This window comes from Mauremys mutica, chromosome 2, assembly GCF_020497125.1.
Source record: "Mauremys mutica isolate MM-2020 ecotype Southern chromosome 2, ASM2049712v1, whole genome shotgun sequence".
Lineage (NCBI taxonomy): Eukaryota > Metazoa > Chordata > Testudines > Geoemydidae > Mauremys > Mauremys mutica.
The window spans coordinates 242,555,732-242,699,910 of record NC_059073.1 but is presented as its reverse complement, the minus strand read 5'-3'; the positions used below and the strand labels follow the sequence as shown (position 1 = coordinate 242,699,910).

Sequence of the window (144,179 nt, the reverse complement as noted above, 5' to 3'; positions counted from 1 at the left end):
GCACATCTACTCTTGTGAATGTTACCAGGCATAATTAAACTCTGCACCAAGTTGATAAAGCTTCTTGGCGAGGAAAAGATATTAACATTTTCTAGATTTCTTTATCCTGCTATTTTGCCCTTAACTGTCCCAGAAAGATTCATACAGAGATGAGTAAAGAAAAGGAAGTGCCATCTTCCTAGAAGGAAGAAACTTCAGTGTAGTCTATAGCCTTCTGCATTGAATCTTCTCTCTTTCTTCTGTGCATTTCAGAAAAATCTCTGAGTGGGAGAACTTATTGGGACATCAAAAAGCCTTGCTACTATCTCCTGGATGGCACTTTCTCTCTCTTACTGCTTACTTCACACATCCCTCTGTATATTATTTGCCTACATTTTCTTCTAATCTAATTTCTTCATATTAATATTTCCCTTCCCTTTCTACTCTCTATGTTGCCACTTCTCCTCCCTTAGTTCTGATTTTCCTTTTCCTTACCTTCCCCTGCCCCCATAAGGCTCCACGGGAGCTAAAGCTTATAAAAGTGGCTAATGAAAAGAAATTACCCAAGTAAGCTGTTTTCACACTGTCAGCAGGATGATTGACATCTGAATAATATTCAGATGAATCACCAATAGCATACCTTATTGATATTAATATTGTACATAGAAATGTGTCTGAGTATCTTCTATATGTATATAATATTTATTCTGACCCTATCTGGGAAGTAATTCATAACCTCATTCAGCAGGACTAGTTTGGGGGAGAAATTTCCCCCTTCCTTTTTCAGATGCAGCATTATAAATGTCAAGGTCTAAAAGCTTGTCACTCAGAACTGGAACCAAACTGCTAAATGGCTGAAACAGGGGTTCTACGGAGCTTATGTGCGCTCCTCTAACTTGGAATGATGGCAGAGTTCAAAGCATGATCCAAACTAAGAGCATTAGTTAAGAAGTTCCTTATCTGCAGAAAAGATATAGCACAGGCAATGGCCAGGCAAGATTATGACAACTGTCGAAGTGAAAACATGCTGACTGTGAGAGAGTAGTTCAGACTCCATTCCTGTTCAGCACCCTTATGAGAGGCAAAGGAGTGTCCCAGCAGTGGCTTTTGAGGTGGACCCCTCTCTGCTAGGGGCTGAGCTGAGCTCACAAAGCGCTTACCAAGGTGTGGAGTATCCTCAGCTTTCATTGCTTTGAATGGGGATTGAGGATGCTAAGCACTTTATAGAATAAAATCTCTACTCATTTCACAGCATCAGTCAGTCATCAGGTGGTAACAACTTCTGCTCTTTATTGGATTTCTCTAGATTCAAATCAGTGACCTAGTGCAGGGTGAAAAGCTCTCCATTCCCATTCCCTTGAAATAGGTAGTTTTATTTGAGCTAAATTTTCTAACATTAAAATATGCTCAGTAAGTATACTTAGAGGTGAAATACTCTGACTTACATGTGCTGAAAAGATTATAACAGCACCCCCGACACAGTGATAGTTCACTGTGTCTGCATTTTTTATAAGCTTCTTTTTAAAGGGGTATAGGTTAAATAACTAGACCTAATCTATGTTGTTATGTTCTTAATCTAAATTTGCCACAATTATCTTTTAAACCAAGATTGCTTTGATCTGATACACAAATCACTTTTGAGTTTTCCCTCATGCATCTATTTACACTTGTCATTCCTAATTTAAATGAATATATTAAATAAGAGGTCATTTTGTAATCTCCCAGAAATTTACCTCATTTTCATACGTGCAGGCATGTCACGGAAGGAAATGCATTCATACAGCTACATATGGTTTTCCTACTGATACACCTCCCAACTGTAGAACAATCTGTATCCAAGGAGAGGGCATTAACTTCTCAGGGTTCGGCTGCATGTTTCAGGAGCAGACTTTGAAGTACTGTGTTTTAGCTCACTTGAAGGATCTTGAGGAAACAGGATGAAATATGCTAGAAATAAGTAGATTAAACTGGGGATATTTGTGAGCATCCCAAATACTTTTCTAGTCGTGGGCCCTCAAATGCAACAAGGTTACTGTACAGGGGATGTGGAGGTTGTGGGCTAATTCATAGAGGTCAGAATGGACAATTAAATCATCTATTCCGATCTCCAGTGTTTCACATGCCACTAAATTTCAACCAGTTAAAAAAAAAAAAAGAAAAGCCCAGGGGAGACTGTGACAGGCTACGCAGATGAGGAAGGGGCCAGAGATGCTCTGTGAGCAGATCTAGCCCTGCCTCCATCCCTGCCAATTATGTGGAGTAGGAAGAGGCCTTTTAAAAAGGAGGAAACTGCAGTGAGGGAAGATCATCCTGAGCGAAAACAGGTGGGAAGTCCCAGCTGGGAAGTCCCCAACCCCAGATCTGGTGCTAGGCATAAGCAGACTAAACAATTGCTTAGGGCCCTGAATAGCTCAAGGGGGCCCTCTGTTTGCTTTTTATTATAAGAACTTGCCTGTTTTAGTATTGGAGGGAGGGGTAAAATATTCCTGCTTAGGGCCCCCAATGCACTAGCAGCAGCTCTGCTGCCCCCAACCCTAATGAAGAATGCAGGGAACTCGCATTATAAACCTGACAGTGAAAATGAAAATGAACTTGTGACCCACAGTTTGAGAACTGCTGAAGTAGTATATAGAGCAGTATAAACAAGTCAGTCTGTACAAAATCTTAGTTTCGACTGCCTTTGCTAGTGCTTTCACATAGCCTGTTGTAAAGCAAGGCAAATATCTAGATGAGTTGATGTACCGCATGAAAGACCTCTCCATACTTCCAGGGGTATGTGTCCCCATGGCTGAGAACCACAATGCTGGAGGACTAGTTTCCCCACAGAACAGCTCCCTCTGAGAAGATCTGTCATTGTTACAAAGTGATATGCCAAAGGTCGCACAAAGAGTCTGATTCCCAGCTTGGGCATAATCTTAACCACAACCCATTCCAGTCATTGAACTCTGTTTGTATACTACAAGATCCCTGAAGCTGCCCATCCATTTGGTCCTGGTTTATGTGCCCCGTTAGTGTCATGATGACCCACATTCTAAGCTAAGGAGATATGGACTAGACTCCCTTTGGAGCCTCCAAATGCCACTCTGAAGCCATGGTAAGGAATCATTGCAGAGTGACGACTTGATCCTTTCTCCATGTGAGGCCTTTTCTAAAGCTCCCAGCCCTTCTTGTCTCAAAGAGCAAGAGACCAGACATAAGAATCCAAAACTTAGTTTTCACTTTTTAGTGTTGAGTGCTTCCAGCAAGGCTGTCAGGCTGGCCTTTGAGATTACTTCATGTTTACCTGATGAGCTGCCATTACAAGAAAAAGTACTACTCAAGATGGAGGTACCCGGTAGTTTTGAGTGTTCCCCATGTTTGGATGTTGTGACAATGCGGTTCTGGTGGGACCCAACTGAGAGTGACAATTCAGGACCAATTGCTCAAACAGGGCAGTCACAGCCCAAGGCTGGGGTTTTTTCACCTCTAAGGCAAACCAAACCAGCCAGACAAAAAGGACTTCGGTTTCACCCCACTGGCTAACCACAAGTCACACACACAATTTCCTTAGACACTCCAGTCTCCCAGTATCACCACCAGTGCCACTCGTCCTGGGGATGAATGGTTATGAAAACAAACACCCCAATAAAAGAAAAAGGTTCTCTCGATTCCAAAGAATCAAGCCCCAGGCCCAGGTCAATATACAAATCAGATCTTACCCACAAATCACGCTGTTGCCAATCCTTTAGAATCTAAAGGTTTATTCATAAAGGGAAAAAGGTAGAGATGAGAGCTAGAATTGGTTAAATGGAATCAATTACATACAGTAATGGCAAAGTTCTTAGTTCAGGCTTGTAGTAGTGATGGCGTAAACTGCAGGTTTAAATCAAGTCTCTGGAGAACATCCCCCACTGGGATGAGTCATCAGTCCTTTGTGCAGAGCTTCAGTTTGTAGCAAAGTCCCTCCAGAAGTATGAAGCAGGATTGAAGACAAGATGGAGATGAGGCATTAGCCTTATATAGGCTTTTCCAGGTGTAAGAACCTCTTTGTCCTTACTGTGGAAAATTACAGCAAAATGGAGTCTGGAGTCACATGGGCAAGTCCCTGCATACTTTGCTGAGTCACAAGGTGTGTCTGCCTTCTCTCCATGGGTCAATTGTGTAGCTGATGGGCCTTAATGGGCCATCAAGCAGGCTAGGCAGAGCTAACACCAACTTGTCTGAGGTGTCACCCAGAAGCAGAGCACAAATACAAAATACAGACAGTATAGAGCCAATACTTATAACTTCAACTACAAAATGATACATACATATAGACAGCATAATCATAACCAGCAACCCATAACCTGGTCTTAGACACCTTATATGACCCCCTTTACCTAAGATTTGGTGCCACTACAGGACCTTGGTTGCAAACCATGTTCTATATGGTCCTAGTTTATATCAATAACGTCACAGATGTACCTACTCCAAGCCTTACTCTGCTAATCACAAAGTACAGTAGAATCTTCATGATCTAGCTTCTTGCATCCACTCTCTAAACATCCTAATCTAATCAACACCCAACTGTCTTCCTGTACTAAGGACTCGCAGTGTAGAGAGCCAAACACTTTAGACAGTCAGGATTGTACTGCAGTTAGAATGAGAAGAACAAATGCAGTACTTAATGGCCAAAGTCTATGGTCCATAGTGGAGCAGGCCTGTCATAAGCATTGTACTTCTTTAAAGACTGTAGAATTTGACCATTAGTTATGCCTCATAAACATGAAAATATTTCTAATTACTTCTTTATAACAAAAGCTTCACCGTAACACATCTGGGCACAAGAATTCTGGATTGTTTTTGTACGGTAGAAGTTTTTATTGAATATTGAGTCTGTAGCATGTAGTGAAAATATGATTTTTTTCCCCCCCTTGGAGATGATTTTGACCATTTTGTATGCTGCCTGCACTACTTGAATGAGCAGATGGACAATTTTGTCCATTTTTAATTGATGTTAATTTAGCCAAGGTTTGATTGTCTGCCAATACTGGCCACCTGTGGCTCAAGCTTGGCAGTTCTCTTGTTACTGAGCCAGACATTTTGTTCCTGGGATTATTTCCATTGGAAAGCCCATCCCAAAGTACATCTGACAAGTAAATATTACATACTATTGGATCCCAAAAAGCAAGAAACTGCTGAACACGGAGTTTGGCTTGTTTTGGTCTTGTTAGGGTTATTTCTCAGTGCTTTTATTGGCATAGCTGCCAAAGACTTTAGCACACAAACAACTAACTGAAAATCATTTGATTTTTTCCATTCAGGAAGCTCTACAGAGTACAGCCAGTTCTGAGGATGGCTCTCTGTTTTGCCTATTGTTCTTCATTTTGTTTAATGTTAGTAATTAATAATGTTACAGTCCAATAACATTTATGTAAGGCAAAAGTGCTAACTTATAGGCCCTGATCCAAAGCCAGTGGGAGATACTGTCTACAAAGGATGTTGCTTTGGGCCCAGTTCCAACCTTGTTCACCCCAGACTAACGTCACTGGGCCAGAGCTTCAGGTTTCACCTTGTCCATCCCTTGCCCCAATCCTGGGACCACTTTGTGCTGTTCTACTCCCGCCCCCAACACAAGACAGAGCAGTCACCAGTCTGCTCCAGGGGGCAATCTGCTCCTCCCTGTGCTGCTGGAGATTGCCAGGGCCTAGGGACACTCCCCAAGCCACACCTACTATACTGGCTGTGGGGAGTCAGCATAGGAACTGAGATGGCAGCTCTGTCTGTTGTGTTGATCCTCCAGAGTCCTGCCAAGCTGGCATTAGGGCACTCTGTGCAGCAGGTGAAGCAATGCAAAAGTGTGCTCATGCAGAAGAGACTTTGGCCCCACACCTAATATTTGTGATTAATTTTTAGCAAGCCTGACTTGATCCTGTATAAAATCCATCATGAAATGAACAAAGGGTTCCCCAAGAAATTTTAATCAAAGTAATACCCATTTTCTACATCTGAAAGTTTCATCAGCATAACTCTTTCATTTAGGGGTATGAGTGTTTTGTTCTTTTATCATAAATAGTTACACTGGTAAAAGTCCTGTACCACTGTAAAATATACCAGTATAAAGATGACTCAGGCCTGGCCTACACCGGAAAAAAATGCTGGCATAGCTGTATCAGGACATAGTTATGCTGTCAAAAGCCCTAGTTAAATACAGTTATAAAGTCCTTTTGTTGGTATGGCCTATTTTTATTCAGGGAACTGATATAAGTCGTACTAGCAAAACCACTTTTTTGCTGGTATAAGCTGTAACTCCGCTGGGTGGGTTTCCCAGAATAGCTATACTTTCTAGTGTATGCTTTCAAGGCCTTACACCAGTAGAGTCATTCCCCTTCCTGTACGGTATAGCTATACCAATATAACTGCACCCACATTGCGTGCACCCCTTTAGCTCTATACTGGCATAATTAAAGCAGTCCAACATTCTAGTGTAGACAAGGCCTCAGCACTAAAAGTTAAAGTTTAAAGTTTTCTAGCTTGATCAAAGTAGAACCAAATAATTCAGACTCATCTACGAATTTGTAAACCTCCTTTGACTAATTTTCTTGTTCATTTCCTATGAGGAAACTGGGGACATTAGAAAGGAATACATCTTGATCAGCTGTAAATTCCCTTGTCAAGAGGCTCATCAGTAAGATCACCCAGGAAACAAGCTAGGGATGTTCAGCTGTGGCTTGACCTCTTTCATTACAGAATCACGGCTATATATTAATGGTCATGCAGGCCCATTGTAACCTGAAAAGATTCTTCAATTAGTCAATCTTTCTTCCACTTATCCTGGGAGAGGGAATTAGCTTGTCACAATGGAACAGAGAGCCTGAAATGGGTCAGTTATTTACAGTGCATCCAACCTACTTTTGTATCTGAAGACCGCTGATGAGTTCTCCATTTGTTGTTGGTTTTTATGTGATTTAAAATAAGAGTCAAAGGAAGCTGCCTATGGGCAAGGCCAAGGGTTTTAGTTAGCAGATATTTAGATTTTAATGGAACAAACCGAACTATAAAGATATTTCTCCCATCTGCCTCCTCTCCCCAACTTCCAAACTGCCTCACTGACTGAAAGACGTGGTGCTGGGTCATCAGCAATCCTTTGTGACAGGGGAGAGGAAAGAACAAATCTTCTGTTCGCAATGTGGTAGTGAATTTGTCTTTCCAATTTAAAAAGAGGACTTGGAACTACCACTATTGAAGATTTCTGTCCTAATTCTGACTCATTTACATCAGTTTTACACTTATGTAACCCCATTATAAATTGGGATAACTTCAGTGACATAAATGAGAGGAGAATAGGGCCCGTTATTTTTCATCAGGTCAACCTTTTCTTGGAGTGATTGCAATTTTTGTGCAATTCAGCATAGTTCTGTAGCTCTTTCTTATCTATTCCAATTAATCTGCTCAGAATCTTTGTTCCAGTTTACCTAAGTGTTGGATGCTGAAGACAGGACGCTATCACTTGTGATCTATAGCTTGAGATGACCATTATAATTTGTTATCTTTCAGGTGCTCTCTTCATGGGGTTCAAGCAAAGAGTGAATATGAGCAGATGCACACACACAAACATATATATAATATTAGAACACTTCTGTTTTATAATGGCCCAATCCTGAATCTAATTAATACAGGTATCTGGGATGCATAATCCCCAGGAGGCTGCCTAATTGTTCTCCCACTGACCTAGTGCTGTCCACACCAGTGCTTTTGACAGCGAAACTTATGTCAGTCAGGGAGGGTTTTTTTCACACCCCCGACCGACAAAAGTGCTAGTGTAGACAAAGCTTTAGATTATAAATTCTTCAAGAGAGGCACCCAGGGTGAAATCCTGGTCCCAGTGAAGTCAAGGAAAGTGTGGTTATTAAATTCAGTGAGGCCAGGACTTCACACCATATCTTTCTGTTTGCTCTGAAAGCACCCTTGGGTGCTGTAAAATAAGACATTAAGTTTTTATTAGTAATTAATTTTATACAATTTCCTATAAAATGTTCATCCTAGCTAAGCTTAAACTAACATTTTAGCTCAGGTCTTTGGACAATGAAGTTACACTGGTCAGTTTCAGTACTGCCAACTCCAAGTATTCAAAATATCTCTGCAAGCAAAGTCCCCCAAAACATGAGGTTGGCTTAAAAATAATGAGATTTTAACAGTAACTGTTAAAGGTGTTTTTTGGTTTGCCTTCTGGTTTCCATGCCTTTAGGTTCATGTTTTCAGGCTTCTCTCTGCAGCTATCAGGGCTAGAAACTTTATTCTTTTAAAAATGAAAGCTCAGATTCTCACATCATCACACATCTCCAGGAGCTGGGGCATTAAAAGAAACACCAAATATTGTGAAACAAGAATTGCCCAGACTGCAGGTTCATATTTGTCTCTAGTCTGTTTCACTTTCCCTTTTTTCTTCAAGATCTCTATTGATTTTCACATAAGTACACAATATAAAACTGACTGTTTTTACACAGAAGAAAGAACAGTATTTCTTTCTGAATAGGGAAAATAAAACTATTAAGGTTTTATGTTCTATAATCAGAAAGCCTTATTGTTCTTTTTTTAGTACATAGGTTATCAGTTTCAAACTTGTGTACTTATATGTTTGAATCAATAAATATTTTTCCTCCCTTCTGATAAGTTTAATAAATATTTCCCATCTAAAACAGTGACCCAAGAAGCCTTACTTCCATGTACATTTAGTAATGCAGAAATGAGAAACTGCATAAGTACAAAGAAAAGCTCCATTTGCCCTTAGGGAGCTTGAGCATCTTTAGTGAAACTAGGCAAAAAAATCACTCCACTGGGATAATATGACCTCTCTTTTTTTAACACTATCATTTCATCAGTTCCGTGGTGTGTGACCGAATTATAAAACGTCATCAAAAACTCTGAAAAAGCTGCTACTCGTGAATGTTAGTCTAAAAGCAATGAGGTTGAGAAATGAAAACTATATAATAATGTACTTGGCAGAAATCAGTGGAGAAGAACAAGCCATTTTTGCTTTCCCTCCCCCCGCCCAATTTTTCAATTTTTTTTACTTTCTTAGCCAATTTACCAGTAGTTAATTTTTCATTAATATTCCTAATTCGATCTAATCATTTATATGTGAACAATAATTAGAACAGGTTAAAAGCCCTGAAGGTTAAGATGGTTAATGATATCCCAGCCTATGGAGTACAGCTGTTTAATTGTGACATTTTATCACTGCAGGGAGATTGTGTGGGCTTCTCACAAACCTTGTATTACAATCATAGTCCACCCCAATGGATGTAAGTCCTTTGTCAGTGGATTAATTGTCCCTTCTGGAGATATGTTAGTTCATCAATAGCCTTATGTACATTATAGGTCCAATCCAAACCTCACTGAAATTAATGGAACTCTTATCACTGATCAGTGGCAAATGGCCCAATGTGTATTCCAGTCCTCATCCTGAGTATTCCAGATAGGCACAGAGGAAAGGCATCAGAGAAGGTAGGGAGCAATCCTCCTCACAAGTCTGAAAAGCAGCAGAAGAGCAGCTCTACTGAGACTGCTGCAGCTTAATGCCTGGAGCAGCCTCCATAGCTCCAGCAGGGATCTTGGACTCATCTTTAAGCCCTAGTCTACACTACGAGTTTAGGTCGAATTTAGCAGCGTTAGATTGGTTTAACCCTGCACCCGTCCACACGACAAAGCCATTTTTGTCAACTTGAAGGGCTCTTAAAATCAATTTCTGTACTCCTCCCCAACGAGGGGATTAGCGCTGAAATCGACCCTGCTGGGTCAAATTTGGGGTAGTGTGAATGCAATTCAATGGCATTGGCCTCCAGGAGCTATTCCAGAGTGCTCCATTGTGACCACTCTGGACAGCACTCTCAACTCAGATGCACTGGCCAGAGAGACAGGAAAAGCCCCGCGAACTTTTGAATTTCATTTCCTGTTTGGCCAGCGTGGCGAGCTGATCAGCACAGGTGACCATGCAGAGCTCATCAGCACAGGAGTCCCAGAATCGCAAAAGAGCTCCAGCATGGACCGAACGGGACGTAGAGCATCTGATTGCTGTATGGGGAGACGAATCCGTGCTATCAGAACTCCGTTCCAGAAGACAAAATGCCAGAATATTTGAAAAAATCTCCAAGGGCATGAAGGACAGAGGTTATAATAGGGACCCGCAGCAGTGCCGTGTGAAGCCTACCAGTGAACCAGAGAGACAAATGGCCACCCCAGGTCAGAGCCCCAGATATGCCGCTTGTATGATGAGCTGCATGCCATTCTAGGGGGTGCCCCAACAACTACCCCACCCCGTGCTTCCCTCCTCCCCCACCCGTCCCGGGCTACCTTGCAGTTATCCCCCCATTTGTGTGACGAATTAATAAAGAATGCATGAATTTGAAACAACAATGACTTTATTGCCTCTGCAAGCGGGGATCAAGAGGGGAGGGGAGGGCATGGGGCGGCTCCAGGCACCAGCGCAGCAAGCGCATGTCTGGGGTGGCAAGCCATAGGAGACAGGCTGCCAGTTGCTGTGAGGGCAGCAGTTAGGCAGCCTTCACCGGCATTTCTGTGGGAGGTCTGCCAGTCCCGCGGTTCAGCAGCAATTCGGCAGTGGGTACAACGAAGGTGCGAGACCGGCAGATCACCCTCAGAAACACCACCGAATCCGCGTGACCGCCGGACCTCCAGCAGAAACGCTGCCAAAGGCCACCTGACTGCCATGCTTGGGGCAGCAAAAAGCATAGAGCTGCCCCTGGGAGGGCAGTTGGCTTACAGGGAAGTAGAGTGAACCAAGTGGGCGGGTTTTCATCAAGAGGAAACAAGCAGAATGTTCACACCGTAGCCTGGCCAGTCATGAAACTGGTTTTCAAAACTTCTCTGATGCACAGCGTGCCCTGCTGTGCTCTTCTAACCGCCCTGGTGTCTGGCTGCGCGTAATCAGCAGCCAGACGATTTGCCTCAACCTCCCACCCCACCATAAATGTCTCTCCCTTGCTCTAACAGATATTGTGGAGCACACAGCAAGCAGTAATAACGATGGGAATATTGGTTTTGCTGAGGTCTAACCAAGCCAGTAAACTGCGCCAGCGAGCTTTTAAAGGTCCAAAGGCACATTCTACCACCATTATGCACTTGCTCAGCCTATAGCTGAACTGCTCCTTACTACTGTCCAGGCTTCATGATCCATGGGAGAAAGGGGTAGGTGCAACCACGTGGTTCTGCAGACTGGGAGAGCAGCCTGAAGCAGAAGCCTCCAGCTGGCATGATATTACTGGCAGGACTGAATCTCTATTAGATGAAACTTAAAGAAGAGAATTACCTGGAGTCATTCCCATTTTTGTCCAGGCACCCCCAACTGGCTGAGGCTGACCAGGAGCACCCATGTCTGCCCAGGAGCCCCCGACCAACCTAACCGAGGTCAGCCAGGAGCACCCACGGGACGACGACGACAGCTAGCAGTCGTATTGCACCATCTGCCATCGGCAAGGCAAGGGGATGCTGCTGTGTAGCATTGCAGTACCGCGTCTGCCAGCAGCACCCAGGAGACATATGGTGACAGTGAGCTGAGCGGGCTCCATGCTTGCCGTGGTATGTCCTCTGCACGGGTAACCCAGGAAAAAGGGTGAGAAACAATTTTTTACCATTGCTTTCATGGAAGTTGGGAGGGAGCGGGGCCTGACAACATATACCCAGAACCACCCGTGAGAATGTTTTTGCCCCGTCAGGCATGCGGAGCTCAACCCAGAATTCCAATGGGCGGTGGAGACTGTGGGAACTGTGGGATAGCTACCACAGTGCAATGCTCTGAAAGTCGATGCTAGCCTCAGTACTGTGGACGCACACCGCCAACTTAATGCGCTTAGTGGGGACACACACCATCGACTGCATCAAATCAATTTGTAAAAATATCAACTTCTATTAAATCAATCTAATTTCGTAGTGTAGACATACCCTAAGTATGCAAGAAAGAAAGAGCCATCCCTGCCTTTTTCCCCCAGCCTGATCCTCCTCTGCCCTCATGCACTGATAATACTGCTATGTAGCCAGGCTTTGCACCAGGCAGGGAATCCCCTGCATGCTTGCACCATCCTCCAAATCCTAGCTTCCTAGTAGGAGCACATGTTCTGCTGCTTGGGGACCCGCTCGAAGAACAGGCAAGAACAGGATTTGTAACCTTTGGTCAGTGCTTTCTTTACCCTCCTTCAGATTAGATTTGCTCCTGTGAGAGAATAGAATAGTATACAAATATTGATGTGTTTATGTTCAACATATTAAAGAAATAGGCAAAATATATTTACCCTTCAGCTTGTGAGTTCACTACTGTGCCTCCTTGGGCTTGTGGCTCATTTACTGCTGCAAATCTGAGCAGGCTAATTTGGTCTGGGATGAAGACGAGCAAGCATAGATAAACTTTAGCAATTATGACACACCAAAATGGTGGGAAACTCAATCTGGCAGGAGTATAAGAACCAGTGAAATGTTACATAATGTCAAAAGTGGGATTACGGTTTTATTCTGAACATGACTTTCACGATGTCAGGTATTAAGATGGATGGACTAAGAGCACTGGTAAATATCTGGCATAATGTGTAAGGATTTAGTCAAGGGATGAGTGAACTTCAAAAAGCTTGAGTTCAGTTTGGATAAGCATCAAAAAGTTTCCTTATCCAAAAGATGATTTTTAAAAACCTTTTAGCTCTGGAAAATTGGACAGGAAATCTCCTTAGGAATCACTTTTCTCAGAACTTTGACACTTCTAGGTCCATCAGAGGGAACCTGGAGTGGAAAAAACAACAACACTCATCTAAACACTTTAGGACTTCAAGAAAGCTTTTGGTTGGTTCTTGTAGCAGACAAAACTTCAACAGGGCAGAGTGTCTAGTTCCATTTGAGCCAGTTGTCCCATTGTCAAACTACTCACATGAGTAAAGTTGGTCAGAAATTTTGAATATTTTTGTCCTGAATCGAATAAAGACTCAAGTTCAAAACTTCCCATGGAATGAATTTTGTTGATGGTTCCTAATCAAATTTTCATTTTGACAATATTGGATCACTTTGTTTCCATTTTACATAGAAAAATATAATATTGTAAAATCAAAGTCAAACCAAGGCTACTGTAGAGATCAGGGTGCTAGCCTGGGACTCAAGAGAGTAGGATTCAGTTCTCTGCTCCTCCGCAGACTTTGGGCAAGCTGCTTAGACTCTCTGCTTCAATTTCCTGTCTAAAATGGGGGTAATAGTGAAAGACCAATGTGAAGCCCTTCGTACCATTTGATTCCCACGTTGAGGTTGTGTGAAGCTGGTAGCAGAAACGCTCTGTAACTAGAGTCCTTCATACAATGTAGTGGAAGGCAGGGTTGGGTGTAGAACAGAGATGTCCTATGAGATCTCTTTGTATGTACACACAGCACAAGGAAGGCTGCGTATTATTCCAGCCCATGAGATGGAATCATCGTACAGTGATTATATTTTATACCTACTCTACACAGGGGTAAATGAATAAGGTGCAAAGCAGGGGAAAATAAGGCCTCCAATCTCTCACTAAATCTATTATATTAGAGGATTGGAAGGTAGCAAGTTTTGTAAATCCTTTAAAAAAAGGCCAGTGAAGGTTTTAGACCTGGGCAGACTGCTTTGTTGAAGTGAAATGAATATCAGTCTCAATAAGACCAGACAAAATAGAACATTCTAGGACTCTTTTTGCCTCCTTAACTTTGAGTTCAGGCAGTAGGACTGTGTTTTGAACTTAAGTGGTGGTTTAAATTCAGAGAAGATGATATTTATGCCCCAGCTGTGTCCAATATGTAGACACAATTCCCCAGTGTAGGATTACAAAGTCATTGCAGCAAGTTGTGAATGGGGAGTTGGGGATAGGAAGGGTAAAATTAAAAGATGAGCACTAGATGATATCTAGGCTGGGCTATTTATGTTCTGATTTCTTCTAAGATGTACAAACTGTTTCAAATTAAAAACAACCTTACCCGAATACTTCCCCAACACTTGAATTGAACCTTTTTATAAAGGTCAAATATGGGAAACTTTTTCCATTTGCAATCACCTCTGCATGCTTTGATTACAGCTGAGACTTTAAAGTAGTAGTACCGCCCTGTCTCCCTCCCCCCCCCCCCCAAAAAAAAGCTGTTCTCATAGCATTTCTGGCTTGGCCAGCCTATTTCATGAATAAAAATATTCCAGCCCAAGTCTGAAGCTCCAAGTTCTGAGAAGCTTTGTTGCTTAACTGAATGAAACCCAAATTCTGAATTAATCAATATTTAGTTTAGATGAAGTTAGGAAAGCACAGAAAACATTAAAATGAGTCAATGTAAAATGAAAATGTTGCAGTGCTTTGCTAAATACAAGTTTTGGTGTATGCTAAATTCTGGGATTTTTCCTGAGTTAATTTTTCTAGAGTGGTGTGGCACTCATCAGTGTTTGTGAGCTGGTAGGTTGTACAACTGGTGCTTTATTTCTGTCTATAGTGGTTCACACTCTGAGGTTTGGGTTCAGACAAACTCATAGGGTGATCAGATGTCCCGATTTTATATGGACAGTCCCGATATTTGGGGCTTTTTCTTATATAGGCTCCTATTACCCCCCACCCTCTGTCCCAATTTTTCACACTTGCTGTCTGGTCACCCTACAAATGCAAAACAATTCTCAGGGGAAATATCCAAGTTCTGCTGGGCATGCTTTCCTTCACAAATCTGAAATCAGTGGAGGCTAAATTGAAACTCAACCCAGGTGTAGATAATGATGTTTCAGCAAACCTGGCTGATTTCAAATGGGGAATGAAAAGCTACAAGGGGATTCCAATTTACATACCCCAGCTAGCCTGCCTGAAAGCAGTCCTTAGAGCTGGTCAGAGCCCTATTTTTTTTAGTTACTTTTTTCAAACAGAAAATTCTAATTTGCAATTTTGTTTGAAACTTTGATTTTTTATATGAAAACTTAACAATTTTTGTCGTGAATTGAAATTTCAATTTCATTAAAAAAAGTCAGAGTTTCTGAATTGAAATTCCAAAACACCACACTTTTTATTTTTCCATTATTGCTGCTGAATCCAAGTGAATGAATGTCACTTAGTTTCCTCTTCTTTCTCCTTTTGCACTCTGTAACTTTTCAAAACTTTTTCAACTTTGGGCAAGTTAGAATGACAAAAGGGAAAATGAGACAATGTAACTCTGCCATTCCGAACTCTTCAAAATTTTCTTAGTTTTTGAAAAGTTAAAATGACAAAATTAGAATCTTTTTTTTTCTTTGCTACTCTCTTTTCCAAAGTTGGAAAAGTTTGGACGAGTTAAGGTGCAAACAGAAAAAAGAAAGGTGGGGGAATAGACAAAAAGGGGGAAAATGGACTCCCTGTCCCCATTTTAAAAAAACCCCAAAAATCTAGACAGCAGGAGGTCGGACTAGATTATCACAATGGTCCATTCTGGCCTTGGAATCTATGAATCTTTGGAAAAAAGCCCTTACCTATTGGTGATGAATAGCTTGTATATGAGTAGTAAACTGAGGATAAGACTAGGTATCAAAATTATGTTCAGTGGCACCTAAAGATTTCCAAACTTATTGAAGCCATCTCTTGTTAGCAACTAAACTACATTAAAACGTTGGCATATATGAAATCATTTGTCATTATAGTTCTATAGCCTAATGGATAGGAAGAGATTAATGACAGAACTACAGAAGGGTTCTGATTATATCATAAACTTTGAGAGAAGCTTGTGTATGGTGAGATATCATCAGATCATCCTGAGATTGAATTACAGCATTAGTGATCAATCATTCTTTCTTACTCTAGCTCCTATCCTTTAATATAAACAACAGAGTTTTCCTTTATCTGGAAAAACATTATGTTGGAAACCTTTGTAAAACAGGAAAGCATTTAAGGAAATTTTGTGATGAATGTAAATTACATCGTGCTGACACTAATGTGGAAATATTGTTTCATTATCTTTTGTAAATGCCTTTCTTGGTGCATTTGATGATTAAGGAGGGAGTTTTTTTTTTTCTTTTTTGTATAGTTAAATTAGTTGGGAGTTTTCCCATTACTTTAATGTCATCTCTGAGGTGCAGATCAAAATGTTGATTGATTTCTTCTCATATACATAATTTCAACATACATGTGTTTACAGAAACACTACAGGCCATCTTCATCCTACCATCCATAAGAAGAAAGTTCAGTATATTGGCCACACTTCTTTCTGCCCTCGCTGACTGGCTTCCCACCCCCTCCAATATCAACATCTTATGTCAATATTTGTCATTAAACCTTGACCGGACAATTCCAATGGCAACAACAAACACATAAAACAAATAGACCGTAGGGGGAAACCCTGCATTAATTACTAGGCTAATTAATTATTGGTTGTAAAGTGCTTCAAGATGCTATATTTAGATGAAAAGCTATGCACAATGACATATTATTAATGAAAAGTAGGAACTAACGCCAGATTTTAAAGGAATTTAGGCACCTAACTCATTGACTTAGGGTATGGCTACACTTGCAGATGTAGAGTGCCGGGAGTTAAACCAGCCCTCGGACACAGCAGCAGGGAAAGTGCAGCAGTGTGTCCTCACTGTGCTCCTTGTGACAGTGGAGCATGTCTACATTAGCAGCTCTTGCAATGCCACAGAGAGCAGTGCATTGTGGTAGTTATCCCAGCATGCAAGTGGCTGCAGCGTGCTTTGAAAAGGGTTTGCTATGCCTAATGGGGCAGGCACAGTTGCACATGATGCAGGCTTCCCAATCCCATTGTTTCATGGGCATCCTACTAGATTGCCAGCTGCTTTTCAAATTAGGGGTGGAGTGTGACAGGGAGTGTGTTGTGTATAGGTTGGGGGAGAGTGTGTTAGCATCCTGTCTTGTAAGTTCAGACAGCTGCAGGAGGAAGGGGGAAACCTGACATCAGCCCCCACCTCTCACACACATGCCTGCCTTTGCAGCAGTAGCATTCTACAGCAATGGTTTGCTTTGTGTCCTGGAGCAGATAAGCATGCTGGCTGTCAGAAATGGAGCTTTGAAAGGGGATATCCGCATCCCTGCAGCCGAGTTCAAAACAATGACCAGAGTAGTCACTTGACTTCAGGGTATTATGAGACATTTCTGGAGGCCAATCAAAACACAGTAATGGAACACATCGTCCACACTGACACCCCAGCACTCCAGCTGGAGCGCAGCAAGCTCTGTGCTTCTCATGGTGGTAGATTTCCAGGGGCACTCCAGCCGCGGGGTCTGGGTGCTCTATGTGCCTTGCCAGTGTGGACACCTCAGGAGTTAGGACACCCAGGGATGATTTAATGCACTCCAACTTGCAAGTGTAGACAAGCCCTTAGACAACTTAATACCTTTAAAAATCCAGCGCTAAATAACCTAATAACTTTTCCACCTCTGGCTTTTCTGTCAGCAAGAGGTAAACCTCAAAATATATTATTTATATTATTCAGATAAGCAACCAAATGTTTGGCTGCTTATCTAAAGCTTATCCTAACTATTTAAAGCTCTTGAGTTTGAAAAACTAATGTAGATGTCTCACAGGAGCTGACTTTCTCTTGAGATCTCTAGTACTTCTACCTCCAGTCACGGTATTTTGGCAGAAAGCTAAAAGCAGAAGAAAGCTCTTATCCCAAGATTTTAGCCCTTCAGAAAAAGTTTTCATTTAGTTCTCTACATTAGTTCAAAAAGACTCTTTCCTTACCCAAACCAGTTTGCTTTCTCTGTTTTCCATAGGCATTGATTCTGCCATTCACACTGAGTCATGTCTTACTCCACAGATGGTCCTACCAATTTCAGTAGTGCTCCTCCCAGACTAAGGTAGTGTTCAGTGTAAGTAAGGGTGACAGAATCTTGTCCTTTTATTCTAAGGTTTACTAATGTAGAGCATCAGGCCACTTACTTCACCTACACTATTGTAGGTCAAGAAGACACTGTAATCCCACCCTCTGTTTTGGCCAAATAAAGCCTGGTCAACATACATTTTTATCTATATTAACTTTATGTAAGCTTAGAGTAGCATGTCCTTTCCTTATGTATGGGTGAGTCTTTTAAATTCTCTTCTAATATTATCTGTATAGCAACAGGAATGTCCATTTTCTTATGAAAACAGGCCATCATTTTTCTTGAACAAGTTCAGAAATAAATACAAAGAAAAAATAATCGGCAGATAGGGTAGATAGTAGATTTTTTTTATGTAAGCATAGAAGTGGAAAAACAAGAACATTTAGGCCAGGATTTTCAAAAATAAGTGTCTAAGATTTGGCTCATAAAGCTGTATTTAAACATTTAAATATACCTGGTTTTTCAAAAGTTCCTGCAACTCCCATTCACTTCTACATCTTTAGGCACCTGGTATAATCATTTGCATCTGTGCAAAAAGGTTGTGAAATGCTGCTATGCTTATTCTGACAGCTGAAGAAACAAGACAGTGGAGAATCATGTCCATTGTCTTTTCTCTTTTCTTTCCTGCTTATATTTTCAAAATGTCATAATGCTCATGAAGCAGAGTTATACTTAGTAATGTTTTCATTACCAACACATACACACTCTTATTATGCATTGATGCTACCCAGAAGGCAGTACTCTTGGGAACCATTTTACTGAAGCCCTAAATTATAAAGGTCGAGACCTAGTGCTCCCAGTCCACAGAACAAGTAATTGCCACGCAAATTGGGACAGATTGAATGAGCTGAATTTTAGACTGCACTATTAATCTGGGTAAGCATTACTCATCAAACTAATTAAACATAATTGCTTTTTTTCTTTGAGCTGTGAACCCATCAACCATTATTCCTGTGCTAACCTTTAAAGATTTTTTTGCTCCCTATGGAAATATGAAAAAGGTTATTATATTAAAAAAATCCTAATGCACTGGTGATGAAGGACAGGCTGGAGTAATTGGCTGCCTCTTACAGTTAGACATGAGGATTATTATGGCAAATTTTAGAGGAAATCAAGACAGCTCATTTTGTCCATCAAGAATGACACTTCTTAACTCAGTCGTTACTTAGTGATTCTGCTTGACCTTATAAAAATAATCAGGTATTTAATGTACCTGCACTTGATGGCTTGAAGGAGGTGAAGCAATTACTGTCAATATTGCCTGCAAAAGCTCGGTTTCACTCAGCAAAGTAGTATGTGCAGAGTGAAATGGCTTTGTCTCCACAAATCTTTAATGGGGAACATGTATGACTTGAAAAGATTCTTTGAAATGATAAATTACCTCAGTGCAGAAGGCAATGTCACTTTTGATAGAGTTCAGGATTTCTATAGAGATCATAGAATGTTAGTGCACAATTCTCAATCTATGCTTAACCAGCTGAATTTTTTAAAGCACTGTATGATTAAAGAGCATGTAAATTAAAATAAGCTGGAGTGTGTATTGCAGCCATCAGTTTGAAATGGCTTCCTGCATTTCTAGTAGTATAATGGTTCACACTTTGCTGAATGAAAATGGATTTTGATTCTAGTTATATATAAACTTTGCAACAATTATAATACATTACATATTATAGTCCCATTCATGATCCCATGCAAGCTGAAGGGATAAGTACAACTGATGTCAAAGGGAACACCATTGGGCCCTCAATAAACTGACCTGTAAATAACATGGTATAGCAGATCATGAGCTGTGCTCCAGCTGCACTGATTAGCACTTGGGCTAGGGCTTCACCAAGGTGTCTTAAAGACACTTTTGACCACAATTCCTCATCTCCATACTTGCTCCTAGCATTCTTTGCCTGAGCCAGAGAATAGGAGTCAAGAAGCACACTTTGGATGGTTGCCAATGTCAGACATAATTTGAACCCATGGGTCCACTTGAGTGTACCTCATACAGAGCATAGTGGTCTTCCAAGGATATCTGAAAGGTAGGATTCATAAAAACAGTAGGGGCAGGTTAAGTTTTTAGTGAAAACATTAAAGCATTAATTTTCTCTGTCAAGAAAGGTACTTAATTCATAGAACGCACCGTTTCATTACATTTCCCCAAATTCCCAAAGTCATACCTTGCTCCAACTGAAGTGACTGAGAGTTTTGCCACTGACTTCAGCGACACTAAGAATTGGTACCATGAGAGCAGCACACGGGATTAAAATGTCACATGCCCCATCTCGCTTCCTACCTCTCTCATAATTAGGCTTCCTCCAAGCCACTGCAGCAGCACAGCATTGAGTCAGCAGTAGCTTGGCTTCTAAATATACATGTTTAATTATAATCGCTCTGCATTAGCATGAATGTATGAGTTTGGCCTAAGGCACAGCTGTAGGTAGCAGGGAATGGAAGAAAATAAGGAAAAAAGAAACAAAGGCTTGTCCTACCATTTTTTTATGACCCTTGTTGGCCAAGAATTATTGGCTTAGAGACTGTACTACCTTCTGTTTCCTAGAGATGGTCTCACCAGTACAGTGTGTGAGTGTTGGCAGAGCAATAAGGGATGCTTACATTATTTTCTGAACTGTGTGAATAAAGCAGAGGACTTCAGTTGCCAGGGCTCCACCTTTTTGAAGATTGAATACACTTAAAAGGTACAGATGTACTTATTAAAACTTTTCTTTTTAAATATGCATTGTGATAAAGGAGGATCATAGAGTTTAAAGACAAAAGGGACCACTATATGAAGTAGTCTGACCTCCTGCACATCACAGGTCATGAACACCACCCTACCATCCCCATACTAAACCCAACAACTGAAATTACACCAAAGTATTACAACCCTCAGGAGACTAAGCTAGTATGTACCACAGACAGAGAATAGGAGGGATCAAGGTGTACCAGTGCCAGAGGACAATGAAGGTGCTAAAGGAGCACTCAAGGAAGACAAGATCTTTGCAGAATGAGCTAAATGTATTCTTTGCATCTGTCTTCACTGCAGAGGATGTGAGGGAGATTCCCACACCTAAATCATTCTTTTTACATGACAAATCTGAGGAACTGTCCCAGACTGAGGTGTCAGTAAAGGAGGTTTGGGAACATATTGATAAATTAAACCGTAATAAGTCACCAGGACCAGATGATATTCACCCAAGAGTTCAGAAGGAACTCAGATATGAAATTGCAGAACTATGAACTGTGGTATGTAACCCATCACTTTAAATCAGCCTCTGTAACATATGACTGCAGGATAGCTAATGTAACCCCAATTTTTAAAGCAGGCTCCAGAGGCAATCCCGGCAATTACGGGCCGGTAAGCCCAACTTCAGTACCAGGAAAATTGGTTGAAATTATAGTGAAGAACAGAATTATCACATACAGACTAACATGATTTGTTGGGGAAGAGTCAATACAGCTTTTGTAAAGATAAATCATGCCTCACCAATGTATTAGAATTCTTTGAAGAGGTCAATAAACATGTGAACAAGGGTGATCTGATGGGATATAATGTATTTGGACTTTCAGCAAGCCCTTGACAAGGTCCCTTATTGAATGCTCATAAGAAAAGGAGGCAGTCATGGGATAAGAGGAAAAGTCTTTTCATGGATCAGTAACTGGTTAAAAGATAGGATACAAAAGATGTAAATAGTCAGCTTTTACAGTAGAGAGAGGTAAATAGTGGTTCCCCCTGGCATCTGTATTGGGACCAGTACTGTTAAACATATTCATAAATGATATGGAAAAAGGAGTAAGCAGTAAGGGGGAAAAGTCTGCAGATGGTACAAAATTACTCAAGATAGTTAAGTCCCAAGCTGACTGTAAAGAGTTACAAAGGGATCTCACAAAACTGGGTGAGTTGGCAACAAAATGGCAGATGAAATTCAATGTGGATAAATGCAAAGTAATGCACACTGGAAAACATAATCCCAATTATACGTTCAAAATGAGGCGGTCAAAATTAGCTGTTACCACTGAAGAAAGAGATCTTGGAGTCATTGTGGATAATTCTCTGAAAATATCTGATCAATGTGCAGTTGCAGTCAAAAAAGCTAACAATGTTAGGAAATATTAGGAAAGGGACAGATAATAAAATAGAAAATATCATAATGCCACTATGTAAATCCATGGTAAGACCTCACCTTGAATACCGAGTGCAGTTCTGGTTGCCCCATCTCAAAAAAGATATATTACAATTGGAGAATGTATAGAGAAGGGCAACAAAAATGGTTAGGGGTATGGAATAGCTTCAATAGGAGGAGAGATTAAAAAGACTCAGACTTTTCAGCTTAGAGAAGAGATAACAAGGGGGGAATATGATAAAGGTCTATGAAATCATGAATGGTGTGGAGAAAGTGAATAAGGAAGTGTTATTTACCACTTCACATAACACAAGAACCAGTGGTCACCCAATGAAATTAAAAAGCAGCAGGTTTAAAGCAACCAAAAGGAAGTACTTCTTCACAGAACATGCAGTCAACCTGTGGAACTCATTGCCCGGGAATGCTGAGAAGGCCAAAAGTATAACTGGATTAAAGAAAGAATTAGATAAATTAATGGAGAATAGGTCCATCAATGGCTATTAGCCAAGCTGAACAGGGATGGAACCCCATGCTCTGGGTGAATCTAAACCTCTGACTGTCAGAAGCTGGGACTGGAAGACAGGGGATGGATAACTCAATATTTGCCCTGTTCTATTCATTCCCTATGAAGCATCTGGCACCAGCCACTGTCAGAAGACAGGATACTGGGCTAGATGGACCATTGAGCTGACCAATGTCACCATTCTTGTGTTGAACAAGAACCAGACAGTGAAGCACCTGAAATGGAAAATTCTCAGAACCGTTGACTAACCCACCCAGTGTTTCATCTCCAGCTGTGGCCATTTCTGATGCTTCAAAGGAAAGAGAGGGATAAAGTTCCTTTCTGACACCTGCAGGAGAGTAACTGAGAGTCTTCTCAGATCTGAGTCCCTCTCCTTCATCCTCCCTGCCACTCCTCTTCCTCTTAATCAAAACTATATTGCAAACCTCACTTCACTACTTTCACCTTTTCCTGAGGATGTTTTGGGTGTTCATTCAAGACTCTTCATGGAATAAGGTAAATAAACAGTACTTATGTTTTTTTCAGCTATTTGATGACCGCTCTGATGTCCAGTCTAAAACAGAAAAACTTTCAGATAATCACTACTTCATCAATTTGATGATAGCTCAGACATATGAGATAGTATCTCTACATCAGTGGTGGGCAACCCATGGTCTGCATACAGCCCATCAGGATAAGCTGATTGTGGGCCGCAAGACCTTTTGCTGACATTAACCATCCTCAGGCACAGCCCCCCGCAGCTCCCATTGGCTGGGAATGGCGAACCGTGGCCACTGGGAGCTGCAGGGGGTGGGAGGCGTGCCTGCAGACGGTCAATGTCAGCAAAATGTCTCATGGCCCGCCATCAGCTTACCCTGATGGGCCACAGGTTGCCCACTTCTCTACATACTTACTGAACCTTTCAAGTACTCTACTCCCATGGCTTCTTCCTCCATTTTTGGAGTAGTCCTCTAGTGCCCTCTGAGGAACTGCCACGCCTACACATATTCTCTACTGGACCTTCCTATTCTAGTTCTGTCACCCAAGAAAACATCTGCTGACATTTCTATTTCATTAGGGAACACTGAAATAGTCTCCTATTCATCTGCATGATGGTAGCCATTGTGAAAAACTGTTCCATGGTGATGTTGCCTCCTGCAATCTACACATTTTCCTGATGATCAGTGGAATATCCTGAATCAGGAGCCAGTTTATCTTCTGTACCTTTGAGGATCCTCATATAGGCCCCATTAAGTTCAAGCAAATGGTTGCCCCAGGAATTTTAGCACATCAACTTCCCAGCATTCCAAGCAGTGGAGAAAATGGTTCTCTCTCCGGCTAGGATTCCTTCTGGATTTAGTCAACACTCACATGTAAAGCAGCAATAGGACCTGCCCCGTATATAGTACTTCCATAGTAGAAAAAGAAATGGCAAATTAAGAATCCTAATTTGAACAAGGGAAATTCTCTTTCTCCTGGTGCAGGAAGTTTTGCTTATTTGTTTTAATATTGATTATTAAGGAATCCTGAGGAATACATTAATTACTTGTATTCCATGTGGCTCTTACTATCTGCAGTTACAAAAGGAAAGGAAAGCGTGGTTGTAAAACCTGCAGTTTGTCATGACACAGGGATTCTTGTAGACATTTTTTAAACATGGTGGACCAAGAGGCATCTTATTGTAACCAATTTGTCTAAGATTTATGATTATCCGGTAAAGAAAATGATCTCTAAATCAGATGTTTCAATTATAACAAACATTTAGTCAAATATAGAAAGAATACTAAATTGCAAAGCATTATGGGTTACAGTAGTCATAAAATTGTTTGCTGGATCACAGATGTAATAATCTTACACCATTCCAAAACTTACAATTTATGAATGGAATCCTTCAGTACAGTAACTGTTGAGTGTTTTTCATTAGCCAGTGGGCCCTAGGTTAGTGTGAGTACTTCCATGGGACCAGTATCTAACTGGGAGGGAATAAATGCATCATCTTATACTGATTGTTTTTTTGCCTAGCTCCATTAACTGAGGAGTTTGGTCTGTAGCTTGTAACTAATCATCTGTGAGATGGATCTGTAGCTTGTAACTAATCATCTGTGAGATGGATCTATGTCCTTCAAAGTTGATGGACACTGACTGAGACACATAGCTCACTGAATTCCTGCAGAAAGGAGGTGTACTGGGCCCACTTTCCTGAGGGTCAGGCTATTTCTCAAAACACTTCGAGCAATGCTTGACTTAGTTTCCACACATTTATCTGATCCCTATCAGTCTAGATTCAAACCTAATTATGAACAGGATTGATTGGCAAGGGAAAGGCACTCATGGTAATTCTTCCATTAGGCATACAGTACTCAGAGCATTTAATACCTTTGACCAACAGCTACTGCTGATTCTCCTATGGGATCTTGTGCGAGTGAATTAAGTGGGTTTGCTTCCTTATCTCAGAGATGTTCTAGGGAGTATACCTAATTTCCACAAAGGCCCTCATCTATGGAGTTCTACAATGTCATTGTTCTTGTTCATTCTTTATATAAAGTCACTTGTACAGATGCTTTGACTTGTAGAGTTGCCAGTATGCTCACTCAGCTCCATCTCCTTTTCACCAAACTGATACCCTATGATTTTGTTACTCCCCAGTGTCTGAGACAGGGATCTGAGTGAAAATGAACTGGTTGAGACTCAGCTAGGAGACAGAAGTGGTTCTTGTTGGCTGGGGGATGCATTGTTTCTCTTGTGTTAGCAGCCCATCATGCCTTTTCATCATCTGTGGCTGACTGCAGTGTCACTGTGGCTCATGGAATTGGATTTTCAAACATCCCTCTATACCTCTTGATACCTACAGGCTTGACTGTAAAGTGCTGTCTACTTAGGGCTATCTCTGAAGTCCACCCTAAAGCTTAAGGTAGTGCAGAATGTTGGTTCAGCTGTCTGTCTAAATGCTGTGACACAACACCTGTGCTCAACTCTCTCTTTTGGTTTACTGTTAATTTATTGAGGCAATTCACAATGTTGGTGAAGCTCTTTACATCCCTGAATGGTTCAGGAATCAGTTCTGCCAGGCTGTTTTGAACATTCTCTCCTCCCCCCCCCACCAACCCTTGTGGCAGCTGAGATTGTCTATTTGGGAATTACTTGTCATTGGAGCAAAAACCTAAACATTCCAGGTTTGGTGCAGGGTTCTCACACTTTAGGGTCCCACCCTTGGTAATAGCTGCCTGAATCTATTGACTTTCAGGGAAAGATACAAGACACATTTATTTGGTCTTTGTCAAATGGTGACTGTCAAGGTTCCTTCCCCACTCTGAACTTTAGGGTACAGATTTGGGGACCTGCATGAACACCTCTAAGCTTAACTACAAGCTTAGATCTGGTCTCGCTGCCACCATCCAGATTTCTGAGTTATCTGGAAAACTCTCAAATACTAGCTCCCTTTTCTGGATAGTCTTGAGAGACTTCTTCACCAAGTTCCTGGTGAACACCGATCCAACCCCTTGTTATCTTAACCCAAGGAGAATTTAACCATCCCCCTTCCTTTCCCCACCAATTCCTGGTGAGTCTAGATCCAATCCCCTTGGATCTTAAAACAAGGAAAAATCAATCAGGTTCTTAAAAAGAAGGCTTTTAATTAAAGAAATAAAGGTAAAAATCATCTCTGTAAAATCAGGATGAAAAATAACTTTACAGGGTAATCAGATTCATAGAGCCCAGAGGAACCACCTCTAGCCTTAGGTTCAAAGTTACAGCAAACAGAGGTAAAATCCTCTCAGCAAAAAGGAACATTTACAAGTTGAGAAAACAAAAATAAAACTAACACGCCTTGCCTGGCTGTTACTTACAAGTTTGAAATATGAGAGACTGGGTCAGAAAGATTTGGAGAGCATAGATTGATGTCTGGTCCCTCTTAGTCCCAAGAGCGAACAACCCTCAAAACAAAGAGCACAAACAAAAGCCTTCCCCCCACCAAGATTTGAAAGTATCTTGTCCCCTTATTGGTCCTTTGGGTCAGATGTCAGCCAGGTTTCCTGAGCTTCTTAACCCTTTACAGGTAAAAGGATTTTGGTGTCTCTGGCCATGAGGGATTTTATAGTATTGTACACAGGAGGGCTGTTCCCTTCCCTTTATAGTTATGACAGTGACATATGATTAAATATTGTTGTTTGACCTTTAATTTTCTCCAATCAAAGTGCCCTACTGATACTGTGAAAGAATCTCCAGAAATGAGTAAAATGAATCAGTAATAATAACAAAAAAGAAAACTACTCTTTGGTACCATCTAGTGATGTTGAGAGGTCCACCTTATGAACCAACCTTCCTGAACTCTCATAACAATTCTGACTCTTATGTTATAAACCAGGAGTTGGCAACCTTTCAGAAGTGGTGTGCCAAGTCTTCATTTTATTCACTCCAGGACCCTGGGCAAGATACCAGCCTCTCTGTGCCATTATATTTCCTCTCCCCTTCCCCGCTTCACGTGCCAGTAATACATTTTAATGTTTTTAGAAGGTCTCTTTCTATAAGTCTATAATATATAACTAAATTATTGTTGTATGTAAAGAAAATAAGGTTTTTTAAATGTTTAAGAAGCTTCATTTAAAATTAATTTAACATGCAGAGCCGCCAGGACCCAGGCAGTGTGAGTGCCACTGAAAATCAGCTCATGTGCTGCCTTCGTGTTGCCTACCCCTGTTATAAACACATGAGTTTCCCAGAAAATATAAAAGGGCTGCCAACATTGTCCCTATAACCACATGCATAATGAAGATTTGAGTACAATTATTTGCAATGTTCTTTGAGTACTGTCTGACACTACAAAAAGGGTCACTGAGTTGACAGTGCAGCATGAGAAAAGAAAGAGGCTATACATATGAAATATTGATGTGATTCCCATTTGCTTGCAATAAAGAACATGTTGTTGAAATCTATTGATCATTGAAATGGAATTAGTACTGACCTAGCTTTTGTAAGCTAAATTGATTAAATGTTTAAATAGTACAATATAACTAACAATGATTAAGATGAAGAAAATAATTTGGAAAATGAAGGACTGTAATAATAATCAGTTTCTTCTATTGATGTGTCCATAAAATTATCTCTAAAGAATAAGCCATAAAAAATAACCACAAGTCAAATTGTGAACTATTCTGGGTATTCTTTAAAAAGAATATTTTGCCATTTTTGGTTGTTGTGATAATAGAATGTGTCTTGGCTTAAGTAGAATACTTTACATTTGAAATGTAGAATATATGTTAATTATGTGGCTATTAATATATGAGAATGGATTAGAATTTTGAGATGAATGGAAAGGATGGATGCAGGGCCAAAGCATGTAAAGTATGAGAGTTATGTAAAATATGACCTATCTTTAAGCTCCACAACTTGGATTTTTGGTGTTCCTTTGCCACCCTATCCTCTTCAGATTGTGTCAACTATTCATTTAAAGATGCTAATTATTGAATGTAATTACATACACAGTGTGAGCTTAATCCAGCTCTTCCTGCCTGTGCTGAGTATATGGGGCTTGCCAGGGCTATCAGGCTGGTACAGAGTGGATCAAAGCTGGGCGGGGAGGGCAGGCGAAGGGAACATGTGGTGGAGTACATAGTGCAGAGTTGAGATGGACAGAGCTGGTGCATCTGTCTTTATGAAAATATGAAATCTGTAGCTGTGAGGTGCCTGGATTGACCTTCCACTAGTAAACTCCTTCTGATCTTGACACATCTGTTCGAGGTTGTGGTCCAAACAAGAGGCCTATTTCTGCAAAATCCTGAGCACCCTTGACCCCCTTTGATTTCATAGGCCCTGATGGCCTGTGCAGGAGGCCATCATACAGTAGGTACTTTGGATTTTGGGATTTGTAGAGGAACTTGTAGAGGAATATATATCTGAGAGTGTTAATTGTCTAAATTCCCCACTCGAGCACCTTAAACAATGAGCCATTAAACACAACCTTGGAGGTGACTTAAACTTGACCTGTTAAAATGCATGTATTTTGAAACCTTGGCCACTTATTTTACATTCATAATACAGAGTAGGATTTGGTGGTGGTTTTTGTTTGTAATACAGTAGATGTACTGTACTGATTGTCCATCTGAAGATCTTAAAATCTAAATACAGTATATTAAAGAAAACAAGCGGGGGAGGGGAGAGGAAATATAATGGCACAGAGAGGTTGGTATCTTGCCCATGGTCTTGGAGTATTTCAGCACCAGAAGCAAGAAAAGAACCCAGGTTTCCTTATTCTCAGGCCAGTGTCCGTTCCTCTACAGTACACCATGCTGCTTCTCTTGGAACAAATATTTAACCTGTATTTAAGGCTGAAACAAAGTCTAAACATAAAGGCTTGACCCTGCAAATATTCATGCACATGTATTATATTACACTATGTAAAGTGCCATTGGCCATTGCCTATGTAAAGATAAACACATGTGTATATGTTTGCAGGAACAGAGCCTTTTTGCTGAATAATGTCACTAGTCAGGGTAAGACCAAACCATAATAATAAAAAAACCCATCTTGGATGAAAAAAAAATCTTTTAGACTTCCCAGATCATATCACCTGGCTCCTCCTCCTCTTATGCTGAGGCGGAAAACTCCACTGGAGCATGGAGCCTGGCCAGCAAGTTTCTGCTAAGACATGCTAGGCTTTTTTGTATTTGATTTTCAAGGTTTAAATAAAAAACATACAGGGTGCTCTTTTCCCCTGTTATAAAAGAGGACTGGCCCAGCTCACTCTGTGATCCAGCAGAAGGTGCTGCAGCGGCACATTAGCTGCTCGTTGTGACCTTTGGGATCTGAAAGGGAATGTCTAAAAAGCTTTTGTTATGTGCTAAATGCCCCTCATAGTGGATACATTCAGCATATAGATCATTTCCTTTTTTGTTTGTTAGTGTTGCAACTGGTATTTCACATAACCCCTCTGGCCTATGTAATGCACCTGCTTTTAAGCAGTAGTCATTGTCTTTGCTTAACAAAAGTTTTTCTAAAACTAGTATCTCCCCGAGTCCCCATGTCTTTTTCATATTTATCCTTTGGCATAAGCACAATGCACTAGATTCTGATCTCAGCAACTTCAGAGGAGTTATTCTGGATTTACACAGATGTAACTCAGATCTATCATTCTGAGAAATCTCCAAAATACATGTTCCTCCCAAGCGTCTCTTCAGGGCTTCATTGCAGATGCAGAGTCAGCATAGAATTGAAATGAAGAGTTGTAGAATTTTGTAACACCAGCTCTGAATAAAAGAACAACTGTGCTGAGCTGAGAATGCCATGAACTAATGAGGAACATATCCAGAAAATGGGGAAGTGAAGGGATCAGTCTGAACTAAGATTAGGTCTAAACTTTTACCCAGAAATTTTAGGCCCTGATTTTTGGAAAGTTGATTTACAAGGGTGGTTCCCTGTGTCCATGTGGAGCTTTGTACAGGCACAGAAATCTGAAGAAGTCAAGTTTGTCCATATGAATCACTTGTAGAATTGGGGCTGTAGGGTTTTTTCCTCACTTTTCATGTGATCATCTGCACACTCTGGCTCTGAACAGGACTAGAATCAGAAATGCTGAAATACACCAGATCTTGAGTATTTCTAACTTGATATTTCTCTTTAGAGTACATGGAAATCTGGTGTATGAAATCGTTTACGGAGGATGTACAAGTACAGTAGATGTATGTAGTAGTGCTGTATGCAGCCCTCTCACAAACAAATGTGGAATTGATACAAAAAAGTTATTACTTTTCTTTCTACTTCAAATTCATGCTCAATCATTATATAAAAGGACCAGCACACTTCAGATGTGTCCTGTACTAATACAACTGTACTTCTATGTTAAATAAATGGCTTGCTGATGGAGAATAGGAATCCAATTTACCACTTGATATTTAATATGGCTAAATGGCAAACCATGGAAGAAGAGAACTTACAATGGAAATGGCAGTGAACCCCTTAATTCTAGTGGTACTGTTAGGCAATTCCAGATTATTACACTGTCAGGGGTTATATTTTAATATTTCTATATTTAGCTTGATGCAGATTGTAGTATATTATTATACAATAACACAACTTATAGATTGTGATCACTGCTTATAACACTGTTAATCATATCATTGTTGCCTGGTGCTCATCGGTCTGTGTTATCCACCTGTAGTAGCTTGGTTTTTTACTAAGACTGTGAGCTCTTTGGGACAGGGACTATCGTTTTGTTCTGTTTTTGTGCTTGTCTAGTGCTATAGGGCTTTGATTCCCGATTGGGGTCCCGGCATGCAACTGAAATACAAATAATAATATTGTGCTTGATCCAACACCACTGAGTTGGTCTTTTAGCACTGGGAAAAATGGAGCCGAACCAATCCCCAAATGATCCATTTTGGCAACAGCTTCAGATTGATTTTAGAGGAACTGCACCAGTGGGAGATTTCCTAAAGGAGACACAGCTCCTAAGTGTGCAGGGATGAGCCACATGCAGCCCAGCATCCAAATGCAGCCCGCTGGCTTTATCTTTTAAATGTAAAGGATTTTAAATGGGATTTCTTGAGGTAACAAACTGGTTATATTAGGAGACTAGCTTGATTATGTTGGTATACATTGCTCCTAGTGTTATTTCCATTTCCTTCAAAGACTCCAAACAAATTGAAGAATTCAGCTAAAGCATTTGTAGCAGAACAAACAAGGGGAGCATCCCTGATGAGTGTCAGTGCAGTCTTTGTAATCACTGTACCATCTAGCCAGGTGCTGCATCCAGGGAGATCCCTGTGGTAGTCATTCGGTTGTGCACCTAGTAGCCTCATTTTCCCCAACACTCTACTTGTTTAGAAAAATACTACACTGCCATTTCCCCATCTTCTCACTTTCTGTCACTTCTCCACTACACTTCCCACCCACTCTTCCTTGCATTAGCAGCCCTACTGTGAAGAGATTATTGTAGGTGAGAATACTGAAATCTGGCTTGTTAGGTTTCAAGTGCTTTCATGCTCACACTTCAAAAAATCTTTTTAATTACAGCCTTTGCAAATTGTTTTTACTCTTTAAACTCAACACTTAGCAACTGTAATGAGAACTAGGGCCCTCACTGCAGAACAGACAGTGGGGAGCTGTGAGCCCCAGTGGCAACCCGGATCAGAGCAGGGAACCCAGGCAGCAGCCCGGCTTGAAGCAGGGACCGAAGATCTGGGATCCAGGGTGGCTGCCTGGCTTGGAGAGGGGAGCATGGGCAGCAGTGCAGCTGGGAGTGGGGAGTCAGGACCCTGAGGGGCAGTAGGGCTTGGAGCGGGGAGCCCAGGTGGCAGCCTGGCTTGTAGCAGGGAGCTGTAGCCTTGCTTGAAGTGGGGAGCCTGGGCGGCAGCCCAGCCGGGAGTAAGGAGACTGGGTGGCAGCCCGGCTGGTAGCAGGAAGTCTGGGAGGCAGCCGGGCTGTAGCTGGAGCCCCGCCCCCTCTGGGGCTCTGAGCTGGGCTTTCTTGTTAATTTCACAGCTCCAGTATAGAGCCCTGAAATTAACAAGAATGACAGCTAAAAGCCAACACAAGTAACTCACAGCATCTACATGGACACTGAGTTGCCCTAACTATACTAATATTGAAGTGGAGTTATTGTGTCAGTGTAGTAGGGCACTTACATCAGTGGGAGCAAGGCTGTAGTGTAGACACTGACATAATTAGGTCAAAGTAAGGCAACTTATGTCAACCTAACTCTGTAGTGTAGACCAGGCCATTGATCTGATTCAGAGCAATGACCTTTAGCAACTGTTGGCATTAATGCAACTCTCTCTCAGGCAAGGGAAGAAGAAACAAGGTAGAGACAATCCCCAACTTACGCAACCCTTCCATTCCAGAACACTTTGCGTATGTCGAATTTTGCGTAAATCGGAAACGTATATCCAACCATTACACAAAAAAACCCACTTCTAGCTTACGGAATTTTTTCCTTAAGTGCGGATTTGCGTAAGTCAGGTTTGTGTAACCTGGGGGGTGTCTGTACAAGATGCAGTGGTGGACAACTTTGACAGTGGCTTGTTGCCATGAGAAAGTGGCAGTGTGCTTTCTTAAAGAGTGTACATACGGTGCATGCAGAGCTGGAGGAGTGAAGATAGCTGATGAAGTTTTTAATGGCTGATGAATCTCTCTGTGCTGACCTGCATCTGAACCTGAAACTTATACGTGTCCCATCATTTATTTATTTACATTTTAAGGCATCCTGGCACATAATAATACAACAAAAATCTCGGATGCATTCAGATGCTAATTCAAACAGGAACTTGATAACGCAGCCATCTACCCCGACCCCAAAAAAATCTTTTCCACCCTTTTTCTCATTTTGGGAAACAAACCTTTAGCCCTCTCATAAAATCCTGTCAAGTACTATTAAAAATTTGTTTTTTTTTCCAATTAGTCTATATAAAAGAAAATCAAGAGGCTAGTGTCCCTCTAAAAATGTGCTCCCTGCCAATCAAAAGATATACCTGATCTCTAATCCTAGCTTTTATTGGGGAGATGAGATTTGCCATGTAAAATGAACACCATCAGCAACTGATGTGTCAGTGACAAAACTGAGACTAGAGCATTTCCACTCTATAAGACGTTGAATCATAGAATCATAGAATCTCAGGGTTGGAAGGGACCTCAGGAGGTCATCTAGTCCAACCCACTGCTCAAAGCAGGACCAAAACCAACTAAATCATCCCAGCCAGGGCTTTGTCAAGCCTGACCTTAAAAACCTCTAAGGAAGGAGATTCCACTACCTCCCTAGGTAACCCATTCCAGTTCTTCACCACCCTACTAGTGAAAAAGTTTTTCCTAATGTCCAACCTAAACCTCCCCCTCTGCAACTTGAGACCATTACTCCTTGTTCTGTCATCTTCTACCACTGAGAACAGTCTAGATCCATCCTCTTTGGAACCCCCTTTCAGGTAGTTGAAAGCAGCTATCAAATCCCCCCTTATTCTTCTCTTCTGCAGACTAAACAATCCCAGTTCCCTCAGCCTCTCCTCATAAGTCATGTGCTCCAGCCCCCTAATCATTTTTGTTGCCCTCCGCTGGACTCTCTCCAATTTATCCACATCCTTCTTGTAGTGTGGGGCCCAAAACTGGACACAGTACTCCAAATGAGGCCTCACCAGTGCTGAGTAGAGGGGAATGATCACATCCCTCGATCTGCTGGAAATGCCCCTACTTATACAACCCAAAATGCCATTAGCCTTCTTGGCAACAAGGGCACACTGTTGACTCATATTCAGCTTTTCGTCCACCGTAACCCCTAGGTCCTTTTCTGCAGAACTGCTGCCCAGCCATTCGGTCCCTAGTCTGTAACAGTGCATGGGATTCTTCCGTCCTAAGTGCAGGACTCTGCACTTGTCCTTGTTGAACCTCATCATATTTCTTTTGGCCCAATCCTCTAATTTGTCTAGGTCCCTCTGTATCCTATCCCTACCCTCCAGCGTATCAACCACTCCTCCCAGTTTAGTGTCATCTGCAAACTTGCTAAGGGTGCAGTCCACACCATCCTCCAGATCGTTAATGAAAGTGCAGCTTTTTCAGTTGTGGCTACTACAGCCACAACCATCACACAGTTTCTTTGCTTGTAATCACGTAATTAAAACAACATCATAATTACGAGTAATCTGGCTGGTAGAAATCAATGGATTGGCACTGCTGATTCTGTATTTACCTTGCAGCCTCCTGTGTACCTTGCAGCCTCCATTCCACATCATAAATGTTATATCTAAAGTAGATTATTAGAAGCAAATAACTAACAGTGTTTTCAGTGAAGCCAATAGAGTGTACAGTTTTGAATTTTGAAATGTCCCTGGTTATTGTGTCAGGACTATAGCATTCTAGGGCCAAGTTAATGTGTATTAAATGGGAATTTCCTTTCACCTGTTTGCACAAGATGTTTGTTCTGGTAATCCTGTTTAAATACTAATTACAGTCCTTGATTTGTTAGAGTGAGAATTCTTCAGGACACTCTCTATTTTTTGAAAAAAATGGGCTAAGGTATTATTGCACATTTTCTACTCTTTCTTTCCATTATTTTTAATGGAAAACTCATATTTTTCTTCTATCCATCATCACTTATTTCTTGCACGGTCTGACATACACTTACTGAAAAGAAAATATATTGCATCCTTAATCTAGCTGGTATGAAGATAAACTAAGCAGCAACTCTGACATATAAAGATGTAAATGTATAAACCATTACAAATATGAGAAGAAGAAGTAAAATCATGCGGTAAAATTTAGCAGCACTGTTTATGAAGAGCCTGAGGTATTTGCATACAGTACATTTATATAGTTAGCCTTGGCAACTATACCAACCTGCTGCTTGTGGAAAACTTGTGGAGTATTTGGAGATGATTTTCCAATTAAAATATACATTATAGGGGGTTATCTGTTGTTAAGGTTGCTCAACACTTCCCGTTATAAGACCCTGTTTTCAGTTCGTTATAACTTTCCCAATCTTGAACTGTTTGGGCTGAAATTTTCCAAGCTGGGTGTCTGCTCAAGATGAAAATTTTTCAGAAAACATCAGCCACAACAGTCCAGCTGTTTCTGAGACTGAGTCTCGGAAAAATATATTTTTTTTCCTTCTTAAAAACTCCTAGTGACCTTTTCTTTGAAATATTCTATCGCCCCCAGGTTTTAGAGCAGGGATTTGAAATTTGGCCAGGGGGTGGCTTGTGGGCAGGAATGTAACTTTTGCCTATGAAAATCTACCCAAAGTAAGCCAAATCTTTAAAAAATGGCAGTTTACACATGTTCAGTAGAGACTTCCATTTATTAGAAAGACAAAGTGGGTGAGATAATATCTTTTATTGGACCAACTTCTGCTGGTGAGAGATTCAAGCTTATCCAGAACAATTGTTCAGGCCAAAGAGCTCTGTGTCAGCTCAAAAGCTTGGTTTAGACAGGGAGTAGGGGAAAGTGGCTCCCCCTGACCTTCTTCATCTCCCTTTCTCCCCACCCCCAAAGGGGAGACTCAGTCCCTAGCTGGCAATTATGCAGTCACCTTCTCCTGTCCCTCCTGACCTTTGCAAAGCACAGCATCCACCGCTGGTTACGCTACCCCCTGTCACTCAAGGTCTTCCCTATGTGGGTGGGGGTTTCTGTACCGCCTCACATGTGTTTAACATTATAGCATGTCTGATAGCATGTTTTAACTAACACATTTTCTAACTCAACACATTTTCCAAGTATGGAAAAGGTCTCATAGTGTTTGCTGTCTGGGCCAGGGACCATGCCTGTTTTGGGGGATGCATAGTGCCTAGCACATTGCGGGCACTACCTGGCGTCAATAACTACATCAAAGCATCCATCTATGTCATGATTTTCCATGCTTGTCAGACATTTGCTGAGAATATTGAAGAATTTGACGGTAACATATCCATGCATGTATTATAATCACAACTAGGCCGAACGAGGTTTGGATTCTGGGAGTTCACCTTCCCTTCAAGATTTTTTTTCTTTAAGAGACATGAGTGGGAGGGCAGGCGGGGCAGGAGGAGGACTCTGCCCTTTCTGCACTCCACAGAGTTCTGCTGCCCAGGTGACTCTTTCAACAGTGAAGAGCTGGGCAGAGACAGGCCAGGAGAAGGCTGGGCTATGGTGAGTCGGTTGGCTATTACACAGACATACTAATCAACCCCTCCCCCCCACTCATCCTTGTGGAGAGTAGGGTTGCCAACTTTCTAATCGCACAAAACCGAACACCCCTGCCCCGCTCCTTCTCTGAGATGCTCCCCACCACCACTCACCCCCCCACACTTTCATTGTGCTGGGGCAGGGGGTTGGTGTGTGTAGGGTGTGTGTGTGAGGACTCTGCCTGGGGACGAAGGCTCTGGGGTGGGGCTTGATATGTGGGATTTGGGGTGCTGGAGGGGGCTCAGGGCTGGAGCAGGATCTTGGGGAGATGCAGGGTGCGGGCTCTGGGAGGGAGTTTGGGTGCAGGAGGGGACTCCAGACTGGGGAAGGGGGTTGGGGTATGGGAGGGGGTGCGGGGTCACAGAGGAATTTACTGAGGCTCCCAGGAAGTGGCCACCAGGTCCCTGCAGTGCAGCCCCTAGATGCATGGACAGCCAGGGGGGCTCAATGCACTGCTCTTATGCCCCCAGGTGCCACCCTTGCAGCTCCCATTGGTTGTGGTTCCCAGCCAATGGGAGCTACAGAGCTGTACTAAGGGGAAGGGGCAGCACGTGGAGCCTCCCTGGCTGCCCAATGTGCTGAGGGGCTGCGAGGACCTGGCGACCACTTCCGGGAGCCGCACGGAGCTAGGGCAGGCAGGGAACCTGCCCTAGCCCTGGGCCCCCACTGTGCCACCAATCAGACTTTTAACGGCTGATCAGAATCACCAGGGTCCCTTTTCGACCGGGCATTCCGGTTGAAAACCGGACGCCTGGCAACCCTAGTGGAGACGCAGAGTGCAGCACCAGTGAAGTTCTGACACTCTAGTAGTAGCTACAGAGCTCAACCTGGTGTGCGTGGCAGAGAAGATTCATTGCAAAGGAAGCAGTGTGAGCTAGCTGTTAGGAGAAACTGGGTTCTATTTTTGGCATTCCACTGACCTGTTGTGTGACCTTGGTCAAGGGGCAGGCCAGGCTTATGTTTCCCTTCCAAACCTTGGTCTGTTGGGTTTTTTTCAACTTTAAGCTCTTCAGGGTGGGTGCTGTCTCATCCTGTGTTTGTACAAACCCTAGCACAGAGGCCATTTAGGTACTTCCGTAATAAAAATAATTTAAAAAAGCAATTTCCCCACCCACAACACAAAACTCTTTGGCAAGAAGACAATTGACTTATTGCAGGGACCAGGTATGTTCCTCTTCCTTGGACAGAAGTCAGATCACCAAGAATGAGATTTTCAAACATTCCAAATCCCCTATAAAGCTGTAAATTGCCTGAGGCCTGACTTTCAGAGACGCTCCACACCCACTGTTTCTGCTGAAGTCAACTACAGTTAGGGTATGCTGAAAATCAGGTTCTAGGCCATTTATGAAAGTGTCTAAATATGGATTTAGGTGCCTAACTTTTGGTAGCCAAGTTTGAAAACATTGACCACAGTATATTGTATTCATATTTGTCATCCAATCTAATTAAATCCTAAAGTGGAAAGCAGAGATGAACAAGCTTGCTGTAGAAGTGTTTTATTTACATGCTAATATATTCTAATGTATGGCTTGACATTCAAAAATAACATAATATCCTAAAGCAGTAATTTTATTTTTAATAAAGGCTCTGAAAGCAGTACTTTCATAATTAGAAAACAAATGATAACTACTTACAAGCAGGCCTTGGTATTATATTGTATGGATCATGGAACTGCTGTGAATGCCAGAGAGAAAACAAAATGTTGAACCGGTAATCAAAGACGTGGACTGTTTGCTGATTGTTTTATCTTAGCTTGACATTAAAATCAGCTGATTTCCTTTTTTCCTATATCACTATTTTTGATGTAAACCCCACTACTACATATAAGAAACCAACTTGACCCAAACTAAAAATGCCATATTTCTTGGGTGTTGATTTAGTAAGTATAGATTCGTTCTTTCAGCGAGGGTTAGTGAAGGAAACAGAATAAGAGAAAAACATGTTTATCTATAAATGAAGGAAAAATAAAAGTAGACAAGCAAGGAAAGAATCGGTGAGAAGGGTGAAGAAGGAACAGGATAGTGAGAATGCTAATGCAAGCAGAAAAGGGCAACACGAGGAAATTCGAGAAGTAGAAAAGTCTGGACAAGTGAGAAGAATGGTAAGGAAGCAAAAGAAAAGTTAAGGCAGCATGTTCCTAAGGGAAAGTTCACAAAGGCATAATGGATAGTTAGGTGGAGTCAATAGGAATTGGACACCTAATTTCCCACTATCAGAGGGGTAGCTGTGTTAGTCTGGATCTGTAAAAGCAGCAAAGAGTCCTTTGGCACCTTATAGACTAACAGACGTATTGGAGCATGAGCTTTCATGGGTGAATATGCATCCGATGAAGTGGGTATTCACCCACGAAAGCTCATGCTCCAATACGTCTGTTAGTCTATAAGGTGCCACAGGACTCTTTGCTGCTTTTACTAATTTCCCACTGTGGTTCAGAAAAATCTCCCTTTGTTTAAACTAGGGGCATCGCAACCATTACCAGGTGCATAAGTGGATTATATGTGTTTTCCTCTGTTATTTATAGGCCTTTCTGGTTCAACACAGCTTTATCATTGAGGTGCTTTGATTGCAAACTTACATGTGAAGGGTCAAAGATATCTGATAAAGGAGAGGGAAGTCTAGGTAATGGAGGGAGAGTGTGGAGAGAATCCTGAGCTTTTTACATCCCTTCTGTAAAGCTGCCCTTCATTTCCTTGGGAAGTTAAACTTTTAAGCTGGGCACGTACTAGTAATAAGTTTGTTTCCACAAAGACAATGAACTCTGTCTCTGTGTCACTTTACAGGCCAAAGTGCCTATTTTCACCGGCAATTCCTGAGGCTTATTACTATTATTATTATTTATGTGTATTACTGTAGTGCCATGGGGCCTTAGTCACAGACCAGGACAGCATTGTGCTAAGCATTATACAAACACAAGGTGATGGTTGGACCATCTTTGTTCTTTCTTTGTTCTATCATTTTATATTTATCAAATGTTTCAGCGATGTGTCTCTTCCCCCCACCCCCATTACAGGTGCCACCAGGGAAGGAGACTGAAGGATAAACACGTCCTCAGTATTCCTTTTGTGAGTTTTCCATCTATTATATTTTAACTGTATAAAATATATACAGTATCGGCTTTTTATTTGCTGCCTGAATGGGCAATGACACTGGTTTGGATTTAGGATGCCATACTTTGGCTCAGTTATCAGTCTGCAGTATTTATTTTCCAAAAGAGAGAAGCTAATACTCTGAATGTGTTTTCCTTTCACTGCAGCAACTAGGAGGGACACTTCAGAAGCTGGCTAACCTTCAAAACAGTACAGGAGGTACCAACAGACGACTTCTAATTAGCAGCATTATGGCACCGCTTCTGGGGTGGTACCTTTAAGCAGAGCAGGCGTGTCACTGTTTACCCTTATTATAAGGCTATTAATAGAAAGAATATTCAAGTAAAAGTACAGAAAGGCGTGGAGCACATACCTGTTAATGTACTTGAAGTACGTCCAATGTCAGACCAATTGCTCCACACTCAGAACAAGTTGTTTATAATGTGAATAATCAGCATTTGATGGCAGTCCTCCATCTAATGAACACGTGTTAAAAGCAAGTGTTGTGCCAAACACACGTGCTGCTTTCAGCTTTAAATTACACTTTAATTGGCAGTTATACAGGATATTTTGCATCTCTTTTTTCCTAATAAAATTTAGACTCCATAGCTCTGAAATCTATAAAGCCTCATGTGCTCTACATCTATTCTTTCATTTACTTTTGTACATAAAAACATCATCTCATATTTAACAGCGAGAATCACAAGATACTTTTTTATTATGTTGAGCAAAATCAGTGTTTTTGGATGAAACCCATATCTTTCTCCTCTTAAATGAAAGAAAAAAATGCTGTTTTGTTAACTCCTTCTTGTTCAACATAGCATTATTACAGAGGTGCTTCATTATGATATTGCAGCTGAAAGATCAGTGATACATGGTAACGAACAGGGGACTAGGTAGTGAGATGGAGGGAAGGCCTGGAGAGAACCCAAATCTTAATACCCCAGCCAACTATGCATAGCACCGCTTCAAGGAATAAATTGTTTTTTAAACCCTTGAGGCTAAATCTTCAAAAATGGCTTGTATTTACGTGACTGCTAGTAGACTGTATGCCCTCTGACTGGGTAGATGCAGCTCTCACAAATTGTACTATTGGTATATGCAAAATGATATTTCCAGATGTTGAGAGTGGAGGACGGTTTGAAAACACTTGCATCATGTAGCACAGCAATTATCACTCACTCTTGAATGGAATCTGATGACAGCAATAAATTCAGCCAAGATTATCCTTCTTCTAAATAATCTCTGCTGAGACCTTCTCTCTAATCCAGTGATGTCAGTGGGAGACTTTCCCTTGTTTACAATGGCCTTCACATCAGGCCCATGGTTTGTAGCCCTTCTGGGTTCCAATATAATTGTTATAAACCATGCTTGACTTTGATTGTGTTTTGAAAACAGTCCCCAATACAAATCACATGCTATAGTATGGAGAGGACCTTTATTTCCTCAGACATGAACAGTACAGTACTTCACAAACAACCCCATTGAAGTCAGTGGTACTTCTTGGTGGTGGAAGGTCTTGTTCAATATGAGTAAGAGGATCAGAAGTTGGTCCTAAAGCAGATCCAAAAATTGAATTGGAGATTTTCAAAGATGCTGGTGGCTGTGTGTTGGGGGACTGTTAGCTGAAGAAGCTTCACAAGCCTTTCTCCTCTTGAATTATGGCGGGATAACACTGCACAAAGCACTGTGCTGTTGCATCATATTGTTGGGTAACAACATGATGCTATGTTGTAAAGCAACATCACAAAGTGAAGTGAAGGTACACATGCAGAGTGATACTCCAGAGCTTCTGAGAAAGGGACAGAGCTGTGATCCCTGATGCAAACTAGTTTTATTATGTTGAGCAAAATCAGTGTTTTTGGATGAAGCCCATATCTTCATCCATATTTAAGGATGGGGAGCACTTCTAACTATTTGCTCATCATGGCTGTAGCTTTTAGTACCCCACACAGGGCTGAGTGCTCTCAATCAAACAGGAATTAACTGAGGAAATCTGATGGCCTGTGTTTTACACAGGAGGTCAAACCTGATGATCACAATGGTCTCTACTGGCCTTATATGAATCAGGCCCTTTAGGGTTGGTCCTACAGTAACTCCTCACTTAAAGTTGTAGTTATGTTCCTGAAAAATGCGACTTTAAGTGAAGCGATGTTAAGCGAATCCAATTTCCCCATAAGAATTAATGTAAATGAAGGCGTTAGGTTCCAGGGAAATTTTTTTCACCGGACAAAAGACTATATATATACACACACACACACACACACACACACAGTATAAGTTTTAAACAAACAATTTAATACTGGTACACAGTGATGATGATTGTGAAGCTTGGTTGAGGTGGAGGAGTCAGAGGGTGGGATATTTCCCTTACTGCTAAATGATGAACTAGCAATTGGCTGAGCCCTCAAGAGTTAACTCTCTCTCTACACAGGGCAGCAGGAATGGAGGGAGATATGCGCATTTCCCTTAAGCACACTGCCTTGTTAATTAGATCAGCTTGCTGATAGGCAGCTGCTGCAAGCTCCCTCCATCCTGAGTCCTGGTCTGTCCCCCTGCTCTATGGAAGATGGGGTAAGCGGGGTGCAGGAGCAGGGGGGAGGGAGACACCCTGACATTACCCCCCCTCTTCCTTCCCTCCCTACTGCACAGCAAGCAGGAGTCTCGGGGAGCAGCTCCAAGGCAGAGGGCAGGAGCAGCACATGGCAGTGGGGGGAGGGACACAGCTGAACTTCAGGCAGCTGCTGCACAGGAAACTTAGGAGAGCGGGGAGCTGATAGGTGGCTGCCGATCCACCCTGGTTCCAAGCCCCCATCAGGTAGCTCCAACAGGCTACTCTTCCTGCAAGCAGTAGACAAAGCAGGCGGCTGCCAAATGATCTTAGAAGAGAGCATTACACAACTTTAAACGAGCATGTTCCCTAATTGATCAGCTACATAACAACAAAACAAAGTTAACTGGGATGACTTTAAGTGAGGACAAGCAGCAAAGAATCCTGTGGCACCTTATAGACTAACAGACTTTTGCAGCATGAGCTTTCGTGGGTGAATACCCACTTCGTCGGATGCATGAAGTGGGTATTCACCCACGAAATCTCATGCTGCAGAACGTCTGTTAGTCTATAAGGTGCCACAGGATTCTTTGCTGCTTTTACAGATCCAGACTAACACGGCTACCCCTCTGATACTTTAAGTGAGGAGTTAGAATAATAGAATCATAGAATCTCAGGGTTGGAAGGGACCTCAGGAGGTCATCTAGTCCAACCCCCTGCTCAAAGCTCAAAGTTACTGTACTTGAATGCAAATAGGACGATCGAGGGAAAAGAGGAAGGACTAGAGATATGAAAGGGTGGAAGATGGCTAACATAATAGGCATGTGTGCTAGGTTCCTCAGCTATTTTATAACGAGATGCTTAAGGGAAGCCAGATGCAGTGTGGCTTATCAAGGTTTTGAATAATGTAATTAGAAATTACGCAAGGATAGGTTACATTCTAGAAATAGGCACAGCATCTGGCCCAACATGCCTGTCCACTAAAATTAAACTTCACTAAGCACTGCTGGCATTATCACACATTACCTACTCAGATAGTGAATTATTGATAAATCACTTCCTCTAATGTCAATGTAGCTTCTTCTTTTTTTTTAAGAAAAAATACTTTCTCCTTCTGTTGTTCGTTATTTTAATTTTATGCAAGCTTGTGTATTTAAGACATTGCAAGAAATAAACAAAATAACTCCCTTTCCCTCCGCAGGCTCTGAATAGTTTCTATGCAGTAATCAACATTTATTAGTTGATGCAGTCACCAGTGTTCTTGTTCAGATGCTGTTTCCTTTCACATACAGCATTTCTCCCCTCTCCCCACAGCTGATAAAATTAAATGGGATTCTTTTTTGTTCCTTTTAACTGCTGCTTGGGAGGCAAGAGACACTACAGGCATTGTACACTACTAGCACCTTTCTCTGAGAACTGGGTTTGAAATCATTATAACAATATAATTCACCTGAAGTGGGTGAGACAGAATGCAGGATTCTCTGCCTGATCCTTATCTGGTGCAGTGATTCGGAGCAGCCATCCACAAACTATTTCCATATCTGGCTCACCTAGGCTGTGGGACAGCCTAGGGTCACCTTTCCCCCTGCTTAGCACAGCTGAGGATCTGGATGTCTGTTTCAGACATGGTTAATGGCGGTAGTTTATTATTTTTTTTTAATTGTTGCTCAGCAAAAAGCGAAAAAGGAATTTATTGGGGCAGATTCTCCACCCCAACCAAGTTCTACTCTATGTTTGAGAGCTGGGGACCATATGGAGTTAGATGCTGCTCTCTGATTTTCACCCACCTGGTGCTGATGTAAGTTAAAGTGCTAGATTCTTGCTACTGGCGGGGCCTTACTCCAGTGAAGTATGGGGTGCAATGGAGCTCTGGTTGCACCAGTGCCAAATATAGAGGTAAAATAACTTCTCTGCTCCTACTCAAGATAGCTCTGTTTCTGCATAGCTGTGCTGGCCACAGAGTCCCACTGGGGTCTCATGTTCAGCTGATGATCCACCATGATCCCCAAGTGTTTCCCAGGAAGGGTTCCTCATTGTGTAAGTATGGCCTATTGTGCTTTGTTCCTAGATGTATACATTTGCATTTAGCTATATTAAAATATTTTTGTTTGTTCATGCCCAGTTTCCAAACAATCTAGATCAGTCAGTCAGTGACTGTTCTCTTCATTATTTACCATTCCCCCAATTTTTGGGTCATCTGTAAGCTATATCATGATGATTTTATGTTTTCTTCCTGGTCATTGATAAAAATGGTAAATAGCATAGGACTAAGAACCGCTCCCTGCAGGACCCCAATGGAAACACACCCACTCAATGATGATTCCCCAATGCCATTATGAGCCCTGTCAGTTAGCCTGTTTTTAATCCGTTTCAAATGTGCAATGTTAATTTTATATCACTCTAGTTTTGTAATCAAAATATTGTACAGTACCAAGTCAAACACGTTACAAAGTCTAAGTTTATTTGGTCAGCTCTATTGCCTTTAGCTGCCAAACTAGTAATCTTAGATATATATATAAGAGAGATCAAATTAGTTTGATAGTTTCCTCTCAAGTAGGACACGCAAAAAGTTAGATGCCCAAAATTAATAACCACTTCTGAAATTGGTGTTGTACATTTGTGCTTGTTCCTGCTCCCACTGAAATCCGTTGCCCAACTCCCATTGACTTTGTTATGAGGGAATATGATCAGGTCTGTAAAGTTATTTGCATGTGAGAGGTAGGAGGAGGGAAAGAAAAAGGGAAAACATTACTGAGTAGGAGAAATATCTGGTGGGTAAAGCTCACATTTTTATAAGAGTTTTTAAAAGGTAACGTGGAAAAAAAGCAGAGATGCGTAAAACAAGGCTTTGAATAGGACTGAGGAGAAATAATTCTAGATCTGTATGAGGGACCAGTGAGCGAGGTTGCATTTGGAATACAGCAATCTCTGACAGTCATTGTAAATTGATATTCTAGAAATGGAGCAGTTACAGGAAGGAAACCGGGAGCTAAGACCATTATTGTAAAAAAGTTTAGAATAACCAGGCCTGGGTTCTTCACAGAGGAGCAGGTGTAAGCTTCTGAATGAAGAGGAAAAGTTATAAGGCTTTTTCAGCTACCATGAAACGCAAGAACTATTAGGAGATATAAAGTTAACATAAGAGAAGACAAAAGGACGGATCTATCCCCAACTCCTGGCTGTGGAAATTCTTGTTGGCAATGGAATTGGAAGGGGGTGTAACTTAGGTAGTACAAAATCCATCTCAATGGAGGTTTCTTATCTGATACTGCAAATATACCTGGGTAGAGTCAGGGGCTGCATGGTTGCTATGGTAGGGGTATGTGCTGAAGTAATCTCTATGCAGTGGCCATAGAATTAATCCACATCTGGGGGGAGGATTCCTTCCCCACCACTGGAAGGTGCCACTGTAAAGATAGTTTGCTGACTAATAGGCGAGGCCCATTATATTTGACTCTACATGAATTAGGCTAGGGTTTTTTTTTAAGTAGAGTAATGAATGTAAGAAATAATCCAACGGAAGCAACAAGAACAAGAGCTATTAAGAATATTGTAGTTAGAAGTCTGAGTTCACTAAGTGTTTGATTTAAAAATAATATGGGATGCTGATGTTTGCTCAAAAGATGTCTGGATGGGCCTAGATAATGCAGTTGCCTGGTGACACTGCCACAGTTTCTGGGTAACAGCACCTTATTCCCCACTCTGGAAGTTCCCAGTTGTGTCTCTAGTCTCCAGCCATCAGCTGTCTCTGGGCAGGGACCCTTGTCCCACTCCCTTCTGACCAGGGTTCTAAAGGCTGCACAGCTGCCTGTCTTACACTGTGATATCCCCAGCCAGCCAGTCTTCCTGAAGATCAGTGCCTGTGTGTTGCTTTCTCTCTGAGGACTATGAGCAGTGTAGTGCCATCAGGTACCAGAGACCACACAGCTCTTTCTAAAGGTAAAATTATTACAGAGAAAACACATAAAAACAACTAAAGTTCCTATACACATGCTAAAAGCTTACCCATCAGTCTTATGGGGCCCTAGTAAGCCAAGTCTTTCCAACGCTTCCACCAGGCTTGGGGCCCCGCTCAGACAGAAGATCCTGTACATTTATTGGATCAGAAGAGAGGCCCTGAGTCCATTTAAATGTAGCCTTTTTATCCCCAAAGCCCTTTCTTTGTCTGTTGGTCTCTGCAAAACAGTTTGGACCAGTGTATTCAAGCTGCCCCAGGGGGTGGTACCTCTCTGGAGGCGTTTACAACTCAAGTGATTCCCCTTAATTTCTCTCCACTGTTTTGGGTTCCTGGAAGAGCTATGATAGCTGTCTCCACCCAGGAGTTGCAGACAATCCACAGCCCACAGAGATTCATACATTTAATATAATTCAGTCCCTATTGGTATTGCATGGGATTGCAACATCTGTCACAGCCACCATCTCACACCTTTTGGAATCATCCCATTTTGAATGAGACAATTCTGCTATTCATTTCACAATGACCTGGTGCTAAAATGTTGTTGTGCTGCATGGCAACATGCTGACACAATGCCGTACCGCAGAGGCTACAAGGTCATAAGAGACAAGTTTGTCCTGCAGGATAAATTCACTAAAGTGGCAATCTTTCAAGACGCACTTCCTCACCTTTCACTCTCAGAAAATCAGCTAAATTCCCAGACTGTGTTTCTTATATTACCCCAGTGGTAGATATCACTTCCTTACATGAATTATGGCACAGGGAACTTTTAGGTATCTTTCACTTAAACCTGCCGATTTAACTTCCAGCCCTGATCTCAGTCATATATCACAGCTAACTTGTAGAATACATTGCCACAGGCAACCATGGAACCAAATACTGTTCTTGGATGTTAAAAGAGCTGGATGTTTTTGTGACTATTAATAGGCTAAATCTTGAGGTCCTTATTGATTCAAAACTGAATAGGGACTTCAGAGTTTGGCCCATTACCAATAACTACAAATTATCCAGCCCTTTTTAAAATCCAGTGACTAACTTTGTAGAACCTCAGTAACCTCTATGATCTACAGTTATGGGTATTGTCATGGTAATTGGCACACATGCTTCAGGCTCTAAACTGATCACTAGATGGATCAGGAAAGAATTGTTCCCATATGTACAGTATTGCATTAGAAGCATGAGATGTTGGCTAGTGCTGAAGGCAAGAAACCTTACTTCATAGACCAATTTAGCTCAATTGCTGAGAAGGATGGGGAGGAATATAGGAGCTGCAGGAGTCTGGCATATTAAGCTCAGGATATGGTGAATACTGAATCTAGTCCCACAAAAGTTAAAAGAGTTATTTAAAATGCTGAGGTCTTTCACGTGAGCTGGTACCTTTATTTGAAATAGATCTCTTTTGTTCCAATGTGCAGTATATTAGACTGAGTGATCAGACTCAGTTACTTTGAAATGAGAATATAATTATTCACACTCCTTCTATGAGTGGGATGAGTCTTTGACAGCCTTTTTGAAAAACTGTAAAAATGCCTAATTATTTCTCCAGCAATCTACCCCTAATCTAAATTTAGGAATCACTTCTCAAACCAGCTATTGTTAGTAGAACTGAAAAACAGAGCTGAGCTAATGGTTCAGTGAACCAATATGAACATCATCTTTATGCAGTGGTTTGCATTGTCTGAAAGGATATGTCCTGGCATGTATAGTGGATCCAAATTTGATTACCAAACCGGTCATCCAGCTTTATTCAGAAACAAGAATGGTAAAGCATCTGTATCTGTGTCTGAATGGCAAAATGATGGTGCCTGGCAGGTGAATTTAAGGTACAGGCCATTCTGCATTAAGGCTTTAAATTCCTTTCCCAAGCAATGCTTAGTCTTTTATAAATCATGACTTAAATTGAATTGCATCTGAAATAAAAAATTGCCCACTGTGATATTCTATACCTTGGGGGAGTGTCCTGGAACCCCCATAGTCCTCATTTTTATATAATTGTGATCTTACAAGGTATGCTTTATATGTATCAGGGGAAGGGTTATGATATGCTGGAAGTCATTTCTCTGTTCATGTATGTATGGCATTATTGCATATGAAGTTATGAGAATTGTGTAGTATGGTTGTCACTAAAACATGCTATAAATTGGGGAATCAGCCAGATATTAGCTCCCTAGAGGTAACAGCAAGGAGAGTAACCAACATCCAGGCGGCATGTCAAACAATCCATCAACAACCATTGTCCAGCAAGGGAGCTACAATTAAATGACTCACCTGTAGGAGGCCACCCCAGGGGAATTGCTCAGCCTTGCCTGGGGACTTAGCAATGCCCACCCAGTTATGCCTGGACTTGTACATAAGAACATAAGAACATAAGAAAGGCTGTACCGGGTCAGACCAAAGGTCCATCTAGCCCAGTATCTGTCTACCGACAGTGGCCAATGCCAGGTGCCCCTGAGGGAGTGAACCTAACAGGCAATGATCAAGTGATCTCTCTCCTGCCATCCATCTCCATCCTCTGACGAACAGAGGCTAGGGACACCATTCTTACCCATCCTGGCTAATAGCCATTTATGGACTTAGCCACCATGAATTTATCCAGTCCCCTTTTAAACATTGTTATAGTCCTAGCCTTCACAACCTCCTCAGGTAAGGAGTTCCACAAGTTGACTGTGCGCTGTGTGAAGAAGAACTTCCTTTTATTTGTTTTAAACCTGCTGCCCATTAATTTCATTTGGTGACCCCTAGTTCTTGTATTATGGGAATAAGTAAATAACTTTTCCTTATCCACTTTCTCAACATCACTCATGATTTTATATACCTCTATCATGTCCCCCCTTAGTCTTCTCTTTTCCAAACTGAAGAGTCCTAGCCTCTTTAATCTTTCCTCATATGGGACCCTCTCTAAACCCCTAATCATTTTAGTTGCTCTTTTCTGAACCTTTTCTAGTGCTAGAATATCTTTTTTGAGGTGAGGAGACCACATCTGTACACAGTATTCGAGATGTGGGCGTACCATGGATTTATATAAGGGCAATAATATATTCTCAGTCTTATTCTCTATCCCCTTTTTAATGATTCCTAACATCCTATTTGCTTTTTTGACCGCCTCTGCACACTGTGTGGACATCTTCAGAGAACTATCCACGATGACGCCAAGATCTTTTTCCTGACTCGTTGTAGCTAAGTTAGCCCCATCATGTTGTATGTATAGTTGGGGTTATTTTTTCCAATGTGCATTACTTTACATTTATCCACATTAAATTTCATTTGCCATTTTGTTGCCCAATCACTTAGTTTTGTGAGATCTTTTTGAAGTTCTTCACAATCTGCTTTGGTCTTAACTATCTTGAGTAGTTTAGTATCATCTGCAAACTTGGCCACCTCACTGTTTACCCCTTTCTCCAGATCATTTATGAATAAATTGAATAGGATTGGTCCGAGGACTGACCCTTGGGGAACACCACTAGTTACACCTCTCCATTCTGAGAATTTACCATTAATTCCTACCCTTTGTTCCCTGTCCTTTAACCAGTTCTCAAACCATGAAAGGACCTTCCCTTTTATCCCATGACAGCTTAATTTACGTAAGAGCCTTTGGTGAGGGACCTTGTCAAAGGCTTTCTGGAAATCTAAGTACACTATGTCCACCGGATCCCCCTTGTCCACATGTTTGTTGACCCCTTCAAAGAATTCTAATAGATTAGTAAGACACGATTTCCCTTTACAGAAACCATGTTGACTATTGCTCAAGAGTTTATGTTTATCTATGTGTCTGACAATTTTATTCTTTACTATTGTTTCAACTAATTTGCCCGGTACCGACGTTAGACTTACCGGTCTGTAATTGCCGGGATCACCCCTAGAGCCCTTTTTAAATATTGGCGTTACATTAGCTAACTTCCAGTCATTGGGTACCGAAGCCGATTTAAAGGACAAGTTACAAACCTTAGTTAATAGTTCCGCAACTTCACATTTGAGTTCTTTCAGAACTCTTGGGTGAATGCCATCTGGTCCCAGTGACTTGTTAATGTTGAGTTTATCAATTAATTCCAAAACCTCCTCTAGTGACACTTCAATCTGTGACAGTTCCTCAGATTTGTCACCTACAAAAGCCAGCTGAGGTTTGGGAATCTCCCTAACATCCTCAGCCGTGAAGACTGAAGCAAAGAATCCATTTAGTTTCTCCGCAATGACTTTATCGTCTTTAAGCGCTCCTTTTGTATTTTGATCATCAAGGGGCCCCACTGGTTGTTTAGCAGGCTTCCTGCTTCTGATGTACTTAAAAAACATTTTGTTATTACCTTTGGAGTTTTTGGCTAGCCGTTCTTCAAACTCCTCTTTGGCTTTTCTTATTACACTCTTGCATTTAAGTTGGCAGTGTTTGTGCTCCTTTCTATTTGCCTCACTAGGATTTGACTTCCACTTTTTAAAGGAAGTCTTTTTATCTCTCACTGCTTCTTTTACATGGTTGTTAAGCCACGGTGGCTCTTTTTTAGTTCTTTTACTGTTTTTCTTAATTTGGGGTATACATTGAAGTTGGGCCTCTATTATGGTGTCTTTAAAAAGGGCCCATGCGACTTGCAGGGATTTCACTTTAGTCACTGTACCTTTTAACTTTTGTCTAACTAACCCCCTCATTTTTGTATAGTTCCCTCTTTTGAAATTAAATGCCACAGTGTTGGGCAGTTGTGTTCTTCCCACCACAGGGATGTTGAATGCTATTGTATTATGGTCACTATTTCCAAGTGGTCCTGCTATAGTTACCTCTTGGACCAGCTCCTGCGCTCCACTCAGGATTAAATCTAGAGTCGCCTCTCCCCTTGTGGGTTCCCGTACCAGCTGCTCCATGAAGCAGTCATTTAAAGTATCGAGAAATTTTATCTCTGCATTTCGTCCTGAAGTGAAATGTTCCCAGTCAATATGGGGATAATTGAAATCCCCCACTATTATTGGGTTCTTGTCCTGAACTATGATGTTGAAATATGAAGAAAATTGCTCAACGTGTAGAAAATAAGGGTAATGTTTTATTAGTTTAATGTTAATAATTTGATAATGTATGTTGAATGGCAAAATTATAGTTAATTGAATATTAATGATTTATATTACTATAGTTTGGAGAATGCAAGCCAATTATGAATGTTTGGGTAAATCTGTAACTGCATATGTGAGCTGGTAGATGACATAGGACAAATTAATGTATTAAAAAACCCACAAATGAACGAAGGCTCAAGTTGGAGAACACCAGACCAGAGACTGAGACGACCATCATGAAGTGGAGCGCTTCCTGGTACCCCGGAACTCGGTAACTTGGGCTCCTACCTGTTCTGTCTTATTAGTCTTATTTTCCATCATATGTATATGATCAGAAACTGTATGTGACAATGATTCTGTCTGACAATTTATAAAGAAAAAAATTGATTAATCCTATATTGGGTGGACTCATGCCTCAGTTTCCCACCCACAATAAAGAGCAATGGATTACGGTTTCTTTGCTTTTCTTCCAAGTTTTTCTGTTTATCTACTGTGATGCCTCTTTTAGCCTTAGGAAACCTTGCAAAAGGAATTCATTGCACAGTTTTAACATAATCCTCGCCACCTCAAATCTCTGAGGGTATTTCTTTGGTTTAATGCTTGTTAAAGTTAGTGCTAGGCTAGGTATACTTAGCATGACAGTGTTAATAAAAAGACATTAAGTAACTGAAACAGCAGTGTAACTAATGAATTGAGGTCAATCACAGCTACAGTGCTGTGGGACAGAAACTTGTCAGATTCTACAGCTGAGGCTTTCCCCTCTGTGGTGTAAAGCCAGGATAGCCAGCCTCTGCACCCCCTCAGCCACATAGCAGGGGCCATCTACAGGAGTTTCATTTTTGACAATTTCTGCTATTGGCTGCAATCAGGACAAATATTAGAGATGTCATCTCTGGCCTTCATGGACAGGGAGGCCATGAAGCATCAATAGCTCCACTTAATAGCATTCTTCTGGGTGATGATTAGAGACAACCTAGAGAGAAATAAGAGAGCCCCAGGAATGGGGGAGATAATGACTACAAGTAGGCATGGCCTTCCAGACAGGAATATGGCTGGACACCACAGGTTGCAAAAGTACATGCTATGGTCATGTGTAAGTAAGTATAGAGCACATAAGTAAGAACTAATCTCTCCTTAGCCTTCACAGAGCCATCTTGCCCTGTTATTGGGGACCATGGTTCTAATGTCAAATATGTGCGGCCAGCATTGTTCCACCACACTCTGCCATCTTGCTCATTGAGCAATTACATGGATGAATGGATTATAAGGTGGATAGAAACAGTGGCGGCTCTAGGCATTTTGCCGCCCCAAGCACGGCAGGCAGGCTGCCTTTGGCGGCTTGCTTGAGGGAGGTCCCCGGTCCCGCGAATTTGGAGGCAGCCTGCGAGAGGTCCACCGAAGCCGCGGGACCAGCGGACCCTCCACAGGCATGCCGCCCAAGGCAGCCTGCCTGCCGCCCTTGCAGCGACCGGCAGAGCGCCCCCCGCGGCTTACTGCCCCAAGCACGTGCTTGGTGTGCTGGTGCCTGGAGCCGCCCCTGGATAGAAAGCTGGCTAGTTCATTGGGCTCAACGGGTAGTGATCAACAGCTCGATGTCTAGTTGGCAGCCGGTATCAATTGGAGTGCCCCAGGGGTCTGTCCTGGGATTGGTTTTGTTCAGCATCTTCATTGATGATCTGGATGATGTGATGGATTGCCCCTCAGCAAGTTTGTGGATGACACTAAATTGGGGGCAGAGGTAGATATGCTGGACGGCAGGGATAGGGTCCAGAGTGATCTAGACAAATTGGAGGATTGGGCCAAAAGAAATCTGATGAGGTTCAACAAGGACAAGTACAGAGTCCTGCACTTAGGATGGAAGAATCCCATGTACTACTACAGGCTGGGGACCGACTGGCTAAGTGGCAGTTTTACATAAATGGACCTAGGGATTGCCATGCATGAGAAGTTGGATATGAGTCTTTTGTGTGCCCTTGTTGCCAAGAAGGCTAATGGCATACTGGGCTGCATTAGTAGGAGCATTGCCAGCAGATCAAGGGAAGTGATTATTCCCCTCTATTCGTGAGGCCACATCTGAAGTATTGTGTCCAGTTTTGGGGCCCCCCACTACAGAAAGGATGTGGACAAATTGGAGAGAGTCCAGCAGAGGGTAACAAAAATGTTTAGGGGGCTGGGGCACATGACCTATGAGGACAGGGTGAGAGAACTGGGCTTATTTAGCCTACAGAAGAGAAGAGTGAGGGGGGGATTTGATAACAGCCTTCAACTACCTGAAGGCGGGGTTCCAAAGAGGATGGAGCTAGGCTGTTCAAAAGTGGTGGCAGATGACAGAACGAGGAGCAATGGTCTCAAGTTGCAGTGCGTGAGGTCTAGGTTGGATATTAGGAAAAACTATTTCACTAGGATGGTGGTGAAGCACTGGAATGGGTTATTTGGGGAGGTGGTGGAATCTCCATCCTTAGAGGTTTTTAAGCCCCAGCTTGACAAAGCCCTGGCCGGGATTATTTAGTTGGGGTTGGTCCTGCTTTGAGCAGGGGGTTGGACTAGATGACCTCCTAAGGTCTCTTCCAAGCCTAATCTTCTATGATTCTATACATTTCCTAAGGACAGGATTCAGACAAGTCTAACACATGCAAGAATGTTTCAAGCTTCCGAGTGGGAGGTAAAAAGCATCCGAGAGGAGATCAGTACTGGAAAGCTACTGTATGAGTGATTCCATATGGTGGACTATGCTAAATATAAGGGATATTTAATCCACACTTGGGAATTAGAATGAATTGTTTCTTGTTGGGGAAAAAGTGATTAAAAGACTTAGATGTTTTTTTCAGGATCTGTGCAAAGTCACTGATGAATACAAATGGTGCATAAAAAAGGCAAGTGTAACAATATAAATTGGCTAAAACCCAGCAATACTACTGTAATGGGGCTGGGGACAAGGAAGACTTTGATTCTAGGCCACTAAAGTTCCCTTTTGAGGTCCCTTCATGCTGGTCTGGCTGGCTGTAGGGCTCATCTCCCACTGTAAGTTAGAGACACCTGAAGCCTACTCTACATTATGCTTCCTGGCAACAACCCCAAAGGGCTACAACCTCAGCCTGATATTGGCAGTACATAGAGAAGCCCCATCCATGGCCATCTTCTTCAGCAACATCTTTTATGGTAGCAGTAGGGAGGGATGGTTATATAGGAGCTACCATGCCAGCCGTACATTGTAGGGTCACCTAAACTAGGGGCCCATGTGCTGGCTCTATGGTGAAATTCTGCTGGTTAAAGGCACCAAATGGCCACATCACACTGAAATATCTGACCCACGAGGAGTTAGTCTCCTTATTTTTAGCACAACTGAATTGCTCTTCATTGAAAAAAGACCTGCCAACACCGTTGTGGTTTGCATAACATGGAATCTGAATCTGAACCTCACCTGTTTTTAGTTTCATTTTGGAAAAAGTATATATAGCTCTTCAGCCCATCTCTATTTTCCTGGAATATCCAGGCCAATATAGAGAAGGCTCTGTGCTCAGAACCCTGCACACTTATTTCCAAAATAGTTAAAGGAAAACAAAAAATTATGATGTTTTTCTTTACTGGCTTTCACCATCCTTTGCAGCTTTCTCCTTCAATACCTCCAGTGAAAAAGTGTCAAACTCTTCCTTCCTCTCCCAAACCATTTAAATCACTAGGGCAAGACAGTCCTAGACCATCTAGAGTTTCAGACTAAATATAGCTATGTTTACATGTCAGATTAAACAACATACTACACATTTATCATCAGCAATTCATTTTACAATGAGAAAACCTACCTTACTGTAAAATACAAATGCAGGCCCAATTCCTGGCCTAGGTGTTATACCAATATAATAAAAACCAGCAGGATCTTATTAAGAGGGATAAGGCAAAGATGCCACATTTATTGTAAATATAATAATAAGGCAAAAGATAAAAGCAAACAACGTTGTTTTACTACTTATTCCTATCACTACTTATTCCTTATACACACACACACACATATATATATTCACACAATCATTCATTCAGGTTCTGTATAGGTGTTATAGTTACCAGCCTAGAAGTTGCTCATGCCAAGTTACTGACCGGGTATCTTGGTCATGAGGATGGAGCCGAGTCTGTGTCAGATGCACCTGATGCTCCTGGAGGTTGGCAGCAGAACCAGGGACTCAAAGTCCTCAGTTTTTAGAGTCCATTTTTATAGGAATTAATTCCTATGTTAGTCTATGGGAACTGTTTCATCCTGCTGTTGTTGGCTCAATTAGCAGATGGCACATTACTGGTGTCTCCATACTGTCTAAAGTGGCACATTCCTTCCAGGTGTTTGGGGTGGATCCCAGTTTACCCTCTGGGGATTGTCTGGTGGTCCACTTGATACATTCTTCGGCCGATGGATCCTTTCCAGGCTGGCACCGCCCTAACCAGTCATGTATATCAAACATTTATCAACATACATTCTATATCTTAACCATATTTTAATTTACTGTCTCCACCATTTTTGGTGTATGTGTTAATTCCTATGAGATTCCTGGCCCCGTAATCACAGAGGGTGGGAGTCTGTTTGTTTACATTGTATCAATTACAGTTTAAGACTAGCAGTGTCGTGCCCCATCCAACCCCTCAATTAACTTGTTTGTAAATTTTACATAGTAATAGAGTATCTTTCACAGGACAGATACAATTAATGTTTTCTGCAGACAGGAGCTTACAAGTTTTAACAGACCTAAAAGATTTTTGTACTTGGTCCATTTCCTAGACACTACTGTGCTAATAAACGATGGTCACATAAATACCACCCTATACCGGAAACCTACTGACCGCTATACTTACTTACATGCCTCCAGCTTCCATCCCGGACACACCACACGATCCATTGTCTACAGCCAAGCTCTAAGATACAACCGTATTTGCTCCAATCCCTCGGACAGAGATAAACACCTACAAGATCTCTATCAAGCATTCTTAAACCCAATACCCCTCCCTGCCCCTGAAGTTACCAAAAACAGATTGACAGAGCCAGAAGAGTACCCAGAAGCCATCTACTACAGGACAGGCCTAAAAAAGAAAATAACAGAACACCACCGGGCCATCACCTACAGCCCCAACTAAAACCTCCGGCGCAGCCGCGGGGCCCGATCCTTAAAGATGATCCCTCACTCTCACAGATCTTGGGAGACAGGCCAGTCTGGGACTGGGAGCTGCTGATCCAGCCGCAACCTCCCCTCCCCCTAACCGCGCCCCAGCTTACCTGCTGGCAATAAAGCCTCCATGCTGCTTGTTCAGGCTTCCCGCGAACATCTGATTCGCGGGAAGCAGGGGAGGGGGAGGAGAAGGGGGCGGAGCAGGAGAGGAGTCACAAATTTAGACACACCTTAACAAGCGGCTCGTACACCTGCTACATTTACCAACGTGATATATGCCATCATGTGCCAGCAATGCCCCTCTGCCATGTACATTGGTCAAACCGGACAGTCTCTACGCAAAAGAATAAATGGACACAAATTTTTGGTGACATCAGGAATCATAACATTCAAAAACCAGTGGGAGAACACTTCAGCCTTCCGTAACCACTCAGTGACAGACTTGAAGGTGGGCAATTTTGCAACAAAAAAACTTCAAAAACAGTTTAAGAGAGACTGCTGAACTTGAATTAAGAACAAAGTCAATTAACTTGTTTGGTCTAAATTTTAAAGACTGGGAATGGTTGGGTCATTACACCAATTGAATCTATTTCCCTATGTTAAGTTCTCACACCTTACAATGGGCCATCTTAATTATCACTTCAAAAGAGTTTTTTTTCCTCCTGCTAACGATAGCTCATCTCAATTGATTAGACTCTGCCTGTTGGTATGCATACTTCCACCTTTTCATTGTTCTCTGTACCTGTATAAATATCTCCTGTGGGGCCAAGAAGGACTACCAAAAATGGCTTTAAACCAATTTTTTAATCCCCTCTAGTAAAGGGAGAAGGAGCTTTTCTGGTAAAAAGGAAGGGAGAACATTTGTTGCTTTAAGGTGCCACAAGTACTCCTGTTTTTTTTGCGGATACAGACTAACACGGCTGCTACTCTGAAACCTTCTTCACAGAATATCTCTGCAATTAACAATCATTCGGTGTGGCTTTCTTGGTCAGGGATTCTCCATAAAACAAGAACTAAAAAGCATAAAATCATGTCATTGAAGAATATGGGGATTACCTGAGGTTTAAGGCTTACATTTGTATTTTACAGTCACTAAGGGTACAAAATGTATATTACATTTACACAACAACCACTGACTCAGTGTCAGAGGAAAGGTATGAACTGCCTCACTCACACAGCTTTACAATAAAAAAAAAAAGAGGCAGCCTTTTCATTTGCCTGGCTTGCTGGTTTGGGTCATATGAGAAGATGTAGCTGCCATGTAATTGTGGCAGAATTATTTTTTTTATATATATTTATAAGTAATGTCAATGGATCCCAGAGCATTTGGTTAGATGTTCCTTTAAGATGCATAATTTAAACAAGCATAAATAAATTAATAGACAGTAATTGGTTGTTAAAGACCATTAACAGATTAAACATAACCTTTAAAACATGCTACACTTTCCTTATTTCTCAGACTAAGGAAAATGGGTAGGATTTGAGCTGAAAAAAAAATGTTGCTTCCAAAGAGAAAATTCAAAAGAGTGGGCCCAGAGCGGAGTCAATGGGTGTATTCATGTGTTTAGTTAATACATGCAGATGTATTTGCAGGATCTGGATTTTAGATAGTCTATAATGTCACTTGAAGAAGATTAGGGGACTAATTCACCATGGTTACCTCAGTTTGATGAATGTTTTCAGATGAATTATGCAAAACCTGTAACCATGTGGAACTTGGATGGGATTTTTTAATTTTTTTTTTCAAATTCAGAACACCCAACCTTGTTGTTTGAAAAACTTGCTAAATTTCACAAATCTTTCCAAAAAGATGGAGCACATTTATGGTTTTGATTTTTTTTAAAGAAAAGAAAGAAAGCCCATGCAAAATTTGGCCACCTTGCTTCAGATTGAAACATGCATGGAGGCATTGGCACAGGTGATGGTGACCCTGGCCAAAGTGGTGGCCTTCACTGGAAAGGTTGTCTTCTTCCTGACGTCAGAGGCCACCACCCAGCAGGCAATGGAAAAAGGCACTTCAGTGGGGCGCCTCTTCATTCCCTCAATCCTCTGGAGTACCCGGTGATCCTTATCTCCGTCCAACCTTCCTCCTCAGTGCTGTCATTCTGCTTCCCCTCTCCACCTTAGAGAACCATCAGCCCTCTCCTGCTGGGCTGTAAAGCTCCCACCCTCTGCCACATCCTCTTGTTCTATCAGCAAGTTACCATTCAGCTACTGGCAGTGGTGCGTGGTGAAGAAAGCTTGGGGCGGGGGGGGCCTTCCTGGGCACCTTGTATCAGGCTCATGATTCATTGGGGGAGGCTCAGTGGTTTGGCTGGTAGACTTTGGGGCATTGCCATTTGATCCAGCAAAGAGGGATGCCAGGTGCCCCTGAAGCTTAGAAGGGCACTGGTCCTGCTACCGTTAGAGACTGTATCTGCCCAGTTCTCTCCTTCCGCCCAACCTCTTCCAACAGCTGATGATCCCGCTTGATCTTTAGAGTTGACCCACCCCATTGCACCCAGCTGAGTGGACGGCCTCACTGTTGATAAAAACTATTGGGTGGGTTCCCTGGAGGAGGGGGTGGCAGTGATGTCCAGGCACCCAGGAGAGGCTTATGGGGAGACCATCCCTCCCTCTGTTGCTCTGTTTCCCTTCCTGAAGCCCTGATCCCATCACCCTTTCCCCCGGACCCACCTCCTGCGGGCCAGCTCTTCAATGACACTGCCATTGGTGGTGGTGGTACTAGCATCAGGGGGAAAACATAGCAAACCTAAGTTATGGGCCCAGCATCTCCCTCTTGAGGAGGTGGAGGAGGCATCCCGTAAGACATCTAGGGGAGTGTCACTGTGCCTCAGTGGGTCAAAACTGAGAATACCAGATTCAAGAAAAACTGTGAGAAATAGGGCAAACACCCTCCAAAACTGGTGGTTATTCTTCCATAGGCTATACCAAACCAGTAACAAAAGTAAACTTATTGGCTAACAAGAAGTCAGAAATGCAATCTCCTTAGGTATCCCAGCCCTTGTTCCAACACCCAGACACTAGAATTAATGATGAGTGGTTACTTAGAACCAATTTCATCAAACAAAGAGTTATTCTGATCCCAAAGGACCAGCCATATAGCCAGATCAATATATAACTCAGATCTTACCCAATAAACACACTGTTGTCAATCTTTTAGTATCTAATATCTAAAGGTTTATTTATGAGGAAAGAAAGAAGAGAGAGTTAAAATGGTGAAAGGAATCAAATACATACAATCATTGCAAAGTTCTTGTATCAGGTTTGAAGCAGCAGTGGAATAAACCATTGGTTTATAATGTCTCTGGTAACATCCACAAGATTAGAAGATCCTCAGTCCATTGGTTGTAATGCTCCTGCTAGTGTAAATCCAGAGATCAGAGCAGGAAAGAGACAAAATGGAGATGCTTCCAGGGCCTTTCATAGCTTCTGCCATGTAGAAGGAAACTCATTGTTCCAAACAAAGCCCCCAGCACAGTTAGTGGAAAAGTACAGGCACAATATGGAATTCAGTGATCATGTGATCAAGTCACATGCCCTTGCGTGCTTCTATGAGTCATAGCAGTAGCCATTACTCATATTCTGGCTCCAGGCTGCAAGAGCCTTGATGGAAGAAAGCAAGGGGAGCTGAAAGCAGTGTGGCCTATGGGCCTGGATGTTCTATGATTCCCTGATTGCCTTTGGGATCAACCACAGATTACTATGTGGCTCTGTTGGGCTGAGCCTGTCCCCAGGAATCCTGGCCAGTCCCCAGAAGAAAATCCTGGAGTTTTTCTGTTCAGGGATGCATGGGTTTCTGCAGGTGTCCTGAGCCTCCCCTTGGCATCTGCAGACAGGTCCCTGCCTTCAGGCCCTGCAGAGACTCCTTTACAGTGCAGGTAGTCTGGCAGGAAGCAGGCTGACGCATAACTTCCTCTGCCACTCCCAAAGGCTCCAATACTACTGGCAGCTCTTTTATCTCCATCGGAGAGGCCTCCCCGAGACCTCTCTGAGCTGCCGGTCTTCTACCAGGACCTTCTCAGGACCTGGTAACTATTTTCCAGGACCAGGACCAATACGGCTGCCAATACAACCCTCCTGTTTTTAATGTGCGTGTAGAAAGAATCTTAAGACTTGTCTACACTTAAAATGCTACAGCAGCACAGCTGAGCCCCACTGTAGCGCTTCAGTGTTGATGTTACCTATGCCAGTAGGAGGGATTCTCCCATTGGCATAGGTAATCCACCTCCATGTCCGTCGACCTAGTGTGGTCTACACAGGGACTTAGGTCAGCTTAACAATGCCGCTCAAGGGTATGGATTTTTCACACCCCTGGCCAACGTAGTTAAACCAACCTATCTATACTGTGTAGACCAGGCCTTAAAATAGGTAACTAGCAAAAGTGCTAAAGGTATGGAAATAATAAATCCAGCTGGGATCTGATCCAAAGCTTATTGATGTCATGGGACATTGATTTCAGTGGGCTTTGGATCTGGACCTTTAAACCCTTTGTTTAATAAGGGCTGACATATAGGAGTGGAGGGAGGAGGGATAGCTCAATGGTTTGAGCATTGGCCTGCTAAACCTAGGGTTGAGAGTTCAGTCCTTAAGGGGGCCATTTAGGGAACTGGGGCAAAAATCTGTCTGGGGATTGGTCCTGCTTTGAGCAGGGGGTTGGACTAGATGACCTCCTGAGGTCCCTTCCAACCCTAATATTCTATGGTTCTATGGAGTGCTGCTGAGAGGCAGGTCTTTATTTCCTGTCATCAGTCACCTAAGATAATTGAGGGTACATTTTAGATCGATACCCCTTGCCTAGACTAGTACTTGATCAGCTAAAATTGAGCTAAAGGCATTACCCTGTAGCTACATAAGAAAAAAAGGTGAGTTTAGTTTCACTTAGCTAGCATGTGTTAGCTAAGTCTGACCTAGATTCATCTGCCTTTCCTAGTCAAAGCTAACCCTTTGGAGCCCACAAACTCTGGTGTGATTGTGACTTACACCTACTTCAGGTGGCTGGAGGTGATGACTGAGTGACAGTCCAAGTACACAGTTTTAACAAAGGATTTTAATGTAGTTGTGGAGGATTTGGGACAGTGTTTGTGAGAAACTCCTTACTGAAGGTCTGAACACTGCTGCTCCCTGAGGTCCAGCAAGCTGTGAACTTTTAGCTGCATTTCCCATTTAATATCCATTCCTATGTAAAGAAGTAACTTTGTTTATGTGCATATTGTAATCCAGTATAGAGCTAAGGAAGAATATTCTGAGCCTGTGCTCACTTCTTTCATAGCAAGGAAATAATCTACTTCTGGAGGACAGATTTTATTTTCACTTGCACCATTTAAAATCCATTTACTCAAATATAATTTAGAGTACAACGTGACCCCAAACCTTTCCCTATTGCTTGGCAGCTGTGAAATAACCTCTCTATTTCCAGGGTTACAAACGTGCCTGCCTTCCTTTTGAACGCTTTACACATATGTTTATTGATCTGTTTGCAGGGTTAGTTTGCAGAAAGATAGTCTTGTGGTTAAGATACTTAAATCAGAAAATCTGGGTACTGTTTCCCAGTTCTGTCATAGATTTCCTTTTTGACTGATGGCAAATCACTTAATCCACATAGAGGAACTGTTCTGAATTTTTTTTATCTTCCATTGAAATCTTTGAAGAAAAAAACCCAAACCCCGCAACACCACCACCTTGCTTTTGCTGAAAATTTTCCTCAGAAGCTGAAAACTCAAAAATTGGAACATTTCAGCCTAAAACTTTAAATAATAATAATCAAATTCCAGGGAAAGCAGGCACTCTTTGCACAAATAAAATAAAATACAATTTAAAAATTCGCAATCCAGGTTTCCATCAAAAAACAATTTATATGGAAAATGTTTGACCAGCCCTGCTCTCTATGTCTCATTTTCCTATCTATAAAATGGAGCCCCAGCCAGTTTCAGCACAGAGCCAGGAAGTTCTGAGAGGTGTAGTTTCCAGAGAGTCCCTGGGAATTGTAGCCCTGTAAGGAGTCATGTGATCAAAGGCTGGACGCAGGATATAAAAGCTTCATCTTCTTAGGCGGGAGGAGACTTGGTGAGAATGCAAACTAACTGGTGAAGCTTTCAATGAGTGCTGAGAGTCCCTTCTGGAGAAGGAGCTGGGAATAGAGCCTGCAAGTAGCTCTGTGGGAGGGTCAGGAAGAAGCCTAAGAGGAGATGACAAAGTAAGAAACAGTCTTGGAAATTATCAACTGGGGCAGCTGTGGGGCTTGAGGGCAGACCGTGGCTGCATTACACAGGGTCTCACAGCAGAAGCCTTGAATAACCAGGAGGATCTAGATGCCCCAGAGTTCAGGGGAGGGTAAACTAAGGTTGCCAACCCTCCAGGATTGTTCTGGAGTCTCTGGGAATTAATCTTTAATTAAAGATTATGTCATGTAATGAAACCTCCAGGAAGACATCCAACCAAAATTGGCAACCAAAGGGTAAAACCCTGGAACTAAGGGAAAGGAGTGAGAGGGGATTTGGGGCCTGAGAAGGCTGAAGGATGGCTTAGCCCCTTTGAAAGAAGATTGTGGCCCAGGTGGGGCAGAAGACTATATTCTGTTCCATTTGGACTTCATATTACCCTGGAAAAGGAAAGCGTTACAAGTTTTGGCTGGAGGGATTAACCACATTAAATGCCCAACTACACAAGAACAAGGGGAAACTGAGGCACGCCATATCCCACTGCTGGAAAGGTAAGATTTATGGCACCCTATCTCATAGGAATGATATGAGGCAGAATTCACTCAATGGATGTTTAAGTGTCCTCAGATCCTTGGACAGATACATAATAAGGCTACTTGGATGGCTCTCTCTTGATCTCTCTCTCTCCCCCATCTCCCTCCCACCTGTAGACTTATTTATTATTGTGGTCAGAGTTAGTCTTCTCATAATGCTGCACTTAAGTTTCAAAGACGTGAAAATATAGGCCTCCTCCTCTTTTGATACAAACACTGGCTGTGGGGAAGGAAAAGACACAAGAGATCACTGCCAGTTTCATACACAAGGCCCAATTCATGAGTCTGACAATGGTCCCTTTATACTGCTCTTAACCCTAACCAAAAGGCAAAATTATCTGTTTGATATGTTAACCAAAGGTTCAGGCTTCCTGCAATATGGGCTGTGCAAATACTAAACACTTTGGGGCCGGGATTGTCTTCTACTTGTGTTTGTCTAGTGTAATGAGTCCCCGCACGAGTGGGGGGCCTCTGGATGCTGCGGTAATACAAATAAAAAAAAATGATAATTCACAAATTAGACCAGATGAGATAAGTTTGAGCAAACCTGTCCAACAGTATGACCTGCACCAACATTGATACTCTAGAGAATGCCCTCTTTGTGTGCTGATACTTGCATCCTTTCACAGCTATTTAAAGATGAATGGTCCCTGTTGGAATTTGGTGTAACTGTGCCAGGCCAGATATTGTCAATAATTACTAACATTTCTTTTCTTGAGTCGGGAGGCTAGCAGCATAGCTATTGTGCCTGCTGGTTCATTTATACCACTGCCTATCTGCTTTTGGAAACAATAGCATAGCATAGTGTTTGGTTTTCTATAGCACCTGCCATATTCCAGTTATCTCCAAAGTGTCTTATTAGGAAGTATGTGTAATGATTGTTTAAGTAAATAGCAGCCATTATACTCTGGGCAACAGCCCATGTTCAATCTTGGAAAAATGACTCTCTTTGTGGTTGAGAAATTGGTAACAACACATGAGCCATACCATCAAATTGCCAACTTCCACTTGATAGCCTTATTACTGGAGCTATTCCAGCTGCCACACATGCTAGGTCTATGTAGGGTGACCAGATGTTAAGGGGAAAATATCGGGACCACCGCGGGGGGGGAGGGGGGCGGGTTCTTTTTACACTCACCCGTCCAGGAGTTCAGTGGCAATTCGGCAGAGAGCCCTTCAGTCGTGGACAGTCTTCGGCAGTATTTTGGCAGGGGGTAATAAACCTTGACAGAAGCACCCGCCACCAAAATACCACTGAAGACTGTCCGCGACTGAAGGACTCTCCGCCGAATTTCCGCCGAAGACCAGGAAACAAAATATCGGGACAAATGGTGTCCCAACCGTACTCTGGTTGGGATGTGGGACAAACTCAAAATCGGGACAGTCCCGATTTTATTGGGATGTCTGGTCATCCTAGGTCTATGTGCTATTGAAATCCAATTGATGATGACGAAACATAGCTCAAATCACTAAGTCAGAAATATTTGTGAGTTGTAGGTGCAAAGGGCTGAACTTGCAATTCAAGCAAATCATTTTAGGGTGCTAGGATACAATCAGGGATTGGGTTGACTGTTCCTGCAGCCAACAAAGGTTTCTGTTTGCTCCAAGAAACTGGAGTATCTGGCTGGACAGCGTCCCATCAATTGTACTGTTTTGAAACTGGAAAATCAGCCCAGTTGGGCGGCTGTCTTTCAAACATCTGCTAATCCATTGCTAATTGCAGCTTTAAAAACAATGGCATGGAAGTCAAGAAAGGCCTATGGTCAAGTGTTGAAAAGTAGAAGTTTAAAAACTCCCCCCCCCCCCCAAGTGGTTTTCCCCACTTTTTTTTTTATCATTATGGGTATCATTCTCTACATGGTGTGTGTGAGTGTCACACATCTCTGTCTGGCGGCTCTGCACTAGCTTACACACAACTTAAAGTCCTCAAAATGGGGCTTAAGTGGGACTCCAGTTGTCCACTGGCTTTGCACCTCTGCAGAAGGGTGAACATCCTCTACAGGATGTTAAAACTCGAAGTACAATGAGAGCATGTGTACAGCTGAAAAATGTTGTGTGAAACTTGTTTGTAGTAGCCATTAATGGACTACTGTTTTTCTGGCTGATGTAGCTGGTGCTTAATACAGCATGATTAATATGGAGAACTCTCCTGGGGACTGAGATTTCATCTGTGTTGCTCTATGTACAGTAGTTTTCTTTCCCAGGAATCTACATGCATGCAATACTTCCCAGGAGTCTATATGCAACAGCAAGACTTATGCCAAAAGAAGAAACAGGAAGGGGTCAAGACACCCCTTTTCCTCTCTGAGTAAACCTTGATAATGCAGCTGTTGCTTCTGGGCCAAGTTGTCTTCAGAGGTGCATGAGCAAACCTCATTCAAGTCAAGGTAGTGGCACAAACAGCCAAAGAGAAGACGAAATGTAATCCATCCTTGCATCGTATACTCCTTGCCCAGGAATGTAATGTGTCTGTCAGGCAAAGCACCAGTGGGCATGGCAAGGAAACTATGCTGAGTGGAGCTTCGGAGACAGAGCAGCTCAGTGCCTAGGGGGAGAATGACCTCCTACTGCATCCTTTTGGTAGAGTGCAACGTACTTCCCCACCCTCCAGACCACTGTGGAGAGGTCCTACTTTGCCACGCCCCTGGCTCTTCACTTTGCCCTCGGGGAAGTGTTGCATGTCTGAAGTACACAGAGCAAGCAGTCCCTGTGTATGGGGTGGGCAAAGGGGAGAAGGCTCCTTGCATGCTCCTTCCTGCCAGTCCCCACTGCACAGCTGCATTAAAGAACTGTCAGACTCTGGTCCCTAGACTGTGAATTCCTCTGGGTGGGAGGAGCTGTGTCTGCTGGTCTGTAAAGTGCCCAAAGTTGGCATGCCTCTGGGAAGAGTTAAATTCTTTTTACTCTGGTTATCTTGGTTATTATTTATACCCAGAGCACCTCAGAGCCCCAGGCGTGATCCAGGACTCTGTTGTGCTAGGTGCTGTACAAACACAGAATAAAACAAGGGTGCAGCTGAGGAATTGCGTTTTTTATCCATGGCAGCTTATTCCCAAATAAATCTGTTAGTCTTTAAGGTGCCACCGGAGTCCTTGTTCTTTTTGTGGATACTTGACAGAATAACAAGATGGTCCTTGCCTCAAGGGTGTCTTCACACTCAGAAAAAGCATATACAGCTTATACATCCAAATTTGGGGACTCAGGGCTTTTCTGGGTCTCCAAAGTAATAGTTTTGTGTCTTATCTAAAATCTGACATGAGCACAGACAAGGAGGGATTTCTGGATAGTTGTGTGCATCAGAACAGAAATATGTTATGCCTTTGATACTGCCATTTAAGAGATTTTTACCATTTAAGTGTTTTGCCAGTCATATATTGTCTTTGATACCTAGATAGACTGAAAAAAATGCTCAGCAAGCAATAACTCTTCTCTGGATGATGGTCCAAGCTCTGGAGATACTACTCTTGGGTACTCTAAATGAAGCTTCAGAAAGAATATTCCCGCATGCAGTCTCCTGGTGGTGATGTATGCAGGGGGACGCTAAATAATCAAACAGGAATGATTATTTTGCTTCTAGTCACATGATACCCAGACTCTGGTTAATATTATTCATCCCTTACTGTATTCTTATGACACAGAGGCTGATTCCCTTGCAGTGATAGATGCAAAAGTAAAAATATAGCAGATTTGTTCCCACCCATTTATAAATGGAGAAAAATATTGCATGTGAAGTTGAATTGTAAAACCTTTTTGTCATAGCTTAGTGCACTAATTATTGTTTAGTGAATCTGGATCTTATTGCAGAAATTCCCATTGACTTCAGTAGGGAAAAGATTTGGCTCTTTGATTCCTCTCCTCCTCCCCCCCCCCGCCCCAATGTCCCAAATAGGGACGACTGAATAAATTTAAATACATTACTGTATTTAATAAACTGCACCCCTTTTTTATTTTTGCAGACAATTCAAAAAGTTCTTGGACTTACTCATTTGTTTGTATGATATATAAAAACTACATGAAATAGCTCAGCTGAAATTTGCATAATTATGATTGGGGCTATGATTTCTGTGAAGAACAAGGAAAGCTAACATAAGATCACCTGTACAGTTTAGTATGAATCTTTGAAATCTCTCCAAAACCTGAGATTTTTATGAACAGTTCTGAAAAGATCTTAGATGGAGATGAGAATGTATGATCTTGGATTCCAGTTGAGCTTTCTATGAAATCTAGGGATGCTGTGAGGTTTGCTCATCAGATACAGAAAGTTGCTGCAAACAGGACAGTTGGAATAACCCTACCACTTTGATTGGAAACCCACGCTATTCCAGAACAACTCCCCATGCAGAAAAGCCCTAAAATTTAGGGTATAGCTATTGCTGATGAACTGTTTCTGATTAACGCCATGTGTGAATGCTCTTATTGTGAATTGGCTTAACCCACTTGACAAAGCTAAGTGGATGGAGATAGGGGTAGATGTGGAGCTGGGGTGGGAAAGACAAAACATTAGAAGATCCTTCCTAGTCATGAGTCTTGATTCACTGTCCTCACTGTTACCCACAATGTAGTACTAAAGGCTACAGCAGATATTGGTAAGTTTTCTTATCTGATCCCCAGTATGGCTCTATACTGAATATTATGCAAATGAAACTTCCATTGATGTCAGTGGGGATTCCTCAGAATTCTGCATGAGAAATCCACCCTGCAGAGCAGAGAGAATTCTGCTCACCTTTTGATCTCTCAGAAATAAGCAACTGGCGGGGATGTATTTAGTTATGGGAAGTCCTTAGGGGAGGATTAAAAAAATTAACCACATTTTGTAACCATCTCATTTGCAAATTGTCCCTGAAGACTTCATCTGATGCTGTGAATTTATAAGTAGGTGCATTTTTTTAAGCTAATCTCTCTACCATCCTATCACAGTTCTTGCAGAATACTACAGTATGATCAGTGGTAGGGAGACATTGTTTACAAATAATAAAATTTCTAGGGATGTATGAAGATTTCAGGAGAAATTTCTGAGTTTGCTGAAGGAGCCCTATTAACACACAGTATTGTGACAGAATTCTGGGAACCAACACCTGTGCCAGCACTCTGCTCATTTAACTACCAACTAATTCTCCCCAGGGTGACCTGAAGGGGCCTAATTAGTGATTAGAATGGACTGAGTGAGGGCTAACTAGCAAATTGGCCCATTAACACAGGAGGTATAAGAAGGCATGGGAAGGAAATGCAGAGGAGAGAGAGGAAGGCTAGCAGAGCCAGAATGGATCTCTAGGTAAAGAGATCTTTCCTTGGCAGAGAACTGTGGAGAAACTGAAACCGTAAATAATGTGGTGTATGGATCAGTAGGATGGTGGGAAAAGCAAATGTAAATAAACTGTACTGGGACGTTTAACAACTGAAGGTCTCTGAGTCTGTGTAGACATTGCAGAAGATGAGCCGGATGTCAATCTTGTTATGCATATACACAAAGTGGATCAGAAGCTCAGGCTCAGAAAGCTCTGCCATGAAAGGCATATAATTGTCTTCTGACAGTAGCCCAGAAGAGTCCAGGCTCTAGTAATCCATCTACCGTGTACTAGTGACAGGAGAAAACTGGTTATACTAAGTCATGAAGGACTAACCATGTACTCCAGAAACCCAACCTCTGAGCTCAGATAGCCAGTTAAATATGAAACCTGTGTTCTCCTGTCATTCACACATAATACCTAGGGCCTAGGTGCTATCTGTTGTGATTTGATTTATATATATTGCATTGCACCATGATCAACACCAGGTTTTGTGATGGAGGTTAGTGCTCAATTGAGGTTCACTGAATTTTGTCGTTTCAACCTGAACCTCTTCAGTTTCGGTCACCCCAAATCAAGAACATGAACTGCTGCTTGCCCTGTAGTCTGGGCAATGCCCATTTGTGTGTAACTTTGGAGGTAATGCAAAATGTTCATTCAGCTTCTGCAAAGGCTTTTGGACAAGCAGTTACTGATGGTGGCTGTCTCTGTTACTGGGACACATTTGGCAGAGTTGAGGAAATATAATCCATTGCTTCCACTGTATACCGGGTAACTAAATACCTCAATACAAATGACATAACAGCTATTCTAATTCCTTGACAGTGCTGCTTTGAAACACACACACACACACACACACACACACACACACACACACACACACACACACACACACACACAGTCTTAAAATATAAGTTCAAAACAACTTGAGATGATTGTTGTAGCCTGAGAATCAAATCATTCCAAGATCTGAAATAAAATTTTAAACTGAAATATTAGCATCTATTAAATGTATTAATAAATATGTGAACATTGTATTTGCTAATTTAGTTGTACGTTTTCAAATTAACACTTCTCTGTTGCTCTGCCTCTGTTTAGCATACTCTACCATTAAACTACATTTTCTGGAAGGAAAAAATGTCTTGATATACCTAGCATACTAAGATGTTTTAGTTTCATCCCTTAACTCTAGCTGAGATTTCTAACATATTGGTACAGCATGTGGCAAATGGACTGCCTCTGGCAATCTTAAAGCCATCCATGGTATTGTGTGTTATTCCCAATGGCACAGCAGGATTTTCCCTGCATACTGACAGCCCTGTATATGTATTCTATAGCCTTGAATCACTTTTACTCTTTTCTAATGTCCTCTTTGGGCATGTAAATGCTTCTCTAGTGTATTAGAGTGTTTTTAATATGAAATCAAAGTCACAGTGAAGTGTTTCTTCTACAAACTAGTGTAGAGGAGATAGAGTTGTACATAGTGTTTATAAAGCTATGGGTAAAGGCAGATGCCTCTAACATGCCTATTGCAACTTTGGTTAAAAGTATGAAATCTGAAGCAAGACTCCTCCTTAACCTTTTCCATCTCCCATGTACAGAGCCTTGTCCTTGAAGACTTGCTTTTAAAATTATCAAACTCTTTTCCTAATGATCAAGCTCTGATAAGGGAGGGGCAGAGGTGTTAAATGGATGCTATGCATGGGCCTCTCCAGTCCTTAGTCATTGCATTTCTCCTTCACAGTGCAGCATTAACTCACTAAAAGTATGTCTACTCTGCACGAAGAGACCAGGACAGTGAGTCTCAACACCTGGTCTGCACTCGGGGGGGGGGAGAGGGAGGATCGCTCTAAGATACGTCGACTTCAGCTATGCTATTCTTGTAGCTGAAGTTGAGCATCTAAGGTCTTGGCTACACTTTCAGATTTGCAGCACTGCAGCAGGGTGTGAAAAAACACCCCCTCCAGCACTGCAAGTTGCGGCGCTGCAAAGCGCTAGTGTGATCAGAGCCCCAGCATGGCTCCCAGCGCTGTACGTTAATCCCCATAGGGAGGTGGAGTACGGACAGCGCTGGGAGAACTGTCTCCCAGTGCTGGCGCTCCGACCACACTCGCACTTCAAAGCGCTCCTGAGGCAGCGCTGTGCAGCGCTAAGTGTAGCCATAGCCTTAGATCGACTTAATAAAAAAAAAAATTGTAAAGGAGAGAGTGGTTACGGACCTTGAGGCCGATGGCAACTGGGACAAATTACAGCATGGTTTTACGAAAGGTAGATCGTGCCAAACCAACCTGATCTCCTTCTTTGAGAAAGTAACAGATTTTTTAGACAAGGGAAATGCGGTGGATCTAATATATCTTGATTTCAGTAAGGCGTTTGATACGGTACCGCATGAGGAATTACTGGTTAAATTGGAAAAGATGGGGATCGAAATGAAAATCCAGAGGTGGATAAGGAGCTGGTTAAAGGGGAGACTGCAGAGGGTCGTATTGAAGGGTGATCTGTCGGGTTGGAGGGGGGTTATCAGTGGAGTTCCTCAAGGTTCAGTTTTGGGTCCGATTTTATTTAATCTATTTATCGCTGACCTCGGAACCAAAAGTAGGAGTGGGCTGATAAAGTTTGCGGATGACACCAAGTTGGGAGGTATTGCCAATTCGGAAAAGGATCGGGATATCCTCCAGGGAGATTTGGATGACCTTGTAAACTGGAGTATTAGTAACAGGATGAAATTCAATAATGAGAAGTGTAAGGTTATGCATTTAGGGATGACTAACAAGAATTTTAGTTATAAGCTGGGGACGCACCAGTTGGAAGTAACGGAGGAGAAGAACCTAGGAGTCCTGGTTGATCGTAGGATGACTATGAGTAGGCAATGTGATGTGGCCGCTAAAAAAGCTAATGCGGTCTTGGGATGCATTAGGAAGGTATTTCTAGTAGAGATAAGGAGGTGCTAGTTCCGTTATATAAGGCGTTGGTGAGACCTCATTTGGAGTATTGTGTGCAGTTTTGGTCTCCCATGTTTAAGAAGGATGAATTCAAACTGGAACGGGTACAAAGAAGGGCCACTAGAATGATCCGAGGAATGGAAGGCCTGTCGTATGAAAGGAGACGTGAGGAGCTCGGTTTGTTTTCCTTAACCAAAAGAAGGATAAGAGGAGATATGATTGCACTCTTTAAATATATCAGAGGGATAAATACCAGGGAGGGAGAGGAATTATTTCAGCTCAGTGCTAATGTGGACACGAGGACAAACGGATATAAATTGTCAGTCAGGAAATTTAGGCTTGAAATTAGACGAAGGTTTCTAACCATCAGAGGAGTGCAATTCTGGAACAGCCTACCGAGGGAAACAGTGGGGGCAAAGGACCTCCATGACTTTAAGATTAAGCTGGATAAGTTTATGGAGGGGATGGTATGATAGGATAACCGGTTTAGTCAATAGGTCAATAACGTGCCACACTGGTAATTAGTACAAAGGGTCAATGTTGGGATATTGTTAGCCTTTTCCAGAGGGTCTGGCTGGAGAGTCTTGCCCGCATGCTCGGGGTTCAGCTGATCGCCATATTTGGGGTCGGGAAGGAATTTTCCTCCAGGGTAGATTGGCAGTGGCCCTGGAGGTTTTTCGCCTTCCTCCGAAGCATGGGGCAGGGGTCGCTTGCTGGTGGATTATCTGCTACTTGAAGTCTTTAAATCATGATTTGGAGCATTCAATAGCAGAGTCAAGGGAGAGAATTAGTTCAGGAGTGGGTGGATCGGCTTATGTGGCCTGCATCTTGCAGGAGGTCAGACTAGATGATCATAATGGTCCCTTCTGATCTTGAATTCTATGATTCTATGATTCTACCAGAGATTCCAGGGTCCACCATTCCAGCCCTCTGGGGTGGCTCTGCCATTTACAGGCAAGGCTTCCAAATTCCTGAGCCGGCTAGCTGCGGAGGCAGCCTGGCTCCTGCAGCCCAGGGAGTCAGCTGGCCTGAGAGTTTGGCTCACTAGGATAAAGGCTGAGCTTCGAGTTGTGGCTTCCAGGCTCCCAGCTCCACTGCCTGAGCTCCGTGCTCCAACTAGAGGGGCTGCCCTTGAGCTGTGGACCTAGAAGACCTGTGGTCCCTGGCCCCAGGGCTGAGCAAGTGGCAGGGCTCAGCAGGAGCCATAGACCCTAAAGTCCTTGGCTCCTCAACAGCCTGCCAGGTGAGCTGGAAGGCATCTGCGATTTGAAGAAAATTGGTCAAACCTAAAACATTTTCAGTAAACACTTTGAGTTCCATAAATAGGCATTTCCCAACAAAACCATTTTGTCAAAAGATTTCTGACCAGCGCTAGAAATGAGTGATTTAAAGATGATGACAAACAATCAAATCCTGAAGTTTCTGAAAGAAAAACTGCTTATATGTGTCAAATCCCAACTGGGAGCTGATCAGCTTCCCCAAGTGGGGCATGCATTACGCATCCCAACTGAAAAGGGGGCAGCAGTGCTGCAAGGAGCTCAGCTCATGCTGTGTCCTTTGCATACAGAAGAGCCTTCTGCTAATTCTGGCATCTCATTAGAAAATGCTGCCCTACTTTTGTATAACCCGCAGCTCAAAATGCTCCAAAACTGACAGCACTTGTGCATAAAATCACAGGGCTAACCGGCCTAGTAGTCAGAGTTCCTAATTCTTTGAAACAACATTGTAGCTCTGAAACCTGCCTGAGTAGGCTTCTGAGCCTGAAAACAAAGCCCCAGTAAGATAAGGTGTGATTGAAATGATTCTAGGAGGGGAGAGAAAAAGGAAAACACATACGTGAAATAAAAAATGTGGCATTGGACTCTAGAGAGAAGAATCCCTTGAAAGTGTATGAATCTGATTTCTCACTTGCAACCAGAGATTTTTGGATTTAGATTTTTTTTTTCTGCAGCTATAATTTTCTTCATGGGTTGACTCCTTTTTACTAATCCACCCATGATTTGAAAACCTACATGTGCATCATGTTATGAAATCTATATAATAACCTCTTGTAAGTTTGCTTTTTAACTGTTTTTACTTCACAGATTATACTGTTATTTTCTCATTCACAATGAGATATACCAGGTGGCATGTGGAAGGATTTATTTAAAATGCTGGGGCTCATTCATCCCAATGAATATAAAATAGTTCATTAGCCCAAGAACTGCACCTAGAATTGTGCATGAAAAGAAAAGCTCAACTTGCAAATCAGTAGCACAGATGACAATTTGTAGCTAATACGGTTGTGTGAATAACTTTTAAATGTATTCCTCAAATGATTTATCTGATGAATTTCATGACATTTTAAAAGTAAAATATTCAAAACATTTTGCATTAGTTGTCTGACTTGAAAAAACAAACTTGCCTTCAGGTAGATGAAGGCTAGCTGAATGGCTGTCTTAAAGCGCAACCCATCCTGGTCTCTGCTCAGTTCATTTACCTACACGTTGACAATGAGATGGGTAATACAGAGAGAGGCTGCAAGTTCACTGGGAAGGTCTGGATAGCAGAGCACAGATGTGAAAAGGCACAATAAGCCCAGTTAGCTCATGTCATAGCCCCACATAGCCAGTTGCCACAAGGGGGAGTAGGCTTGGTTAAGCACACACAAACTGCAGGCTGTCTTTTATTTCCCAGACAGCCCAGGAACCTGTAGGATCTCTCTCTGCCCATGCTGACCTCAGTACCACTGACTGGGGTGGGAACTGGAATGCCATTAGCTCTGTACCAAGTATTCAGATCAGTACTCCTACTTGTGATCAACCTTTTGTGGATCATCTGCCAGTAGGACACCCCACTTGCCAGTCATTGCATCAAACTGCACTTGTCTCAAATTTAAAACAAAGGTTGCCACAGAAGAGTATTCAAAAAACAAAGGTTAAGAATAATATAGTACAGCTCACCTAATCACTTTGAAAGCATGGCTAGTGAGGACTAAGCTTCTGAGGGCATATTATAGTCAGGCAAAATGAAAGACTTGCATAGTTCACTCAGCTACAACAGGCTTCAGGTCTCTTATGGCCCAATGCCAGAAGGTCCTTAAGCATTTGCCTAGAACAGCACAGGCTAGAATAGTTCCATTGATTTCAGAGGGATTAAATACCTCTTTGAATTGTAGCATTAGTGTCCCCTCCTTTCTTTCTTCCTAGTGGTTTGTGTGTGTCAGATCCCAGAAAGCAGTCTGACATGGCCCACTTCCTCATCACTTCCTTACTTGGCACAGACCTCTCTTCTCCAGCTCAGGGGTTCCTTATTATGGATTGGACCATGGTACTTGGAGCCAGAAGTCGCATGACTGCAGGCTACTGTCTAGCTCATGCTGTCCAAAATATTTAGCCTACCTCTTAAATATTAAAGAGGCCACATGTCCCATCTCCTGTCATCAATCCATATTCCTAGCATTTCTACTTTAATGGGTTTTTCCTCCCAATGGAGTGTCTTTCCCTCTCCCCAGCAACAGCTTATATGCAATTGGCAATGGCTTTAGGGACTGTCATGAACAATATCATGCTATAGTGACAGGGGCCTTTGGTTTCAGTTTAAGTCTCCTGCTTCCTACAACTTAGCAGCACTTTTATTCTCCCTTGATCTATTGCTCATTTTAAATTAAGTTTTAAGAAAGCTAACAATGATTTATACTGCCCCACACCTTTTTTGTTTTTACTCATATTCATAGTTTCTTGGGCTGGGTAAGAATGTCATGACAAACAACAAAAATGAGAGCACAAGAGCTGGGTAAACATTGCAGAAAATATATGCTCATGAGTATTTGCTTTCATTGTTGAATAAATTCTGTGTGTGTCTTTTTTTGTTTGTTTTCCCAGTGTATTCTAGCAAATGAGTTCACAGGCAATGGAACGGGTGATGCAGTCTGTTTGTAGACACCACCAGTATTAAAAAATATTCTTGGAAAGTGAATTTGCACAAGAAATTTGTTTCAGTTAAACTTAGCCAGTTAGAACAGAAACAAAGCTATGCCCAGTCCGAAGCAGCTCATATTCTGAATATCAAATACTCCCATTGAACTGCTTACAGATTTTACAAGGGTTAGGGTGTGTGTGAATTGTTATTATTTTTGCAGAAATTTATTTAGCAAACAGTTTCAAATTCAGGAAAACTGTAAATGGTTGGAAGCTTACTCTGTGGTTCTGACCCTGCGAACTCATGTGCATGGGTGAATCCCTGCAGTCATGTGGATACTAATCACATAGCTCCACCTGTATGTAAGAGCTTACCTCAGTACTGCCTATGAATCCCTTCTCTAAATATGGTGCTAACACAGTGCACCAAAAATGGTGTGAATAAAGGAGTTAATGCAAACATATGCAGGGAAGAAGGCGTCCTCCTTTTGTGGTCCCTTGTGAAGTATCTATTCTCCTTGTGATCTTAATAGTGTTCCCACTGGATGCCTCCTACAAAAATAATCCTCAGTTTTGGATATTCCCTTTGAGTGACTATACAGAAATCGGCTTTGTTAAATTAGAGCCCTCTTTTTTATTTTTCTTTCTTATCTCACATCAGATGTAAGAGAGACTAACGAGAAAGTAGTTAAACTTGGGCAGAATCAAATCAAAATGCTTTGTAGTTTTCTGACAGAAATTCTTCCTGGCATTGAAAAAGGGGGGGAAAAATTGGATTCACTTCACACAGCTCTACTGCAGCCCAGCTTCAAAGACTTTTACAAGGCAAAGAAAATCTGCATGACTCATCAGCTCTCTGGCATGGTGTGAAGGTAGTGGAGGTTGATATAGTAAAAATATATTATATTTTCCTGGGAAGCATACAGAATAAAAAGTTTATAAATAGTTCATACTTAATGTATCTTTAGACATCTGTAACCAGTCTGCATATATGATCAATATCAGGCAGTATATACTAGCCTATCTTCAAACCAATACATGTCTGGTGGAGGCTTCAGAATATGTTCAGTGATACTAATTCACAAAACCAAGGGGACAGATTTATTTAAGGATTTATAGTTCCTCTGGGAAACCAGGTATTCATGGTCTAATGCTCTACAGGACATTAAATCCCCTATTTCCACTAAGAGACCCTTGAAAGCTGGAGACATCTGTGATCAAAATTACCATCAATGTTGTAGGTCAACCGTGTTATTGGTCAAGGGTCATATTTTCCATATATTTCCAGCTTGGACTCATTATACATTCTGTCCCAGAGCCTTAAGAACATGAATTATAGGTATCTGTTCCTAAATTCCCTTTAGATGGGATATATATATCTTCACTACATTAAAATTATTTCTAACAATGTAATTTATTTCCCCAGGGAAGGGAGGAGGCTCTCGCTTATTTACTTGTTGGATCTCTAAGATAACCCATTTCCTTCAACTTTAAATACCCTCCTCAGGACGTGCTTTGAAGACCATCTGTGTTGCTCCCTAATTGTACCTTAATACCTTTTGAGAATTTTGGCCTTAGTTCTATGTTCATCGTGCTTTATTCATGTTACAAATAATTTACAGAGAAAATAGTTTTTTTATTAGAAGTGCTTTCCTTGTTGTTTGCTGGGAATTCCGAGCAAACCATTTAACTGCTGTTCATGAAGTGACTGGGTTCCTTGTGTATGATAGCTTACCGATGCATAAACCCATCTTGCAAGAGACTGTAGTTACTTTATAATTTTTTTCCTTTTCTTTGGCAGGCGTCCATAAAACAAATCACCAATGCCCCATGTGGTAATTATGGATAGACTTCTTTGTTCTGTACTAGAAGTGATTCATCATTAAGTGGAATCAAAGACTAACGTTTGGTTCAAGTACTGACTAAAAACATGGCAAATTGCTATATGCTATACTCACTCATCTCTTACGTAGCCTATCATGTTTTGAAATTGACGCATACACAATAGACACAGGCAGAAGACAGATAATTACAAAGGAAGATTTTCTCTGTAGTCCAAGTAAGAGGAGAAAGCGTAAGAAGAGTTGACTGGTATAGAGATTGTTGGGCAATCCACAGTGCTAACTAGTACTGCTATTTTATTTAGGAGTATTTTGTTTTCCAATGTACAATTATCCATCAAGAATTAAGAATTTCCTAAGGACCTGTGTGTGAGAGACTACCATTCAGAATTACTACAATAGAATAGTAGTATTAAAAAAAATTATTCCAGATTTACTCTGGTGGGATAGTGAGAAGAATTTGGCTCAATGAGCCAAATTCACCGAGGAGAAATATTGCCCAATATGTAGATGAGGGAAACAGCAACTCAGTTGAGAGGAGGACAGCATGAATGGAGTTGCAACTTGCAAGCTCAAAACAGTTCTCATATAATTAATTTATATATGTATATACACATTCACAAATAAAATAGCGCTGCTGTGTGGTAGTGCTTGTAACACTTTTGTTTACATGGACTCCTCAAAAACCTTCATGCTTTCTCTGCTTCCTTGTTGTTCAAAAGAAATAATACTAGGGAATATTACATTGCAGATCTTCAGCTGCTGTAAATTGGTATAGCTCCATTGACTTCAATGGCTCTGGCAATGTATATGGAAACATATTTTGCTTTTGTGTTCTTTTTTTCACAGGAATTCAACACAACAGTTATTTCATATATTAATGTGGCCAGAGGAAAAAAACTAAACAGAAGATTTTCTCTCCCCTGTTATTCCATAAAAGTGGAATCTACTGTAGCTTTCCTATTAATGATTAAAGAAAACCAATATCGGAAAAATGCTTAACCACAAGAAGTATATTTTTAAGTGTCATCACTTAAGCTGTAGTGCAATGTTGCACAAATATACAGTTCACAGCATACAAGCTGTTATTTCAGGGCAATTTGTCCAATGAAAAAATGCATCATGCTGCTTGAAATGTTTAATTTTACAATGAAATAGGTACAAGCTTCGGTGCTAAATAACTGGAAGGCATCCTACTTGGCTGTACTTCATGTGTTGCACTTTGCTTCATTAGCCTGAGTAGATAATTGCATCAGGAACATCTTGTGAAAGAATGTTTGGCTGTTCCTGGAATGCACGAAATCTTCAAGGGGCTGGGTGGGCAGCAGGCATTAGAGAAAAATTCTAGTAGCAATATACATATAAAATGTTTCCTAGGCAACCAGTTAAGTGTGCAGCTGGCAACTGGTATCTTCTTAGATCCTGTTACAATGTACGCTTTCTTACTCTCCATCTAACCATAGCACTAGCAACGGGAATTAGTATTAAATATCTCTGTTGACCAAGTATAATTGGGACAACTGTGAAAATATTACTAATTGCTGAAGTGTTTGGTAATTTGAGTAGGAACCATTTGGCATTATGTAGTTTCCGCTAGGGCATTCTGGCATTTTCCCCCTAACCTTTACAACACCATTGGGGTTCTCCCCGAAGCCCTAGAGGAGTGTTGTCCTACTATGCTTTCATCCTTTACTCCCACACAGTCCATTCAATGAATTTCTCTCCTTATTTGGGCACAGTTAGGCTTTGCAGCTTGTCGGTTCCTAAAACCATGGGGTAAACCTGTTTATATATAGTGTTGCTATGTTGTTATATTATTATGTTGTTTTAGTATAGTGTGCTATGCTATTAATAATGGTTGCAACTGGGGAGAAATTCCAAAATATTTAACAACTGAATAGTGCTGGGTATAGCTTAGAGTTCAGTTTTGGTTACCAGCTTCTTAAAACACACATTTGTCTGAATATTTTTTTACTTACTGTTGTCACAAGTGACTCCTACAGCTTCCTAAGCGTGTGAGCGACAAGCAAGAATATACTTTCTCTCTGTTCTTTGTTTGTTTATACTGTACTTTGTATCTAGGCTGTTGCATTCATTCCCAGACACAACCAGTTAGGGCCAGATTTTTAAAAAGGTTTGTGCCTATAGATGCAGATAAGTGCTTTGGGATATTTATAAAAGTGCCTAGGTGCCCAACTCCCATTCCGTCTTTTACCTATCTGCATCTTTAGGCACATAAATACTATTTTAAAATCTGCCCCTTTAGCCCTTGTAGCTACTAGGCTTCCTCCCCAAAACAACCTCCAAAATGCAAACTTGCTACCACTGGTTGACCTACAAAAGGCATATATTGGAGGCAGTGCAGTCTAATGGATAGCCCTTGCACTTAGGAGACTTGGGTTCTATTCTTAGGTCTACCATTGAACTGCTGTTTCACTAATGAAAGTCATCACTTTGCCTTTCTGTGGTTCTGTTTCCCTTGCCACTTGACATCTGGTTAGACTGTAAGCTTGTTGGATCAAGGACTATGGGTGGGCACCCTCAATTCCCAGTCCCATTGGACATTACAAGTGTTCCACACCTTGCAGGACTTTACCCTGTACAAGGAAAAGATTTCTCATGAGATTTTTCCCAGCATCTCCTGCTTCTGGTTGGGCCGGACATATCACCGGAACTCCCTTTCATGTCGAGTTTTGGCAGTTCTAGTTCCATCTGTCCTTTTTTTCGAACCTTGACAGAGACTAGTAGGGGTTGTTTTGAGTAATTGGTGAAAGATTCGAGGATTGGTAGTGAGAAAGAAGTGGGTCTTGTTTTTTCCAAACTATTTCACACATCAGTCTAACTTCTTTTTCTCAAAACCTTGATAAATGCATACCAGCTCCTCACCTGCTGTAAATCAATGGTGTTCCATTGACTTCAATGGAGTTGTTCCAACTTGAACCAGCTGAAGATCTGGCCGGTGAGGTTTGGTGAAATAAAATTGTGTTACTGTATTTCTTATATATGGCACATTGGGTCCATTTTTTTTATATCATTCTCTAGGACATGATTCAGCTCTTTACAAATTTATGTAAGGAAAAGAACTACTCAAGTGAGGAGAACCTAATCTTAAAATGCTATGGAAGGTGCACAGTACTGTTAACATCATTAATGTTTATGCCTTACATCCTACAGGTTTCTCTTCTCTCTTCTCCTCCTCCCCCCCCCCCCCCAAAAAAAAACCCACCTCTGAAGCAGATGCTTCTCATCTCTGCATTCTAACTAATATAGATTTTTTTTTCTTTAGGATATTTTAAACAGCCTATATAGGTGGGCTGGGAATACTCTTCCAGGGAAATAAGCAATCCCTGTAACTGTTAACAGCTCATTACTTACACTCCCCGTATAGCTAGTATAAAACTGTCTGTTTATAATGATTGCAGCATAATGTTGTTCATGCTTGCAAATCAAATAGCAATAAATACAAGTAACTCTCTCTGCCTGGTACACAATGGACTGAATATAAAAAAACAGGAACAGAGCCCTCGTATAAGGTTTCAGTCTATTTTGTATCCTATTTTTTTCTAAACTGATTTCACTCGTTTAAGAGTCTTTAACAACCTGGGTTTGGCCTTATAGTTGACTTCCAGCCAAAAAGTGCTGCTTCATGTTTGCTTACACAAAACACCAATACCCATTGCAATTTATCAGACTGTTGTGCTCAGTTTTGGTCTGTGCTACCACAGCCCACTTTCTCTATTCTAAATCATGCAGCTGTAACCAATGACAGAAATAATGGCAAGGTTACTCCCTGTAAATTGCTGTATGCCCTTTGTGTGATGGATTGACTTAATTTCAATAAGCCTTTAATGAAAGAATTTAATCATGGTTTGAAAACAATTTTTTCAACTTCACAAGACAATTTAAATCCTTTGGGGTGAGGAAAATGGCAAACTCAACAGCCCCTTTTAAGCCTATGTGCACGGTTCATAGTATATTACAGGATATACGATACTTTGCATTCATTCAATTTAGTTTAATTTGCTTATTGCTTTCAGTGACCTAAGTAGTAAGTATAAAATTAGGACTCATATCTGTCATTAAATTCTATATGCTGCCATAAACACAGTAACTGTCTATCCCTGAGCCATCCATGCTGTGAAGAAGTTGTGACATCAAATGGATTAAGTAAATTTTTTGTTTTATTAAAGGTGCAGTCTTTCCTAATGACCTGATCAGGAGAAAGTTGCTAATTGACTGGAATGGAAGCAGGATTGAGCACTTAGAAGCCTGGTCTACACTAGGCGTTTAAATCGGTTTTAGGAGTGTAAAACCGATTTAACGCCACAACCGTCCACACTAGGAGGCACCTTATATCGATTTTAATGGCTCTTTAAACCGGTTTCTGTACTCCTCCCTAACGAGAGGAGTAGCGCTAGTATCGGTATTACCATATCGGATTAGGGTTAGTGTGGCCGCTGATCGACGGTATTGGCCTCCGGGCGGTATCCCACAGTGCACCACTGACCACTCTGGACAGCAATCTGAACTCGGATGCAGTGGCCAGGTAGACAGGAAAAGCCCCGCGAACTTTTGAATATTTCCTGTTTGCCCAGCATGGAGCTCCGATCAGCACGTGTGGCGATGCAGTTAAAAATCAAAATAAAGAAAGAGCTCCCGCATGGACCATGCGGACGTGATCGCTGTAAGGGCAGGCAAATCTGTTCTATCAGCGCTCCGTTACAGAAGACGAAATTCAAAATCATTTTTTAAAAATCTCCAGACAGACGCCATAGCAGGGGCTCAGCGCACTGCTGCGTGACAAGCGTAACGGAAAGCCAAAGAATCAAATGGACGCTCATGGACTGGAGGACTCAAGCTATCCCACAGTTCCTGCAGTCTCCAAAAAGCATTTGCATTCTTGGCTGAGCTCCAAATGCTTCTAGGGTCAAACACAGTGTCCGCGGTGGGTCAGGGCATAGCTCGGCAATTTACGCACCCCCCCCCACCCCCAGAAGTGAAAGGGAAAACAATCCTCTCTTGACTCTTTTACATGTCACCCTATCTTTACTGAATGCTGCAGATAGACGCGATGCTGCAGCCGTCAACACTAACATCCTCACTCCCCCCCCCCTGCCATGGGTGGCTGATGGTGCAATACGACTGATACCCGTCCTCGTCATCAGTCTATTGGCACATGGGGCAGTGCAAAAGGGCTGGTAACCATGCCGACTAGCATCAGTGAGGTCAATCAAGGGCGCCTGGCCCTAATTTTTCCTTGTAGATGGTGCAGTATGGCTGGTAACCATCCTCATAATAGCAACAGGGGGCTGAGCTCCATCAGCCCCCACCCTTCATGTGTAAAGAAAAGATTCAATTGCCCCTGGACTAGCAGAGGGATGCTGGGCTCCTCTTCTCCACACTCCTTACTGTCCTGTCTCGACTATCATAGCAGCTGGAAGCTGCCTTCCACTCATTTCTCACTAACAAGTCACTGTGTCTTATTCCTGCATTCTTTATTAATTCATCACACAAGTGGGGGTGCAATGCTATGGTAGCCCAGGAAGGCTGGGGAAGAACGGAATCAACAGGTGGGGTTGTTGCAGGAGCACCCCCTGTGAATAGCATACAGCTCATAATTTCTGTGGGATCTGACACAGAGCAGCTGTGCTCTCTGGCTCTATGATACAGTGGTTCTCTAGTACACTTGCCCATATTCTAGGCAGGACTGATTCTATTTTTAGATACCAAAAAGGAGGGATTGACTCAGGGAGTCATTCCCAATTTTGGCTTTTGCGCCCCTGGCTGATCGGCCAGGGGCACTTATGACAGCAGCAAATGGTGCAGTGCAAAAGGACTGGTAACCATGACCATCTTATTACCAATTTATGGTATGGTAGATGGTGCAGTATGGCTAGTAAACATCTCTGCTATCATGCAAAAGCAAAAGCATGCTTCTGTGTAGCGCTGCTGAATCGCCTCTGTGAGCGGCATCTATTACACATACGGTGACAGTCACAAAAGGCAAAACAGGCTCAATGATTGCCATGCTATGGCATCTGCCAGGGCAATCCAGGGAAAAAAGCCGCAAAATGCTTGTCTGCCGTTGCTTTCCCAGAGGAAGGAGTGACTGACGACATTTACCCAGAACCACCCGCGACAATGATTTTTGCCCCATCAGGCACTGGGATCTCAACCCGGAAGTTCCAAGGGGCGGGGGAGGCTGCGGGAACTATGGGATAGCTACGGAATAGCTACCCACAGTGCAACGCTCCAGAAATCGACACTAGCCTCGAACCGTGGACGCACAGCACCGATTTAATGTGTTTAGTGTGGCCGCGCGCACTCGATTTTATAAAATCTGTTTTACAAAACCGGTTTATGCAAATTCGGAATAGTCCCGTAGTGTAGACGTACCCAGAGTTCTGTTGCTTCTCTCTCTCTCTCTCTCTCTCAATCATGATCAAAAAGATATAAAGTGCTTCCTCAGTGATCTGATCATAGAAGCTTGTGTCTGACCCATATGGGTCATATTGTGGAGGGCTCGTCATGTACAACTGTCTCTTAAGAGAAGCGAAATGGCCTTGAGAGAGTAATACAGATAGTACTTGTAGACACAGAGGCAGGAAACAAGCACAAAGCTGGAATTCAGCAAACCTTTTATTAAGGAACGCTACATGTGCTGGATGGCTTGTAAAGTTACAGTAATGAAAGCAATACATGTTTAGGATTCAAATACATTAATAGTGCCCATTTTTGTCTTTGAGAGGAAGAGGGATCAAATGGATAGGTGCAACTTACCTATACCTTGTTAACAACACAGGATGGTGATATTACCATAATGATGCTTTCCCCCCTTACAAACTTATGCAACTTGTAAGAAGACTACAGTTGCATTGTATTTGCATGAACAGGCAGAATTAGACAACGGTAACAAGGCAGCTTGCTCACATCATGCTGTCATTTGCCTGTCCAATGAGCTTTCGGAGCAGGACAGGTTCTGCATCTGGCTGACTGTATTGGAACGAAAAGGATCTTTGCAAGTACACTTGGGAGATTGTCATGCTTATGCAGAGCCAGTTTGTCCTTGTAGGCTGAATGCTGCAAAGACCTGTTATTTTTTTTTTAAAACCTGCACTTTAGTTAGATTTACTCTTCTTGGCCAAATCTTAACCCAATGGCAATCATGAGAACCCACTAAAGGTAATGATAGGCAGAGCCCTGTGTCCTTGTGCAAGTTTGAAATAACACAAATAAAATTCAATGCAATCTATAAACCAAAATATCTCACCCTGCAGCAGCTGCTGCCATCCTGTGGCAGTGGGCCAAACTTCCTACTCTGGGTGTTGTAATGTGGCACACAGGATCATAGTGCCAGGAAGGTTTGGCTCGTCCACCCATCCATGCCAAATTGAGTGAGAGGCCTTGTGACCTGGCACATGGAGTTGCAGCACCACTCACTCAAATTTGGCTTGGCTGCCTCCCCTGTCACGAAGGAGACAAAGCTCAAGTGACTCCACTCCTTTATCTGAGGTCACAATGCTTGGAGTGGGGAGTCGGGCCCAGCTCTGTGGGACAGGAGCTGCCACTTCAGGGAGAGTGTGGGGCAGGATCAGTCTGCAACCCCTCCTCTCCCAGGCCACCCATCCCTTCCTGGGCCAGGATGTAAGACCCCACTCCGCTCCCACCAGCCGGGCCTCCCACAATAAAATGAAATAAACCAAAATTCCCCTTAAATAAAACAGTTATATATATATATTTTATTATGTCTTAGGGTTCTAATAATAGGGTAAGTTGCTTGGGAAAACCCTGATCGGGGCGGCTCCAGGCCCCAGCACGCTTGGGGCGGCATGTCGCGGGGGGCGCTCTGCCGGTCGCCGGGAGGGCGGCAGGCGGCTCCGGTGGACCTCCCGCAGGCATGCCTGCGGAGGGTCTGCTGCTCCCGCTGCTTCGGTGGAGCATCCGCAGGCGTGCCTGCGGGAGGTCCACCGGAGCCGCGGGACCAGCGGACCCTCCGCAGGCATGTCTGCAGGAGGTCCACCGGAGCCGCAGGACCGGTGACCGGCAGAGCGCCCCCCACGGTGTGCTGCCGTGCTTGGGGTGGCGAAATTGCTAGAGCCGCCCCTGACCCTGATATCCTAGTACTCTAATAGGATTTCTCAGCAGCATGATGATGTGACACAGGTAAGTTATAAGCAACACTACCCCAGAGTACATGGTGACATTTTTGTATTATACCATCCTAAAGTGTAAAAATGTGCAGAGGAAAATCCCAGCCATCATTGCCTCCTTTCCATAGATGAATTATCTTCCTTGTGTGGCCTTTCTTTCCAGTATCTCTTGGATCAATTTACTGGCAATGGGCTTGAATCTGCTCCATTGCAATCAAGGAGGACAAATGATAGGATTTAGATATCTACATGATTGTACCCATAAATCAAAGGAGTGAGATGTCTAAATCACATAAGTTGGGGTCTCTTTAAATGTTTCTGTCCCAAAAAATATACTAGAGCACTGCCTCTCTGCATCTCTTCCTGTGGGGGTTATATTTGAAATAAGAGCATTTTATTGCATCTTGATTTATAAATAGAGGGGTGAGCAAACCAGCTTGTTTAGAATCCAGCATCCTTTGAATGTGTGAGTGGAGTTAGAAGAGTAATGAGTGAATGAATATAGGCAGTAAACAGTCACCTGCACAGAGGTGGCTCTAGGAATTCCGCCACCCCAAGCAGGGCGGCGCGCTGTACAGGGCGCTCTGCCAGTCCTGTGGCTCCGGGGGACCTCCCACAGACGTGCCTGCGAAGGGTCCGCTGGTCCCGTGGCTCTGGTGGACCTCCCGCAGGCATGCCTGCGGATGCTCCACCGGAGCCGCGGGACCAACGGCCCCTCTGCAGGCACGTCTGCGGGAGGTCCACCGGAGCCGCGGGACCAGCGGATCCTCCACAGTCATACCTGCGGGAGGTCCGCCGGAGCCGCCTGACGCCCTCCTGGAAAATGCCGCCCCAAGCGCGCGCTTGGCGCGCTGGGGTCTGGAGCCGGCCCTGCACCTGCACATTAGTGTTGTCATGATGTCAAGCATCTACTTCACAGCCCTTGGAAGCATTGCATAACTCTGTCTTCTGGGCCTTTTTGCTTCTCTGGGACCTGCCTCATAGTTTGCCACTGGAAAAACTCTCTGTACAGTACTGATGTAAACAGGAGTCCACCAATGAACTGTAAAGTTCCCAGTACCTCTGCTGAGGATTTCTCCAGTATCCAGGGCCTGTTCCTGCACCTACTGAAGGCAGTGACAAAACCCCATTGCCTCAGTGGTCCAGGATTAGACCCTATTTACTGGAGAAAACTTTACAGTTTTTTGACATCTCACTACTTGCTTGATGGCTGCGGTCAGGTAGATATTGACATTCCAGCCTTTGCACCTGCAAGTAACTGTGACTACATCTGATTGCAGCCACAGAATTTTGGGGACAGCTGCTAGGAATTAGACATCTAGCTTCCTGACTACATTTGCTATTTACCCAATTTTCAAAAGTGGCATCTGATTTTGAGTGGCTCTATTTTGGGTCACAACCTTTAGGATGCTGATCTGTGTGTGTGCTTGTTTTTTTCCTTACGTCAACGTGGTGCTCAGCCCTTCTTTAGAGATGCGAGGCCTGATTTTCAGTTCTGAACTCAGAAAAGAGAACTACCCAGAATTGAGATCACTTCTGAAAATGTCACCCTAGTGCTGTCTGTGCCCTCAGACAATCATAAGCACAATAGCAGAGGTGGGGTTGAGGGTCCTTTTAAAATTAGACACTTTTCGTCTGGTTTTTGCCTGTATAAAAACAGTGTAAGTGCTGTAAAGTGGTTGCAGGCGTTCTACCGGGTGTGCCCATAACTGGCTCCTTTTTTAAAATTAGCCCCTTTATTTGTGTGGGTTTTTTTTGTTTTTTGTTTTTTTTTCCTTCCATAACCTGTGTAATTGCTGTAAAGTGATTGCAGGCATTCTACTGGGTGTGCCCTTAACTGGCTCAGACGTCAAACAGAATTGACTTTATATAATAGGATTAATACTAGAAATACAAGTGCTAACTAGGTCTCTCTTAATCTGAGCAGGTAATACTTTCCCCCTAAAGAATAGGGAAGCAACAATGAGTCACAGCACTCAGCATCTAGTTGTCCACACCATAGCAGGAACCAGCAACATCACAGGGTTTTAGCCTGAAGCAGATTTTGTGTTCATGCTGTGTAAGGACTGCAGCTGTGCCCAGCCCCTGCTGGGAGAACAAAGGGCACATTCACACTGCCTTGCAGTTTGGACTAAGGGTGTGTGCACAAACTCTGGACCTTTAAATTCATGCCCGCAGTGTCCGGATAGGGGAATTACAGCACAGCACTTTAGTTCACACTGCTATTCGCATCCCTCTAGTCCGAGCTGCAGGGCAGTGTAGATGTGCCCAAAGAGCAGGGGCAGAGGCTCCTAGCAGAATTTTCCCTTTCTGCCCCTTGCCCGTCATTGTGTACCTGCTCAGGAACTGGGCATAATCTGGCCTGAAGAGTTTTCTGGTGCATATCTTGATAGAGTTTTATCTTCCCACTTGTCCATATGTTTGGGTAAGGTTGTCACCTTCTGAGTGAGAGTGAAAGAAAGGTAACAGCTCAAATCAGGCCTGCTATGTGCCAGTAGATCCACAAACTTTGCCTCCTTCCCTCACTCCTTCTGTTGCATTCCTTTCTGCTGTCCAAATTCTGGGTCTCTCCTAAAATACAAGCTGCCAATCGTATAAGTTTTATGTTTTAATCAAACACAAGTTTTTTGGGCTTCGTACAGAGGTAAGTAGATGAAATGTAATGGCCTGTGATAGTCAGGTCAGACTAGATGATCTAATGGTCCCTTCTGGCCTTAAACTCTATGGGTCTGTCTACACAGCAAGTAGAAACCTATGGCTGGCCCATGCCAGCTGACTTGGGTTTGTGGGGCTTGGGTTGAGGGGCTATTACTCTGCTCTGTAGACATCTGGACTTGGGCTGGAGCCTGGGCTCTAGGACTCTGTAAGGTGGAGGATCCCAGAGACTGGGTTCCAGCCCGACCCCAGAAGTCTACACAGCAATGAAACAGGCTCACAGCCTGAGCCCTGCAAGCCCGAGTCAGCTGGCAGGGGCCAGCCATGGGTTTTTCTTTGCTGTGTAGACAGACCCTACGACTCAAATATGCTGTGGCCTTATGGCATGCCAAGACAAGAGCCTGTTGAATTTTTTTTCTTTTTTTTTTTTTTTTTAATTAAATGGAAATTGATGAAACCAGGAATTTTTTTCATATAAGACACTTGTGGGGATTCATCAAACCCCAAAAACTTGAACATCTTTTTTTTCCAGTTTAAAACTCATGTTTTGTTTTTGTTTTCAGTCATTGAAAACCAATATTTTTCATTTTAAACTGAAAAGTTTCAGTTTTCTGTCTCAAAACTGAAATTTGGGGGTTTTACTGAATTTTTTTGTCCTCATCAGAAGGTTGAGTGGGGAAAATCATCCCTCAGTCCAGTGTAGCCCAGACCTCTCGTTGGAACTCAGATAATATCCTTCAATTAAGATCAATTATTGACCGGAGCTAGTGGAAAAAGACTGTGGCACTGAGAAATTTGACAGATGCAGAAATATGCAGTGATAGAGTCAAGCTGATAGGAACAGTTTGGAAGATCTCATTTGTGTGAGCCTCGTGTGTCTGCAGCTGTTGGCCAAACATGTGGCAATGCTTAGAATCTAACAACTGACATACAAGGACACATTTTTTCCAGTGCAAAACGAGGATGTTAGGGGAATCTGAACTCTGCCTGTTTTGCTAAATTAGGATGTCAATGTCTGCATGTTTATGCTTTGGGTTGTGTGTACTGCTGTGAAATAGCTCAGATTATGAGAGGATAGAGAAAGACCCACATACTTAGCACGTTAGTTTCCAATTTAGCTGTGCACTAAAACAATCTGCTTGTTACAACATGACCAGTGCATCAAAATATAGGACAAAAAGTGAAGTGATTGATAAATTAATGTAAAGCATTTTAACAGTCAAGGATTCTTCTATACAATGTAAGGACAGACCTACTCCTGATCAACCCATTAAGGGCCAGTTGTTACTGGTCCATGTACTGTGGACATAAGGGTTAAAAGATTATAGGAGCCTCTTTTGGCACACCCTGCCCAAGAACTGTTGATAAATTTAATAATTAATAATATATACTATTTATTGACATTGTGGCTACACCCCACCCATTGTGCTGAACGCTGCACACACAAACACACAGAAGAGAAGGTGCCTGCCCCAAACAGCTTACAGTCTAAGATAAGACCAGTAACAACAGGTGGATACAACAAATGACAGGGGAGAGCCCAAGGTAACAATGCAGTGATTACGATCGGTTTAACAGGGATTGGTCGTAGCACACCAGTTGTTTCATCAAGTGTCTTGTAGATACCAAATCAGAGCTGAGTTTTAAGGAGAGATTTGAAGGAGGACAAGGTGGATTTTTATAAGGAGCTCATCCCACGAAGACAAAGCGGCTTGTGTGGGAGGGATGGGTTGAAGCATAACCAGTGCTTGAGGGAGAATGTGACTGATAGGTTGTCAGTGCTGGCTTCACTGGCAGAGCAGAGGCGCAGTGGTCAACAGCTTGATAGAATACAAGAGAAGATAGATAGGGATAGAGCTAAGCTGCAAAGAGTCTAAGAAGTGAAGACACGTAGTTTGTGCATGATGACGCAGGAAAAGGAGTCAGTGGAGAGATGCAAAGAGGAGGGTGATGTGGTTGCAGTGCTGCCAACTGCAACTACTCAGAAATAATAATCCGCTTCAATAGTCGTGAGATTAGGTTAAAATTAATTAGTTTTTAAAATATTGGGTTCTTTTTGCCTTCTGGATTTTGAGCTTTAGGGGGGGTCACATTTTCAAGCTTTCCTCTGCAGCCACAAAGGTTAGAAACTTACCCTTTAAATTTGAGATTCTGACATATTTGCATTAGAGCTTGTGGAGATTTTTGTATAAAGTTTTTTTTCATCGGAAAATGTTGATTTGTTATACGTGAAAATATTTGTAGGAAAGGGTCAGCTTCAGATTTCTCATTCCAAAACATTTTTTGAGGAAAAATAGTTTTAAAGTTGTCTAAACATCCCTTTTTGGAGATTTCAAACTGACATATTGTGGTTAGTATGACTTTTTGTTTAGAAATTTAGGTTGTTGTTTTGTTGGGTTTTTTTTTTTAAAGGTCAAAATCATAACAATGTTTTGAAAATTTTGAAACAATGCTTTGACTCAGGCTGATTTTTTTTTAATTGTCTGTTTGTGATGATTTGAAATTTCCACTTTTCGTCCTAATTGAAAATGGGAAAATATTTTGAAATCTCAAATTTTCACTAGATGTTAAAATGGTTTCCCTCCCTGCTCTAATTCCCATGACTCCAGGAGCTAGGGCTTTTAGAAAAAACACAAAATATTAGAATACTGATGATAAAATTGTGAGTTTGCAACCCTGTGAAGCTGAACCTAGGCACATTATGCTCCGTGTAGGAGGGATAGCTTAATGATCATTCCTTTTCAAAGATATGTTCAGTTTGCCAGGGTGATTAGTTGTGACTACCTGGTTAGAAATGTATGACAAATGTATCACTGCTGACAAAAGATGGGAGAACCACATCCCTCTGTGAAAAAGGGATTTTTTTTTTATATAACTTGATTATTATTCAGACTTTAACTGTTGGTGCTTTTGAGTTTAAAATTACAACCAAAGGTCCCATACTATTTTCAACTAGCAGTCATCATTTTGTTTGATAGAGGAAATCTGTGTAATCTGAAAAAGTATTCTGAGACCGCAAGTTCTCTAAGGTTCTCCCTAGTTCCATTCTATAATCAATAAAGCTTGGACTGAAATTTAATCTTTTTTTCTCAAAGTAGCCTTTGTTGTGGCACCAGATTAAAACAAAGTAGGAACTAGAGAGAACTAAGAGACTAATTCTTACTGATTATTGCCACATATCTACACCACATGTTCTGAGCTCTATACTCAAAAACAGCTTACTAGGAAAGGATCAGAGTAATTAAAGTAGCAATAATGCAGTTTTAATTAAATACTTACTGGTGAGCAATATCTTTTGGTGTATATTAATTCAAAATGTTTCTTGACTTTGCATTTGATTAGGTTTCTTAATTGAGCTTTGGCAGCCATATAATATAGATAGATGTATATAATATATGTATGTATGTGAGAGAGCTCTCAAGCAGTGAGAGATTTCTAAGTCTAACAGTTAGGAATTCACTTTCTTTCTGTTTAAAGGGAAGGCAAATAAACAGAAAATGGAGAAATTCAGTAGAGGAAAGAGAAGTTTATGGGGATACACCTAGAACAGGTATGAAACTGTGTGTTGGTTCACTCTGAGGCTGGGGTTGCACTTAAAACTTGAGTTAACTCTCCTGCTTGGCACAGCTCTGCCAACCTAACCTTTGATGTAGATGCAGCTGGGTCCATGGAATAATGCCTGGCTACCTTTGTTTGGGGAGGAGGTGTTCCTACTAATATGGAAAAAAAACTGTAGGCTGTGTCTACACTACAGAGTTATGACAGATTAGCTACGGTGACATAGTTAAGATGCTATAGTTCGTGTAGCATAGACATAAAACAGCGGAAGGCTCATAGCTACTGAAAACTAATAAGACGTCCTGCAACTCAAGTAGAAAAAAGTCTGCTACTGGATCTGATTTTAAGGGCTTGCTCAAGCTTTTACGAGCACAGATTGCACATTGGAAACATATTCATGACTTGAGTGAGGGGTGACAAAACTGTTTGGACAGATAGCACCCATACCGAACCTTTATCCAAATCTCAAACTAAATCCTAACCATAGCTTTGAGGCATGAAAAAGTTCAGATGATGATTTTCCCCACTGTTGTTAATTCTCGTGGAATGCATGCCTTTCACAAACAGAAAAAGAGGTGAAATTATTCCTTATGAATAATTCACCCAGCTCTGCTTATGATTTTGACACAGGTAAACAGTTTGTATAATTCTGTACGCGCTAGCAGCATTTGCTAAGAGAAGTGGAGATTGTGTGGAATGGAATGTGCATTACTAATTCAGCCTCCTCGATGCTATTTTCACACTCCTCAAATTCTCAGTAGTTCACAGTACATGGCTCTTTTGGCTTGTTTGTAGAGGTGATAAATATATGCTCTGTATATTGTGAGTATAATTTAAATTAAAAGATATTATCCCTCCAAAAATGTAGAATTGGTAACAGGATTTAAGGGACAGTCAGAGTTAAATTGATAAGGAGAAAAGCTATTTTTAATAAAAGTTCTTCTCGTTTTAAGGGAGATAAAGTAATTGGTGGTAACAGGAAGGGGCAGACTAAGGCTGCCTATTAAAATATAAATGCCACCTGAATTGGTAGAATTAAATAATGTGGCACACCTGATGGGATAAGTTGCTGTTTGGATGCCACCACTGAAGCAACTTGAATTTTGGTCAAGTTCCTTTTATTTTTTTGATGGTACAACCTTCCTCCCCCTGCCCTGCCTGAGCCATTCTAATTGATATATTTACAGATGGGCAGAAGTTCTTGACTGAGACCTTTGTGAACTTTGTGTCTTCTTGGTAGCTAGGTAGAGTGGTTAATTCTATCCTATAGTTCGTTTGAGCAGTGAAAGGTGTTCACAATCCCAGAGACGGCATCTAAAGCTGGCCTGGTCTACACCCAGAATGTAGGTACACCTAGCTAAGTTGCTCATGGGTGTGAAAAATTCATGACCCTGAGAGAATAAGTTAAACCAACCTAAACACCAGTATAGATAATGCTAGCTCGATGGAAGAATTCTTCCCGTTACCTGGCTACCATTTCTTGAGAGGGAGGATTAACTACAGCAATGGAAAACACTCTTCTGTCACAGTAGCAAGTGTCTACGCTGCAGCGCTATACTGCTTGTAGTGCAGACATACCCTTCGAATGCTAAGCAAGGACTGTTCACACTTGAACAGTTGACAGGCACCTCACTCCCATGTAAAAAACTGCTTCAAGTTATCACCATGGTGCTAAGCTGACTGAAGAATTTTTCCATTAACCTAGTGGTGTCTATACTAGGGTTTAGGTCAGCTTAACTATGGTCTACACCTAAAAACTAGATTGACCTACCTACACAGCTCAGGGCTGTGAAAAAATTCATGCTCTGTGTGCACCATAGTTAGGTCAACCTAACCCCCACCATAGACGTAGCTAGGTCAACAGAAGAATTCTTCTGTTGAGCTAAATACTGCCTCCTTGAAAAGGTGGATTACCTACTTCATCAGAAAAAACCCTTCTGTTGATGTAGGAAGCATCTACACTATGGCACTACAGCAGCACAGCTGTAGCTGTGTAGCAGTAACTGCAGTAGTGTACAAATGGTCTATGTCTCTATGGGGTGTAAATTTTTCACATCTCTAAGTGATGTAGGTAGATTGACCTATGTTTACAGTGTAGACCAGGCCTTTCCTTTACTCACACCTTACTTTATTCCATATTAACTTTCTCGTGTAGATGAGCCAGCAATCATTCCTATCTCCATCATTGAGTGCCAGTGTGACACTGTCCTGACAGAAAGAAACTGTAAATAGCTTTGTAATTTGGTTAAATTATTTCTTTTGTTTCCATTGAGATGTCACCATTCCCAGCCTTATCGGGATGATAAGTGAACTGAGGTTATAGGGTATTATGAGGTGGGTTAAAACTTCACAATCCATTTCAAGAAAAAGCATCATTCATTTAAGACCACTGTAAGAGGCAATTAAGGAGTTCCACCTAAAAGAAGACAGTGTGTTTTTTTTCTGAGCAGACTGTTATGTGGATGGAAGGTTCTGATGGTGGGGAGGGAGCGAGGGGCAGGAGTATGAGACAGGGAGAGTAGAGAGAAAGCCAAGCAGAGCTTCATAGCTTGGGGACAAAGCTAAGCTTTTTTTGGAAGGCAGGGAAAGGCAGGCGTGGAACAGAAAACAAAGAAACTGTCTCCTGCCATTTGATTCCCTACTATATTCAGAGAAACAGGACTTTATACATTTCTTGTAAATAAATAAGAGTGCATTTAAAAAAAACCAGACTATTGTCAATTTTAACTTTGAACTGGAAATTTGCAGGGCCTCAAACTTAGACTAGAAATGAGGTAAATAGGGGCAACAAACACAAATGTAAAAGAGCTGGAAGATGGAACACTATTAATACTAAAAAAGGAACCAGTTGCCACTATGGCCAAAGCAGGGCCGGCTCCAGACCCCAGCGCGCCAAGCATGCGCTTGGGGTGGCATTTTGCCGGCAGGGCGGCAGGTGGCTCCGGTGGACCTCCCGCAGGCATGACTGCGGAGGGTCTGCTGGTCCCACAGCCCCGGTGGACCTCCTGCAGAAATGCCTGCGGAGGGTCCGCTGGTCCCGCGGCTCCGGTGGAGCATCCGCAGGCACGCCTGCGGGAGGTCCCCCGGAGCCGCGGGACCGGCGACCGCCAGATCGCGCCCCGCGGCACTCTGCTTGGGGCGGCGGAATTCCTAGAGCCGCCCCTGGGCCAAAGCTTTTGCATCACATTGCATCATGGCCAGCAACACCTTCTAACCATGCAGGGACAATTGTTTTGTGGTAGTTTCTCTTTTTTTCCTAGATGAAGAGCAGCTGTATCAGTCCAACATTCTATGCAATGGATTTCACAGCACCATTCAAGCATTTACAAAGGGTAATGGTCACGATTTGGAAACCATGTGAGGTGCAAGTACAAGCTACCCTGTGAAATATTCTGTTTCTTTGCCAAAATTTTATCCCAATCATTTAATAATGTGTTTGAGGAAATACTCATACAGCAATGCTCTAATCTTTCTGTTATGTTCTCTGGCTAAGCATAACTGCGCTGGCATCCATGGTAACTAACCATTCCACTTAAATTTCTGGGAGGATCTGGGGTATCTATCCAAGAAAAGAAGGCTACAACATATCTTTGTGGCTTGCCATAGCTCTCTAGGACCATGGCCCTTGTCAGTTGATTCATGCTCGCAGGGCTCAGGCTGTGGGGCTATAAAATTGTAGTGTAGATGTTAGGGCTCAGGCTGGAGATTGGGCTCTGGGATCCCATGATGGAGTCTGGGCTCCAGACTCCAGCCTGACCCCGAATGTCTACAGCAGAATTTTATAGCCCTCCAGTCTACGCCCGACAAGCCCAAGTCAGCTGACATGGACCAGCCACAGGTGTTTTATTCCACTGTAGACATGCCCATAGTGTAAAGACTCTATTTAGTTGCAAGTCAACACATTTTAATGGTTATCAACCTCCTTCACCTCTACCTCCTCCACCGGCCATTTTGTGTAGAGCAAGGCAGGCTCTTAACTTACATAAAAATGACTTGGGTGCCTAAGCTGCCTGACTCCATCAGAGAGAGGTGCCACCCTGCAGCCTGGACTTAGGCATCTATCTCGGTGAGAGAGCGGGGCTTAGGTCTCTTACTGGTATCTCTCATTGGCTGGTTCCACACTTAGCAAACAGGCTTTTGTGGATCCCATTCTAAGGCACCTATCTCTCCCCATTCATTGTACAGGGAACATACCACACCTAATTCAGGATTTGTGGATCACAATATCATTCACGTGGTTTTCTTCTTGGTGCCTAAAAGTTAAGTGTTGTAATGCTCAGCATCACAATGCCTAAATCCCTGTGTGGGTTTGGGCCCAAACTCTCTGGCGGGGAGGGACTAGTTTTTTGTTCCATTTTTGTATAGTGCCTAGGGTCCTGCTCCATGACTGGGGCATGCTACTGAATACAAATAATAAATAATTTAAAAAATGGTGGTAATGCAGACAGATAAGTGTACTGGGTTTACAAATGTCGGATCACTCTCGCATGCTTCTTTCCTTATTGCATCACCTGACCCCCATTTCCCGTACCAGATGACGAATACTTTGGAAATGCCTAACCGGACCTTCAGTACTTGCTGCATGTGTGTTGGGAGAAGGACAGTGGGCATCAGATCTGAAATGAAGTGTCTATCTGATATAAACTGCTGCTGCAAAGTGAGCTTTTAGCATGCTGTAAAATCTAAATTACTAAATGTTAAAATAACTAGCACCAGAAATGGTTTTAAATCGGGCTTATGTTCGGCACTAAAACCAAAACAAGGAACCACCGGTGTGATATCTGCAGTGTGTGTGTTAGAAATATTGTTGTAATTTCCTATGTGCGTCTGTGAAATTGTGGGTGTGATGATGTATCATGTCAAATTCCCATACAGTTGGATGGCACTCCAGGAAAACACGTTTTAAAAATTTTATGAACAGGAGGATAGTGCAGGAGTGAAATTCTAGTGTTTGGGCTTAGTTTGATTGTTAATCAAAGTTACTGACTAAAAAGAAGCAAGGTGGGTCCAATAAAAGATATTGCGTCATCCACCTTGTCTCTCTCATATCCTGGGACCAACAAAGCTACAGCAATGCACAGATGACTGAAAAAAGGCTAAAAGGCAGAATTGCCTTGGAAGTGTCTCCATATGCAAGCCTTATCCGAAGCACAAGGCTAGCTTCATAACAAACTAACATTCTACATTTAAAACAAATCTATTTCCATTTAATTCACATAGTCATAAATGTAACCTGTGCACTTTCCTATTACTTGGTATACACACCAGTGGGTGTTGTCCATTATCAATAGCTCTGAGAGCGGTAAAAAATTCAAAGCACTAAATAATTCAGACCAGGGTGTGTGTAAAAATCAGTGTTTCATTCAACAATAAAATTGTCCTTGCTAGGATAATGTTACATACCTTTTTATCATTCTGTGTTTATCAAATAACTGTATAATAATGAAAAAGCTCTTCTGTCTTTCAGATGGGAAGCATTAAGGTTACACAAACACATTGCAAACCCACGCTTTGATACTTCCAGGCTCTTGATGTCTCAGTGCATGCTCTTTCGTTCAGCAGCAGTTAGCCATCACAGCTTTACCTCTAAAACTTTATTATCTCCATGAGTCCCTAGTCCTCAATAGCTTTGCCTATGATTTGAATAGTATTGAACATGCGTTTTATTTCACTCATTTAGGCCTTGTCTACACTACAGGACTATTTCGAATCTACTTAATTCGAATTTGTGGATTCGACCTTATGAAGTCGAATTTGTGTATCCATACTAAATACACTAATTCGAACTTCTGAGTCCACATTCACGGGGCCGGCGTCGACTTTCGAAGCGGTGCACTGTGGGAAGCTATCCCACAGTTCCCGCAGTCCCCGCTGCCCATTTGAATTCTGGGATTTCCCCCCAATGCATGCTGGGGGAAAAAATGTGTCGAGGGTGGTTTTGGGTAACTGTCGTCATTGAACCGTCAATCACGCCCTCACTCCCTCCCTCCCTGAAAGCGCCTGCGGGCAATCTGTTCGTGCACTTTTCTGGTCAGTGACAGCGTGGACGCCACAGCACTGCAAGCATGGAGCCCGCTGCGATCCTTGCCGTTTTCTCCTCCTCGCACTTTATCGTCCACCTCTTCCACATTCAGCTGCTGAGAAATTGGGCTACTTTTCAATGGTTCTGCAAGCACTGGGGGACCATAGGGGCCTTTTTACCAACATGAACGTCGTATGGCCGGGCAAGGTTCCTGATGCGTGTGTTCTCAGGAACTGTGGGCTGCTCAGACGCCTACTGGAAGGTAGTTTCTTCCCGTACCACGAAATAACTGTTGTGGATGTGCATTTGCCTATAGTGATCCTCGGTGACCCAGCCTGCCCGCTAATGCACTTGCTCATGAAGCCCTATACAGGCGCCTGGGACAGCGACAAGGAACTCTTTAAATACCAGCGAGCAGCGAGCAGCGTGACCTGTGACTGTTCAGTTTCTTTACAGAGAAGCTGAACCTGCCCCTGTTTCTTTACCCAGTTACTGTTGACTCTCCTCTTCGGTTAAATACCCCGTTCTCCCCGTTTCCTCCACTTCCAAGACACGTGTAAAAATAAAATACATGTCACACTGTTACTGAGGAGAGGTTTCTTTATTCATGACTTTTCGTTAAAGGGTCGAAACTGGAACGCAGACTGCGGTGGGTAGGGTGTGCGCTGATGTAAAGACCGCCTCTAAACTCAAGGAATGACAGGCTCCTGCTCCTATAGCGGTCCGCATTGCCGGACTGCTTGTTTCAGCGGAGCCTGCCATCCCTCCTTTTTGGGATTCTGTGTGCGGGGGGCTATGTGGCCTTGTGGCGGAGGAGGACGAATACAGATTCCTCTGCTGCGTGACTCAGCGGTCCACGACAAGGACCGCTGTATAAGATCTGTACCCGCCCTCCCCCGCTAAAAAGTCACATCCCCACCGCCCACACAGAACCTGGAAACCACCTCCCATACCGACCACGGTGCCTGCTGACTGCACTGTGTGTGTTACCCGCTGCTGATCCGGCCCCCGTGTCTGTACCCTGCGAAAGGTGCCTGTCCTATGCAATTAGCAACGCACTTCCCCACGCACCCCATTCAAACACAGTCTTCAGTGAGGAAACATGACGGAAACAGTACTTAACAGCAAAGTATTTTTATTACTTAAGTACACAGTTATGGGATGGGACTGGGATTGGGACTTGTTTGAGTCCGGAAGGGAAGGACTTATGCAAACGTAGGGTATGAGAGCTTTTGGTTACTTGAGCACTCTGCTGGGGTGCAGTGACAGTATTCACGGCCCAGGGCGGGCATCCTCCTGGTTATTTAGGGTGAGGGGGGTATGTGACTTTGTGGCGGGGGAGGGCGGTTGCAGAGATACTGCTGGGGGCTCTATCCTGCAGCGGTCCTGCAGAACATACACAAGTCGCCGGAGCGTGTCCGTTTGCTCCCTCAGTAGTACAAGGATTGCTTGACTCGCCTGCTTGTGTTCCTCACGCCACCTCTCCTCCCATTCGCTGTGTGAGCGCTGGTACAGAGAGACTTTCTCCTTCCACTGCCTCTGCTGGTCCGCCTCGGCTAGGTAGCAGCCCACACATTCATCGAAAATCGTGTCCCTTGTCTTTTTCTTTCGCCGCCTAATCTTCGCCAGCCTCTGCGAGGGGGATGCTGTGGAAGGTCTGGAGACAGTGGAAGCTGTGAGATGGGAAACAGTTAGTTAATTCCTTGCAATGATACTTTTTTGCGAACAATTAACTGAGTCTAGGCTGTCTCTGTGAATTTTTTGTTGAGACCCCTGTGCCTGCTGTTGCACAAATCATTTGCGCGGTGGATTCTGGGTAAATGTCGCCAGTCATTCCTTCCTCCGGGAAAGCAAGGGCAGACAATCATTTCGATCACGTTTTCCATGAAATGCCCTGGCACACGCCATAGCGTGGCAACAATGGACCCTATTTTGCCTTTTGTGTATGTCACCGTATGTGTACTGTATGCCGCTGACAGAGGCGGACCAGCAGCGCTACACAGCAGCATGCTTATGCTTTTGCATGACAGCAGCGATGGTTACCAGGAATACTGCACCGTCTACCATACCATGAACTGGTAAGAAGACGGTAATAAGATGGTCATGGTTACCTGTCCTTTTGCACTGCGCCATTTGGTGCTGTCATAAGTGCCCCTGGTCGATCAGCCAGGGGCGCAAAAGCAAAATTTGGGAATGACTCCCCGAGTCAATCCCTCCTTTTTGGGTATCTAAAAATAGAATCAGTCCTGCCTAGATTATGGGCAAGTGTACTAGAGAACCACTGTATCATACAACCAGAGACCACAGCTGCTCTCTGTCCAATCCTGCATAAATTTGGAGCTGAACGCTATTCACAGGGTGTGCTCCTGAAACAACCCCAGCTGTTCATTCCGTTCTTCCCCCAGCCTTCCTGGGTTTCAATACCATTGTCCCCCCACTTGTGTGATGAAGTAATATAGAATGCATGAATAAGACACAGGTAGTCGTTTGTGAGAAATGAGTGGAAGGAAGCCTCCAGCTGCAATGATAGTCCAGAGATGACATTAAGGGGTGTGGAGGAGGGAGCCACTCATCCCTCTGCTAGTCCAGGGGCAATAGAATCTTTTCTTTACAATGAAGGGTGGGGGCTGATGGATCTCAGCCCCCTGTTGCAATGATGAGGACGGTTACCAGCCATACTGCACCATCTACCATGAAAAATTAGCAACAGGCGGCCTTGACCGACCGGTCCCAAGCAAGTTGGTACGGTTGTCATGGTTACCAGCCCTTTTGCACTGCCCCATGTGCCAATAGGCTGATGATGAGGATGGATTTCCATCGTTTTGTACCATCAGCCATCCATAGCGTGGGGGGAGCAAGGATGTTGGTGTTGAGTGCTGCACCACCGCGTCTATCTGCAGCATTCAGTACAGATACGGTGACATGTAAAAGAGTCAACAGAGGATTGTTTTCCCTTTAACTTCTGGGGATCAGGGGGGTGCGTAAATTGCCGAGCTATGCCCCGACCCACCGCGGACACTGTGTTTGACCCTAGAAGCATTTGGAGATCAGCCAAGAATGCAAATGCTTTTCGGAGACAGCAGGAACTGTGGGATACCTTGCGTCCTCGTTCCCCCCTCCCTCCATGAGCGTCCATTTGATTCTTTGGCTTTCCGTTACGCTCGTCACGCAGCTGCGTGCTGAGTCTGTGCTATGCCGTCTGTCCGTTTATTTATTAAAAATACTTTGGACCAGGCGTAACGTAACATTTCTTCCCCTACTTAGATGCAGGAGTCTCCGAGCGAGATCACCGTGAGGACAGGCACTGAAGGAGATAGAGAGCGCATGCTGCGTGAAATCTAGCACGAACCACGGACCTATGCAGCCGTGCTCGGGGAGGCAGTGCTCCCTGAATACCGCATGAAAGCACACTTTTTCGCGCGAGGCTATCACGGAGCACCCAATAAGGCAGCTCTCCCCAGGAACCTCCTGCTGATGCTTATCGATTAACGGCAGGAGAGCTTCGTGGCGTTCTCCCAGGAGGATTTCTGTTCTATCACCATATATACAGAGACCTCCTTTTCACACACTTCAGATTCCTGTTATATTAAGAATAAAAGTTAACATGGTTAAAGCACTTACCGACTGCTCCTACCCCTGATTCAGGATCCGGGTTCCTGGCCGGGGAGGGTTGGTAGGGGATCTCCGTGACGGTGATGAAGAGATCCTGGCTGTCGGGGAAACCAGCGTTGTAAGCGCTATCGCCTGCCTCGTCCTCCACAAACCCTTCCTCATCTTCCCCGTCCGTGAACATCGTCGAGGAACTGTCCGTCGACACTGTCCCATCATCAGAGTCCATGGTCACTGGTGGGGCAGTGGTGGCAGGCTCCGTAGCGTCCGTTGGCCGGTTTGATTTTTTGGTAGCCTTGTCTGGGGTCCTTGATTTTCACGCGGCGCTGCGTTGCATGACGGCTGTATCCTCTGTCTGTATCATGGCTTTGGAGACCTTCTCGTAGGTCTTTGCATTCCGTTCATTGGAGCGCAGCTCCGAAAGCACAGACTCCTCGCCCCACACACCGATCAGATCGAAGAGTTCCCGGTCAGTCTATGCCGGGTCCCTCTTTCTATTCAGAGATTACATGAACTCCTCTGCTGGAGAGCTCTGCGTTGCTGCCGGTGCTGCGGAGCTCACCCCGATGTGCAACCAGAACGTCAGATTCAAACCGCCCAGACAGGAAAATGAATTCAAATTTTCGCGGGTCATTTCCTGTGTGGCTGGGCAGAGAATCCAAGCTCGGGCTGCTGTCCAGAGCGTCAACAGAGTGGTGCAGTGTGGGATAGCTCCCGGAGCTACTAAGTTCGATTTCCATCCACACCTAGCCTAATTCGAACTAGCCATGTCGAATTTAGCGTTACTCCACCTGCCGGGGTGGAGTACCAAATTCGAACTAAAGAGCCCTCTAGTTCGAATTAAATGGCTTCCTGGTGTGGACGGTTGAGCGGTTAGTTCAAATTAACGCTGCTAAATTCGAATTAAAGTCCTAGTGTAGACCAGGCCTTAAGGATTTTTTAGTGAATTCTCAAGGAGAGCTAGAGCTTCAAATGTATGACCAGTTGCACCACGGTATTTTTTTTTCTGTTGGGTTTTTGATTACCTGCATAAAGGGCACATCTATATTTAACGTGTAGATAGTATTAATGGAATGGGTGATATTATTGTGATGGAAAATTGTACAGATGCAGTTCTAAATGTTTTACAGGAGGCTTGCAAAGTCAGTGCCCTTTCTTGATTCTTTGATATACAAAGACTTTTTACTTAAAATGATTTTTTCCCTTGATTTTTATCTTAGAAATATGAGGACTGTAAAGCTGGGTCTTTCCTGGCTTTGCTGGAGGGCTTATGCAAAATAAAATGAGGCTTAGTGGGAGCTCCTACTGCCTCTGTTTAAGAGCAGAGTTTTAACTTTAACTAATTAATTCTCTCTTTAAATCTTTGCTCATGTTAATTAGCCACTGAGGTTAAACAAGTTTTAGCAGAAAACACAGGAAAAAGAGTCTGACCAAAAATGCCTTCCCTTTTGAGGAGCTCTATGTCCTTGTGTTACGTGACCCTGCCTCTCCAGTCATTTTAAGACTTGTCTTTACTAACTTTATACCTTGAGTTAATTGATTGCCAGTGAATTTGAGCTATGTTTTCCACTATAACTATTTCCCTTCACTCATGGGAATGAGCTATACCAGCATAAAAGCACTTTTATACTGATTACTGATCCACACTACGGGGGCTGTGCAGTTATGCCAGTATAGTTAAAGTGGTGCAACTTCTGTGTACGTAATATCTGCCTTTTTATAGCGCTTTTGATCAATAGATCTCAAAGTGCTTTATAAAGGAAGTGCATATCATTATCACAATTTTACAGATGGGGAAACTGAGGCACAGAGGCCAGTGGCAGAGTTAGGACTAGAGTCTAGGTCTCCTGAGCCCCAGTCTGTTGCTCTATTCACTAGGCAACTCTGCATTCTTTGTACAGACAATATTATATTGTACAGATGACAGAGGGTAAGTGATTTGGCCAAGGTCGTGCCAGGAACCTGAAGCACAGCTTGGAACTGAAACCAGATCTGCTCAGTCCCAGTCCAGCACCTTCACAAGGCCAGTCTTCCTCACTTTTAAACCACAGAAGTTACCATGTTTACTCTAATATTTCAGCCTGACTTTTACTGTTGGAGACCTGCTACTCCAAAACACTTTTGTACTGCCTCATAACTCATTAAGTCATAACTGAAATTAATTAATAAGCTCTTGTTTCCTGTATGCCTTGTGGAAAGGCTACACATACTCTGTAAGGAACAAATAATATAGGTGGTCCCACCTGTGCAGGGATAGGTAAAGCTGGAAAACAGCATTTAAAGATGGAAGAACAACCAACCCTACTTTCTTAAATGAGGCCGGACAAAGATTAGAACATATATTGATACTGAATGGCCCTATTCTTCTTTGACAGGAATGGATTATATGAGGGATATCCACCTCTAGTTACTGGACTCCTTCTCTCAGTTTCCCTTTACAAGACCTTGCATACATTCTAGATTGCATTACCCAAACAACATTGTGCCAAGGTAGAAGAGTTCTATCCTCTTTGATGAATAAACCGGATAACATCATCATGTCTCACAACAGTGGAAACATACAAAAATTGCAAGCTATAGTTTTTACGCATCCAGACTTAACAAAACAATTTTAATTTTGAAGACTGAACATTACAATGCAGCCTGAAAGGGGGTTACTTTAAGCCTCATGTACTCAGCACATGACACAGATCCAGCCAAGGTAATCACTGAAGCACAAAGCAAGGCTCTCAGCCACCCACGGGCAGCAGTCAAGAAAAATAGTACCGTACTTTTTCTGTGGATTTGGAGGCTCAAACAGCAGCTCATTCTTGATCACCTAGTCCTTATTACTGTTGCTGCAAGAGTGACTTTATATATAAATGGGTACAATGCCACAGCTTCTAATTATTCTAAAAAAGCTGTGGGAAAAGATGAAAGGATAGTTTCTTCACTCATCATGAATCCTTGTGCCATAAGAAGTTGACTCACAATGAGCCTCTCTGTCCCCTTGCCACACATAGCCCTGTAATAACTCGTGAGCACAAAAGAGGGTTAATACTGTTGATAAACTGCCAATTACAGCAAAGAATAAAGGTCATAATAAGTCACGTAACAGGCAGTCAATACAGCATTTCCAGGGTCCTAATTACAGTATTTATGCAGAAACATAGACACTGATATTCAGCATGGATCTCTACAGCCTGTAGCTATGATCTAAACTTGAGAGATGAGTGAAAAGTTTCAAAATCCAAACCCAAGCCTAAATTGTGCTGGTGCCTACATTTACAGTGGGTTGAACTAAAATGTCTAAATTTGTGGGCAAGGGGTGTTTTAAAATAATAATCTGGATCCAAATTTGGGGATCAGGTCCATTTCCAATATACAGCCAACTTGAAATGATAAACACAACAGCACTAAGGCCAGGTCTACACTACCACTAATGTTGCTCAGGGAAAAAAACACCCCCCTGAGCAATATAAATGTTGTCAGCATAAGTGGTAGTGTGCACAGGGCTATGGCGAAGGGAGAGCTTTCTCCCATCAGCACAGAGCGGCTACACAAGAGATCTTACTGTGGCACAGCTGCATCGGCACACCTGTGCCTCTATGGCCTGGGGCTGGCGAGGAGGGGCCTCTGGGCTCTGGCGAAGGAATGGGGGTGGGAGGGGCAGGGCCCCTGGCAGAAGGGGCGAGACGACCGGGGGCTAGCCTTCCCAAACCTGCGGTTCACCCGCCACCCATGGTGTAGACATAGCCTAGGTGTTTGTAACACTCAGGCAGCCACATCAGAATATGACTGAACTTCACAGGTTCCCAAATATAATTCTGTGGATTCACTGTGGCCTTCTCTCTATCAGTAACTTCCCCCCTACACAGACCCCATCCATCCCAGTAACAAGTGAAAGAGTCATAAGCATGAAAGAATTAGTCTTGGCTTATGGACTCTATTGAAATTTATTAGCCACTTTAAATCAAAGTGCTTGTGCTTTCTGATACACAGCCCTCATTCCCACAGATTCTGAGCAACTGGCTATTAATGGGTGTGTTTATTAGTGCAAAGCAGTACACTATTGTGAAAAACCATCTCTTCGGGACTTTGAATGTGCTTTACCTTATCAGGCCAGAGTATTTAGCATGTTTCTGGATCAAGCCGCTAGCTGCTGGGGAACCTGGAATTCTGTAGAGCTGACACTTGGCTGATTACTGGCTATGGAATGCTACAGGTGCTTTTGAACTGGATTAAAACAGTCTTGATGGTGAAGTGAGTCAGTCAGTCTTCATATCCTCACATTCCTCTCCATTGTATGACCAGCCTGGTAGCTGCTATTTAAGGTCTTCGTAGCAATGTTCCTCACATATCAGAGAGCAGGACAAAATAAGAGCTATCTTTCCAGTAAGTTGAAAACCCCCTTCCCTCTTCCATGCACACTTCCTTTTTGTAAGGAATATTACTGAAACCCTCTCCATTTCAGAGAGCAGATCAATCATAAAGTTGCATCTATCACAGAAGATGAAAAACTTTCTGTTGAGGTTACAGCCCATGCCTGCACAGTGCTTCCTTTGTATTCGACTTGAATCATTGATTGTTTTCCTGTCCTACCGCCATTCTCTTTCCTTCTATTCAAGAGTTTTCTATTACCTGCCAGACTATTGTATTACTGCTAGTAACACACAGCCCTTTGTGCAGAAGAAACCATGCACAAAATAAACAGATCTTTATCCTGTCATCTGAAAACCTCTCTTTTTTATTTTTTTCCCTGCACCTAAAAGCATTTCCCCTTAAAAAGATCCATGGCTGTTTGAACACGGGGCTTTAGTATTAGCCAGCTGGCAGGGTTTTTAAAGCGTTAGAAGTTCTCTTCCACGAAGCCTCCCTCCTGTGACAAAGTTCTTCCAGTGCTGACGATCACTTTGCAATGTGAGCGTTCCGGTTTCCTACACTGAGAGTCACAGGAGCTACTTGAGCCCCTGTAGTTGAGAGAACACCACTATGATGATATACACAAGACCAAGTGTGGCGGGGAATCCGGGCCATTGCCCTAATGATGCCAAGATTTGAACATTATTCTTTACACAGATGTCCCCATTTTAATATCCTGTATATTAAAAATCACATAAGTAGGCACCATATTTATGTAGAAGTACAGTCAAAATTAAGGCAAAGTTCTCTTCTCCTTTCTCTTGACTTTTATATATATGTGTGTGTGGGGGAGGGGAGTTAAACATATAGTAAATTAAGTTTATTTTTCATGCACGTCAACCTTGGTATAAATGAGAGCTCACTTTTAACTCTATACTCCTCGTATTTAATTTAAAAATGTATTGCACTTTCCTCCCCGTGTCCCTGATTCCATATGCTGGATGAGACTCATCCAGCAGCACAGAGGCTGTGGAGCTACTCATGGAAGAAAGGTGATAGGCATAGGTGGTGGGTCTCAAAGGCAGGGGAAGGCTGAGCCTACGCTGTGTGGCCCTGCCCACACTCCACCCTCAGGCCCCCTCCTGCTTCCCACTGTCCATTTTTTTGCTGGGGTAGAGCCAGCCCCCTTCCCCTCCTCCCTCCCTCCCTCCCTCCCTCCTTCCCTGAGTCCCCACCCCCCAGCCAGGCCAGAGTGAAGCCTAGCCAGGGAGCCTGGGCAGCTGTGAGGAGCCACAGAGTCGTGGACCTTCCACCTGCCCTGGGTGGGTGGGAGCCTGGGGGCTGGGGGCTGCTCGGGGACCCCACTGCAGGGAGGTAGCAGGTCCACTGTGGCTCCCCATAGCTGCGCACCCGGCTCCTCCTCCCCTCCCCCACAGCCAGAGCAGGGTTGGGGGGAGCTGCATGGGCAAAAGTAGGGAGCCTGAGGTCTTCCACCTGCCTTGGATGGGGGGGCCTGGGATAAGGGCAGGGGGCTGCTTTTTCCTGCACCACCTACATGTTTGGGAGGGCTCCGGCAGCAGGCTGGGGCTAGTGGGGGCTGGCCTGCAGCCAGGGACTCCGGGCAGGTGGAGCTGGTGCTCATGCTTCCCGCCCGCCTGGGCTGGGGACCTTGCTGTCCACCCACCCGGCGCTTCAGGGTGGGGTGGGGGCCACGCTGCCTGCCCATGCACCATGCTGGGGGCCACACTCAGCTGCTTGCCCACCTGCCACTCCAGGGTTCAGGCCGGGGGCTGCACTGCCTGCCTGCCCGCCTGCCAGGCACTCCGGGGCTGTGGGGGAGACGGGGAGCTGAACTCCGGCGGGGGAAAGGGGATGGGAGGGGCGGGGCCCTGGGCAAAAGGGGTAGGCCGACCAGGCCTAGCCTCCCCAAGTCAGCAGTTGACCCACCACCCATGGTGGTGGTCATGCATGCACAAAGGACTCCATATCTCCTTTGCACATATGAGCTGGGTGCTATGGATGGCAGGCTGGGGGAAGGCAAGGCTGTGACCAGTGGTTTTGCAGTTAGATCCAGTGACCATAAAGGGCCATGAAGGAGCTGTGACCCTACTGCAGCTCAGAAACTGGCATAGCACCTATGGAAAGGTGCCCTGCCTTGTTTGAAGACTGGGGAATGGATTATTTCCTCTGTGTGATTCCTGCCCATAAACTACATTTCATTGTTTTGTGAGATGCGAGCTTCACCCAACATTGATAAGGTGTTTGGCTTTTCACTTTGCTGCTGATGAGCAAATGAGTGTACAGAAAAGGAAGTTAGGGGCCTGTGTAGTCACTGCTCTCAGGGCCTACAAGTTTAGGAAAAAGAAAGTGAAGCAAGAGACATGATATTCTGTTGTCTTGTCTATATAGGGAGGTGGAAAAGCGGCAGAGCTCTGTGGCTTGCTGGCAGAGGCAGGGTCCTGAGAGCATATGATAAAGGGCATCCATATATGTGATTTGTAGTTGGCCCTGCATTTATGGTCAAGGGGAGGAGAGGGTGCAAGGAGCCTTCCTCTTTGTGACCCTTGTGCAGTCACTAACCATGGTGCAGTCCTCGCAGTCCCCAGTCATTGCTCCTGGCTAGCACTGTTAGACACACACCTTGAACTATCTGAAGCCTGCATCCCAAGCAAGGGGAAGAATTCATAGAAAAGGGTTTCAGACCAAGCTGGATGAGCAAGCATCTCAAACAGGTGATTAAGAGAAAGCAGAAAGCCTACAAGGAATGGAAGATGGGATGGATCAGCAAGGACAGCTACCTCTTGGAGGTCAGAAAGTGTAGGGATACAGTGAGAACTGCCAAAAGCCAAGTGGAGTTGGACCTTGCAAAGGAAATTAAAACCAATAGTAAAAGGTTCTATAGCCATATAAATAAAAAGAAAATAAGGCAAGAAGAAGTGGACCGTTAATCTTTAATCTCTACCCCATCCTCAGTGCTTACCTAGGCACGACCCAACACCTAAACAAATGCTTTGTCTCACTAAGGCTAATGAAGGGATTATGGCAGGGTGACTAATGGGAACTAGGATAAGGAAGTAGAAATTACCGCATCTGAGGTAGAAGTCAAACTCAAACAGCTTAATGGGACTAAATTGGGGGGCCTGGATAATCCCTATCCAAGAATATTAAAGGAACTGGCACATGAAATTGAAAGCACAATAGCAAGGATTTTTAATAAATCTGTAAACTCAGTGGTCATACCCTATGACTAGAGAATTGCTAATATTGTTCCTATTTTTAAGAAAAGGGGGAAAAGTGATCCAGGAAACTGCATGCCTGTTAGTTTGACCTCAATTGTATGCAAGGTCTTGGAACAAACTTTGAAAGAAAAAGTAGTTAAGACATAGAGGTAAATGAGATAAAATATAACATGGTTTTACAAAAGGTAGATTGTGCTAGACCAACCTCATCTCATTCATAGAGAAGATAACTGATTATTTTTTTTTTAGACAAAGGAAATACAGTAGATCTAATCTACCTGGATGTCAGTAAGGCATATAATACAGTTCTACATAGAAAATTATTGGTTGGAGATGATGGGGAATGGAATGGGTGGCTATAGAACTGGTTAAAGGGGAGACTATTGTAGGGATATTAAAGAAGGTTTATATTAAACATGGTTTATATGAGAAATGATTTATTGATTTATTGTTAATTAATACTTTATAACTTAAGGTTTATGTTAGAAGTAAATTTGTGATCCTCAACATTTAGCTTCTAACCTGCAAGCCACCAGCTGTGTCTGTGTAAAGCCTGCTCAAAGAGATACTTGGTATAAAACTTGTTAAGCTCAAAGAAATACTTTGTATGAAACTTGTTAAACATTAATTATCTCTAAGTAAGCCAAAACAGTAGCTGTTATAGTGTATAGATAGAGACCCCCACCCTCTGTAAGTTTTCATCTCACTTTATCTTTGCTTGTTAAAAGACAGGGAGTCTCACATAAATTGGTAACACCCCAAAAGGTAAAGAGACAGTGAAATAGATGTGATTAAGATAGAGAATGTATGTGAATGCATGCCTAGTTTAAACAATGAATGAATGGTTAGGGAGTCACCAGCCTGAAGAATTCAGTGTCGGCTGAAGAAGGTGTCAAGTGGGATCAACCAGATGACCCCCGGAGGGCAAACTGAAATCCACCCACCACACCTCAAAGGAAGGAAAAACAAAACATCTAATAACATGGAGCCAGCCATCTGCTGATTGATTTAGCAACAGCAGAATGAAGCAACTCCTATGAACTAACATAGGGAAAAATCCCTATAAAACTGGACTCTAAAGACTGAGGACTTTGAGTCTATGGTTCTGCTGCCAGCCTCCAGGAGCATCAGATGCATCTGACACAGACTCGGCTCCATCCTCATGACCAAGATACCTGGCCAGTAACTTGGCATAAGCAACATCTAGGCTGGTAACTATAACATCTATACAGAACCTGAATGAATGATTGTGTGGATGAATATATGTGTGTGTGTGTGTGTGTGTGTGTGTGTGTGTGTATAAGGAATAAGTAGTAATAGAAACAAGTAGGAAAACATTGTCTTTTGTTTTGTTATGGTATTTACAATAAATGTGGCATCTTTGCCTTATCCCTCTTAATAAGATCCTGCTGGTTTTTATTATATTGGTACAACACTATAATGGGTCATACTGAAAGGTGAACTGTCAGGCTGGAGGGAGGTTACTAGTGGAGTTCCTCAGGGATCAGTCTTGGGACCAATTTTTTAAAACATTTTCTTTAATGACCTTGGCACAAAAAGGGGGAGTGTGCTAATGAAATTTGTGGATGACTCAGTTGGGAGGTATTGCCAATACAGAGGAGGACTGGAATACCATAGAAGAAGATCTGGGCGACCTTGAAAACTGGAATAATAGAAATGGGATGAAATTTAATAGTGCAAAGTGCAAGGTCATGCACTTAGGGACTAACAAGAAGAATTTTTGCTATAAGCTTGGGACTTATGAGTTGGAAGTGACAGAGGAGGAAAAAGATCTGGGTGTATTGGTTGATAACAGGATGACTATAAGCTGCTAAAGTGAGGTGGACATGAAAAAGGCTTGTGCAGTCCTAGGCTGCAGCAGGTGAGGTATTTCCAATAGAGATAAGGAGGTGTTAGTACCATTATACAAGTAATGTTGAGACCTCATGTGGAAGACTGTGTGCAATTCTGGTCTCCCATGTTTAGGAGAGATTAATTCAAACTGGAACAGGTGCAGAGAAGAGCTACTAGGATAATCTGAGGAATGGAAAATTTACCTTTATGGGAGGAGACTTAAAGAGACTAGCTTGTTTAGCCTAATCAAAAGAAGGTTGAGGAGAGATATGATTGTTCTCTATAAATGCATCAGAGGTATAAATACAAGGGAGGGAGAGGACTTATTTAAATTAAGCACCAATGTGGACACAAGAACAAATAGATATAAACTGGCCATAACAAGTTTAGGCTTGAAATTAGACAAAGATTTCTAACCATCAGAGGAGTGGAAGTACTTGTGGTACCTTAGAGATTAACAAATTTATTTCACCATAAGCTTTCGTGGGCTACAGCTCACTTCTTCAGATGCATAGAAGAGAACACACAGACAGGAGATACTTATACATACAGAGAACATGAAAAGGTGGAAGTACGCATACCAACTGGAAGATGTAGCCTCTGACTCTGGTTCTGACCCTGGGCTCTGATTCCTGCTCCAGCCATTAGTCATGACTGCCCATGGCCTGGTCATGTGACACAGGAGGTCTGGTCTCTACAGTGGCTCTTGTAGCCCTGCCTTAAATTCATAATCTAGGCTCAAATCTGGTTCATGCTTTTTTCCTGGATATCAGATTTTCCATTATGCTAATTGCCTAAATATTTATAAACCACTTGTCAGTGCTTTGTGTCAAGCTGTCTGGATTGGCTTATGAGCGAAAGTACCAACCTCAGAGCAGACTGTTAAAAAGCAGGGCACAAACCTCAAAAGGGTTGTGAGCACTATACTTAGATTTCACCTACCAAGTGTGAACTCCTCAGGCTCTACAACACAGATAGATCAGAGTATTCAAGGGGGCTATCTTATCACCCAGGCAAGCTTGCCTGTGTGATAGATGTTGTGATCTTTGCTGTAAAGGATCAATATTCAGGTTACTCCCAGTCATTTACCCCAGGTCAATTGCACCTTAGATCCTACATCAAAGACCATGCTAATAGCCAATGATACAGTACTTTTAGTTAAAAATCTTTTTAGAAAAAGTTAAAGCAGGTAAACATACACAGAAATTATGGTCTTAGGTTTCAAAAGGTGTTAGATGCTGCTGTGATATGCAAGTTCTATTGTCCTTTACAGCTAACCCAGGCTAATCAGCTAGGGATCTTTTGTTTATGCTTGGTAATCCTTGCCCCTCAGAATCCAAGCAACATTTTTGCAGGGATTTTGATTCCCTTCCACCAAAGTTCAAGCTGATGGGATGAGTCCAGCAGCACACCTCTTCTTCATGGATGAGTGGGAAGCAATCAACAACATGTTTTGTTGTCTGATATTCCACAATGGCTTGTCTGGTGTCTATGGGCTTTCTTTTGTTGGGCAGGAGATGACACCTCTTGTGGAAAACTAGTATGTTACATATGGTAATTCTTCTCTCTTGACTGTGGGGTTTACTGTTTCAGATTAGATGCCTAAATAGTAATTTACAATATCTGTATCCCATATTATAAGTGAGATTAATGCTTGCAGCAATGCACAAGCATTTAATAAATTCTAAACACATTTTTTAAATAAATCGAATACCCATTTTAATAATACTAACACACAGGTAAGCTAGACTGGTTTCCAACTATGCATCTGTCAGTGTTCAGTGAGGCTTGGGGGCTTTGGCATGAGCTAGCAGTTGGTCTGCCAGCATCACACTTGGGATAATAGAATTGTCCCAGGTCTCTAGTGAATCTGGCTACAAGAACAAGATAACATAGGATGAGGCTGATGTTTTATATATGATTCCACAAGTTCTGTGCCTACTAGTACTATCAGAGCTATTTGTTTTTAGGATTCCTAACAGTATCTTCTCACGGATTTGCAAAAATGATTTGGGCTCTAAGGCATTCCCACTGCATATGCCAGGATGTCTTGCTATCTTGAAGCCTCTCCAGCATAATCCTGAGTCATTTCTGTTTATATTACGCAACCTCTGCAGTGCCAAATAGAGTGTGTTCTCACTGTGCAAGACCTGGACCTGAGTGGAAATGTGAGAAGTGCATGTGAGTTTATACAGCAGTGGCAAAAATCCTATAAATCCGTAATCCTAAACTTGGGTGTGTGCTGTGGAATACAACTTCTTGTTGTCCATCAGCGGTGATGAAATGTCGGTTGTCTGAAAGCCTTTTGCTTCCCCGGGTTTTATTGGAGAGCTGCTTGATTTCATAAATGGCATTTGTTATTTACTGATGTTTTGTTGGGAGTTTAAAAATGCATCAATTGACCATATTGGAAGTAAGTTGCATTTGGTATATTGTATTTCATTTTGCATACGTTCTAAAGTCTTGCATATGTTCTAAAGATATCACTATTCTTTTTTTGTTAAGGAGATGCCTGTGTTGTCTGACACTCCAGGTTTTTCATTTAGAATTTAGCTGTGGTTATATATCGTAGGTTAAGGTAGAATATTGTGAATTGAGACCATGGGTAAGGCTATAAAATCAAGATTTTTCTAAATACAGATAAAAACACACACATTTTAAAAATCATTTAAAAGCAGCACTGGTAGTAGGTTCTCTCTCTCTCTCTTTTTTTTTTAATGCTCCTGAATGAACATGCAAACATTAGTAGGTTGAAATGAGCCCCTGTTGCCTTAATTGTGATTAGAGTCACTCTATTTCTGCTTCAATCCCAAATTTTTGCTGAATATTGTAGTCATATAAACCCCAGTTTGCCTCCAGTAAAGACTGGAATGAAAAGCATATTTCTAACATAGTATCTGGGATGTGAAATTCCCCCTCAATTAACCTCTGCACTAGTACATCACATTCCATTCACTTGTTCAAGTGTAAATTAATGTAGTTCAGGCTTGGATTTTCAGAGGAGCCTAAGTGGTTAGTCACCCAAATCCCCTGAAATTCACTGGGGCCAGTATTTAGTGTCAATTATTGCTTATTGTACTTCTTAAACTGACTGTAAACAAAGTGCATTTTATTATTCTTATGGTAACAGCTCATGCTGACTGTGTAAAGCTGGGTTAAAATGGGTTTCATCAGTAACAATCTCTAATGTTTTTCTATAATTCCCCTTCCTTTTGTTGACATATTTTTTATAAAATATTTGTAAATTTAATCTGTGTGATTAGTCATGTCCCTTTCCCACAGCAAAAACATGATACCCCTTCCATAACACTTTGTATATACAAAAGGCCAAGTTAGCAAAGGAACAATTCACCTTTACAAAGATATAATCAACAAAATCACCCAGCTTGGCAAACAATGATGATGATGATGCATAGCTTGCAGAGGGAAAGGGCTAGTTTTTCAAACAAGGTCTGCTCAGAAATGGCATCTGAAAGGGCAAGGTAGCCACAGGTCATATATGGAAAGGTTATCGGTATCAGTGGTGGGCAGAGTGCTGCTTTGGTTGAGTAGGGGTGGGGCATGCTCGGAGGATAGTTGGAGACCTGTTTAAAGGTAGGGAGAAGAAGCAAAGAGTTCATTAGAGATTACAGGAAGGAGAAGTCACAGCACTGTTGAATGTCACAAGGGACTGGTTTGGTAGCAGTTAGAGGGGAATGTTATGAAGGAAGCTAGAATCATTAGGAAGCAAGAGCAATAACTTGGCTGGTTGGTTGGAGATCATGGAAAGTGGGCCTTCTAAAGGCTGAAAAATGAAGTATTATAAGACCTCAATAAGTCTGAAGCAGAGACTGGCCTGAAAAAAAAAACACCTGACTGATCTCTGGGTCCATATCTGAGTTCAGATCCAAGTTCATCACTGGAAACTCCTGATGTCCCTTCTTGCAATACTCACATCCCATTCTGACACCAGTATCACCCCTCTGCTGAGCAGAAGCAGAAATCTGGGACTTTGTAGTTTGGCTCCCCAATGTGGGGAGAAAACGGATGTGAATCTGGGTATATTTTATGACTAATTTGTTTTTATTTACACATATACACAAGCCATGGAAGAGATGTGGTCAAACACACAGACAATCCCTTCTTTCAAGATGTTTAGCTGAACACAGATGCCTGGTTCCCAGAGAGCAATTCTCCCTAAGCTATTGACTCTCTTATCAGAGACCAAGGCAGAGAGCAAAATCTCCCACTATTCACACAATACCCTCTTCAAGGACCACCACCTTCCAAAAGAACCTTGCACAATAAAAACTAATGACTTACACACATCTTTCCTAGACTGAATGTTTGCCCTCATGCTAAGAAAAATAATTTGAAAGTGTATATGTAACAGTGTTACCTGGTGACACCTACCATAACACTCCCTTTATAACAGGGGGAATTTGATCACACACAAATCTGGAAAAATTCACATCCAGATTTTAAATCCCAAAGCTTGCATGTATTCAGATTTTGCCATTTGATTATAGAGAGATTAATCTGTATCCAGAGTTAGGTCTGAACCAAAGCCTATTTGTAGCTTGAAAGATTTATTTGGGGGTTTATCCAAACTGAAATTCTAAAGGGTTTGTCTCATTTATTTATTTTTTAAACCATGAACTGAACATTTCCCTTTACACGGTTCTTGGTTTTGTTTGTTAAGCACTAATAGTGCACTCAATACTGCTTAAGACATGGATTTCAGGATAGTCTTAGCCCTGGAAAGTTCAGTATAGAAACTTCCATAAATAGCTATTGGGCTTTGTAGGTTATAAATTAAAGCCCAGTGTCCAGCTAGTGCATTCTGATATAAGGTATATCAAAGAATTCAGTTAAAATCACATATGTATGGGATAAATTCCATGTAGTATTTGCATTGTTACATATATCAGGTAGGATCTTCAGCTATCTTCAGCGCTGGGACTTAGTGGATAGACATAATTTGGCCTCTCACAGGTGGGAGAAAAGACATTAGAAGCCTCTACTTCAGCAAAACAAAATGGGGGACGTGAGAGGTTACTGTAGCTCATCCTGTATTAAAGCCATATATTCCCCACTCTGCAAATAAAAATTGTTAGAGAAATTGTGCAGACACAGTAGAATCCTTAATGTATAGCATTATAACTCTGTGTTGCAAAAGTTTCTTTTAAAAAACAAAGTCCCAGTTTAGAAGAGACAATAGGAAAGGAAAGCAAAAAGCTAATGGAATATTGTTAAATTAGTTGTCTAGGGAGATCACATTTTTCCATTACTACAATAAAAAATATATTGAGAATTACAGAAGGAAAGAGTAATGACGTTTATATACTATGAAAGCTTCAGATTTCAATGTGCCTCCCCTGGCTCAGGCTAAGATCTATATGCAAACTAAGCTTCACAAAAATAAGACACAACTTGCTGTCAGTTTTGCATCTACAAAAATAATCCTGGTGAGGCAGAACAAGGTTTTGGGGGCTATATACTTCGCTGTAATTAACACCTCTGAGATGACTATTTTTGTTTTTCATGTACTGATGTTGGATGGCAAAGAATATTAATTTTTATCCAAGAGGAGCCAACTGAGTGGGTGAGAACTGAATAAAAATAGAAAATCTTCTCCAGCTAACATCAGTGCATCAGAATCCATATCCACAGTGCACAGTGCTGCAGAAATTTGGCTCAGCTTTACACCTATACGGCAGCCCCGGAGAAATGCCATCATTTAGACAGCTCTGAAGGGCTGTCTGAATTACACCAGGCAAGAGGCACGGAACAGAATCTCACCCTCTGAGGGCCAATGCAGATATTCTCCGAAGGCTTGGTTAGAGAAGGATTTTATTCTGTTTTTGGTTTTGCAACTGAGAAACTATCAAGAATGCCACAGTATTATTTAGTGTTACTGGAGAAGAAACTTCACTTTAAGTTCCCCTATCTTCAGAAGGCTTTGGCACAGAACTTGAAGTGGAGTTTCTTCTCCATTAGTGCTAAATGTTACTGTTAAGGCAATTGGGGGTGGGGGGTGGGGTTTCGGTTTGAACTGGAACAGAAGTTGTTCCTTTCTGCTAACTTGAAATGTGAATTTCAGTCTCGCCATGCATCTTTCAAAGAGTAGAAAAGCATGAATCGCTATTATAATAAAGACAAACTACTCCTGTTAATATCAAACCACCAGTTAATAATCACTTACTTGGTCACTGTCCCTTGTTAGTTGGAACATCAGTATTTGTAGATTTCTGGTCATGTTCATGTTATTTTGCTACATCTGTTTCTTTTGTTTTCAGTTGTGGGAAAGACAATGATCTGGTGATTGCAGGGGGCTGGGAATCAGGATTATGGGCTCCTATTTCCTGTTCTCTACACACTTGCTATATAGCCTTGAAGACATTTTCAGAGGTGCTGAGCATTTGCAATTCTCTTTGAAGTCAATGGGAAGTGAGGGTGCTTAGCTCCTTTGAATGCAAGACCTTAACTTATTTGTGTCTCAACTGCCTCCTCTGTAGCAATGGGATCATAATGTTTGCCTACCTCATAGGAATGTTATGAGGCTTACATAATATTTGCAGGGTGTTTTGAGATCCTAAGGCAAAAACTTGCTAGGTCTATAAATGCAAAATATTAGTACAATTTGTATGAAGACTTTCTCAATTCTATCTTTCTCTCTGTTTCATGCTTTTATTTCTGAATGAGTGAGATTATGAGTAACCTGAATAGCTACAGCAATTATAATAGTGCACAAGCTCTAAGGACAAACACAAAGAGATCTTGGAAATGCTGCATGCTGCAGAAGGCAGTTGATTCGGGAAAGGATCACTAATGGAGCCCCTTGTGAACCTTAGTTTTGTACTACAAACAATAATCTTTAACAGCAAACAATGTACATTAAACATAAAAACCCTAGACTTTGCTTTCCAGAGCTTAAAGATATCAGCGGTTGAAAGAGGATGGGGTGGGGAGAGTGGGGGAAAAAGAACCCACAAACCACCAGAAAACACAAAGCAACATGAAAGAAAAAGTATCGCTAATGGAAAGAGTGCTTCAGACGGTAACCTACTTAGATATGAGCCCATGGGCAGGCTGGGACTTTAGTACAGATCCTCACAGCACGTGATCTGTAACAGACAGGTCTTAGCTAATGGGTTATTAACAGGGACTCAGGACCAAATTCACTGTATGGAGTAGAGTCACAGCTGAATTGTTTGTGAGCTGCAATAGAAATAGGGGAGTGTTGTTGGGTGGGGATTAAAAAATCGTATCTATAATATGAGACTCTTGCAGACCAAATGACTGATTCTTCGGGGTACCTATACATTAGTTATGAGCACTTTCTTAATGCTGACATTACAGAATGATTTGGAAGCCTCAGCATCCCCCTACCTGCTCAGAGGAGTGCCTGATCTGAAGTCAATGGAAACACTCTCTTGGATCAGGCCCTTGATGAGGATGAACTGCAGAGAAAAAACCTACTTTGCAAGAATACATCATAAAGAAACACGAAAGGGCAAATGCAGGGTGTGCTGTGTGTGAGGGTTGTACAGTTTATCTAAGCCCTGGTCTACACTAGGACTTTAATTCGAATTTATCAGCGTTAATTCGAACTAACCGCTCAACCGTCCACACCAGGAAGCCATTTAATTCGAACTAGAGGGCTCTTTAGTTCGAATTTGGTACTCCACCCCGGCAGGTGGAGTAACGCTAAATTCGCACTTGCTAGCTCGAATTAGGCTTGGTGTGGATGCTAATCGAACTTAGCAGCTCCGGGAGCTATCCCACAGTTCACCACTCTGTTGACGCTCTGGACAGCATTCCGAGCTTGGATTCTCTGGCCAGCCACACAGGAAATGACCCGCGAAAATTTGAATTCATTTTCCTGTCTGGGCGGTTTGAATCTGACGTTCTGGTTGCACATCGGGGCGAGCTCCGCAGCACCTGCAACGATGCAGAGCTCTCCAGCAGAGGAGTCCGGGCAATCCCAGAATAGAAAGAGGTCCCCAGCATGGACTGACCGGGAAGTCCAGGATCTGATCGCTGTGTGGGGCGAGGAGTCTGTGCTCTCGGAGCTGCGCTCCAACAAGCGGAACGCGAAGACCTTCGAGAAGGTCTCTAAAGCCATGAAAGACAAAGGATACAGCCGGGATGCGATGCAGTGCCGCGTGAAAGTGAAGGACCTAAGACAAGGGTATCAAAAAGTCAGAGCGGCAAACGGACGCTCCGGAGCCCAGCCCCAGACATGCCGCTTCTACGAGGCACTGCATGCCATTCTAGGTGGGTCTGCCACCAGTGCCCCACCAGTGACGGTGGACTCCGAGGACGGAATAGTGTACCGGGACAGTTCCCCCTCCCTGTTCGCCGATGGGGAAGATGAGGAAGGGTCTGTTGAGGACGGCGCAGGCGACATCGAACCCACTCCCGCTTTCCCTGACAGCCAGGATCTCTTCATCACCCTCACAGAGATCCCCTACCAACCGTCCCCGCCCGTTAACCCGGACTCGGAATCAGGGGAAGGATCAGGCGGTAAGTGCTACAAACAGGGATACATTTATTTTTTTAAGAAACAGGGATATATATAAAAAATAGAAATACTATATAACAATTTTTAAATATGAAACTAGACAAACAGCAGGTCTACACAAACAGCAATGGAGCAATAGTCCTCTGGGGATAGTTCAAAAAAGCTCTCAGAGAGCAGCTGGAAAAGCCTCAGCAAGAGGTTTCTTGGGAGAGGTGCTTTATTGGGTGCTCCGTTGAAGCACACTCTTCCGCGCCAGGCCATCCTCAGGTACAGGGGGACCATCGCCTCGACGAGCATGGCAGCGTATGGTCCTGGTCTGTGCAGGGCTTCTGTTAGCATCCGCTCTCTCTGTGTGCGCCTGACACGCCTCAGGGTGATGTCGTTGTGGAAGTGCTGCATCTAATTAGTGGAATTAGTGTACCGTTACTATTGTGCATGGTAGACTTTTACTTTGCATAAGAATGACCCTCGCTTAACAGAGTTTTACTTTGCATAAGAATGACCCTCGCTTAACAGCCACGTGTTGCAGGCCACAGAGGAAACGCATACAGGGGTCTTTCCCGTTCACTGGCGGGAGGTGCCGCATAACGCTCATCTTTTCTGCTTTGCACATTGCCTCCAGCAGGAGAGCACAGCTAAGCAGTAACTGATAAGCACTCTGTACTGTAAGGCTTACCAGGACTTTGTGCAAGAGGGATGCAGCTGTCTCTCCTCGCTTGTGCGCTATCCAGTGCAATCGCGCCGCCAATGAGAGCGTATTCCGAAATCTCGGACTAGTTCCGAGATCTCCTGAGACTTGGTTCCCTGTTTGGTCTTCTTAACTGAAACTGACTAGACTGTGTTTACTGTTGGCAAACATGTATTTGTTCAAGGAAATCACCTACTTTTTCGCATCACACAGCTTCGGCTCCTTCCCGGACTGCCCCGGCATCCCCCTCGCAGAGGCTGGCTCAGATTAGACGCCGAAAGAAAAAGACAAGGGACGACATGTTCCAGGAACTGATGGCCAGCTCCAGAGCGGAGGCGGCAGAGCAGAGACAGTCGAGGGAGAGCCTGTGTCAGCAGCATCGCACACACATGGAACGGGAGGATAGGTGGCGGCAGGAAGACCAGCAGGCGACTCAAACGCTGCTTGGTCTAATGAGGGAGCAAACGGACACGCTCCGGCGCCTTGTAGATGTTCTGCAAGACCGCAGTCAGGAGGAGAGAGCCCCCCTGCAGTGCATCTGCAACCGCCCTCCAACGCCAAGAAGTCCTGTCCCCCCCTCACCCAAAGTGACAAGACGGAGGGGCGGTAGGGGCCGTGAGAACTGTCCCTGCACCGCAGCACACCGATAATGTTCGAGACAACTGTCGCGCTGTAAATTTGTACAAGCTCTTTCCTTAAAGCATCAACCAGTCCCAACTCCAAGTTTAAACCCCCCACTGTGTACTACATTATTAAAAGCGGTTTTGTGTTACTGACTGTTTCCGTCACGTTTCTGGTGTCAGAAGACTTTCTGTTGTTCTGTAGGGGGGGGGGGGTTGTAATTTCACTGCATAGCCCACAGTGCCATGCTACAGACTTGGCTGCAGGGTCAACTGCAGGGCACACACAGACTGCAGTCACTAGGCACCAGGGACAGTCTGTGTGGTGTATGCTGCCCCGGGTCTTTCCTTGATGTGTATGCTTGTGCAGGGTCCTGGTGCCTGACATCCCAGAATGTAAAGGCAGGCTTCCCTTCACATGCACTTGGACCGTAGTCACGATCCTCCCCGGTGCCCTGAGCCCCAAAAAGAGACCTCATCCAGGGGCAGATACTCACCCTTCCCCCACACCCCTCACCCCTTCCAACGCCCAAACCCACAGCCGTCATGTTAACCCCTATCCAAAGACGGCACCCCTCCCCCCTCCTGCAAACCCACCCATCAGTGCACACCTTAACCAGCACAGAGTGCTTCCATGTTTCAACGAAGAAAGAGAAATGCAAAGTCAACGAAAGATTTATTATTAATTACTAAAACATGTCCTTAGTTTTAAAACGTCCTTCGGAACTGGGGGAAATTTGGTTTATGATCAGGCTCTCTTAAAATCAAGTGGACAGTCACAGGTTACCCTGCTCTGCGAGGAAACTCGCTTTCAAAGCCTCCCTGATGCATATCGCTTCCCGCTGGGATATTCTCTCAGCACGGGTGTCTGGCTGATCGTAAACAGCAGCCAGGCGATTTGCCTCAACCTCCCAAGCGGCCAAAAAGGTCTCGCCCTTGCTCTCACAGAGATTGTGGAGCACACAGCAAGCAGCAATCACTACGGGGATATTCTTTTCGCTGATGTCCGAGCGAGTCAGTAAGGTCCGCCATCTCCCCTTGAGACGTCCGAAAGCACACTCCACCACCATTCTGCACTTGCTCAGCCGGTAGTTGAAGAGTTCCTTTTCACTGTCCAAGGCGCCTGTATAGGGCTTCATGAGCCAGGGCATTAGCGGGTAGGCCGGGTCCCCGAGGATCACTGTAGGCATCTGCACATCCCCAACCGTTATTTTGTGGTCCGGGAAGAAAGTGCCTGCCTGGAGGCGTCTAAACAGACCAGAGTTCCTGAACACACGCGCGTCATGAACCTTGCCCGCCCACCCGACGTTGATGTTGGTAAAACGTCCCCTATGGTCCACCACAGCTTGCAGCACCATTGAAAAGTAGCCCTTTCGGTTAATGTACTCGCTGGCCTGGTGGGCTGGTGCCAGGATAGGGATGTGAGTCCCATCTATAGCCCCACCGCAGTTTGGGAATCCCATCGCGGCGAAGCCATCTATGATGACCTGGACATTTCCGACAGTCACTACCTTTGAGAGCAGTTGCTCAACGATTGCGTGGGCTACTTGAATGACAGCAATCCCCACGGTAGATTTGCCCACGCCAAAGTGGTTCGCTACTGACCGGTAGCTGTCTGGCGTGGCAAGTTTCCAGAGGGCTATGGCCACTCGCTTCTGCACACTCAGGGCTGCTCGCATCCTTGTGTCCTGGCGCTTCAGGGCAGTGGACAGCAAGTCACACAGTTCAAGGAAAGTGCCCTTACGCATCCTGAAGTTTCGCAGCCACTCTGTGTCATCCCAGACCTGCAGCACTATGCGGTCCCACCAGTCTGTGCTTGTTTCCCGGGCCCAGAATCGCCGTTCCACACCATGAACTTGACCCATTGCCACCATGATCTCCACTGCCCGGCGTACCCTGCTTTCTGAGAGGTCTGCGCCACTCTCCTCACCGTGCTGCCGGAGCCTCCTCGCCCGGTTTCTCAGCATCTGACTGTGGAAGAGGTGGACGATAACGTGCGAGGAGTTGACAACGGCCATAAGTGCAGCGATGATCGCAGCGGGCTCCATGCTCGCAGTGCTGTGGCGTCCGCGCTGTAACCGACCAGACAAGGGCGCGAACAGATTTCCCGCCGGCGCTTTCAAGGAAGACAGGGAGGGCGGGATTGACGGTTCAATGACGACACATTTTTTCCCCCAGCATGCATTGGGGGGAAATCCCACAATTCCAATGGGCAGCAGGGAGTGCGGGAACTGTGGGATAGCTTCCCACAGTGCACCGCTTCCAAAGTCGAAGCTGGCCCCGTGAATGTGGACTCAGAAGTTCGAATTTGTGTATTTAGTATGGATACACAAATTCGACTTATTAAGGTCGAATCCACAAATTCGACTTAAGTAGATTCGAAATAGTCCTGTAGTGTAGACAAGCCCTAAGACAAATAATCATTGTCTGATTACTCCTGAGTTGCAAACGCCCTCTTTACTTTCTACTTACAGGCCTAATGCCTGTTGAGGTCTATGGGCATCTTTCAGTTGACTTCAGTGAGCATTGGATTTGTCCTGATTTATATCGGCCATCCATTTTATACCTCAACCAGATGCTTGCAGTGGTTTAAACTTCAAATTATTACTTCAAAACCATTTACCTTCTGTATTCATTATAGAATCAATTTCCCCCTTCATTTACACCAACATCAAGTAGCTGAAATAAAAGGCAATGGAGTTACTCTAGTTTTACATTGGTGTAACAGAGCAGAATTTTGCCCCCTATTAAAAACCCTGCATAGCATCTGCAGACAAAAGAAATAAGGCCAGTGTATCTTAGCACACATACACATTTAATGTGCAGTGAAATATCTTTTCCCAACCATTTTTTTAGGTAAGTTTCAGACTCCTCCTAGTCCTGTTCATTCATGTTCAGTGAGTTGCCTTTAGACTGACTCTATCACTTCCTGCAGCCTCCAGCTTTTGGTAGATGGTATTTGCTTTAGCTGCCTATGTAATTATCTTCCAAACAAGATGAAATGGTTCTGGAATTTTTGGTAACCACTGAAGTCTAATTTTCAGAAGAGAATTTAGTTCAGCCACTTGTTTGGTCTTGCCTGGATACGCTAAAAGATTATCGGTTGGGTGATTAGTCTCCTAATTAAAATCCCAAAGCACCTTGGCAAAATAAACTGATGTATCAAGGTGACGTGTATCGGGAAAACTTATTTTTGATTTTGTTCTCTCATTTACGGAGTCTCTTTCTAAAGTTAAATCTTCAAAGACAATGGGATTATGCAGCAACAGCCAAAAAAAGTTACAGTATAGAGACTTGTAACAGGAATCCCAATAACTCACCATGAAACTCCAATGGGCCTTATTATTACCCCCTCCCCCACACTTCCTACCAGAAATTTGAGATGCAGTTGTTATCTACTATCCATATGTCAGATTCTAGACTGGCTTTCATATTGCATTATATGAAAATCACAGGCAATCTCGGTTTATATAAAATAAATTCTTGCTGTTAATGGCACTGTGAGCTCTTTCTAGACATAGCGCCAGGTTATGATCTACCTTTATACAGGTGTGCAAGAAAGGTACATATGTGTAAGACGGCTACATGTTTGTGCAGCCTCCACTGCGGCAGATTACAACAGCAGTCCCTGTGAGTCAGGAGTGCTCAGTTCTTGTCCCCTGCAGGGGACGAGCAACTCCCATAGAAAGGAAAGAGGAGAGAGGGAGCAAACTGCCATCCTAATGCCCAGAGCAGATTTGTCAAACCCCAAATATTTAATGGAAATCTACCAGTTTTCCAACCAGCTGGCCTGGTGAGCTGCTGGGGACCCCAGGGCTTTCAGGAACAGGAGGTCTGGGGCAGCCCCCTTAGCTACAGGCCTTGAAAGTCCTGGCAGCTACTGACTAAAACTGACAAGAAACATATCCATTTCAGTCAGCCACTGCCCGAGGAGCCTATGTTGTTTTGGAAACACCATGTGTCCCTGTTTTCTGAACAACTTTTGGTTCAGAATTTCTGGTATATTTGGGGGCGGTGGGGTGAGGTTTTGTTCCAAATTGCAGTGAAACCACACTTGTCAATGTCAACATTTCCCACTACCTGACTGAGAATTCCAAGTTTCAGCCAGCTCTAGTAATGCAGGAGGTCAGGCTTGATGATCATTATGACCCCTTCTGGTACTAAAATACAAGAATCTGTGAGAAACTTCTCCATGGGCCTTGAAGGAGTTATATCTGCAGAGAATAAATTCTACCAACTCACAGAATATACTTTTGGTGTTGTGTTTACAAAGCATTTTCCTTCAACTTCCTGTAACACCAAATGGAAGTGTGATTATGTCAGGTTCATTGAAGATACAGCTGACTGCCTTCTCTATCATTAGGAAAGTAATATTAAATTCAAAACCACATGTTCTAGAAAATGGAATTCACCCTTTCTCCTTCATCATTCCTCTGGATTTTCATCTACAAATTTTATTTTCTCAAAACAAGAAGCAGATTTTCTGGCAACTTTTATTATGAAAAAATTCAAACATGAACCACTGAAAGTAATTAATTTTTTTACTCTTTTCCAAAATTGCTATAAAATAAAAATTCTGCAATAGCCTTCTATTTAGCGTGTATTGTTGTTTTCCTCTCCTATTTATCCTTAACCTGCTATGATTCTGCTCTTAATTATTTCCATGCATTGTAATGTTCTAAGGACATACATCCAGATTCCTTACTAGGATCCCGAAGAACAATCAAATAAGAACTCACAGCAAATACGTCCCATTAGAGCTAGTTTGGAAATAAACGGGGGGAAAAGACCATTTATTTTCCTCATTTTTTAAATTCAAACTTGAAAAATGTTCAACCAGCTGTTTTATTTATCATTTGTATTACTGTGGCACCTAAAAGACCTACGTGTGGACCCCAGACCCACTGCTAGGCACTATGCAAACAGAACAAAAATATAGTCTCTACACTGAAGAGCTTATAGTCTAAGGACATGTCTGCACTACAAAATTTAGTTGAGCTAACTTATGTCAGCATACAGCCACCGCAGTAATGACATCGCTTGTGTGTGTCTACACTTTGCTTCTTTTGTCAGCAGGGCGCATCCTCACCAGGAGCACTTGAACCAATTGTACTGTCAGTGTGTGGGGGGCATTGTGAGAAGGCTTCTGAAAGCCAGTAACAGTCGTTACTGACACTGCATCAACCTAATTACATTGACCTAGACTCTACGCCTCTCATGAAGGTGGAGTTATTAAATTGAGATAGCGGAGTAATTACATCAGTGGAAGATTAATGTTAGTGTAGACACGTACGTAGGGAGGTTGATGTAAGCTGCCTTGTTTCGACCTATCTCTAGTGTAGACCAGTCCTCAGTATAAAACAAGAGACGGTGGCACCTTTAAGTGAAATCTGTCTACCCTCCCCCCCACTTGTGCTAGCACAGGTGCATCCAGGATGGACCTGATTTAAGAGGGTGAGGTGGTATCTGGTGCTAATAAATGAGGGAAAGCAGCTATGACTAGGGAGGAGGTCCCTTGGGAAGGCCAAGGGCCAGAGAAGGGCTAGCTACCTGGCCTTCCTGAGCTGAAGAGAGAGAACTGAGAGACTGAAAAGGATCGAGGGCTAGGAGATCTGTGCAGGGGCCAGCCCTGCCAGCCCCAGACAGAGGCTTGGAAGCCAGGAAGAAGCCTGGGAAGGACTCTAGCAGGAATGCAGGGGTAGCTGTTTTGACACAAGGACAGTTGGCAACCAAAGGGAAGCAGTGGTATGGCAGAAGATGTCAGAGTTGGAGTATTAGTATCATAATCATAGAGGCTTCAGGCCAGAAGGGGCCACCACCAGGTCATCTACTTTGACCTTGGTGAGTCGCAGCCCAGTAACTATCAGTGAGCCTCCAGCACATTAAGCCCAGCAACTGGAATTAGACCAATGTATTACTGCCTCAGGAGACTAAACTATTGTGTGCCCTGGGGAAAGAATGGGGGACAGAGGTGTACTAATGTCCTTTCAGCGTCAGGGAAATGCTGAGATTTATCCAGATTATCCTGACAAGCAATCTGCACCATATGCAGCAGAGGAAGGAAAACCCAGCCCCCACTTCCCCAATGTCACTGCCAATATGATCTGGGGGCAAATTCCTTCCTGACCACACACATGGTGCTCAGTTAGCCCCTGAGGCTTGGTGCCACCTCAGAGCAGCAGCCCATCCTGTCCAATGGCCCAGATATGTCATTGGACTATGTTTTGGGACTTGTGTGGGATAAATGGACTATGTTTTGCGGCTTTCGAGGACTATTTGCACTGTGTGGGATAATAAAACTTACCCGGATATGGGTAATACCAGACCCAAGAGAACTTGTGGTGGGGTCTTTAAGGAACTTGAGGGGAGAGGCCGTGGTCTTGCCATTACTGTGCCCAGCTGCAAAGGGGGATTTGGAGGTGGTGGTCGTGAATTGTGATAAATGGATACCGACAGATGAGTGAATACAAGGAAACAATGGGACAGTATTAGTCCGCATGGTAGGCAGTGGGCTCAGCTCACCAGCAGGGTAAGCTCCGTGGGGGCAGGTACCATCTTTTTGTGGTGTGTTTATACGGTGCCTAGCATAATGGGGTCCTGGTCCATGACTAGGACTCCTCTTACATGCTATGGCAATACAAATATTAATTTACATTGCCTCCTTGCTGGAAAAGGCATTTGGGGGTCTGATTTGCTATGACCTGATACCTTGGAATAATTTATACTAATGCAAATCGAGTGTAAAATGCCACCAATCTGACTTGGCTGCCTTTATACTCTGTGCTCAGTTTGCGCTGATGTAAATGTGTACAGAAAGTGCAAGGCAACAGTGAATTCAGCTTTAGGAGTCTAGTTGTTGTGTTTACATTCATGTAGCCTAGAAATGATAGATAAAGCTAAGTCATTGACTTTGCTGTCAACTCCCAATTCCTTGTTTTAAGGAGTTTTCAACAGCCTTGGACACAACACCTGTAACTTAATTTTATTTATAGAATGACAATACAGAGTAACTGCTTGTGAGGGGAGGGGGCGCAGAGGGATGGTGCTGAGAGCACATCACCCACCAGACAGCTCTCCTTCTGAGGAAGAAGTGAGAGATGAGCCTGAACCTCTGAAGTTCGAGGGAGTTCAGTTCCAGAACTAAATCATAGCTCAAGTGAAGAAAAAGCCACATCCGGGAAGGTGTGAACCGGAATGACTTCTTAGACCTGAATGGAGTTATACTTATTTACTCCAGCTGATGAGTTAGTCTGGTATGCCTTGGTGTCCAGTATAGGGAGACTCAAGAATTTCATACACCTCTAATCTGAGGCCATTGATTCTAGTTCACCTAAATCAAAACTTCGCCTTTCTTTTGCCCTCTCACAACACTGATTGAGAGAAGATGTTTTCAAGGAGAGTTACTAAATCCAGGGAGCTTGGCTATGGGCCCAATGTAATGCATTTGCTTGAGTCACTCAGCAGGAGAATCCCTTTAACAGATATTAAATATCAACCTGGGAGACAAGCAGCCCCTGCTGAAATCAATATGCACTTGCATAGCAGCCATTTAGTGTTTGTTCATTAAAACAGCAGGTCATTTCTCCTACAGAATTAAAGCTGAAATCCTTTACAGAAGCTGATCATGCTATATTAATAGCATTTTCTTGGCATTTTTGTAATGCTAAGACCTGTTTATTAAAGACTAGATTTTTGGCAGGGTTTGACTTTTAAAATCCTGTATTCTTCAAATGATTAGGTGGGGGCTGTGCCGGTATGAAAGGGTATAATTCAGTGAGAAGACTTGGCATGCCTACCTATTAATCAGAAGTGTTTGGATGGGAAAGCAAGTAGCAAAAGGGTCATGAAATGGTTCCCTAACTGGTGGGTGAGGGTGGGCTGGGGAGGGGAAGGAGGGCATGTGGGAGAGTGGGGAGACAACAAAGCATTTAAGCTTCCTTCAGAACATTGCCATGTTGTGACGGAGGGTTCCAAATGTATCTCTGTTAGTTCATTAATGTATATGTTATATTATCATATATAAAATAACATACATGTAGCAGATGAAAAGGTCAATCTCCCAAGTCCAAAAGCAAAGGCCCTGATCAATACACAATTTAAGGCCTGTTCTATACCTAAAAAATTAGGTTGGCATAACTACACCACGCAGGGGTGTGGATTTTTCACACCCTAGTTAAGTTGACCTAACCCCAGCGTAGACAGTGCTAGGTTGATGGAAGAATTCTTCCGTTGATTTAGCTACCGCCACTCGGGGAGGTGGATTACTTACACTGATGAGAGAACCACTCCCATCAGCGTAGGTACTGTCTACACTGAAGTGCTGCAGCTATGCCACTGTAGTTTAAGTGCACAGAAGCCCTTAATCCATGGGAAAGACACTTTTATTGCCTTCAGTGGACTTTGGCATAGGCCCAAAGAGTGCAATGCCTCATTCTCATTAGTTGAATCAAAGCTGTAAGAGAAACTCTGGGGTTGAGGGGAGATAAAAAGGAATAGGCACCATTATACCATTAGCTTACTTAGCATTAAAAAGCCAGCATTTGCCACTAGCTGTCACACAGTGGTGTCTGAGCTATTACCGTTTCCACCCCACTTACAGCGGGAAATAGCTGTGTGGTAACTATGATGAGTGTCGACTTTTTAGTGGCCACCACTGTTATAGTATACAAATCAACAATTCACCCTTGGTTGGTGGGGACTAGGCAGGACAGACTGTCAAGGAAAACTGTGCCTTGCAAATGCTGCCTTCTTTTAAGCATGACTCAAATGATCCTGAACTTTGTGTTTCAAATTCAGATCTAGATCTGAATGATGTGGCTTGGGTCCATTTCCAATGCTAACTTTAAAGCTCTGTACATGCACTTTAGGAAAAAAAATAATTCAATCCTCCATCTTTTAAAGTGAGCACACATAGCTGATAAACTGACATCACCATTGTTTGGAATGCCATAGAATTTCACCCTGTAATTTCTGCATCAAGTTCACGACTTCTGATTGAATTAGAGTATATCTATTCTGAAGACATGCAATTTTAATTTAAAGATTTCAAATGATGGAAAATCCATCACATCCCTTAGTAAGTTGTTCTAATGATAAACTGTCATTACTGTTAAAAATGTACTCCTTATTTCTAGTCTGAATTTGTCTAGTTTACAACCTACTGTAATATTAACCCATCAATTGGATTAAGGACGCTCAGGACCATTTAACACATTGCTTTTCCCATTGTACCATAATTACAAAAGCTCCTGTGCTGAATAACTTTGTGTTTATCCACTGCGAAAACCTGCATTCTTCAGTAACCCTGAAAATTTCTCATTTCCTGCCTGTGGTATGGTGGCCCAGTGGCTACAATGAAGATGGACTATATGCAACAGAAAGAGAGACTAGCTCAAAATCCTTATGAAGTGCCTATAAGGCACAATTTGGCTTCCTCTTTTAATCAAGTTTTATATTTCTTCGTAAATTGAATTTTTATTTCTTTGACTCTGAACTGAGATCTGACACAATGAAAAAGAAGGAAACGTAGGTTTTATGCACACTGCTTAAAATGTTACACGTAGGGATTGGCAAAGCATTTCAGAAGAAATGAGACACATGGGCGGAGGATGAACGCTGGGATCCGGGAGGCTAGCCCCTGGCCCAGCCCACCCCTTCTGCCTGAGGTCCCACCCCTCGGCCCGCTTTCCCCCACTGGAGCCCAGAGTTCCCTTCCACCCCTCACGGCCGCCAGCCCCCCCCCCCCAGCCCCACTCCGCCCAAGTGCCCCTGGCCGCAGATGGGCAGCGCAACCCCCCCCCAGCACCGGGCGGGCGCTGTGCAGATCACCAGTGGGAAGCAGGAGGCGATCTGGGGGCGATGCGTGGATGGAACCATACAGGGCTGTTTGGGGAGGCATAGCCTTCCCCGGCCCCTGATACCCACTGCCCAGGTGCATGCACGCCCCTCCCAGAACTGATATTTGGAACAGAAGAGAAGTCAAACCTTGTTGAGGCTTGAAAATTAAGAATTATCCCTATTTCCTTCCTGCCCAGAGATAGATTGGGGGTGGAGAGAGAGAAGGTGCAGAATCATGAGGTTAACTACCCAACAGAACAATCACACAAAGGGACCCTAGTGGGGGAGGAGAGGCAGGGAAGAAATGGCACCAGAGGCAGATCCAAACTTAGTGCTGGATGGCTGGTGTCTGAGGAATTCTAGTCAAATGATGGATGCACTTGAAGGCACATCCCAGGCATTAGAGTTGTGGACTACTGAACATTTTGTGTCCAAGGTATTGGTGCCATGAGATATAATGATTGATACCATTTAATGCTAAATGTAGACACTCTACGCCACATTTAGGCATCTAAATAAAAGTAGTCTTTCTTTATTTTCCCCTTTTTTTCTGCAATTCCTACTAAAACCAGTGGGAGCTGCAAATGCTCAACTCCTCTGAAAATCAGGCGACTTTTATTTAAAGCCTAAAAGTGGATTTAGGTGCTAATCTTAGGTACCTATGCTTGAGAAATTTGTCCAAAGTATCTGTCCTCCCCCGCCCCGCAAGTCCTAATAAGTTGTTCCTTTCTGCCAGATATATGTGTGAGTAGTTTGAGAAACTTCCAGATGATGAATGTACATGAACTGAAATCTTGACCTGCCAAAAGAGTTATTCTTTGATCTCCTGATATATCATGGGACTATACCTAGTCAGAGACTTGAGAGAACCTCAAAAAAGAGTACTTGTGTTTGTGGGAGGAAACACTTGTTTAAATATTAACTTTAGCTGATTCATTTCTAAACTAGCAATGTTCTTTGGTAACAGTCTCTTTTGCTTGCGAATCTTCCCAAGAGAAGTTGCTGTTAAAGAGGAGGCAGAAAGATGCAGGCTTGGAAAGTGGGCTTATTGGGTTAATTTTTAAAGCAAAGGACAAATGTCATCCAGTCACTAACAAGGATCCTGTCCAACTATTAAAATGTCAATTTCCTGGTCTTTTTTGTATTATGAAAAGGAAATTAGAAGTCATTGAATGAATACCCACTATTAATAGCTGGTCTGGATGGGCATATGCAATTTGAAAATGACACCAGAGAGTAAAATCTTATATTAATCTGCATTTGCAAACCAGTGCAGATATCTATTATCATATTATTAGTCAACTGTGGCAGTTATAGATCCTGGACACAATAGTCATTCAGGAGAAATAATACATAATTGCCACCACTATTTTAATGACAACAGACTACTAATATACTAGCCCCCGAAATAAAGGGATTAAGAACCACAATTCAATGTAAAAGAGAGTGGTCATGAAAGAAAAAGGTATGTAGAAAGATTTGTAATTGGTAGATGGGGAAGATGGAATTCTGAATTAGAAAAATTATGTTAATTGCAATCGCTTCTCGGCCTTATGGCTAAGATCAAGTGTACCTTACTACTGGCTCAGGCAGATTTCTCATGTGTTTTGCACATCTCATAAGAAAAAAATAGATCTGATTATGGGTATTTGTTATGGCATGTATTACAGTTGGTCCCATTATCACATGTGGCACAACACAATGAAACCCATTCTGATCTCTCTGAACCTGGCTTTGCAGCAGTGTCACTCTGACTTCAGAGGAGTTACAATTCAATGACACCGTGAGTTCAGCATTGGGTCCAATATTTGCTAGTTATTGACACATGTATGTTTGCATACTGGAATATGTATGTGAATACTATATAGATTCCTGAATGGGATACAGTATTCCCCCCACTCTTCTTCCTCCCATGTACATTTAGTAGTGTTCCATGTTCTGGCATTTCTAGTGCAGCTCAGGAGAGATGGGGGCAATGGTTGTTTAACGTCTGCTGATTCTAGGGACTGGGGTCTTAAACTTCAGCATAAAATAGAATAGCCTTGAAATTACTCTCCTTTATGCCAGCTGTCCATAGCCCCCAATGTGCAATGCCAGCAGGAGAATGCCAGAATGTAGGGGTATCCCAGCCATGCTCCCTTTCTTGAGAACACATACCCTATGCTGCGGCTTGGAGAGGCTGCAGGGTTAAAGCCACTATCGTGGTTCTACACCATTTCCTCATGGAAGGAGAGCCCACAGGAGCCAGCCAGGTGGCCAGCTGATGGAGCTGAGCCACATAACTGGTGCATGTGCCCAGGTTCTGCCTCTTTGGTTATAATACAAGATTGTTTTCTACATTTAAAAAAAAACACCCCCCCCCAAAAAACCTTCCCTTCAGTATATTATTCAGAGCACTTTTCTACTAGAATTTATTGTGCTCTTCATCCAATTCTTTTTTCTTCACTTTGCATCTCCGATCCTGATAACAACAAGAATAGGACTAATTTCAACTCTGACAAGGGCAGGCATGACTCCCATTGACATCAATGTTCTGAATTTGGTCCCAGTCTACAAAGGATAGCAAATACAATAGAACAAAAGTCCCACACTCCTCTTTTTATTAGCCCTTATTTCTTTTCCTTTTGTCTCATTTTAAATGCACTTTTATTTTGGTTTGGGTTTTTTTTTTGTTGTTTTCTTTTTGTTTTTTTTTGTTTTTTTAGCCTACTGCCAAGACCAGCAGACACTGCCATGGAGACTGTCCTTAATCAGATAGTTCCTTGTGCCGAGAAGGAAGAATTTCAGGAACAAGGTTTCAAAGCTAAGGGCCCTATCTGACCTTCACTTGTATGTAGCTCTCTCATTGGCTTCACTGCCAATTCTGCAGAGAGGCACTGATACAGCAAAGCACTTAAGCCCGTGCTTAAATTTTAGTATGTGAGCAAAGAGGACAATGATTTTTAGTCTTGGGTCTTGTCGACACTGGCACGTTTCTGCACAGTAAAGCAGCTTTTCACACTCAAACTGCAGCCATCTGCACGCTGCCAAGCCACTTTGTGCACAGAAATTACTCAGTGGCAGCGCTACAAAAAACCCACCTTGATGGGAGTCGTGAGGCTACAGTATTTGCACAGAGGCTTCACCACTCTATTGCCAGTGTAGACACTTGATTGCTTTCTGCACTGTAATTGGTCTCTGGGACTGTCCCATAAAGCCTCAAGTGACTGATCTCTCATTATTTTGAACGTGGCTGCCCTGGAGACGTGCCCCTCCCCTTTCAGAGCACTGTTTCTGACAGCCCTTGTGCGTTGTGCTGATCTGCTCTGGGACACAAAGCAAATCAGTAATGTGGAATGTTCATGCTGTTGAACTTAGAGGCAACTGTGTGTGTGTGTGTGTGTGTGTGTGTGTGTGTGTGTGTGTGTGTGAGAGAGAGAAAGAGAGAGAGATTGCTGTGCAGAGAGCCCAGGGAACGAGGCGGGGACTGATGTCGGGGTTTCCCCCTCCCCCGGCCTAAGGACTGGTTGCTTCCTGCCATTGTCTGAACTTACAAGACAACATGCTGACACACTCTGTCCCCCAAAACACACTGTCTCTCTCCCCGCCTCCACACACACGCACACACACACTCTTCCCCCCCCCGCCCTTTCAGTTGAAAAGCAGCTGACAATGCAGTAGGATGCCCATGGAACAATGGGATTGGGAAACCTGCATCATATGATGCTGTGCCTGCCCCATGAGACCTAGCAAAGCCTTCCCAAAGCACCCTGCGGCCAGTTGCACAGTGGGATAGCTACCACAAATCACTGCTCTCTATGCTTTTGCAAGAGCTGCTAACATGGATGCGCTCCAGTGTCACAAGGATCACAGTGTGGACATGCAACAGCAGTTTAATTCCAGCATTTTAATAACAGTGGTATAACTTGTGGTGCAGAAACTTGCCAGTCTAGACGTACCCTCAGTATAATGTTGGATTATTAATTTCTAAGCACTAAATGTGCTCGTCCGGGTAGAAGACACACAAGCAGAGTCCTTTCCCTATCAATTTGCATTACAAAAGAAATACTCAGAGTAACAATGTGAAAGCTAGGGAGGCCAGAAGGAGACAGCTGCAGCATCTGAGAGAGAACCAGTTAAAACAGCAGGGGAATCTTTGTTAATGATATTCTGATCTGATTACGAAGTGAATTTGGCCAAGACACTGGGAATAAGTCTGTACTCTTATTAAACAAAAGCCAAACAAACAAAACTACCGAGGGGATCTTGAATGACCATAACTGGGCAGGAAATTGCTTTTACATTTCCCTGAAAGAGGGCATGTGATGGTGTGCATACCACAGGCAGGCTCTGAAAGGGTTAATGGGACCCCGAGGGAGCAAGTATTCTACCTGGCTGCACTGAAGGATAGGCGAGGCTTAATGAAAGATGAGTCCTCGCTGGGCAAGGAGTGCAGGTGCTTAATTTAAAAAGAGGAGGTTTGGAGCAGAAGGGGGCAGCGGGGAGAGATGGAAGAACTTTGCAGTCACTCTCTGGGACTAGCGAGTGGAGAGATTGGGAGGGCCAAGGAGGAAGCCCATGAGGGAGAATGGGCCTTGGGGATCCTCTCCTGAATAAAGAAGTCTGGCAGGAGGCTAGGAGAGACATAAACAGCCACTCGAGGTTTTGTAAGCTCCGGTGGTGAGCCCTCATGACAGGGCAGCATCTGCATTTTCACAGGGAGAACCCTGAGAGGCATTCACTTGAGGAACAGAGAGATGAAAAGTCAAATCTGAGGAGGGCAGAAATGGGTTTGTTTTGTATTTTTAGTTGGGGATTTGGTTGGGGGATGCAAGCAGAGAGCCCTGAGAGTCATGGCTCTGAGACAAGGTTGAACCTGGAGAGTCCAGCTGACAGGCTATGGTAGGAAGAAGTCCAGGGAGGCAGCAGCAAAGGAGTCTGAAGGAGCAGACTTTGGTTTCCGATTAGAGGGACTCTGGGCTGAAGCACTGTGTAGTGGGAGGGCCTGAGTTTCCCTTACCAGCCCTTGGTGTGGGTGTGTTAGGCCAGAGAAAAGGGGACAAGGATGATGGAGAGTCCTGAGAGAAGGGTGTGAGGGCCACTGGGTCCAGAGTTGGAGGCTGAATACCTTTGGGTAAGGATGTTTGGATGTTTATTGCACTTTGTTATCCTGGAAAGGGTAGGACTAAATTGTGACCAGACGAGAAGGCCAACTCCCCAGAAGAGATGGACGGGATTGACTGCTGGAAAGAACTGCTATGCCACACCCAGTGGTGAGGAGGTGAGTCCACTCTTCCATATGGCACCTTCTACTGATAATACTGTCCCTGGCAACACAGAAACACATTGCACCAGTACTGGCTCAAAGGAAAGGATCTCATCTACACAAATGGCAATTACCACCCCTACCAGCTGCATTCTGGCTTTTCATTGGAGGTTTCCCATTCAGTCTCAACCCTGCTTATTTGTGAACTGTCATGTGATTAGACTGAAATGTTATGGGGAATTTGCTTTACATACAGATTCTCTGGCAGTTGGCAACATAGAGCAAATGGAAATGCATCAGTGTCCATAAATAATTTAATTGGATTTTAACAAAATATCACATTTGTGTAGAGCTGTGAAGGGCGTGCATCAGAAGCTTATTAATTAAACCTGTCGCAAAGCCACGTAGTAAAGGGGCGTGAGTGTACTGGAAGTGTTTTCCACTTGCTATTTCTCAATACCATGAAATAAAAATCTGAGAACTCTAAATGTCTACCTCTACTTCCAGAAACAGCATTTCACTGTCTCTGAATCTGTATTTCTGGCACCAAAATATCATTTAGGGAAATGATACATTCAGAAAATAGATATGAGTGGTGAAGGACATGTCACCAACACAAGGAAACACTGAATAAGTAACAAAACCCTTATTGTCTCCACAGGCCAGAGGGCACCTTCTAGTTAGGCTGGTGCCAGCCACTTTGATAGGGTAACTATGCATAGCTAACAGCAGATGTAGCAATTTAAATTTGACTCCCTGACTTGTTAAATATAGTTTGCTTAGTTGGAAGGTATAAATAAACTTTGTTCAGTAGATATGGCAACGCAAGCTTAATTGCACAACCTTTCAAAACGCCTTATTTTCACTGCTGGCATTTTACTTCCAGTTCATGTGTCTTCTAATCCTCCTACTTTCAGCCTGAAGAATGGCTGAATCTTTGCAACCCTGAATGATCAAGCATACATTTAAAGATCCACAAAATAATTCAATATACTTGGAATACAAAGCTTATTAAGTGGGGAAAAAAAACTACTTTATTAAAGAGTTAAGGTTGCTTGGTGGTATGTCATCACCTTGCAGAATGCTGAATTGAGTGAAACTTAAACTTCTGAAAACCAGGAAATTCACAGTTAAGGTTGCCTATAGGCAACCTTAACTCTGCCCTTTTTCATAAATGCCCAATACTCCCTATTAACACACACTGTTAGAAAATCTGCCAACCAAATTTTGATAAGAATAGCTGTTGACTGTTCTTCTGTGTTCACAACAGAGCTTCTCAAAAAATTAAAACATGATTAAGGCTACGTTTTAGTCACAGGTATTTTTAGTAAAAGTCTCACAGACAGGTCACAGGCAGTAAATTAAAAAATCACAGCCTGTGACCTGTCTATGACTTTTACTATATACCCCTGACTAAAACTTGGGGGTGAGGGGAGCTGACCAGGGGTGCTGTGGGTGCTGGGAGAGGGCAGCCTGGGTGCTGTGGGGGGCAGTTGAGCACGGCCTGGGATCCCCGCTGGTGCTGAGGGGTGGGGAGTTGGCAGGGCCGGCAGGTGCCCTGCCTGGCTCCGCACCTCCCGCTCCACAATAGCAGCAGAGTTTGGGTGTGGGAGGAGGTAGGAGAGTGGGGCTCAGGATGGGGTGAGGCAGGCTCTGGGTGGTGCTCACCTGGGGGGCTCCCTGGAAGTGGCAACATCCCCCTGGTTCAGCCCCTAGGCAGAGCCATGGCCAGGCAGCTCTGCGTGCTGCCTCCGCCCAGAGCACCGGCTTTGCAGCTCCCATTGGCCTGGAACTGCAATTGAGACCATTTTGATCCACATCACAGCAATAGTTTAATCTCTAGCTCTGTGCAAAAAACCTCAACCCTCCTAGATACCTTTTGGAAAATGGCTATTTTTAAGGACTTAGCTCCAGAAATTCTGGCCCTACTCTTGCACTCCCACAGCACAGAAAATTTCAAGAAAATCTGTGCAAGCCTTCTAGAAATATTGTCCTTTAAACAGGAAGGATAGAAGGATGATGGAGAGAAAGGGTTCCTCTGCACATCAATCTGCAGCATAGGAGGCTCTGAAAGGTGTGAAGTGGCCCACTCATCTCCATGTGATTATCTGAGATGAAAGAGAATACCCCATAGAAATGAACATAGCCTGAAACAATAGGTCTGCATCTCGGAAGGTGTTCTCCTGTTCCCCCCTCCTCTGCCTTTTAATTGCATCCTGGATGGAAAGGGGTATTCATATGCTTATTTTTTCCTCAAATTCTTTGAGGGGTGTAGGGGGATGGGGTGCACTGGCAGAGCTCTAGGGTGCATGTGTGGGTTGGGGTGCCTGCAGGAAGAGCTGGGGGTGCCATTCCTCCCTCAACTGAGGCCCCAAACTCTCTGAACTCCCCTGTCATGTAACCCCTTCCTCCTAACCCCCCTGCCTTGATGCAGCCCAAGCCCTTATCCCCCATCGCAGGAAGCAGAATACACAGGGGTTGGAGTGCACTGTCACAGCTGGGGGGGGGGTGCCATACCTCCCTCACCTACCCCAACCTCTCTTGCCTCCCCTACCATCCATCTCCCTATTCTGGCCTCACTCCTCTGCCCCTCCCCGCAAGAAGGATTCACATGTCTCATTGTTTCCCCAAACACTTTGATTACATTCCCCCAGAATGAAACTGCCACCCATGATTCTGAAATGGCAGCAACCTCCAGTCTCTCAGTTCAAAACTCCTTTTGTCTTAGGTGAGAGCTTTTGTTTAATTTATCCTTAATTATGTTAACTGAAGGGTGAGTTTACAGCCATCAAGAGGTCTGTGATTCATCCAGTCATTAGTACCTCAACAGGTTTCAGAGTAGCAGCCGTGTTAGTCTGTATCTGCAAAAAGAACAGGAGTACTTGTGGCACCTTAGAGACTAACAAATTTATTTCAGCATAAGCTCATGAAAGCTTATGCTGAAATAAATTTGTTAGTCTTTAAGGTGCCACAAGTACTCCTGTTCTTCTTAGTTAACAGTAGAAGGCCACGGAAGGAAACTAACTTGATTAACCTTTTGGGGTAACTTGGGAATCCCTTGGTCAAATGACCCCATATTTGGATCCCTAACTCTACCGCACACCACATTTCAAAGCAGTACCATTAATGGTTTGGATTTTAGAACACTTACAGGAGTGAACTTTTAAAGCATATAAAATGGTGGGAATAGAAACCTCTGGCTTTTTTTCGTCTTTTGGCACCTGCATAGTGTAAAAATGTACATTGGTGTACATACTATTCTCAGTTTGGGTTTCCCAAAGATTTAGTGAGTCCTATACACTAAAATTTGACAGATTGAGACAGTTTTGACCTGCATCGCATCTATAGTTTGATCTCTAGCTCTGAGCAACCCTCTCTGCCCCCATCTAGATGCTTATTTGAAAGCAGCAGAGTCCTGTGGCACCTTATAGACTAACAGACGTTTTGGAGCATGAGCTTTCGTTGGTGAATACCCACTTCGTCAGATCCCTGAAACTGGGAGGTAGCTGGGCTCAGACAATGTGGCTCTGGGATGTCTGTTTCTCCCCCACCCACCCCCGACTGCATCATCTTAACTACATCAACCCAAGCATTACACCTTTCTCAGACTGGAGTTGTTATATCAATGTAGTGGACGACTTGAATCAGTGGGAACACCACTGTAGTTTAGACAGTTTCAGAGTTAAGTTGACCTAACTCTGTAGGGTAGACCAGGCCTTAGAAAGGTTGATCTTCAAACAGATGTCTTGTTGCAACCTTAACTATGCTGGTACTCCCACATCATTATAATGCATTTAAAAATATATAAAGTAAGAGTACGTTCATCAAAACAACGATGTCACAGTTAAAAATGCAAGCGGTACTCATTAGGGTTCAGTGAAAGGTTGAGTAGATCTTCACATCACCCTTTGCAAGTGTCTTGCCTGTCCATGGTTTTATATTAAGTTGTCAATTCTTGAGGCAATTCTGCATTAGCTGAAGGAGACTCTGTTGCAGTGTAACCCAGACTAAAGTAAACTGCCTCAAGCAGTTCTGTGAGGAGGTACAGGATTGAATATCACTGACTGATAAAGGTCTCAGCAATCAAAAGCACAGTGTACAATTGTGTGGTTGATTTCATCCTGCTCCAATTTAAAATATTTGCGTTTCTATAATGGATCAGATCGGTGGTTCAAGTAATTTAGAATTGTCTGAGAGTAGCCAATAATGGATGCTTCAGAAAAAAATGCAAACAAGATGCCTGCAGTAGGCACTTAAAGTACCATGCCCAGAGGAAGAGTTTCTTTTTAACCTCCATTAGAGATTGGCTTGTACCCTGAAGCATGAGTTTCTCTTACAAAACTGTTTACAGCTGATCATCAACTGGTGTAAATGGTGTTATTCAAATTTACTCCAGCTGAGAATCTGCCCTTGGGGATGGGGGTGAGGAAGACAACTTGTTTTTCATCCTTATTATTGTAACTTGAAATGTTCTCATTATCCATATAAATATCTGGTCCTCTCATTGAACTCTGTTAAGCTTTTGGCCTCCGATATATCATAGCAATAAGTACAAGGCAATGAACAGTATAGAGAAGGTTACAACAGGTTGTGCTGTGTAAAATGTATGTTTCTGTATTAATTTTAGTTTACCTTTCAGTGTAATTGAGTGCTTCCTGATGTATTTGAGATAGATCAGACCTGTTGTATTTATTCATCCTACCTTCTCTATACTGTTCATTGCCTTGTACACCTTTATCTTTTCTTGTCTCCTCTCTGAGCTAAGTAGTCCTGATTTTGTTCAGTCTCTCCATATGTGGAAGTTTTGTCTCAGCCATTCTTGTCATCCATCTCTTAACAGTTTCTATTTTATGCTGCATCCTGTTTTTGAGAGAGGATAAGTGGAATTAAACTTGTAATATGTTTGATATTCTGAATAAATTAAGACTCTGCATTGCTGGGAATCAGGTCATGAAGGGTCTAACATTTTGAAGCCCATCTCAGTGACCGTGAGTCCAATATATTGGTTCTCAAACTGAGGGTCATGACCCCTCAGAGGGCTGCAATGTGGTTATGTGGGGGCTGTGAGCCCCGACCCTGGTCGACCTAGCTCCATCCCTAATTCCACTCCACCTCCAGCCCTGCTCCACCTCCAAAGAAAGGGCACTGAATAGATGTTTGCGCCCTTTATCCTATGGCTGCTCTGGGACTGAGACAACATTAAAGCACTTGATTGCTCAGCAGCTGAAGAAGTAATTTATTATTTAACATTCAGACACACAGGTGCATACTTTCTTCTGAAAATACTGCTAAAACTGCTAAAAAACTAAAGTATCTCGAGTCCTACATTAAACACAGTTTTACCGGCATCATTATCTCTTGTATTGAAAAACCACAATGCGTCATTTGCTGCAAAATGTTGTCGTCTGAATCGACAAAACCATGCAAACGGCAGCAACATCTTGAAAAAGACGTCCTGAGCATAAAAATCAAAATGTGGATTTTTTCAAATGCAGAGAAGCAGCAACAAAAAAAGCCAGGTTTGATGCAGATGGAAGTTTCCAACAGCAAAAAGTTTCAAACAGCGGTGGAGGCCTCTTATGTTGTGTTGCAACAAATTGCCCGAACAAAAACATCTCATACAATATGTGAGAGGCTTGTTCTGTCAGCGTGCAAAGATATTGTGTCTCTTATACTTGGCAATGATACTGCCAAAAAGCTGAATATACTTTCTACGTCGAATGACACTGTGAAACACAGAATATGTGAGATGTCGGAAGATATCAAAAAACAAGTTGTGCACAAAATTAAACATTCTGCTTTCAGTATGTTCAGCCTGTAACTTGATGAAATTACTGATGTTACTAACTGTGCACAAGTGATAGTGTTCTTATGGTATGTTAATGTCAGGAATGTTAAGGATGAGTTCTTATTCTGTGAACAAGAACAATCACAACATCACAGGCCATTTTCAAGAAGGTTGTGATGCATGACCACAAAGGGTAAATGATCCAAATTCAACCCTTAAACACATTTTGGTAGGTAATGTTTGTGTTTTTGTGTATTTACATATATATTGTTAAAGATTAAATGCAATCAAACAGTTCCTGTCTATGCTGTGTTCTGTTAATTCAGAGATCAGAAGGACATCTTAACATTTAAATGAACTGTAAACATAGGATATCACTGTATTCATCTCTCTTTGAAATGTATAGCAAATCATCTGCGAATGGTGGAAAAAAAAGGCAATTGTCTGATGTTAATCTGTATGACAATTACCGGTGATGCTTAGGAAATAGACCTATTTCAAAGTATCCACGAGTGCCTATTGTTCGCCTAAGGACACTGAGCTGTCAGAAGAAGGTCTGAAATGGTATAAAGATGTCTTGGTTCCCAAACCTTTTTATCTCAGATCTGCTTAAGCTTCATCAGGAGAAGTTTGAGTCGCAAGATTGAGATCTCAGTCCTAAACTGAAACACCCTGTATATGATATTGAACATTGGACTATAACCTATGGACTAAATTCTGAAAGAACTCTTTGCAACTGGAAAGCTCACCATCTCTGCTATGAATCTGAATTTCAAGATTGTACTCAGGTATACTGGTCTTTTAACCAATACTCTCTTTTCTTTTTTGATAAATTTTAGTTTAGTTAATAAAATTGGCTGTAAGTGTGTATTTGGGTAAGATCTGGAATATTCATTAACCTGGGAGGTAATGTGTCTGATCCTTTGGGATTGGTAGAACTTTTTTATATGATGACTAAGATTTTCAGTAATCTCCATCATATTTGACTTGGGTGTCTGGGTGGAGGCCTGAGACTGGGTTACTTTAAGAGAACTTTATTGTTTGGCTTCTGGGTAACCAGTGAGGTATTATAGAAGCTGTTTTGTGCTGGCTTAGTAAATTAAAGTATTGGAATATCTACCAGCTTTGGGGATTCTCTGCCCCATTCTTTGCAGTTCACCCTAATTGAGTGACCTCAGTTGGCTCTCCTGGGATCCCAGTCACAAAGGTGAATGTCTCTTTCAAAAGCATTGAGTGGAAAAATCTTTGTGGTATCTGTATCGCTCCAGCCATGATGGGCACACGGTCTGGCATTCAGCAGAAGGTGAAGTGCATGTCCCTTAATGTGATTGTCACTCATTTTGGAATCCATTGTCATGTCCCATCTGCAAAGACATTGTCAATGTACCTTAATGCTGTGGTGGATGTTGTTATATGAGCAGTGAATTACATTAAAGTGTATGCTCTGAATAGTCGTCTCTTTTGAGAGCTCTGCAACAAAATGGGTAGTGAATATGAAGTTCTCCTTTTCCATACTCAAGTCCGATGGCTTTCTAGGAGATGTACATTAAAGCATGTTTTTATACTTTGTGAAGAGATGTTGGAGTTTTTCCTGTGAAAAGAGAAACAAGAGTTGAACAAAAAGTTCAGTGACAAGAAATGGCTTCTCCACTTGGAATACCTAGTTGATATATTTGATAGCCTTAATGACCTTAATCTGTCTCTTCATGGAAAATGTTCAACATTAATAGACCTGACTAATATAATCAGAGCCTTCCAGATTAACTTGGATCTGTGGTGCAGGAAGTTGGACTCAGACAGATACGACATGTTTCCGACACTTTCTTCATTCAGCAAGGAGAAGGAAGTCAACATTGATAGTGCTCTCAAGTCAGCTATCAGTGACATCTGAGGGTATGTCTACACTTACCGTCTGGGTCGACGCGGTGAGTTCGACTTCTCGGAGTTCGAACTATCGCGTCTGATCTAGACGCGATAGTTCGAACTCCGGAAGCGCCGCGGTCGACTCCGGTACTCCACCACTGCAAATGGCGGTGGTGGAGTTGACGGGGGAGCCGCGGAGTTCGACCCCGCCGCGTCTGGATGGGTGAGTAGTTCGAATTAGGGTACTTCGAATTCAGCTACGCTATTCACGTAGCTGAATTTGCGTACCCTAATTCGAACCCCCTTTTTAGTGTAGACCAGGCCTGAGAGTCCTTCACAAAGAGTTCTTTCACTATTTCCCAGCACTACCAAAAATATTTCATTCCCTGGTGAAGAACCCTTTCAGAGTGATGGCTGAGCAGTTTCCTACTGAAGATATTCACACACAAGACCAGTTTGTCGATACAATCGATGATGATGATGAAGTGAAAGCAAAATTCACACAGCTGCCTCCAAAACAATTCTGGTGTTCAGTTGCAAGTGAGTACCCACTAGTATCTGAAATGGCCCTGAAAGTCCTTCTGCTATTTCCCACTATCTATGCATATGAAAATGGATTCTCCAGCCTTCTCACAACAAAGACAAAATCTTGAAACCGGCTTGATCAGAAGGACATCAGATGAGCCCTTTCTAAAACAACACCAAGAATAAAACTTCTTGTGTCAAATAAACAGCATCATCCATCTCACTGATTTTGTCTGGTTCTGGTGATTGCTGTCAAGTATTAAAATAAAATTCTACTTAAAAATAACTTTTCTGCTTCTCACAATAATTCAATAAAAATGTGTTTTAGTCTTAATTTAAAAGCAGTGAGAAAAGGTAAATTCATCACACTCAGAGGCTTGCTGTGTGAAAGGGATCACCAATATAAAAAATTTGAGTATCACTGTAAACATAACAGTTAATTTCTTCCCTCCCACCCCTACTCCCCACCATTGTGTTATGGAATCCACTGTTCTTTTGATAATCTCTTATCTATTTTCTTTGTGTTGGTGCCAAATGTCCTGTACTAATTGTGGAACAAACAAAACTTGATTAAACTAAAAATCTCAGCAGCAAATGGCAAAGTGTGTGATTTTGGGGTGTGGCGGGGAGAGAGTATCTTTTCAAATAAGTGTGGCAAGAGCTGATCATGGCTATATATGTGGACATCAGATTTCTAACAGCATTCAGACAATTCACTGTCCTTCTGGATGCGAGCAGCGTTTCTTCCATGTAACAGCGTGCTGTTTCCTTTGATGAACACAGAACTCTTTTAAGACCAAATCAAACAGCCTTTTATTTTGCAAATATCACAAGTCTTTCTAGTTCCAGGATGCGTTAATATACTTTGATAGTAAAAAGTTAGCAGATGGAAAAATTAGTGACTTTGATAATGGGAAATTCAACAATTTCCAACCATATCCAATTCGAACTAATTTTAGTCAAAGACGAATTAACTGAGCTCTGACCTGAGATGAGACTGCTACTGCTGCTGAGACAGTTCTTGGAGGGGAAGTGCCTTGTGTTGCTCCCTCTAGTTGACATAGGAGGTTGTGAAATATTTTCTCTTCGGTCTGTCTTAGCCAAGGGATATTGGCAGAAATGTGAAAGTAAGTGTGTGATGTTCCCCTCTGGTGTTACCT

At 42.9% G+C, this 144,179-nt stretch overlaps 1 long non-coding RNA gene across 1 annotated transcript; it reads left to right on the top strand.

Annotated features, from left to right (window-relative positions):
• The first annotated feature begins 61,874 nt into the window (after positions 1 to 61,874).
• Positions 61,875 to 134,882, top strand: LOC123363170. The gene is made up of 3 exons (XR_006576721.1): positions 61,875 to 61,994; positions 62,224 to 62,510; positions 134,756 to 134,882. It is a non-coding gene; the product is annotated as an uncharacterized LOC123363170 (long non-coding RNA).
• The last annotated feature ends 9,297 nt before the right edge of the window (positions 134,883 to 144,179 follow it).